Source organism: Tachyglossus aculeatus, chromosome 1, assembly GCF_015852505.1.
Source record: "Tachyglossus aculeatus isolate mTacAcu1 chromosome 1, mTacAcu1.pri, whole genome shotgun sequence".
NCBI lineage: Eukaryota > Metazoa > Chordata > Mammalia > Monotremata > Tachyglossidae > Tachyglossus > Tachyglossus aculeatus.
This window is the reverse complement of record NC_052066.1, coordinates 109100276-109244454: the sequence shown is the minus strand read 5'-3', so window position 1 is coordinate 109244454 and position 144179 is coordinate 109100276. Positions and strand designations below refer to the sequence as shown.

Genomic DNA, 144179 nt, shown 5'->3' with positions numbered 1-144179 from the left:
CAGGAGCACCACAGTCTTACAAGGCAGGAGGTATGCCCTGGTGGAAAGAGTATGGACTGAGAGTCAGTAAGCTCAGCCATGGATTTATTCAATCATATTTATTGAGCACTTAGATCTGTTGGGTGACTTTGAATAACCGAGTCTCTCCGAGCCTCAGTTTCCTCATCTGTAAAATGGGGCTAATCATGTCTTGCCTTATGCCGTCGTGTCATCTCCGACCCATAGCGATGCCAAGGACACATCCCTCCCAGAGCACCCCAACTCCATCTGCAATTGCTCTGGCAATGTATCCATTAGAGGTTTCTTGGTAAAAATACAGAAGTGGTTTACCACTGCATCTTTCCATGCAGTAAACTTGAGTCTCTGCCCTCGGCTCTCTTCCATGCCACTGCTGACCATCATCATATTCGTTAAGCACTTAATATGTGTCAAACACTATACTAAGCACTGGGCAATTACAAAATAATCAAGTTGGTCACAGTCCCTGTCCCATATGGACTTTGCAGTCTAAGGAGGAGAGGGGGATATCGTATTATAGGCAAGGATACTGAGGTATAAAGAAGTTCAATGAGTAGCCCAAAATCTCCCAGAGAATAGGCTGAGCCGGGATTAGAACAAAAGTCTCTTAACTCCCAGGCCAATGGTCTTCCTCTAGGGATAATATTACCTGGCTCTCTCTACCTCAGGGTCATGATATGAGATTAAAATGAGATGAGTAATGTGAAGATGCTTCAGAAAAATTAAAAAAAAATTCTACAAATTTAAGGGACGGCTGTCAAACACAAATATGTAGCAGCAGCATGGCTTAATGGGTAGAACGTGGGCCTGGGAGTCAGAAAGACCTAGCTTCACCTGCTGTGTGACCTTGGACAAGTCACTTCACTTCTCTGGGGCTCAGTTACCTCATCTGTAAAATGGGGATTAAGACTGTGAGCCCCATGAGGGACAGGGACCTGATTAGCTTGTATTTACCTCAGTACTTAGAACAGTGCTTGGCATATAGTAAGCAAGTGCTGCACAGATAAAGTACACAATAAATACCACTGATTGATTGATTGATTGATGGCATCTCATTCATTCAGTGAAAATTATTGAACTCCTATTATGTGCAGAGCACTGTACTAAGCCCTCAGGAGAGCACACTAGGCATAAAACACCAGGCACCTGCCCTCCAGGAATTTATAAGCTAATGGGGGTGGCAACAGGGAGGGATTCTGCCATTTGCTTGTTTTATACTTTTGGAACGCTCAGCAAAATGCAGTGCACCTAGTGGTCATTTGATCATCATTAATACAAACAGATAGATATACCCAGTGGTACCTGGAGGGGAAAAACATAAACACAAGCATCAACAGAATGAGAAAATGACTGAATAAATGGAGCCCATTCAGTAATAGATGCATAACCGCTTATGGCAGGCATGGGAATGACATGGCCAAGGTTGGTGAAACTGAGCTGGGGAAGGCCTGTTGGAGGAGGTGGATTTTTTCAGAGGCTGTGGGGGACATTCATTTAATCATATTTATTGAGCACTTACTGTGTGCAGAGCACTGTACTAAGCGCTTGAGAAGTACAAGTCGGTCACCGTCCCTCCCCCTGGGCATGGGAGGCCATGGGGCTTTGGGGCCCCCTCCTTCCTCTCCCCCTCCTCTCCATCCCCCCGCCTTACCTCCTTCCCCTCCCCACAGCAACTGTATATATGTATATATGTTTGTACAGATTTATTACTCTATTTTACTTGTACATATTTATTCTATTTTATTTTGTCAATTTGTTTTGTTTTGTTGTCTGTCTCCCCCTTCTAGACTGTGAGCCCGCTGTTGGGTAGGGACTGTCTCTATATGTTGCCAACTTGTACTTCCCAAGCGCTTAGTACAATGTTCTGCACACAGTAAGTGCTCACTAAATACAATTCAATGAATACAAGTTGGCAACATACAGAGACGGTCCGTACCCAACAACGGGCTCACAGTTTAGAAGTGGGAGACAGACAACAAAACAGAACACGTGGATAGGTGTCAAGTCGTCAGAATAAATAGAAGTAAAGCTAGCTTCATATCATTAACAAAATAAATAGAATAGTAAATATGTACAAGTAAAATGAATAGAGTAATAAATCTGTACAAACATATATACAGGTGCTGTGAGGAGGGGAAGGAGGTAGGGCAGGGGGATGGGGAGGAGGAGGGGAAAAAGGGGACTCAGTCTGGGAAGGCCTCCTGGAGGAGGTGAGCTCTCAGTAGGGCTTTGAAGGGAGGAAGAGAGCTAGCTTGGCGGATGTGCAGAGGGAGGGCATTCCAGGCCAGGGGGAGGATGTGGGCCGGGGGTCGATGGCGGGACAGGCGAGAACGAGGTACAGTGGGACATGGTCTAGTGTCTAGTGTCATGGTCTAGGGACATGGTCTGGTTGAGGGAGGGGTTCCCAGAATGAGTGAAGGTGGCAGCAAGGGGTGTGATTCAAGAAGGAAGCACAGACAAGGGCAGCAGAAGAGGTACTGGTATTGGGCCCTCCGCCAGTCCATGTCATTCCAGTTCCAGCTGGGAATACATAGCCAGAATCAAAGCACCAAAAGCAAGTCTGTTTCCTCCACTCCAAGGGGGTGAGCTGATGGACTTCCTTCTAAGGATGGGGATAAGTGCTTGTGAGAGCAGTCAGGATTGTGCCTGGTGGGTCATGGGAAGCCTTCCCTGACTAGATCTTCCTTTCCTCACCTCCCTCTCCCTTCTGCATTGCCCTGACTTGCTCCCTTCATTCATCGTCCCATCCCCACAGCACTTATGTACATATCAGTATTCTATATATTTATATTAATGTCTGTCTCCCCTTCTAGACTATAAGCTTGTTATGGGCAGGGAATTTGTTTATTTTTATATTATATTCTCCCAAGCACTTAGTACAGTGCTCTGCACACATTAAGCACTCAATAAGTATGATTAATAATACTTAAATAAATAAATGAATGAATGAATGATTGAATGGCCAAATAAACAATTGACTTTCAGAGGGCAGACCTTTCAGGAGTTCAGGCAGGGTTTCCAGACTCAACTTACTCTTTCTCCTTAATGAAGGGAGGATCCAGACCCAAGAAATCATCCACACCACAGTCCAGATTCCCCCTGTGGTTGAGCTGGCAGCAGTGAGTGAGGGAACGGGGCTGGATTGGGTGATGACCCTGAGGGCAGCTGCTGCAATGAGAAAATCCACTTCAGTTTTACTCTTGGTTTTCCTCCTAGCCCTTTCTTTCCCTCTGAAAAAGGAAGTGATCAGGGTCAAGGTTTAGCTGAAATACAATTTCTGCTTGATAGGCTATTGCAGGAAGCTCCCAGAGAGGGTGGGTGGAGCCAGATAGACCCCTCTCTCCCGTCAACCGTTGAGGAATAGCCACACAGAAGCAGCGATTGACGTCCACCTCTCTGTCTTGGATGGCTGTGGGAGAGAGTGATCTGAGCCTGACAATTACAATGCTTAGGCATCTGAGGCAAACTAGAGGGGAGGATCTCTGCTGGGAGAGATATTCCTTCTGAGCGACTTTTCTCCTTTTGTGTCTCATAAAAGATAGCTTGTTTTCTGGCAACTGAAGTTCATTTCATCCTCTAGGGGCCTTCTGCCCAACCAGTGCCACCCCTCCACCCCCACACCCCACCCCTCAGTCTGTGGCTCATTCGTACTGCTAATGCAGATTCAGATGGAAGAAATTATTTCGGAGAACTTTTCCACTGCTTGCCGTGTCTGAGGAAAGGGGAGGGTTGGAGGAATTTTCTCTGAGAGCATAAGGCAGAAGGAACTTCACTCTCTTGTCTCAGTGGGTCAACCACTGGATTTGGGGGCAGAACTGGAAGACAGGGCCTTGCTCCAGCTTGTTTCTTCCCTCTCTCTTTTAGCACCTCTAAGAGCAGTGGATAAGGAGGGATGTTGTGGGTAAAAGCCCCTGAGTGGGCCTCACAATCCCATAGAACCTGAGCCTGGAGTTAGCATACTCCATTCATTCATTCATTCACTCATTCATTCATTCAATCGTATCTATTGAGTGCTTACTGTGTGCAGAGCACTGTACTAAGCACTTGAGAAGTACAAATCAGTAACATCTAGAGAAGGTCCCTACCCAACAACGGACTCACAGTCTAAAAGGGGGACACAAACAACAAAACAAGTAGATAGGTGTCAGTACCATCAGAATAAATAGAATTATAGCTATATATACATCATTAACAAAATATAGTAAATATGTACAAATAAAATAGAGAAATATGTACAAATATATACAAGTGCTTTGGGGAGGGGAAGGAGATAGGGCAGAGGGAGGGAACGGTGGGGGTTTGGGGAGGGGAGGAGGAGGAGAGAAAGAAGGGGAGCTCAATCTGGGCAGGCCTCCTGGAGGAGGTGAGCTCTCAGTAGGGCTTTGAAGGAAGGAAGAGAGCTAGTTTGGCGGATGTGTGGAGGGAGGGCATTCCAGGCCAGAGGAAGGACGTGGGCCAGGGGTCAACAATGGGACAGGCGAGAACGCATTCCTTATGGGAACACCCATGCACTCCCAGAGAGTAGGGCAGAAGAAGTGCGAGACAGGCTGACCAGTTCAGTCCAGATCCAGGTCATTAGTTTCTATTTGAAATGGCCAGAGAGCCTAGAGAAAAGTGAGGCTGTCCTTAACAATGCAGGGTGGCTAGCCAGCCTAACTATGGTTGTGTTTTCCACCCAGCTATTCCTTGAGAGTTCAAATAATCAATCAGTGGTATTTACTGAACACTTACTGATAGCAGAGCAACTGTAGTAAGTGCTTTGGAGAGTAGACTATAACAGTATGAAAGATGTGTTCCCTGCCCACAATGAGCTTACAGTGTAGAGTCTTCATATTTATTCCCCTTTATCTCCCCAACTCCCTTTATTGCTAATCTCAGATGGTGGTGTCATCCTCGACTTTGCTGGTGTCATCCTCGACTCCGCTCTCTCATTCACCCCAGACATCCAATCCGTCACCAAGACCTGCTGGTCTCACCTCCACAACATCACCAGGATCCGCCCTTTCCTCTCCATCCAAACGGCTATCTTGCTGGTTCAATCTCTCATCCTATCCCAAATGGATTACTGCATCAGCCTCCTCTCTGATCTCCCATCCTCCTGTCTCTCCCCGCTTCAGTCTATACTTCACTCTGCTTCCTTGATTATCTCTGTAAAGAAATGCTCTGGGCATTCATTCATTCATTCAATCGTATTTATTGAGTGCTTACTGTGTGCAGAGCACTGTACTGGCATGTCAGTCCCCTCCTCAAAAATCCCCAGTAGTTGCCGGTCAACCTATGCATCAAGCACAAACTCTTCAATCTCTGCTTCAAGGCTCTCCATCACCTCACTCCCTCTTAACTCACCTCCCTTCTCTCCTTCTACAGCCCGGCCCATGCCTTCCACTCCTCTACCATTAACCTCCTCTCTGTGCCTCGTCCTGGCCTGTCCTGCCATCGACCCCTGTCCTTCCCCTGGCCCAGAATGCCCTCCCTCCACACATCCCCCAAACTAGCTCTCTTTCTCCCTTCAAAGCCCGAGAGCTCACCTCCTCCAGGAGGCCTTCCAGACTGAGCCCCCTTTTTCCTCTCCTCCTTCCCATCGTCCCCCTGCCCTACTTCCTTCCCCTCCCCACAGCACTTGTATATATTTGTACATATGTATTACTCTATTTTACTTGTACATATTTACTACTCTATTTTATTAATGATTTGCATATAGCTAAAATTCTATTTATTCTGATGGTTTTGACACCTGTCTACATGTTTGTTTTGTTACCAGTCTCCCCCTTCTAGACTGTGAGCTTGTTGTTGGGTAGGGACCATCTCTGTATGTTGCCGACTTGTACTTCCCAAGCGCTTAGTACAGTGCTTTGCATACAGTAAGAGCTCAACAAATACGATTGAATGAATGAATGTTCTCAATGTAGCATCAGGTAGAAAGCAAATTTATATATATATATATATATGTATATATATATATATACATATATATATATATATGTATACATATTTCATGTATTTCACAAGGTCTCTGAATGGGGACAGTGAATAAAAATGTTCTCCCTCTTACTTAGACTGTGAGCCCCAAGTGGGACAGGGACTTTGTCCAACCTAATTAACTTGTATCTACATCAGAGCTTAGAACAATGTTTGACACATAGTAAGCGCTTAACAAATACCATAAGAAAAAAAAATGATGCTCCTCCTAGTGAGATTTAAACACCAAGGGTGATATGATTAATGTATAATGATGGTTCCTTCTGAAGCAGTTAATGACTGTCCCTTGGCTACATTTTTTACCCACGGTGCTGACTGCTGATTTTGTTTCTCCCTCTTGGGGTCATGATGATTCCAAGGCTCCGCTCCATGGCAGTATCCATTTTGGATCACTGCACTCTAGGCTGGTCTGCCTGTGGTTGTTGTCTCCTGGCTAGCTTCTACTCGGCTATATTCCCTGAGGGGTTGCTTCATTATCTCTTTTGAGCAATTCTTCTATCATCCAAGAACAGCTCTCTGGGTTTTCCTGCCAGCATCCATTCTTCCAAAAGGCTCTACCCAGCACAGAGGTGAGTCACAAAGAACATTGCTTCAAGGCTGGCTGCCAAACTGCATTCTGCGGCCTTTTTGTCCATGATCCCATCTTGCAGCTTGGTGTTCAGCATGGCATGCAGGTGTTGTTGGAGCAATGTCACTAAAAGGCACATGAGGCTTCTCCAGACTTTCCAACCATAAGAAAAGTAAGACAGTAGAATTTCCTTGCCTCTCGGTCTCTCATAGGACACACTAAACTTCTTGATTCATTTTTTTTCTTCCTTGTCTAGAGGGAAATTAGTCTTCAAACATGGAAGGAGAGTGTGGCCTAGTAGAAAAACCACAGGCCTGGGAGCCAGAGGACCTAGGTTCTAGTCCCAGTTCTGCCACTTGTCTGCTGCGTGTGACCTCAGGAAAGGCACTTAACTTCTCCATGCCTCAGTTACTTCATCTGTAAAATGGAGATTAAGACTGGGAGCCCTATATGGGACAGGGACTGTGTCCTCTCGATTATCCTGTATCTACCCCAGCTCAAGGTGTAATATAAGCACTTAACAAATACCTTTTTTTTTAGGAAAGGACAGAGTGTCGAGTTTGACCTCTGCTACCCTGAGTTCTCCTCACCATGCCTCCACCTCCTTTCACAACCATAGGTCAAGAGAGATGAATGTTTACAAAAGCTCTTGTGTAAAATCGATGTTTCATCATCATCATCATCATCATCAATCATATTTATTTAGCGCTTACTATGTGCAGAGCACTGTACTAAGTGCTTGGGAAGTACAAATTGGCAACATATAGAGACAGTCCCTACCCAACAGTGGGCTCACAGTCTAAAGGGGGGAGACAGAGAACAAAACCAAACATACTAACAGAATAAAATAAATAGAATAGATATGTACAAGTAAAATAAATAAATAAATAGAGTAATAGGATGTTTCATTCTCATAGTCTAGGGATGGCAGGCATGTGGGCGAACGATGACACAAAACAAACAGAGGCCAGAAGGACCCTGGGCACCTGAGCATCTTGGAGACCCCTGTGACATTAGTAGAGCTATAATAGATGCCTCAACAGCCCCTTCCTTCCTTCTCTTACTATTGCCTCATGATGCATCCCATCCCCACAGCATTTACAAACATATCCATCCGTAATTGATTTGAATATCATCATCATCATCATCAATCATATTTATTGAGTGCTTACTGTGTGCAGAGCACTGTACTAAGTGCTTGGGAAGTACTCTGTCTCCCCCTCTGATTTGTAAACTCCTTGAGGGCAGGATCATGTCTACCTCCTCTATTTTATTATATTCTCCCAAATTCTTAGTAAAGTGCTCTGCATACAGTAAGAGCTCAATAAATACCATAGATAGATTGACTAATTGATTGCCCTGCAATGCCTGTTCTTACTGAAAAATTGCCCTTAACATATATAGGGATGAGGGGTGCAGAGGTTTTCATGAAGCAGCATGGCATAGTGAATAGAGCACGGGCCTGGGAGTAAAGAAGACCATGGGTTCTAATCCTGCCTCCACCACTTTTCTGCTCTGTGACCTTGGGAAAGTCACTTCATTTCTCAAGCCTCAGTTCCTTCATCTGTAAAACGGGGGCTGAGACTGTGAGCCCCACGTGGGAAAGGGACTGTGTCCAACCCAATTTGCTTATATCCACCCCAGCATTTAGTACCATGCCTAGCACATAGTAAGCACTTAAAAATATTATAATTGTTATCATTATTACTATTATTATTTTCCCAGAAATGGCAGTGAGGGTCAACTCTGGATGGGTGGGGTCCTGGAACCAATCAACCAATCATTCATATTTACTGAGCACTTACTGTGTGCAGAGCACTGTATAAGTGCTTGGAAGAGTATAATACATCAGAGCTGATAGACACATTCACTGCCCGCAGGGAGCTTACAGTCTAGAGGGGGAGACAGATATTAAAACAACTTACGGATAGAATCATCAGCACCATCATCATCAATGGTATTTATTGAGCATTTACTATGTAAAGAGCACTGTACTGAGCTCTTGGGAGAATACAATATAACAGAGTTGGTAGACACATTCTCTATCCTCACTGAGCTCACAGTCTAGAGTGCACTATACTAAGCACTTGAACCAGCCCTGAATACGATCCTAATGGACCCAAGTTTGACACTCTCCCTAGTCTGGAGGCATGGTGAGAAAGGGCCATTTGCATGCCTAGTGGCAGTGAGTGTTTTACAGAAAACATCAGGTGTCCCCATGGAGAAAGGGAGTCCCACCACAACAATGGGATGAGCAGCAGATGAGAGACTATCAGTGCCTGATGTGGACAATTCTCTCCAAGATCAATTGATCACTTTCTGTGCACAGAGAACTGTACTAATTGCTTGGGAGAGTACAATATACCAGAGTTGGTATACCCATTCCCTGCCTATAACAAATTTACAGTCCATTGGATTGTCTGAGGTTAGGCCCAGCCCACCTCCACTACCAATCAATCAATTAATCTATGGTATTGCGTACTCTCTTAAGTGCTTAGTACAGTGCTCTACACACATTAAGAGCTCAGTGGTATTTATTGATATTAATAAATACCACTGCTTTATTGAATGAGGGCTTACTGTCTGAAGAGCACTGTACTAAGTGCTTGAAAAAGTACAACACAACATGGTCGGTAGACACGTTCCCTGTCTACTGCCATAAGCCAACTGGCTGCTGGGGTTTCAGGGAAGAGAGTGGGCATGTTTCCATGAAGCCCATCACTACTAAAAGTGTGATTCAAGAGCACATGACCTGGTATTTCTAGTCAAAGTAGCATTTCCTTTTGGGAGAAACATTTCTGAATCTGATGTCTCAGTGAGGCAGGCAGCAATAGATGGGAGAGAGGAAATGGAAGATCCAGATGAATGTGTTTGCATGTGCCTGATGCTGTAATTACCTTCCCTGATGTACTCCGCCGTGCAGAGCTTAAATTGAATGGACTGCAATTCCCTGGGACAGGGCATTGTTCACCCAGCTGCAGTGTCTCTTACCAACTCCCAAACAGATTCATTAAAGGGCCATTTTGTGACAAGGGAGATGTCTCCAGGTGATGTGGCAGCATTGATGAGGCAGCGCTGTCTCCTGTGCATGCAGGAGGGATGAGAACATCATCTTTCCTGGTCGGGCAGACACACAGGGTAACCGGGGACACCACTGGGCTAGGCCAAGGGGAAAACCAAGGGGTCCCGTTATGCAAAATGAATATTCGGCATGATAGCCAAACAGGCTGTCTGGGCTCGTTGTCTGAGTTTGTTTCTGTGGAAGGTATTCCTGGAACAGCTGTGCTGTAGAGTGTTCGCACGATTAACTGGTAATAAGCAGGGAATGTGTCTGTTATATTGCAATATTGTGCTCTCCCAAGCACTTGATATAGTGCCCTACACTCAGTAAGCACTCAGTAAATAATAATAATAATAATAATAATGGCATTTCTTAAGCACTTACTACATGCAAAGCACTGTTCTAAGTGCTGGGGAGGTTACAAGGTGATCAGGTTGCCCCATGGGGGACTCACAGTCTTCAACCCCATTTTACAGATGAGGTAACTGAGGCCCAGAGAAGTTAAGTGACTTGCCCAAAGTCACGTAGTTGACAATTGGCAGAGCTGGGATTTGAACCCAGGACCTCTAACTCCAAAGCCCGTGCTCTTTCCACTGAGCCACGCTGCTTCTCTGATCGACTGACTGAGTGTCCAGACATTGGACACCCCAGGTAGTTTCTAGCTCCCTCTAGTTTGTAAGCTCACTGTGATCAGGGAATGTGTTATATTGTATTCTCCCAAGTGATTAGTACAGTGTTTTGTGTGGTTAGCCCACAAGAAGCTTAATACCGACTGCTTGTGATCCCGAGAACAACAGCAAGGAAGAGAATCGTGAAGGCACTGATGGGTTCTACCCGAGGGCAGGTGATTGCTGGCCTGTGGGGTTGGAGCATGGAGGGAGACGAAGCCTTCTCTCCCTGTTCTAGCCAGTAACAGGCCTGGACAAATCAATGACTGCCACATAGAGCCACAGCTGCGATGCCTAAGGCAGATAAAAGGCAGTTGTTTTGAATTGCGAGGAGGCACACAGAAGGCAGCACTGAAGCAGAAGCACACAGGAGGCATGAACACACGCAAGAAGCACGCAGAGAGAAGCAAATCACTTCACTACGCTTCTGTTTCCTCATCCGTCAAATGGGTATTAAATTCCTGTTCTTCTTCCCTCTAAGAACAGGAACCCTATGAGAAACAGGAGTTGTGCCTGATCTGATTATTTTGAATCTACCACAGTGTTTAACACACAGTGCTTGTACACAATAACAAATTCAATTATTACTCTCATAGTACTGTGCGTGCAATAGGCATGCTCTGCAGTACTCTGCTCTAGCGAGCACTCAAATCAATGCCTGGAACGTAGAAGGAACCCAATAGCATGTTCTGTACACAGAAGATTCACAGTGCAGTGCTCTGCACATGTCAGGTGCCCAGTTATCAGTCTGGGCAAACAATATCCACACAGAACAGTACTTTTCACACAGTATCCACTCAATCTCTCTAATAATAATGATGGCATTTATTAAGCGCTTACTATGTGCAAAGCACTGTTCTAAGAGCTGGGGAGGTTACAAGGTGATCAGGTTGTCCCATGGGGGGCTTACAGTCTTCATCCCCATTTTACAAATGAGGTAACAGGCACAGAGAAGTTAAGTCACTTGCCCAAAGGCACACAGCTGACAATTGCCAGAGTTGGGATTTGAACCCTTGACCTCTGACTCCAAAGCCCGTGCTCTTTCCACTGAGCCATGCTGCTTCTCTCTAGACTGTCAGTTCTTCGTGGTCCAGGAACAGGTGCACTAACTCTGTTATATTGTACTCTCCCAAATGCTTAGTACAGTGTTCTGCACACAGTAAGCACTAAATCAATATCATTGATTGACTGACGACAGTACTCTAAACACAGTAGGCATTCGGGAATTACACAAGAATTAACTTGGTCCCCTTGGGTACCTTCTCAAGCACTTTTCTGGGAGCTCTTGGTCTCATTGCCTCATTTGTCCTCTTCACATTTATCCTCCCACATTATTCTATGGGGCTTCTGCCTGTTTACTTATTTTGTTTTGCTGTCTGTCTCCCCTCTTATAGACTGTGAGCCCATTGTTGGGTAGGGATTGTCTCTGTTGCCAAACTGCACTTTCCAAGTGCTTAGTACAGTGCTCTGCACAAAGTAAGCACTCAAAAAATACTACTGAATGAATGAATTGAATGAATGAATGAATTCTCCCACCCAGGATTATAACAAAAACAACATCTGTCTTGTTGGGTTAAACCCATTTGCCTCACAGAGCTACCATCAATGCTTGTAGCCGCAAACCATGAGAGTTTTTTTTCACAGGTGCATCTTGGCCCTGTGATGCAAATATCAGGTTCTAATATACAGGCATCTGTGTATAGAACAGCCATACATTTTTAAAGACACATAACTTCTTTCTAGACTGCTACCTTCCTGGCTGGTTTGTCTCTTGCAATGGTCTCTCCCATAAGTCCATTGCCTTATCTTTGAGCCAGTTTCACCAGGATTTTAAAATTGTCTATTCTACTCTCCTGGCTTGAGTGTGCTTTGTCCCCTTTCTGTTCACCATACAGCAGTTACCTGAGTTTCTTGCAATCTTCCACTCCCCTCATATGTCCTGGTTCAATGCAGCTGATATGAGGTGAACAATATCTCATTACTGATGAGCTGCTTGGGTATCCTGTTACTATCCACTATAATAGTAATAGTTTGTGGTATTTGTTAAGCACTTACCATGTGCCAACCTTAGCTTCACAGACTCCGTCCTCTCCTGGTTCTCCTCTTATCTCTCCGGTCGTTCATTATCAGTCTCTTTTGCAGGCTCCTCCTCCCCCTCCCATCCCCTTACTGTGGGGGTTCCTCAAGGTTCAGTTCTTGGTCCCCTTCTGTTCTCGATCTACACTCACTCCCTTGGTGACCTCATTCACTCCCATGGCTTCAACTATCATCTCTATGCTGATGACACCCAAATCTACATCTCTGCCCCTGCTCTCTTCCCCTCCCTCCAGGCACGCATCTCCTCCTGCCTTCAGGACATCTCCATCTGGATGTCTGCCTGCCACCTAAAACTCAACATGTCCAAGACTGAACTCCTTGTTTTCCCTCCCAAACCCTGCCCTCTCTCTGACTTTACCATCACTGTTGACGGCACTACCATCCTTCCCGTATCATAAGCCCACAACCTTGGTTTCATCCTCGACTCCATTCTCTTGTTCACCCCTCACATCCAAGCCGTCACCAAAACCTGCCGGTCTCAGCTCCGCAGCATTGCCAAGATCCGCCCTTTCCTCTCCATCCAAACCGCTGCCCTGCTTGTTCAAGCCCTCATCCTATCCCGTCTGGACTACTGTATCAGCCTCCTCTACGATCTCCCATCCTCTTGTCTCTCCCCACTTCAATCCATACTTCATGCCGCTGCCCGGATTGTCTTTGTCCAGAAATGCTTTGGACATGTTACTCCCCTCCTCAAAAATCTCCAGTGGCTACCAATCAACCTGCGCATCAGGCAAAAACTCCTCACCCTCGGCTTCAAGGCTCTCCATCACCTCGCCCCCTCCTACCTCACCTCCCTTCTCTCCTTCTACAGCCCAGCCCACACCCTCCACTCCTCTGCTGCTACTCTCCTCACCGTACCTCGTTCTCACCTGTCCCGCCATCGACCCCCGGCCCACGTCATCCCCCTGGCCTGGAATCCCCTCCCTCCCAACATCCGCCGAGCTAGCTCTCTTCCTCCCTTCAAGGTCCTACTGAGACCTCACCTCCTCCAGGAGGCCTTCCCAGACTGAACCCCCCTCCTTCCTCTCCCCCTGCTCCCCCCTCCACCCCCCCCGCCTTACCTCCTTTCCTTCCCCACAGCACCTGAATATATGTATATATGTTTGTATGTATTTATTACTCTATTTATTTGACTTGTACATATCTATTCTATTTATTTTATTTTGTTAATATGTTTTGTTTTGTTCTCTGTCTCCCCCTTCTAGACTGTGAGCCCACTGTTGGGTAGTGACCGTCTCTATATGTTGCCAACTTGTACTTCCCAAGCACTTAGTACAGTGCTCTGCACACAGTAAGTGCTCAATAAATACGATTGATTGATTGATTGATTGATGTGCCAGGCACTGTACTAAGTGCTAGGGAGGATACAAGCAAATTGGGTTAGACAGAGTTCCTGTCCCACATTGGGCAAGGATGAGGTAACTGAGGCACAGAGGAAGTGAAGTGACTTGCCCACGGTCACACAGCAGACAAATGGCAGAGCCCAAATAGAACCCAGGTCCTCCTGACTTCTGATTCTTTAGTTCTGACTCCCAAGCCTGTTGTCTATCTACTAGGCCATGCTGCTTCCCATTTTTCTCTCATGTACCACCCAATGCTGGTGTGATCACTAGGTTCCAGGATTGCCTTATTAGAAATCCTAACTGCCATTTAATTTTCTTTTATGGAATTTGTTAAATACTTACTATGTGTCAAACACTGTTCTAAGCACTGGGGTGGGTACAGGTTAATTAGTTTGGTTGGACACAGTCCCTCTTCTGCAAGGGGCTCACAGGCATAGTTGATAGAGCACAGGTCTGGGAGTAAAAATGTCATGGGTTCTAATCCCAGCTCCACCACTTTGGGCAAGTCATTTCACTTCTCCATGCCTCAGTTACCCCATCTGTAAAATGGGGATTGAGACTGTGAGCCCCATGTGGGACAGGGACTGTTCCAACCCAATTTGCTTATATCTACCCCATTGCTTTGTACGTGCACATAGTAAGCATTTAACAAATACCACAATTATTATTATTAAGGAGAAAGAACAGGTATTAAATCCATGTTTTACAGTTGAGGAAACTGAGGCACAAATATGTTAATGACTTGACCGAGGTCAAACAGCAAGACTTGGCAGAGTTGGGATTAGAACCCAGGTCCTTTGACTTCCAGGCCTGTACTCTCTCCACTAGGTCACTTTGCTTCTCTATGCTGTTCAGTAGGACTTCAAGGTGAGGCAGTAAATCTATTCAAGAAGCTGGGATTCCCTACTGTGCATGACAATAAAGATTTTGGCCACTTCTTTGGTGTTAAGCATTATATATATCCAACTTGGTACTTTCTGGTTTCTCCAGGTATCACTGGAGTGCTCTAAAGTAGTAGAATTCAGGGACATCAATAAGTTCTAGGTTTCCAATGAGAATAGGCAAGTGGATTTGTATCTTGGGTTCTCACCCCTAGATTTGGTGGAGTGGGAGAGTTTGAAGAGACATTTCATTGGCTACATGTTGCAAGATCAGGTTCTCAAAGTATAAAATAATGCAACTGTGTCCAGGTTTTAGTAACTGTTCCAACTGGTCTGCCAGACAGTCATGCAGTCAAATCACTGCAAGCTTTGTCAGACTTGTACAGAAAAACTTTCTATGTTTCAGACATTTTCCAACTCCCTGCAATATGAAAGTTTCAGCCAGAAAACCACATCCCTTGTGACTTTTACCAGCTTATAATCAGACCACCAATTAGCATTTACAGTCAAAGAAGGATTCTTGAGCTCTGACTCACTGAAGAAGAAATGCAAATCTTCCTGACCTCGTACTTTGGACTTTCTTAAGGCTCAAGGAAAAATATTAGGTGCGGAGATGCATGCACATTATCCATAAGAGGTCTGTCTTCACAGCCACTTTTAACATGGCCTAGTGGACAGATCACAGGCCTGGCAGAACAAAGACTTACATTCTAATTCCATCTCTACTGCCAGCCTGCAGTATGGCCTTGGGCCAGACACCTTAACTTCTCTGGGCCTCAATTTCCTCACCTATGAAACTGGTATTAATACCTATTCTCCCTTCTAATTAAACTGTGAGCCTCACATGGAATAAGGACTGTGTCCAACATTATTAGCATGTATTTACCCAGCATCTAGCACAGTGTTACACATAGTAAATGCTCAATAAATTCTATTTTCATTATTTTTTAATGATATTTGTTAAGTGCTTACTATGTGTCAGACACTGTTCTAAGCACTGGGGTAAGTACAAGTTATGTAGGTAGGATACAGTCCTTAGGGGGGGGAATGGAACCCACTTCTCCAGACAGGGAAGAGCATCCTTTTGGGGTGGGCAGGCAGAGTAGATGCTGACTGACATCGGAAGAGTTTGGAAAAGGTCAGGGAAGAAGAGGGACCCCCACATTAATCTCTGCACCGTGTGTTTGCCTAACCTCATTTCCTGTAATTAAATTAAATCCACACACCACCCAACATCAGGAGCGTAGTAATACACATAATTATTCATTAAGTCTAATTAGTTCAATTAACAAACGCACATGCCAGTGGAAAGGCAGCTTTGTGAGTCATTCGAGAGAAATATGAGTGAGATGGATTTTCTCCATTCAAAGACCAGAGACCAGAGGGACCAAAATGAGAGTGTTTCAAGGCCCCAGACAGAGGAGCGGAATGCCCAAATGACCCTTGGTGGTCGGTGCCAGACAAGGTGAAACCCTGCTTCGGTCAATCAATCGGCCAGTGGTATTCACTGAGGACTTAATAATAATGATGGTATTTGTTAAGCGCTTACTAAGTGCTAAGCACTTTTCTGAGCACCGGGGTAGATAAAAGATAATCAGGTTGTCCCACGTGGGGCTCACAGTCTTAATCCCCCTTTTACAGATGAAGTAACTGAGGCACAGAGAAGTTAAGTGACTTGCCCAAGGTCACACAGCGGACAAGTGGTGTAGCCGGGATTAGAACCCATGTCCTTTGACTCCCAAGCCCATGCTCTTTCCACTAAGCCACAATGCTTCTAATACAATATAGCACAATACAATAGAGCTTCTAGTACAATGCAGTAGAGCTGATAGACACTTTCCTTGCCCACAGTGAGTTTACAGTCTACAGGCCTCCCTCCACAGTATAGTGCTTCATGGGGAGAGAGTTCTGGGGTCGGCCCAGGCCCTATTTCAGGGTGGGGGCTGAGGCTGAGGCTAGACTGTAAGCTTGCTGCGGACAGGGAATGTGTCTGTTTATGGTTGTATTGTACTCTCCCAAGTGCTTGGTACAGTGCTCTGTATACAGTAAGTGCTCAGTAAATATGATTGAATGAATAAACGAGGCTAAGATTGAGACCGGGTGAGCCTAAGAAGGAGAGCTCTCCTGAAAGTCATCATCATCATCAATCGTATTTATTGAGCGCTTACTGTGTGCAGAGCACTGTACTAAGCGCTTGGGAAGTACAAGTTGGCAACATATAGAGACAGTCCCTACCCAACAGTGGGCTCACAGTCTAAAAGTCCTGGAGGAAACAAGCCACTGGCAGCTTACTTATCAGGTGGTGGCAGTTTCAATTGGCAGTACCAAGAGAAGGGAGGCTGCGAGGCTAAGTGCAAAGAATGAGGGCCTTCAAGTTAACAAACCTGGTTTAATTTATCAATCAATAGTTTAGCTCCAGTTGTGTGCAGAGTACTCTGCTCAGTACTGGGGAAGTCACAATAGAATTAAAAGACTTGAACCTTTCCCTCAGGGGTTCATCCAAGCTGGGGAAACAGATCTTAAACCCAGCTCTACCACTGACTTGCCGAATGCCCTTGGGCCAGTCTCTTATTCTCCTCTATACTTCAATTTCCTCATCTGTAAAATAGGAACCAATTACCTACTTTCCCTATCTTTTAGACTATGATTCCCACAAGAAGCAGTGGAGACTAGTGGACAGAGCACAGACCTGGGGGTCAGAAGGACCTAGATTTGAATCCCAGCTCTACCAGTTGTCTGCTAGTCACTTAACTTCTCTGTGTTTCAGTTACCTCAACTGTAAAATGGTGATTAAGACTGTGAACTCAGTGTGGGACAAGAACTGTGCCTAATCTAATTAGCTTGTAATAATAATAATAATAATTTTGGTATTTGTTAAGTACTTAGTGTGTAAAGCACTGTTCTAAGTGCTGGGGAGGATACAAGGTGATCAGGTTGTTCCATGTGGGGCTCATAATTTTAATCCCCATTTTACAGATGAGGTTACTGAGGCACAGAGAAGTTAAGTGACTTGCCCAAAGTCACACAGCTGACAAGTTGCAGAGCCAGGATTTGAACCCATGACCTCTGACTCCCAAGCCCATGCTCTTTCCACTGAGCCACGTGCTTCTCTGTATCTACCCCAATGCTTAGTACAGTGCCTGGCACATAGTTAACACTTTACAAATACCATAAACAAAGAAATGTGGGTCAGGGATTGTGTCCAGTCTAATTATCTTGTACCTACCCTGGATGACGCCTAGTACAGTCTCAGTCCACTGCAAGTGCTTAATGAAGGCCATACCTTATGGGAAAAGTCTTTGGAAATGGTGTCTTTGAGGATTTTCCCATTCTATGCATGCTTTTGTCACTCAACTGTCAATTGCAACTTGGGGAAGAGGAAGTTAGTGATGGGCACTCACCATGACCGGAGACAGAGTTACTTTTGGTTACTTTTTCCAGCTCAGCTGTCATTGTCCAAGTGGTCCCAGGCTGGCCTGGATAGCAGAGGTGGGTCTTCAGAGCTCCTTAGGGAGGTAAGCCAGGGCAGCCTGACATGGCTCCTGGGGAATCTGACTCTGGCCCCCCCAGAAGTCCAGGAGAGCAGGTGGCAGTCACTGCCCCAGCCCATGTCTGCAGCTGAAGCCCAGAATGCACTTCTGCAATCAGAGAATTCCCATCATGTGTGGTAAATTGTAGTCTGGCTCTGCTCCCTGCACAATGAGCCCGGTGGGCTGCCAGGCTTGGGCAGAGGGAGCCGGGGTGAGACAGGGAGGGGAGCTGCCATGCCATGCTGCTGGCCCACACTGTCAATGGCACCCACAGAACCGCTCTGACTTGTTGGGAGGAGCATAGCTAAGGGCAGATCTGGCAGATGGAAATTGGATACCAGTCTCCGAAGGATGGACCTGAATTCAAAGTTCCGGCTGAGATAGAGCGCTTCATGATCTGGGTGGTCCACAGCCTCTGAGAGCCAGAGCTGGAAGCTTACAGGACATCATTAGAAGCAGGTGGAGGAAGAGGAGGAGGAGAAGAAGGAAAAAGAGTAGGGGGAGGAGAAGAAAGAGGAGGAGAAGGAAACAAAGGAACAGGAAGCAGAGACGGTGGAGGAGGAGGAGGAGGGAGGAGAGGAGAAGGAAGGAAATGAGGAGGAGGAAGAAGAGGAAGAAGAGGAGGAGGAGGGAGAAGAAGAGGAGAGGGAAGCAAATGGGGCCTGGAAAGGGAGAAATCCCAGACACGAGAAAAAAAATTAACTGGTGATGGTGGAGGACCATCAGACAAGTCGCCCTGGGTGCAAATGGTGGAGGAGTACAGCAGGAGCTGTCCTTCAGAGGTGAGACAGCAGCCACAGGTGAGCCATAGGGGCTCACAGGCCACACCAGATTATCCTGAAAAGATGGTGACATGGTCTTCATGGCTCCCATACTACTGCACAGAAGGAGACAAATAGGGAGGAGAGGCATGTTCTAGTTGGAAAGAAATGTTCTGGGACAATCACCGCCAACCTCCCGCCAAAGTCCCGCCTCTGGCTTGGAACACCTTCCCTCTTCAGATCTGACAAACAATTACACTCCCCACCTTCAAAGTCTTATTGAAAGCATATCTCTTCCAAGAGGCTTTCCCTAAGCTCCACCTTTCCTTTTCTTTCAGTCCCTTCTGCTTCACCCTGACTTGCCCCCTTTATTCTTCCCCTCTCCCAGCCCTACAGCATTTATGTACCTATCTGTAATTTTATTTGTTTATATTGATGTCTGTCTTCCCCGCTAGACTGTAAGCACCTTGTAGGTAGGAAATGAGTCTATTATATTGTTATATTGTGCTCTCCCAAGTGTTCATTCTAGTGCTCTGCACACAGTAAGTGCTCAATAAATCTGATTGACTGACAAAAGAGACTTTCTGAGAAGAAAGAGATGTTCCAATAGCAAAGAGATGCTCTGGGAGAAAATAGAAATTAAGGCAGGAAGGAGACATTCTAATTAAAATGATAATAGTGATCATGATATTTAACTTACAATGGACCAAGCAATGTTCTAAGTGCTGGGGTAGACACAGGATAAGCAGATAAGACACAGGCCCTGCCCCACAGGGGAATCCCAGTGAAAGAGGTAGGAAGAACAGGTATTTTATCTCCATTATACAAATGAGGAAACTGAGGCACAGAGAGATTAAATGACTTGCCTAAGGTCACACAGCAGGCAAGCAGTGACACTGGGTTTAGAACCCGGGTCCTCTGACTCCCAGACCAATGCACTTTTCTCTAGGTTGTGCATTTTAGAAAGAAAGAGACATTCATGAAGAAAGGAGACTTTCAGAAAGAAAAGAGACATAATACTGATGATGATAATAATAATGGTAATGATAAATATGAGTAATAATATAATTTCTTCACCAAAGCAGAATGGACTCGTAAAAACAGCATGGGCCTGGAAGCACAGGACCTAGGGTCAAATCCTGGCTCTTCCACATACCTACAGTGTGACTTTGGGCAAGTCACTTAACTTTTCAGTTCAATACCTGTACTCTCTCATTTATTGACTGTGAACCAAGTGGGACTTGCCTATGTGACCCATGTGGGATTTGATTAGCTTGCATCTACACCAGTGCTTAGTATAGTGCTCGACACATAGTAAGTGCTTAATAAATATTATTATTATTGTTATTATTATTACTACTACTTACCTCGTGTCAAGCACTGTATAAAGTACTGGTATAGATTCAATATAATCAAGTCGGACACCATCGCAGTCCCACATGGGGATCACAGTCTAAGAAGAAGGGACATCAGGTATTTTATCCCCATTTTACTGATGAGATAGCTGAGGCACAGAGGAGTTAAATGACTTGCCCAAAAATAGCTGGCAAGTGGTGGCACTAGAATTATTGTTATTATTCTTATTAATGATAACAATAACAATAATGATAATGATAATTATGTTATTTGTTAAGCACTTACTATGTTCCAGGCACTGTTCTAAGTGCTGGGGTAGATAAAAAATAATTGGGCTGGATGCAGTCCCTGACCCACACGGGGCTCACAGTCACAGTGAAGTGACTTACCCAAGGTCTCACAGCAAAGTGACGGAGCAGAGATTATAACCCAGGTTCTTCTGACTACCAGGCCAGTCTGATTCCCTGGCCTGGGCTCTTCCACTAGGCCATTCTAGGAGGGAAGAGATGTTCTGAGAGAAAAGAAATATTTTTGGAGGAAGGAAACTTTCTGGAAGGAAATATTCCTTCTTGGGAAGCAGTGATAGAGCACAGGCCTGGGAGTTAGGAGGACCTGTGTTCTAATCCCAGCTCCACCACTTGTCTGCTGTGTCATATTAGGCAAGTTTCTTCACTTCTCTGTGCCTCAGTTACCTCATCTGTAAACTGGGGATTAAGACTGGGAGCCCATGTGGGAAAGGGACTGCGTCCAATCTGATTGAGCTCATCCTTTAGACTGTGAGCTCATTGTGGACATGGAAGTGTCTACCAACCCTGTTGTACTCTCCCAAATGTTCAGCACAGTGCTCTACACACAGTAAGAGTACAGTAAATGTGATTGAGTGACTAGCTTGTATCTACCCCAGAGCTTAGTATTCATTCATTCATTCATATTTATTAAGCACTTACTGCGAACAGAGCACTGTACTAAGCACTTGCCTGGTATGTAGTAGATGTTTAACAGATACCATAAAAAAACAAAAGCAGCTCTGCATGGAAACCCCCAGAGAATGGGCTTAATGAAACGAGAATGGTTTTGTTCATTTACAGCATTGATTTGGGCAGTGGTTTCCCAGGAGCACATGAACATTAATGTCAAGCTGCCAACACAACTCAACCCCGAGTGGGGAAAGAGTTTCAGATTCTGTCCCTCATTCTATATGACCCCAGAGCCACTCTTCAGGGACAGCCACACCCCTGGAGAGCTAGGGAACATGTCTGTTTATTGTTGTATTGTACTCTCCCAAGAGTTTAGTACAGTGCTCTGCACAAAGTAAGTGCTCAATAAATATGACAATGAATGAGTGAATGAGTAAGAGAGTCCTCTCTTTCCTCTGGAGCCAAACTGGCCATATTTTCAAGGTTTTGGTGACAGTCTATCTATCAATCATTTAATCAATCATATCTCCTAAGCATCTATTGTGCGCAGAGCACAGTACTAAGCATTTGGGAGAGTACACAATAACAGAGTTGATAGACACATTTTCAGCCAGCAGCACACACTCAGTGAGCTGTTTTCAATCATGGTCAATTCTTTAGCTGGCATATTTCCTCCCCCTTTGCCTACCTCCATCACCCTGCCCTGGCATGGGGCTGGATTCCTGGACATGCCCTGTCCTCATTGAGAGAATATGTTTGTTCCTTTTGTGATGACAGACACTATAGCAGCCCAGTGGTGTGATGGCAGTGGGGTGGCCTCTTAGCCAGGATGCTGAGTTCCCAGGCCAGCACAGCATCCATGCTGGCCAGATTCCCACGAGGCACTCCTGATGGCCAATTGAGAAAAGACTGAGCTCCTTATCTTCCCTCCCAAACCCTGTCCTCTCCCTGACTTTCCTATCACTGTGGGCGGCACTACCATCTTTCCCAACTCACAAGCCTGCAACCTTGGTGTCATCCTTGTTCCACTCTCTCATTAACCCCACATATCCAATCCATCACCAAAACCTGCCGGTCTCACCTCCACAACTTCACCAAGATCCTCCCTTTCCTCTCCATCCAAACTGCTACCTTGCTGGTTCAATCTCTCATCCTATCCCAACTGGATTACTGGATCAGACTCATTTCTGATCTCCCATCCTCCTTTTTCTCCCCGCTTCAGTCTATACTTCACTGCCCAGATCATCTTTCTACAGAAGTGCTCTGGGCATGTCACTCCCCTCCTTAAAAACCTCCAGTGGTTGCCTATCAACCTTCACATGAAGCAAAAACTCCTCACTATTGGCTTCAAAGCTCTCCATCACCCTGTCGCCTCCTACCTCACTTCCATTCTCTCCTTCTACAGCCCAGCCTGCACACTCCTCTCCTCTGCCGCTAACCTCCTCACTGTACCTCATTCTAGCCTGTCCTGCAGTCGACCCCTGGCCCACATACTACCTCTGGCCTGCAATGCCCTCCCACCACACACCCACCAAACTAGCTCTCTTCCTCCCTTCAAAACCCTACTGAGAGCTCACCTCCTCCAGGGGGTCTTCTCAGACTGAGCCCCCCTTATCCTCTCCTCCTCCTCCCCTCCCCAACACCCCCACTCACTCCCTATGCCCTACTCCCTTCCCGTCCCCACATCACTTGTGTATATTTGTACAAATTTATTACTCTATTTTATTAATGATATGTATATATCTATAATTCTATTTATTTTGATGGTATTGACACCTGTCTACTTGTTCTACTTTGCTATCTGTCTTCCCCTTCTAGACTGTGAGTCCGTTTTTAGGTAGGGACTGACTCTATATGTTGCTGAATTGTACTTTCCAATTGCTTAGTAGAGTGCTCTGCACCCAGTAAGTGCTCAATAAATACGATTGAATGAATGAATGAATGAAAAGTGGCAGGTTAATGGCTCCACTCTGTTGGGGTCATTGATACTTAATAATATGGTACCTTTTAAGCACTTACTATGTTTTGAGCACTTTTTAAAGCACTAGGGTAGATACATGCTAATTAGGTTGGACACAGTCTCTGTCACACATGGGATTCACAGTCTTAATCCCTATTTTACAGATGAGATAACTAAGGCCCAGACAAGTGAAGTGACTTGCTCAAGGTCACAAAGCAAGCATGTGGCAGATAAGGGATCAGAACCCAGGTCCTTCTGAGTCCCAAGCCCATGCTCTATTCACTAAGCCGTGCTGCTTCTCTCAAGCCACAATACAGCTTGGAGGGGTCAGATGGATCGGAAGAATCCCAGAAAAGCCCTGTGGCTCCAGTACTACCAATGTCGATATCTGACCATCTCTCTTCAGAACTTGGTTCCCATCAGCAATCAGATTTCAGAAATTAGGTACTCTTCCTTGCTGTTGACAAATGCAGTTTATGCATGCCCAGGAATACAAATCTAACAAAGGGAAAACCTGATTTGAACTCTCAGCATTTGACATCTAAGACTGAGAATTCATAATTGTGTACAGTCAAACAGATAGGGATTGACAGAAAAAATTCATATCCCATGCCAAGGAAAATAAAAAACAAAATCTCTGCAACACAATGCTAGATTTGAAAGACTATAAAAGGTGGTGGATTTTTTTTTCTCCCATAAATAAAGTAATTATAGTAGTGTAGCTCGTGACTGAAAAGTTATACAGTCATCTGACCTGTTCTTTACAAAATAAGGAGAGTACAAAAGGTTTTCAGGGGACTGACAACATGCCTCAACCAGCACTTAGAACAGTGCTTGGCACACAGTAAGTGCTTAACAAAAATTATTATTATTATTATTATTATTAATTGTTGGATTTTCTAATTGTCTAGGTTTCAAAAAATCAAAAGTAACCTGTTACCAGTCTCAATAACTGAAAGAGCTAATTAGCATTAGGGTCAGTTTTGGGGTAGAAGTTGGAATTAGGATTGGGGTAAAGGATTAAGATTAGGGGTTGGAAATCAATCAGTCAATCAATCAATCATATTTATTGAGCGCTTTCTGTGTGCAGAGCACTGTACTAAGCACTTAGGAAGTACAAGTTGGCAACATATAGAGACAGTCCCTACCCAACAGTGGGCTCACAGTCTAGAAGGGGGAGACAGAGAACAAAACCAAACATATTAACAAAATAAAATAAATAGAATAGATAATGTACAAGTAAAATAAATAAATAAATAAATAGAGTAATAAATATGTACAAACATATATACATATATACAGGTGCTGGGGGGAAGGGAAGGAAGTAAGACGGGGGGATGGAGAGGGGGATGACGGGGAGAGGAAGGAGGGGGCTCAGTCTGGGAAGGCCTCCTGGAGGAGGTGAGATCTCAGTAGGGCCTTGAAGGGAGGAAGAGAGCTAGCTTGGTGGATGTTGGGAGGGAGGGCGTTCCAGGCCAGGGGGGTGACATGGGCTGGGGGTCGACAGCGGGACAGGCAAGAACGAGGCATGGTGAGGAGATTAGCAGCAGAGGAGCAGAGGGTGCGGGCTGGGCTGTAGAAGGAGAGAAGGGAGAAATGTGGAACTAGGTTAGGGATTGGGTAAGAGTTAGGCTAGACTTGGGAACTGGTTTGACATTGGATCTAGAACTAGGGTTAAAGTAAGGGCTAGGGCTAGGGGCTCAGTCTAGGGAGGGTTTAAGGGTTGAAGCAGCATAGCCTAGTGGAAAGAGCACGGGCTGGGGAGTCAGAGGACCTGAGTTTTAATCCTGATCTGCCACTTGTTTGCTGTATGACATTGGACATGTCCTTAAATTTTCTGTGCCTCGGTTGCCTCACCTGTAATATGGGGATAAGACTGTGAGCTCCAAGTGGGGCATGGATTTTGCCCAATCTGATTACCTTGCACCTACCCCAGCACCTAGTTCAGTGCTTGGAACATTGTAAGCATTTAACAGATACCATTGAAAAATGTTAGGAGTTGGGATCAGGGTTGGGGTAGAGATTCAGGGTTGAGTCTAAGACAGGGGCTAGGGGTTGGTACAAAGGTTGGAGTTAGAGCTGGTGGTTATTTCTGGAGTGGGATTAAGGATTAGGACTTGGTAATAGGTTGAGGTTAAGGGATCAGGTATTGGTGTAATGGTTGGATTTAAGAGTTAGGGGCTTATAATAATAATTATAATGATATTTGTTAAGTGCTTACTATGTGCCAGGCACTGTTCTAAGCACTGGGGGAGATACAAGATAATTGGGTTGAACACATACCCTGTCCCACACAAGGTTCACAGTCTCAATCCCCATTTTGCAGATGAGGGAACTGAGGTCCAGAAAAGCGAAGTGATTTGCCCAAGGTCAGCAGACAAGTGGAAGAGCTGGGATTAGAACCCATAACGTACTGACTCCCAGGATCATGCTCTATCCACTGGGCCATGCTGCCTCAGTAGGGTGGGCTGCGGGGCTGAGGAGGAGGAAGGAAAGACAATGGGAACCAATTTTGCTCTGATCAGTGGATTGGGGCTGGGAGGGGAGCAGAATTAATAGCATTCATGAACATAGGTTCCACCTTGCCAGGCACCCCTGACATCCATTTTCTTGCCAGGTCAGAAATTTCCTGTCAGCCACAACTGCAGAGCTGCAGGTTTATTCCCCATCAGAAGCTGGTAGTTTTGTGGGGTTTTTAAATAGTATTTATTAAGCACTTACTATGTGCCAGACACTGTACTGAGTGCTGGTGTAGAAATAGATTAATCAGATTGGTTACAGTCCCTGTCCCACATGGGGCTCACAATCTTAATGCCCATTTTACAGAAGGGGGAATTTAGGCACAGAGAAGTAAAGTGACTTGCCCAAGGTCACACAGCAGACAGTGGCAGAGCTAGGATTAGAACACAGGTCCTTGTTACTCCTGGATCCATGCTTTATCCACTAGGCCATGCTCCTCTCGGCCCCGAGCAGCCGCTGCCCATCCAACACTCACTGGGGGATGGGGGAAAAAGACAGGCTGAACACTGTGGCAATGATCCAACTTTACAGGAGGAGGGGACTGTCGCCTAGCGACTGAAGGGTAACTAAGGAAGTGGCATGGCCTAGTAAAAAGAGCATGGGTCTAGGAGTCGGCGGACCTGGGCTCTAATCTCAGCTCCGCCACCTGTCTGCTGTGTGATCTTGGGCAAGTCTCTTCACTTCTCTGTGCCTAAATTCCCCCATCTGTAAAATGGGCATTAAGACCGTGAGCCCCATATGGGACGTGGACTGTTCAATCTGATTATCTTGTATGTATCCCAGCATTTAATAAGCCTTGGCACATAGTAAATGCATAACAAATGCCACACAAAAAGTCACTCAGCTTCTCCTTGCCTCATTTACCTCCTTTGTAGAGATTAAGACTGTGAGCTCCATGTGTCCAATTGGACTGTGTCCAATCTGACTAGCTTGTATCTACCCCAGCATTTAGCACAGTGCCTGGCACATAGTAAGTGCCGAACAAATACCATGAAGAAAAAAAGTCACTCAACTTCTCTGCACCCCAGTTACCTTATTTGTAAAATGGGGATTAAGACTGTGAGCTCTATGTGCTTACAGGGACTGGGTCCAACCTAAGCCAAGCACATAGCACAAGATCTGGAACATAGTAAGAACTTAACAAATACCAATAAAAACAAATAAACACAAAAAAAACCACTAGGAAACGTATCCTGGAAGCATCTGCTATCTGGAAACTACATTGCCCAGAAGACAAAGGCTTATACTGCCGAAAGACTTCTGGGAGTTAATTAATTCATCAGAGCTAATCAGCAAGATGGGCAAAGTTTATAAATTCTAAATAGGGATCTTTCTTTTTGTCTTCACCCTCTTTCTCTTCCTTCTCCCTCTTTCCCTCTCTATCTCCCTCTCCTGTGGTCTTTCAATCCCCTTTTCCTTCTCTCTCTCCATGTCCTTCTCCCCGCTCTCTTTCTCCTTTCATTTTCCTACAAACTGGCACAGACTCCAGTAACCTTGTTAACCTTCATTAAACACTTACTATGTACTGAGTACTGTACTAAGAATTAGAGTAGGTATAAAATAATTAGGTCAGATACAGTCCCTGCCCCACATAGGGCTCACAGTCTAAGTAGGAGGTCGAACAAGTATTTAATCACCATTTTAGAGTTGAGAACACTATGGTATAGAGAAGCAGAGTGACTTGCCCAAAGCCACACAACAGGCAATAGGCCATGTTGCTTCCTAAGTGTACCTCAGTATACACATACCAATCTTTGTCTGGGTATCCGGGAAAGCCTGCTGGTATATTTACAAAAGTTTTTATGCAAATTAATGCCTGAATATCTTTTGGGTGTTTAGGCATTTGGCTCTGGTTGAGCTCCTCCCTGTGTGTTGAGCTAAACTCCTTTGTGTTAGGGCTGGGTGTCTGGGGTGGCCGTGGAGGTACCATGGATTTTTATCAGGTTCAAAAGAACCTTTGGAGAAGCAGCATGGCCTAGTGGAGAGAGCACAGGCCTGGAGTCAGAAGGACCTTGATCCCAGCTTTGCAATTGTTTGCTGTGGGACCTTTGGCAAGCCTTTTAACGTTTCTATGAGCTTGTTGTGGGAAGGTCATGGGTCTACCAACTCTGTTGTATCATACTCTCCCAAGCAGTTGGTATGTTCTCTGCACACAATAAGTTCTCAATAAATACGATTGATTGATTGATATTCTTCGGTTTCTTCAACTGTATAATGACAATACCTGTTCTCCCTCCTACTTAGACTGTGAGCCCCATGTCAGACAGGGACTGTGTCTGACATGATTAATTTGTACCTACCTCAAAGATAGGTGCCGCAGACAGTGTTTGGCACATAGTAAGCACTTAACAAATATCATTAAAAAATTAAAAATGGTTCCTGCCCCTACAACCCTGAAAACAATCTTTCACTGCTAGGTACACAAATCAGCACTGCTGCTCTGGAGCTCAAAATAGTGATCTGACCCATCTTAGTGAGTTTTAGAGTCCAAAAGGCTTTGACAGCTCTCCATCCTCCCCCAAGGGCCCCTACAACCCCAGCTGCGGCCACAACTGGCCCTGGGAACCAATGCTGATGACAGCAGGACTACCCACCTGCTCAGAGGGATCCCAGAGCAGAGGGGAAATTCCCTCTCAATCATTGTATGCCTATTCTGCTTCCTTGGCTTGTTCACTTGAGCAGATCATCACCACTGCCAAAGTTTTCTAGATGTTTGGAACTGTATTCTTCTCCAGATATCAGCAGGAGTGGCTCAGCCTTTTCTGAGCTGAGCAGTGTGGAGGGAGATTGCAGAACAGGCTGCAAAAGATGCAGTCCCGACTCCAAGAAGTCTTAGGGGAGAGGCAAGGGATGACACACCAAGGCAGAGAGTGAAAGGACATACATAAATTTTTGATGTGGGCAACAGCCAATAAAGAAACAGACAGACAATCCACAAGCAGAAATGGGGGAATAAGCCAGGGAAGGCTTCCTGCAGTGGGTGACTTTAGGAGGAGGAGAAGGGAACTGAGAGAGATGACCCTCTCTAGCCCTTCCCTGAATGGTGATGACCTCTAACCCAGCCCAGGCCCTAGCCCCCAATCCTACAATCCTGTGGGTCCTTAGGGATTGTCATGCTGTGGCTGGCAGGTACCAAAGGCAAAGGCAACTAATCTGGAGGGAAAGGCCTGAAGATGGACAGACCACCTCACTCTCCTACAGTGTTTCTGGTCATTCTGATCATGACACTTTACTAGTTGGATTGGAAGGAGTCAGGGCAGGGTGTCAGTTCTAGGCCACAAGAATACCGAGAGAGGCACTGCTGTCTTCCCTCATTTCTTTCCCCAACTAGATCATAAATGGGCCTTTTCTGAATTTACCAACAGCCACCCAGAGGGTGGGAGCCCTGTCTGGGGGATGCACTCTGCATGCTGTGGGGGTTCCTTGGAATGAATTCTCCTGGTTTCCCTCCCAAGGAAAGGCTGACAATGAATGTGAACACTGAGAAGAAGAGAAAAGAACATAGGCCAGAGGAACTCTGACCTTAGAGTCCACTCCAGTAGGGAGAGGAGGCTGGCCTCATCAAGATTCATTAATGACTTGGAGAATGGGGAGGAAGAGGAGAATGGGGTTGAGGAGGAGGGGAATGAGAAGGCTAGGTATGGAAAGGATAGCAATTAGGAGGATGGAGATGGGGAGGATGGGCATGAAGCTGATGTTGATGTTTCTGACGAGAGAAATGAATTTAAGAACAAGGATGAAGTTGATGCTGTTACTAAATTAAGAATCCTAATTCTTGAGAGAAAGAACAACAGTTCTCAGAGCAGCTGAACGCCATGTCTTTTAATAAACTGTAGAGTGAGCAGAAAAATATTTTGAAATGTGTTGTCCTTTAAAAAAATGCTTCAAATCAACCCACAAAAAGAACCTAAAACCAACCATCCTAAAGGTATTTTTGTTAAATAAATTGCACTGGTAAAATAGACATGAAACCGTATTCCAATGTCCCTGTGATTATCAGTTCCTCAGCATTTATCTGATAAACAAAGCAGCTCGAAGCAATGATTGCCACGTGAAGAAATTAGGAAAGGAAAATCAGCTATTCATTCAGTCCTGAAGAGAGGCAGGTGCTCGCTTCGTATGGGAAACTAGTTACATTGCTGATCTGGGAGAGTGACAAACCTGCATGTACATGGCACCACATCCTCGCTCAGCAATCACAAGGTCACTACACAAATGGTGGTTCCGCTTGCTCCCCTTGGCTGGGCTGGGCTGGGCTGGGTTGGGCTGGGCAGGGCTGGGTCGGGCCAGGCAGGGCTGAGCCAGACTGGACTGGGTGGGCCCGGTCTTGGCAGGATTCCTGGAGTGGCCGTGCTGTGTTCTCACGAGCCCCTCGGTCATCCTGGGCCCAAGGGTATAGCTGAGCCATTTGCTGTCCTCCAGGGATGGACAGGGCTGAGCCCATTCCAAGCAGCCCGGGAGCAGAAGCTAAGAGTGGTGTATGTCAGGGCCTAGGTTAGAAGGGCCTCATACTCCCACTGGTTCATGGACAGTTTTAGTTTGGGAAGACCCCTAGCACCACCCACCCTTGTGGGGCTGAGGCAAGAGAAGAGAAGGAAATGGTCTCCATCCTCATTGTCTCCAGGAACCAGGGGCTGGGGTTGTTCCAGACCCAGCCACGATCAGCATATCCCTGCTGTCCCCCATCCTGGAGCTTAGCTCCTGTCAGGGGTATGAGGCAAATGGTAATGGCAACGAGACAGTCAGTTGAAAAACAAGTTGGCAGCCACCCTGCCTGGGCATTCCAGAGTTGAAAAAAGATGAGGTCATCCAGCTCTGTGTAATGCAGCAGTGGGAAAAGGGTTTTAAAAGCAGAGACAGAGAATGAGAGAGAGAGATGGTGAAGAGAGAGAGAGATAGAAAGGTACAGTGGAGGGAGAGAGAGATGGAGGAGAGAGAGAAAAAGAGACAGACAGGGAAAGGCTTAGAGATAGACATATAGAGAGATCTAGTGAAAGAGACAGAGATGGAGGGACAGAAGATAAAGAGAGAGATCTAGACGGAGAGAAAAAGAGACAGAGAACTAGAGAGAACTAGGAATGCAGATACAGAGTGATAAGAAAAAACAGTACAAGGGGAGGCAGAGGTAGAGACTCTGAACAAAACAGATAACATGAAGAGTCAGGGAAGGAAAGAAAGAGACAGAGAGGCAGAGAGAGACAAAGATAAAAAGGAGATAGAGAGAAAGTGGGGAAGCAGGGGTGCTAGGAACCTGGACTGTCTTGTGGTGGTACTGTGTGATCAGTGATGCACAAAACCATACCAACTGGTCATCCTCACCTCCCCCACAGCCCGGCCAGAACTCTCCCTTCCAGGTAGTTTGGTCCTCGGCCTCCTCATTGCTGAGCAACACCCAAGTCCATCCCCCCTCCCGCCCTCCCTCTGCAGGCTCATAAGTGGTTATTCTTGGAGAGATAGGCGATCAGCGCCACAGCCACTCCCACGTAGATGCCTGTGCCGATGGTGATGGACAGCACGGCCAGGAAGAGCGCCCTCCTGGAGCTGGAGCTGGCTTGGTGGAAGTCTCCCTTGGCCACAGCTTTGTTGGTCTGTGGAGTGACAGAAGAGAGGAAAAGAATCTTATCATTGAGCAGAGAAAGTTAGAGACAACCAGGGCATTGGAGGCCTCTTCTCCTGTAGGAACACCTGAGGAACACTCCTCTTGATGCTTCAAAGGGGTATCCCTCTAATGACTCGGAGGGTGACTGTAGCAGTAGGCTGTACAAGACTGGGGATGGTTTCATACATGGAGGACTGGTGCTGGGGGATTCTGAGGAAAGACCAGAGAAGTTAAGTGGTACAACGACAATAACAGGGACAGATGGAACCGGGTTCTTCCGACTGTCATCAGGTCCCTGTTGGAGAGAGAGAGAATCCTGGGCTGCATCAATCAGTTAGTCAATCTGAATAATTAATCAATTAGAGAAGCAGCATTGCCTAGTGGATAGAGCACAGGTCTGGGAGTCAGAAGGACCTGGGTTCTAATCTCAGCTCTACTTCTTGTCTGTTTTGTGACCTTGGGAAAGTCATTGAACTTCTCTGTGCCTCAGTTACCTCATCTGTAAAACGGGGACTAAGACTCTGAGCCCCATTTGGGACATGGACTGTGCCCAACTTGATTAGCTTGTTTCTACCCCAGAGTTTAGTACAGTTCCTGGCACATAGTAAGTACTTAAAAATATCATTTTTAAAAAAACTGGATCATGAGGATCTTTATGGATTTAGGTCCCTAAAGAGATCTCAGGCCTTTTCTCTGTTTTCTTTTCCTCAATTATAATACAGCCTCTGTCCATGTAATTAGGCCATTTACTGAGCACTTACTACGTGCTAATCAATCAGTGGTATTTATTGAGCACTTACTGTGTGCAGAGCACTGTACTAAGCATTCAGGAGAGTAGAGAAAGAGCGTGGCTCAGTGGAAAGAGCCCGGGCTTGGGAGTCAGAGGTCATGGGTTCAAATCCAGACTCTGCCCCTTGTCAGCTGTGTGACTTTGGGCAAGTCACTTCACTTCTCCATTACCTTATCTGTAAAATGGGGATTAAGACTGTTGGCCCCACCTGGGACAACCTGATCACCTTTTACCCTCCCCAGTGCTTAGAACAGTGCTTTACAAATAGTAAATGCTTAAAGAATGCCATCATTATTATTACAATACAACAGAGTTGGTAGACACATTCCCTTTCCACTAGGAGCTTACAGACTAGAGATGGGGAGACAGACATTAATATGAATAAATGATTTATAATATATAATTTATAGATATGTACAAAAGTGCTGTGGGGCTGAGGGAGGGGCAAACACCAACTGTCCAAAGGTCAGAGATCCAAGTGCATAGGAGATGCAGGAGGAAGAGGGAATCAGGGAAAAGAGGGCTTAATCAGGGAAGGCCTCTTGGAGGAGATGTGACCTTAATGAGGTTAAGAACAGTCTCAGTCCCACAGTTACAATCTATCGCATCCCCATTTTCCATATGATAAACTTAGGTCCAGAGAAGCTAAGTGATCTGCCCAAGATCACAGAGCAGGCAAATGGCAAGCAGGGACTAGAACACATGTCTCCCGGCTCCCAATCCTATGCTTTCTCCATCAAGCTGCAATGCCCATCAATACATCCCTCTAGACTGTAAACTCGTTATGGGCAGAGAACATGTCTGCTAATTCTGTTATGCTGAGCACTTAGTAGAGCATTCAACACAAAGTAAGTGATCAATGAATACCATTGATTGATTGATAAACCAGCAGTCCGAAGAACAGGCCTGGAAGTCAAAAGGACCTGGGTTCTAGAACCCATGTCTCTAATCCAGGCTCTACCCCGTGTCTGCTGTATTACCTTGGAAAATTCATGTAATTTTTCTGGGCCTCAGTTACCTCACCTGTAAAATGGGGATTAAGAGTTTGAGCCCCATATGGGACAGGGATTGTGTCCAGTCTGATTAACTTGTATCTACCCCAGTGCTTAGAACAGGGCTTGGCACACAGTAAAAACTTATTATTATTATTATTCCTTCCAGAGTACAGTGTTTTAGAGTGCAGTTAGGCTAAGACTCAGTGTCAGGAACCCATGGGAACACAGTGTCGAAATGTAGCTGTGAATTGCTTGTCAGCAGCTCAGCAGGTCTGCCTATTTTAAAAAGGCTTGTTTCAAGAAGAATCAAAGGATTCTTCTGCAACACTTATGAGCTCATTAGCATCGCACAGGAAACGGACTGTAACACTGTACTATAATTTAATGGAAACTGAACTTTGAGCTGCTGCAAATTGTTTCCCTGTGTTTCCTGTAAAGGAACTAGAGAAGCGTCACGCAATGCGGAATCCTTGAAATAAGTTGCTTTTTGTTTTTGTTGTTATTTTCCCCAACTTTTGTGGATTTCAGCTGATGTGACAGAAACCAGCTATTATTTTAATTGTTTTCAAACCAACCTCCCCTCATTTATCATTAAATCAATGGTCAACACAATGCAATTTTTTTAATAATATGGTGGGTTTCAAGAACACAACAACTAATAATAATAATAATAATAATAATAGTGATATTTGTTAAGTGCTTACTATGTATTATACATTATAAGAAGCAGCATGGCTCAGTTGAAAGAACACAGGCTTGGGAGTCAGAGATCATTGGTTCTAATTCCAGCTCTGCCACTTTTCAGCTGTGTGACTTTGGGCAAGTCACTTAACTTCTCTGTGCCTCAGTTTCCTCATCTGTAAAATGGGGATTAAGACTGTGAGCCCCACATGGGACAACCTGATCACCTTGTATCCCTCCAGCGCTTAGAACAGTGCTTTTTCACATAGTAAGCGCTTAACAAATATCATTATTATTATTATTATAAGCACTGAAGAAGATACAAGATAATCAGGTCAGAAACAGTCCCTGTCCCACATCCCACACAGGGTTCACAATCTAAGTAGGAAGGAGGACATGTATTGAATCCCCATTTTCCAGAAGAGGTAACTGAGGTAAAGGGAAGTTACATATTTAGAACAGTGCTCTGCACATAGTAAGGGCTCAAAAAATACCAATGATTGATTAAGTGACTTTCCCAAGGTCACACAGCCGACAAGTAGTACAGCCAGGGTTAGAACCCAGGTCCTCGGCCTCCCAGACCCATGCTCTTTCCATTAAGTCATGCTGCTCTGTTATGTGGCAGTAGAAATAGTATTTATCCACTTACTCTGTGGAGAGTACTGTGCGAAAGGCAGGGAAAGAGTACACAAGTGGATACAAGTTAGAATAAGACACCAACCTTGTCCCTCACAATACCATGAGGTATCGGTATCAATCAATCAGTGGTTTTTTTTGAGTGATTACTATGTTCAGAGCACTGTACTAAGCACTTGGGAGAGTATAATACAACAGAATTAGCAGAAATGTTCCTTGCCTGTAGCGAGTTTACAGTCTTGAGGGGTAGACATATTAATATGAATAAATGAGAAATGTATAGCATATAATTTAAATATAAGTACATACATTCTGTAATAATAATAGTAATAATAATGATGGCATTTGTTAAGTGCTTACTATGTGCCAAGCATTGTTCTAAGCGCTGAGGTAGATACTAAGTTATCAGATTGTCCCACTTGGGGCTCACAGTCTTGATCCCCATTTTACAGATGAGGTAACTGAATCATAGAGAAGTGAAATGACTTGCCCAAAGTCACACAGCTGACAAGTGGCAGAGTGGGGATTAGAACCCACAACCTCTGACTCCCAAGCCCGGGATCTTTCCACTAAGCCAGGCTATAGGGTTGGGAGAGGGAAGAATATCAAATGTCCAAAGGTCACAGATTGAAGTGGACAGGAAAACCTGTTTTACCCTACAAAGGTTTTCCTAAAAATGAAGTCCCTAAATTAATTTCACTTGACCTTATGTTCAACCATTTGCTCTCTTTTGGGCCCTGAAGCCTCTTCAATCCTATTTTGCTGTTCCTGCTTTCCCTCTACCCTGGAAATTTCTCAGAAAATTCTGGAAACTGCCTTAATTCCTGTCCCTCAATTGGAGGATGAATGAAACTGCCCTAATCCCTGTCCTTCAGCGGGAGAACAAGTGATTCATCTACAAAATGAGCCTTCCTTAATTAAGTGCTAACCTTGACGCCTTTTGAGATCTCAGGAATGTGCTGTTATATTGTTGTGCTGTACTCTCCCAAGCACTTAGTACAGTGCTCTGCACACAGTAAGCATTGACTGATTGACTGATCTCAATTCCACATTATGGAGACCAGTCTGCCCCCCCAAGACACCAGTTGAACAGTCCTGTGGGCCAAGCCTTGCTACCCACATCCCCGTGTTGGACCAGAAAAGCTTTGTGGTTAAAGATGAAACTTTGCTTTTTCTTTTCTAAAGAAACTTTGTGCCTACATTGTACCGTGCGGAGCAATGTGCCTTCAAATCAGGTAGATTCCCAAGAATTTAGGCTTATTTTAGGACTGCGTTTCATCTCTTGCAAATGAATTCTAATCTATCCAGCCACATATGTCACCCACATCACCCACATAATCACAGTTGCTTCCTCTTATTCGCTTGTACCTGGGCTTCTCTGATTAGAAAAGAAAGTGAAATTATTCTACTGACATCTCTATTAGGCTTTCTAACAAAATGGCATCTGTCAAACATCAGTTTATTGAGAGGCTGCAGTTTTAGATGCATAGAGTGGTAAAGGAGGGCTTTAGAATAGTGGAATAGTAGAATAGTGTGGTTTAGTGGAAAGGGCATGGGCTTGGGAGTCAGAGGATGTGGGTTCTAATCCTTGTTCTGCCATCTGTCTGCTATGTGACCTTAGGCAAGCCACATAGCAGAGCCCCACGTAGGACAACCTGATTATCATGTATCTACCTCAGCACTTAGAATAGAGCTTGGCACATAGTAAGCGCTTAACAAATACCATAATTATTATTGTCTGTCTTCTGAGGAAAGAGGATACATAATAATAATGATGATGATGATAATAATAATAATCACAATTAGTATTCTTCTTCATTAAGCTTTTACTATGTGCCAAGCACCATACTAAGTGCTGGGATTGATATAAAATAACCAAGTCCCACAAGGGACTCACAGTCCAAGTAGGAGGGAGAATGGTCATTGAATCCCATTTTACAGATGAGGGAATTGAGGCAAAAAGAAGTTAAGTGACTTGCCCAAGGTCACACAGCAGATACCTGACAAAACTGGGATCGGAACCCAGGTCCTCTGACTCCCAGGTCTGTGCTCTTTCCACTGGGCCACACTCTTGCATTTATGTTGGCAAAGTGGTCGGCTAGCAGAAATGAGAGGCTGCCTATATGGAGTCAGACACACCCACTCTGATACCATTGGATGGCCCCCCCACACCCCCTGAGATGCCGACACCCAAAAGAGCCACCAAGGTGCTGAGCCACAAGCACTTTCACAGACACAGAGGGGCACCCTCTGCAAACCCACAAGACACCCACCCCCAATCATGTACTCATCTACCCAGCCATCCATTCTTCCCACAACCTCAGTCACAACTACACAATCCCGTGTCCCCCTCATCCACTCACTCACCTTCACCCCCTCCCGTATGCACACTTGAGCTCCAACAGCTTCGTGCATACAACCACACACATACACAGAGACCCATTGGGGTAGTCCCCCCATAGAGAATGATGGCTGAGCCTCTTTCCTGGGACATTAAAAAAATATATAGCTGATCTGTGCTCTTGAGCATCCTGAGTTGCTGCAATGTGAAATCTCTCTTGTAGGCAGGAAATGTGTCTGTTATATAATGTTATACTGTGCTCTCCTAAGCACTTAGTAGAATGCTCTGCACACAGTAAGCACTCAATAAATATGATTGATTGATAATAGTAAATTAAAGGCTTACTTTGCACCAAGCACTGTACTAAATGCTGGATTGAATGCAAGGTAATCACATCAGACATAGTCTTTGTTCGAAATGAGGATTCCAGACTTAGTGTCATGGAGGACAGATACTGAATTCCCTTTTAACAAATGAGAAAACTGAGGCACATCAGAGAAGTTAAGTGACTTGCCCAAGGTTACACAGAATGCTATTGGCAGAGCCAGGACTAGAACCCAAATCCTCTGACTCCCGGGGTCATGCTCTTCCCTCTGGACTGTGTTACCTTTATGAGGTAAGTGGTGTTCCCTGCTAACACCAATCTTCTGCAGATTTCCACCATTGTTATATTAAATCAGGTATTAAAAAAACAGGAGGTAATGCTGCAAAACTGACAATGCTTTAAATGATTTGATATTTTTTTCTAATTCCTTCAGGGACAGATTATGGGGAAAGAGCCTCAGGACTACCCTGGTGTTGACCAAGGGCCTGGTTGCCTGGTTGCCTGGTGGTTGCCTGGTGGCTTGGTATAGGGGTAGAGGAAGAGGATAAGACCTAGGGTAGAGATGGTGAAGTGGCATACCCCCAGCTCGTCACATCCATATTCATGGAGCGAATGAGCAGGCAGTTCACATCTTTGGCAAAGACACGACTCCTTTCTTTCAGAAACCTAGCTCATTACAGTCAACACTTTACTGCTGGCTATCTTTAAAGATGTTATTAGGTGACTGGTAAGAACTAAAAGTGCCACAGTCTTTTATAGAACCAATAATTTCTCAAGGAAAGGACACATTATCGACCTGAGGAGCACATGTATTTGCAGGTGAATCTCCCCCCATTTTGAAACAGCAACACCACCATCACCGTCACTGTTTTCTCCAACGTCACTCTCACTGTTCTCCCTATTGCCACTCATTGTTCTCCCAATCACTGTCACGAGACCCCCGGTTTGTACTAACCAGGACCTTCCTGGACTGGGGGAGGCCCAGTGACATGTAGAAGAGTTCAAACCACCCCTCTGATAACCAAGGTTACTTGTGGAAAGTTTTTACTTAGTTTTACCAATGTGCAAGGGAGTGACACATACTCTCTCCACCACTCACTCCATCACTCACTCCACTCCACGAAGGGTCCAACACCAGGCTGTGATCAAAGGAGCCCTTTCTGCCAGTGCTTTTTCTTTCTGCTTCCAAGTGCTGCCTCTACTTCTCTGCATGCCTCCACATGCCCTTTCACAATTCAAAACGACAGTCTTTTATCTGGCTTACAGCTGTGGCTCCATGTGACAGTCGGTGATTGGTCCAGGCCCGTTACTGGATAGAACAGGGAGAGAAAGCCATGCCTCCCTCCATGCTCCACCCCCACAGGCCCACAATAATCTCCCTCAAATAGAGAGCCGCAGTGCCTTTGCAAAGTCTCCTCCTTGTTGTTCGTGGGATCACAAACAGTCATTAATAAGGCAGCTTGTTGTGGGCTCACCTCAGTCACTACTGTTGTTGTTCTTCCCATCATCACCATCAGTATTCCCCCCATCATCACAGTCACTCTTCTCCCCACTGTCACCATCATTATTCTCACCATTGCACCACCAGGATCATTAACCCCATTACTATCACACAAACCAACTCCAGAGGAGTGATGGCGATCACTGACTCCCCAGGTTTCCATCTATGCAGACAAATGCCTAATTTCCCCCTGACAACATTTTGGGCTGGACTAACAGTCTCACTTGTTCCAGGTCTCAAATAAGACCAGTGAGGTCCCAAGGAGGGCCCCAAAGACCCATTAACTATTTGAAGTAGACTTCCCCTTCCTAAGCTACACCTTATTTGCTCCCTCCTATCATCCCACCCATTGTTTGCTCTATCCTCAAAATGAAAAGTTGGTGCTATGGTCTTTATCCTCTTCACCATCATCATCATTGTCCTTATTGCCACGATTATGACCATTATCCTCACCAAAATCACTAGACTGTAAATTCCTGGAAGGAAGAGACTGTATCTACCAACTCTGTTGCACTGCACTCTTCCCAGAGCTTAGTACAGTTCACTGCACACAGCAGTGCTCAATAAATAACAATTGATTGACTAAATTCAATATCACCTTCATTTCCTTGTCATCACCATTACCACCTTTATCATCACTGTTATCATCATCATCATCATCATCATTACTTCATCACAATTGCCACCATTTCTTTGTTCCTACATTGTGGGAAGCACTGCACTGGGCCCTGGAAGAATGTGTGGATGTTATTTCGGTCGTGTGCCTTGGGGAAGGTCAGACACAGAAAAATTTATTCATTCATTAATGTCTGTCTCCCCTTCTAGACTGTAAGTTCGCTGTGGGCAGGGATGTGTGTTTTATGGTTATGTTGTTTTCTCCCAAGCATTTAGTACAGTGCTTTGCACACAGTAAGTGCTCAATAAATACAATTGACTGACTGAATGATGCAGAGAATAGCCTATGGGTAAGATGATGCAAAACTTGAAATATCAAGATGATGACAGATGAAAGAGTTTCAACAGTAGAAAATTTGAGTGGTTCACTTAAACCATCAATACCATCATCACTTTCACTATCAATAATAATAATAATAATAATGGCATTTGTTAAGAACTTACTATGTGCCAAGCATTTTTCTAAGCGCTGGAGTGGATACAAGGCTATCAGGTTGTCCCACGTGTGGCTTACAGTCTGAGTTCCCATTTTACAGATGAGGTAACTGAGGCCCAGAGAAGTTAAGTGACTTGCCCAAAGTCACACAGCTGACAAGTGGTAGTGTCAGAATTCAAAACCATGACCTCTTACTCCCAAGTCCATGCTCTTTCCACTAAGCTATGCTGCTTATCAGTTGATCGCTATCATCTTAGATGGATGCTGTTGGCCTGGTCTGGGTGGGTGACGAGTCCAGGTCCTCTGATTCTCAGGTCTCAATCAGAATGCCTCTTATCATCCTGAAAAATGTGGGCCTGGAGAACATAAGCTAGATTGTAAACTGTAAGCACTTTGAGGGAAGGAAACATATCTACCAACTCTGGTCTATTATACTCTCCCAAGTGTTTAGTTCGGTGTTTGAATAATAATAACTGTGGCATTTGTTAAGCACTTATGTGTCAGGCACCATTCTAAGCACTGGTGTGGATACAAGTTAATTGGTTTGGACACAGTCCCTGTCCCCTGTGAAGTTAGTATCTTAATCCCCACTTTACAGGTGAGATAACAGGCGCAGAGAAGAAAAGTGACTTGCTCAATGTCACAAAGCAGACAAGTGTCTGAGCTTGATTAGAACACAGGTCCTTCTGAATCCCAGGCCCAGGCTCTATCCACTAGGTCACACTGCTTCTCACACAGTAAGCGCTCAATAAATACGCTTGATTGATTGGATAAATTTCAAAACAGAAGAGGGGGCAAGAGGGTGTACAGTGATCTGCACACAGAAAGCACTCAATAAATACAGTTGAATGGATTGAATAAACCCCCGTCTTCAGGGCCCAAGAGGATCCTGAAGACAAATATGTCATTCTGTGATTTCCACTCCTATTCTCCTTGATTCATTTGTGTCCGTGTGACACTACTTATTGGCCCAATGCTATATAAGAACTAAAATTCAGATGTCATGTCTCTAGGGATTCTTTTCTGTTCCAGCATTACGATCAAACCCAATTACACTTTGTAACAAGGACAGAACCTTTTCCTTTCCTTTGCACAAACCATGGACTCAGGTCCAAGACAGGATTAACTGCTGAACTAAGCACTGAAAACAGGAGAGCTTGGCCTTTGTTAAGCCGTGTGATGTCAGGTTTGAGATATGAGGAGACACTAACTCTTCTACAGAACATTTCTGTCTTTTGAAAGGACTTGGTGAAGCAGTTTGGTGTAGTGGAAGGACCTTAATTCTAATCCCAGCTCTGACACTTGCTGTGTGGCCTTGAACAAAAATCTCCAGTGGCTACCAATCAACCTACACATCTGGGAGAAACTCCTCACCCTCGGCTTCAAGGCTGTCCATCACCTCGTCCCCGCCTTCCTCACCTCCCTTCTCTCCTTCTACAGCCCAGCCCACACCCTCCGCTCCTCTGCCACTAATCTCCTCACCGTGCCTTGTTCTCGCCTGTCCCGCCATCGACCCCTTGGCCCACATCATCCCCCTGGCCTGGAATGCCCTCCCTCTGCCCATCCACCAAGCTAGCTCTCTTCCTCCCTTCAAGGCCCTACTGAGAGCTCACCTCCTCCAGGAGGTCTTCCCAGACTGAGCCCCCTCCTCTCCCTCCCCATTGCCCCCGCCTTACCTTCTTCCCTTCCCCACAGCACCTGTATATATGTATATATGTTTGTACATATTTATTACTCCATTTATTTATTTTACTTGTACATATTCTATTTATTTTATTTTGCTAATACGTTTTGTTTTGTTCTCTGTCTCCCCCTTCTAGACTGTGAGCCCACTGTTGGGTAGGGACCATCTCTATATGTTGCCAACTTGTACTTCCCAAGTGCTTAGTATAGTGCTCTGCACACAGTAAGTGCTCAATAAATACGATTGAATGAATGAATGAATGAATGAACAAGTCACTTCACCTCTCTGTGCCTCAGTTTCCTCATCTATAAAATGGGGATTTGATACCTGTTTTCCTTCCTAGTTAGACTGTGAGCCCAGTGAGGGACAGGAACTGCATCCAACTTGATTATCTTGTATCTACCCCAGGAATTAGTACAGTGTTTGATACATAGTAAACACAATAAATACCACCAATATTATTGGAAAGTATCAACCTGGCCAAACCCATAAAGACCCAAAGAGAAAAGCACTTCTTCCAAGGCCCCTGCCTCTGGCCCCTTTTGTTTCTGACTTCTCTCCTCCCCACTAAATAAGGATTTCTGAGAGCATAACAGGATGACAGATATCATCCATTTCTTTCATTCTGTTGAATTTCCTCATGTCATCTTTTTCCTCTCATCTCTCCCTCTGGGTCCTTCATCCTTCCATTCATTTATTCAATCATATTTATTGAGCGTTTACTGTGTGCAGAGCACTGTACTAAGCACTTGGGAAGTACAAGTCGGCATCATATAGAGACAGTCCCTATCCAATAATAATAATAATAATAATATTGGTATTTGTTAAGCGCTTACTATGTGCCAAGCACTGTTCTAAGCACTGGGGGGGATACAAGATCATCGAGGTTGTACCACGTGGGGCTCACAGTCTTTATCCCCATTTTACAGATGAGGGAATGAGGCCCAGAGAAGTGAAGTGACTTGCCCAAAGTCACACAGCTGACAAGTGGCGGAGTCGGGATTAGAATCCATGGCCTCTGACTCCCAAGCCCATGCTCTTTCCGCTGAGCCATGCTGCTTCTTACGGTTTTGTAGAAAAAATGATCAGGGCAGCAGAGTGAAGTATGGACTGGAGTTGGGGAGAGAGGGGAGGCAGGGAGGTCAGCAAGGAGGCTGATGCTACAATAAAGGCAGGAGAGGATGAGTGCTTGGATTAATATGGTAGCAGAGATGATGCAGAGTGGAGGGCAGATAGGGGGAAAAGGGCTTCCTTCAGTCTTTCAAGAATGTCAACAGGGGCAGGGAATGTGTCTGTTAATTCTGTTACACTGTCCTCTTCCAAGTGCCCTGTACAGTGCTCTGCACAGAGCAAGCGCTACACAAATACCACTGATTGATTTCAAGCTGCTAAAACAATTTCATCAAAGTGTTCCCTGAGAAGAGGCTGCAGAAACACACAATGTACCAGTAGTTTCTTGGTTGGGGAGGTGGTGGCCTCTGAATAATAATAAAAATAATGGTGGGATTTATTTAAGCACTTACTATGTGCCAGGCACTGTAGTAAGCACAGGGGTGGGTACGAGCCAATTGGGTTGGGCACAGTCCCTGTGCCATGTGGGGCTCACAGTCTTCATCCCTATTTTACAGATGAGGGAATTGAAGCCCAGAGAAGTGCTCACAGTCTAGGGTGGCTCCCTCCACACCACTCTGCAGCAGTTGAAAAAGGTCTAGAAAGTCACTGCCAGAGACCATATTATTCCAGCATGTTTACTCTTAGACCTACAGCCATGACCCAGATTTACAGGGGAGTGAGCATGGTGAAAACCAAGCAGTCTTTCCAAGTCCCATCTCTCATCTTTCCAACGATGCCAGTTAAATAGAGTATCTGCTCAGAATTAGTTAACAGACCAGGTTAGTTGAGTCTCAAGCCAAAACATCTTATAGGGAAGGCCCTGAAAAGTTTTTCAACACCCACACACACCCACACACATATGGTAGTTGGTAAGCCCTTACTATGTGCCAAGCACTATTCTCAGCACCAAGCACTGTTTTAAGTGCTATAGTAGATACAAATTAATCAGGTTGGACATAGTTCCTGTCCCACATGGGACTCAGAGTCTAAGTAGAAGGGAGTAGGATTTAATCCCCATTTTACAGGTGAGGTAACTGAGGCATAGAGAACTGAAGTGACTTGCCCAAGGTCATATGGCAGATGCAAGATTAGAACCCAGCCTGACTCTGACTCCTAGGCCCAGGATCTTTCCACTAGTACCTGCAGGCATTCTCTGCAGCACCCAGGAGTTATTTCTTTTCTTTCCTAAGAGTCCTCAGGGCACTGGTTAGGCTTCAGGTGGGCTAGAGAGCTTTAATGTCCAATCTGGACCTCTGGGAAGTCTCTCTCAGCAGGAAGTCCAAGGTCTTGCAGCTCTTATACAGCCAACAGATTTTCTTTGCCCTAAGCCTGTCAGCAAGCTTAGTCTAGTGGAGAGTTTGAAGATGCCCAGGGGAAGAGTTCAGCATACCTCTGCGGGGAAGTGGGGTGGCCCTCCTTGGGGGCTTCATCAAGCTGCACTGAGGAACCAGGCTGCTGATTCCAACTGCCTTGCCCTAGGCACAGTGCCCACTGCACCTAGCAGGTCACTGCATGCACAGGGTGGGGGGCAGAACTGGACCTGAGTTATCATCATCATCATCATCAATCGTATTTATTGAGCACTTACTATGTGCAGAGCACTGTACTAAGCGCTTGGGAAGTACAAATTGGCAACATATAGAGACAGTCCCTACCCAACAGTGGGCTCACAGTCTAAAAGGGGGAGACAGAGAACAAAACCAAACATACTAACAAAATAAAATAAATAGAATAGATATGTACAAATAAAATAAATAAATAAATAGAGTAATAAATATGTACAAACATATATACATATATACAGGTGCTGTGGGGAAGGGAAGGAGGTAAGATGGGGGGGATGGAGAGGGGGACGAGGGGGAGAGGAAGTTATGGCCCCATCACATCCCTTGCTACCAAAAGAAATGTACTCTAACCTCAGCTTTTGGCAAGCTGAAAATGGTGATTGCCGCCTGACTTGCCAATGACGAAGGTGGCTCTTGTGTTAAGGAGGAGGGGAGCAGGAGGAGGAAGAAGAGGAGGAGAAAGAGGAAGAGGAGGAGAAGAAGGAGGAGGAGGAGAAAGAAGAAGGAAAGGAAGAGGAAGCGAAAGAGGAGGAGGAAGAGAAGAAAGGAAAGGAAGAGAAGAAAGGAAAGGAAGAGGTCCTCATTTCTTGCTCCCACCCTCCCTTCTGTCTAGACCTTCCTGCCCATTCATACCAGGCGGCCAGTGTCCTACCCATCTTCAAAGCCCTTGGGAAGTCACCTCTCCTCCCACTGTTTAAACCTTCATCTTTCCACTCTATTTCCCCTCAAACAGCCTCTTTGGTATTCCTGTGCTCATCCAAGCTCATGGGTCCTCAGCATTCTCCTATACACAGTCAAATGCATAAAGGATGCAGAGGGCAGAGCAGGTGAGAGAAATGAGGGCTTAGTCAGTGAAGGTTTCAAAGGAGGAAGAGTGGTGGTCTGTTGCACATGAAAGGGGAGGACTTTACAGGTCTGAGGGAGGATGTGGGCAAAGAGTCAGTGGTGAGGTAGATGAGATCAAGGTACAGAGAGTAGGTTGGTGTTAGAGTGAAGTTTGTGGGCTACGTTCATTCATTCAATGAGTCCTTACTGTGTGCTTAGCACTGTACTAAGCGCTTGGGAAGTACAAGTTGACAACATATAGAGATGGTCCCTACCCAACAACGGGCTCACAGTCTTTGTAGTAGGAAATCAGCAAGGTAAGGTAGGAAGGGGAGGGCTGATTGAAGGCCTTAAAGCCAATGATAAGGAATTTCTACTTGATGTGAAGGGGGATAAACAACCATTGGAGGTTTTAGAGGAGTGGGGCTATAGAGGCTGAATGGGTTTTCAGAAAATGATCTGGGCAGCAGAATGAATATGTATTGGAGAGTGGAGAGATTGGAGGCAGGGAGGTCAACTAGGAGGTTGATGCAGTAGTAAAGGTGGGAAATAATACATGCTTGGATAGGCTACTAAGCGTGGATGGAGAGGAAAAGGTGGGTTCTAGAAATGGTGTAAAGGTTGAACCAACAGGACTCAATGACAGATTGAATATGTGGGTTGAATGAGAGGGACAAGTCAAGGACAATGCCAAGGTAACAGGATTGTGAGACTGGAAAGATGGTAGTGTTGTCTACAGTGATAGGAAAAATCAGGAGGACAGGGATTGAGTGAGAAAATACAGAGTTGCTTTGGACATGTTTAGTTTGAGTCACTGGTGGGACATGAAAGTAGAGATGTCCTAAAAGCAGGAGGAAATGTGAGACAGCAGAGTAGAGAGGTCAGGGCTGGAAAGATAGATTTGGGCATTGTCCCCATAGAGATGATAGCTGGAGCTGTGGAAGTGAATGAGTTCTCCAAGGGAGTGGGTGTAGATGGAGAATAGAAGAGGACCCAGAACAGACACCTGAGGTGTTCCCATGCTTAAAGGATGAAAGGCAGAGGAGCAGCTAGGGAAAGAGACTGAGTAGGAGCAGCCAGACAGATAAGAGTACTCTGGGGGCTTGGAGGTGACATAAAAAAATGGGAGGATATTACTGGTAGAAGAAAAACAGCCAACAGTACCTCCTGGGGGAGGTGGGAATTTCAGAAGTGCTTTGAAAGTGGGGAGAGCTGTGGCCTGTAGATGTGAAGATATAGCAAGGAGGTGGGAGAGGTGAGAATGAGGCACAGTTTGTAGGTTGGCTTAAGAGGAACATAGAGTGTGAGCAGGGGCACAGTGGGAGGAGAGAATGGATAAAAGAAAGAGAGTTGACAGACTGCCTCAGCGGGGTGATGGCTTCGTGCCTTGGCTCCCATTTTTCAACCCTGTTTCTACTAGTGCTGGCGAGTGGCGTCCAAGAGTCCTCTACCTATAGGAAGTCAAACGTTGGAAGCAGGAAACCAGGAGAAAAGTGCCCAACATTCAGAACAGGAAACCACTCACTCTGAGCTCCCATGAGCATGGCCTAGTGGATAGACTATGGGCCTGGGAGTCAGAGGACCTGGGTTCTAATCCTGGCTCTGCCACTTGTCTACTGTATGACCTTGGACAAGTCACTTCACTTCCTCTGTGCCTCAGTTACCTCATCTGTCAAATGAGGATTAAGACTGTGAGCCCCATGTGGGACAAGGGACTGTGTCCAACTTGATTAACTTGTATCTACCCTAGTGCTTAGTACAGTGCCTGGCACATAGTAAGCACTTAACAAATACCGTTACATTAAAAAAAATTTTTCCTTCCCCTCGGGGGAAACATCAACTTTCCCATCCCAGGAGGTGAACCAGATTTGGTTTGGATGTGCATCTGGTGAACTAGAAACTCTGAGGTATTTTTGACTTAACTTGAACAAATGACCCATTGGACAGGAGACTGTTGAGACCAAATCTACAAGGTAGACCTATCAAATCAATCAATAAATCATATTATTTGAGTTCTTATTGTGTGTAAAGCACTGTACTAAGTGCTTGGGAGAGTAATGGTAATAATAACTGTGGTATTTGTTAAGCGCTTACTGTGTACCAAGCACTCTTCTACACACTGGGGTAGATACAAGGTAATCAGGTTGGATGCAGTCTCTGTCCCACATGGGGCTCATAGTCTTAATTCCCATTTTACAGATGAGGTAACTGAGGCACAGAGAAATGAAGTGACTTGACCAGGCAGCAAGACAAGTGGTGGATCCAGGATTAGAACTCAAGTCCTTTCATCTTCCAAGCCTGTGTTCTTTCCACTAGACAATAGAGCTGATAGACACATTCCCTTTCCACAAGGAGGTTACAGGCTAGGGAAAAGATAAACATCAAGATAAATTACAGAAAGGAGAAATGGAAGAGTACAAGGATGCGCACACAAGTGCTTTGGTGCTGGAAATGGGGTGACTATCACATGCTTAAGGAGTACAGATCCATGTGCATAGGTGACTCAGAGAGGAGAGTGAGTAGAGAAAATGAGGGCTTGGTTACTGAATCAAATTCCCTCTCTATTTTAGGAGTGAGAGCTGGCAAGGTCAACTCAGAAAATGTTTTATTCTGAATTAGGCAACGGGGCTTCTTGAAGTTGATCCTGTTTTCCTTGCGACAGATGCTGCTCATTTTGACAAAAAGTGGAGCTTCCAATCTGTAAGCTAATATCCTCATTTTTAACTGCAGCAAATCTATTTAAATATTTAATGCTATAATTAAAAATTTCCAAGATAATACTCTTTGCTTTCCTGATTAAAGATTCACAAGGCACTCCTCCCTTTCATCTTAATTAGGCAACCTTTTGTCATGATTGTTATACATTCTAATGAGCATTTGATAAATCTGCATGGGAGCCTCATTACTACGAGGTCACATTAGACAAAACCCTTGTTTATACACAGAGTTCTAAGCCCCCTGCTAAATGGCTGGGATTTCAATCTGAACCCAGTAGTTTAATTGAGAAGCAGCATGACCTAGTGGATAGAGCACAGGCCTGGAAGTCAGAAGGACCTGGGTTCTGATGAGAAGCAGCGTGGCTCAGTGGAAAGAGCCTGGGCTTTGGAGTCAGAGGTCATGGGTTCAAATCCCGGCTCTGCCACTTATCAGCTGTGTGACTTTGGGGAAGTCACTCAACTTCTCTGTGCCTCAGTTACCTCATCTGTAAAACGGGGATTAAGACTGTGAGCCCCACGTGGGACAACCTGATCACCTTGTAACCTCCCCAGCGCTTAGAACAGTGCTTTGCACATAGTGAGCACTTAATAAATGTCATTATTATTATTATTATTATCTAGGCTACTCCACTTGTCTGCTGTTTGACCTTGGGTGAGTCACTTCACTTCTCTTTGCCTCAGTTACCTCATCTCTAAAATGGGGATTAAGATTGAGAGCCCTAAATGGGACAGGGACTGTGTCCAACTTTATTAACTTGTATCTATCCCAGCACTTAGAACAGTGCCTGGCACATAATAGGCACTTAACAAGAACATTAAAAAGAAAGAAACCCAAAATTACTATGTTGGCCAGGTAGTCCCCAGTGTGGTCAGTTACTGACTGGGGGCCACTGGTGCAAAGCAGGGCTGTCTGTGGATGGAGCTGAGGGGGGAGAGATGGGGCTGGGAAAAGAGGCTAGGCTAGCTCCAAACACAGAGACCACACTCAGGATCCAGCTTCTCACCCCCTAGATGACTCATCATCCAAGACCACCACTCTGGGTTCTGTCTACTGGGCTGGGAGAGGACACTGGAGCCCCCACAACTGCCCGATGTCTGAGACTGCCCAATAATCAGTCAATCAATCAATGGTAACCGCCACCTTCCCTCCCACCACCCAGGGTCCCTACATCCGGCATCTTCCTAATAATAATAATCATTATGGTATTGGTTAAGCATTTACTATGTGCCAGGCACTGTACTAAGCACTGGGGTGGCTACAGGCAAATTGGTTGGACATAGTCCCTTGTCCCACATGGGGCTCACAGTCGCAATCCCCATTTTACAGATGAGGCAACTGAGGCACAGAGAAGTGAAGTGACTTGCCCAAAGTCACACTTCCGACAAGTGGCAGAGCCAGTATTAGAACCTAGGACGTTTGGACTCCCAGGCTCATGTTTTATCCACTACACCATGCTGCTTCATCAATACATTCTATACCCTCTCAGACTCCTCCAGGGACTTTGAGCCAATTTTGCCTATTTGTTTATGTTGTGTTCTAATGTTTCAGCACTCCTGATGTGTCCGTCATATCCCATTTCCCCAGTTAGAATCTTAGATTGTGAGCCCCCGGCGGCCAGAAACCATATTTAATTCCCATCTGTCTAGTCTCTTCCAGCACTTAGTACAGTGCTATGCCCACAATAAGGACTTAATAAATGCTATTACTATTATTGAGATCTTACTTTGGTAATCACCCTGCCTCCACTCCCATAGCACTTAGGTGAATGTTCTTATACTATGCCTCTTCCCCGTCTGTAATTTATCTTAACATCTGTCTATATCATCAGACTGTAAGCTCCTTGAAGACGGGGATGGTATCTAACCAATCCTATTGAATTGTAATAAATCAATTGATGAATCAACAGTACTTATTGAGTGCTTACAGTGTACTGAGCTCTGTACTAAGCTCTTGGGAGGGAATACCACAGCAGAGTTGGTAGACATGATCCCTGCCCTCAACAGGCTTCCAGTTGTCAACAGCAGGGGAATAGCCTCCTCCCTGATCTTTAATATGTTAGAAAAGTTGTTCCCAGAGGCTGCAGCTGTCTAGAATGGAGAGGAGCCCAAGGATTGGCTCAGGAGCCAAGGCTTTTCCTCTGCCTCCCACCCCCTAACCGTGGGAGACCCTCAGGGATCACTTCTGGGTCCCCTTCTATTTTCCAACTACTCCCACTCCCTTGGAGAACTCATTCACTCCCATGGCTTCAATTACCATCTCTATGCAGATAAATGATTCCCAAATCTACATCTTCAGCCCGGATTTTTCTACTTCTAGGCAGTTTAACATTTCCTTGTGCCTTCAGGATATCTCTATTTGGATGTTCCACTGATACCTCAAAAGTAACATGTCCAAAACAGAAGTCCTCATCTTCCCACCCAAACTCTGTCCTCCCCTTGACTTTCCCAACATTGTAGACAGTACCACCATCCTCCCTGTCTCACAACCCCATAACCTTGATGTTATCTTCTATTCAACTCTCTCATTCAATCCACATATTCAATCTATCAACAAATCCTGTTTGATCAACTTTCACAAAATTGCTAAAATCTACCCTTTCTTTTCCATCAAAATTGCTACCATGTTAATCCAAGCATTTATCCTATCCTGCCTTGATTACCGCATCAGCCTTCTTGCTGACCTCCCTGCCTCCTGTCTCTCCCCATTTCAGTCCATATGTCATTCTGTTGCCCAGATCATTTTTCTAGAAACCATTCAGTCCATGTTTCCCAACTCCTCAAGTAACTCCAGTGATTGCTCAATCATGTCCATATCATAGAAAAACTCCTTATCATTGGCATTAAAGCACTCAATTACTTTACCCCTTCCTATCTTACTTCTGATTTCCTACTACAACCCAGCCTGTATACTTCACTCCTCTAATTCCAACCTACTAACTGAACCTCTATCTCATCTATCTCACCACCAACCCCTCGCCCACATCCTGCCTCTCTCCCAACACACCTTCATCTTTAATACAAGAGACACAATTACTCTCCTCACCTTCAAAGCCTTATGAAAAGGACATCTCTTCCAAGAGGCCTTCCCAAACTACAGTCCTCACTTCCCTTTCTCCCACTTCCCTTCTGCATCACCATTGTATTTGGATTTGTACCCTTTATTCAGCCCACCCTCAGCCCCACAGGACTTATGTACCTATCCATAATTACTTTATTTATATTAATTTATTCATTTACGTTTATTGAGTGCTTACTGTGTGCAGAACACGTACTGTAATATCTGTCTCCCCCTCTAATCTGTAAGGTCCTTGTGGACAGAGAACATATCTACCAATTCTGTTGTATTGTACTCTCCCATGTACTTAGTACAGTGCTCTTCACACAGTAAGCACTCAATAAACATGATTGATTGACTGCCCTATCCAAATATCACTTCTTAATTCATGTTTGAGTGCTGTTCTCTTGAACTGATGAATTCCAGACTTGATAGTAGCCTGTAATTTTTTCTCTTATTTTCATACATCAGTCTTTCCCCATCAAAGATTGTGAAAGCCTCACGGGGTAGGAACTGTTTATTTCCTATTTTTACAGAATTTATCAAAAGGATTGGCACAGAATAAGCATTTAGCAAATCCCACAGGCAATAACAAAATACTAACAATGACCTTTTGATATTTCTCCCAGGATTAAACCATTTCATGTTGATCAAACTGCTTTCAGAGAATCAGAGTGACCTAGGGGAAAGAGCACAGGATGAGAAATCAGGAAACCTAGGCAATAATTCCAGCTCCACCACTTTCCAGCTGTATGACCTTGGGCCAGTCACTTAATTTTTGTGTGCTTCAGTTTCCTCATCTGTAAAATGAGTATTATATATCAGTTCACTCTCCCTGATAGACTTTGAGCCCAGTGTTGGTCAGGGACTGTGTCTGGTTCAATTGTATCCACCCCAGCACTTAATACAGTGCTTGGTACAAAGTAAGCACTTAACAAACACCACAACTATTATTACTAGATGAGACATGCAGAAAGAGTGAATGTAAAAAATGCCCCTCTCAAGTAAGAGATATTATCCTGGGGAGAGAAAGGAGAGACAGTTCCATCAAAGGATCACCCTGCAATTCTTATTACTGTGCTCAAGGCAAGCCAGAGTCTGTCCCCTTTGTAGGTTGGTAAAAAGAATGTCTACTGAGCTCTGGGAACAGTACAACCTCACTTTTTCCTTCCCTTCCTGACTAGTGAAACCCTTGTGGAAAAGAGGACTAAATAAACACTCTTGTCCAGTAATAAGGCAATTCCGAGCAGGAATTATCCAGACCAAGCAAAATGACCCCAGTCTCTGTTCCCCCACCCAACCAATGCTGTCCACTGAAAGCACTCCTCCAGTTTTCCTTCTCATAGAGTTTAGAATCTGGGAGCCGGGGTCCTTGGTGCCAGAAGTGAAAGCTGGGAGAGAGAGAGAAAGACTTCCAGGGAGAAAAGGTCACTGCAGCTATTTTCAGAGCCATTAAAAGATTCCATTAGCTTTATTACTGCGAACACATAACCCTCCCCGACTGTGGTCAGGTATGCCCTTAATATGGAGTGTCCTTCCTCAGTTTCAGGAGATTGGAGGAAGATAGGAAGCCAATGAAACAAGTGGTTTGATCAGAAGTAGTTTTCGCCTGCCAAGTTCCATGGCTCGACAGGGTCAACTGTAGGATGTGGGCCCCTGTTCACCTAAGTGGGAAATCCACAGGTCCAGGATGTTTCTGAGTTTGAGAGCTTCCCAAGACCAGGCTGGACCAATGGCTCCTAAACCTGGTCAAGCTACAGCCGAAGACATTATCCTTGAGAAGGCGTGTCAGCCCTCCTGATGCCACACAAGATTGTTGGCAATGAGGCCCTGACAGAAAGATCCTCAATTAGCCTATGAAAGGAATCAATCTATCAAACACTGGTATTTACTGAGTGCTTACTATGTGCATTGCACTATAGTCATTCATTCATTCAACTGTATTTATTAAGCGCTTACTGTGTGCAGAGCACTGTACTAAGAGCTTGGGAAGTACAAATCAGCAACATATACAGTCCCTACCCAATAATGGGCTCAAGTCTAGAAGAGGGAGACAGACAACAAAACAAAACAAATAAACAGGTGTCAGTACCATTAGAATAAATAGATTTATGGCTATATACATATCATTAATAAAATAGAGTAATAAATATTTACAAGTATACACAAGTGCTGTGGCGAGAGGTGGGGGTAGAGTGAGGGGATGATGGGGAGGGGAGGAGGAGGAGAAGAGGAAAAAGGGGAAAAAGAGGAAAAGGGAAAAAGAAAAAAGCACTATACTAAGTGCTTGGGAGAGTGTGATACAACAGAATTAGCAGACATATTCCCTGCCCATAATGAGTTTACAGTCTAGTGGGAGAGACAGAGATTAATATGAATAAATAAGTAATTTATAATAGAAAATTTAAATATATGTCCATAACGCCTATGGGGTTGGGGTGGGGGGGCGAATATCAAATGTCCAGGCGGCACAGATCCAACTGTACAGATGATGCAGAAGGGAGAGCGAGCCGGGGAATAGAAGGCTTAATTGGGGACGGCTTCTTGGAGAAGATGTGATCTTAGTAAAGCTTTGAAGGGAAGGGGATAAGGGTTTCTTTCACTGGAGACCCTGGTGGAAGAGAGAGGGGACTACAAGGCATGGCTAGGGACAGGGAAGTTTAGAGTAGCAGCAGCATCCAGTGGAAAGAGCATGGGACTGCAAGTCAGAGGACATGGGTTCCAATTATATCCCCGCCCCTAGACTACTGTGTGACCTTGGAAAGTCACATAACCTCTCTGACTCCAGGTATCATCATTTGTAATATGGGGATATGCTACCCACTCTACTTATTAGACTGTGTGCCCCATGTGGGACAGGGACTATGATTAATCTGATTATTTTGCTATTTTGTATCTACCCTATTGTTTGGAACATAGTAAGAGCTTAATAATATTAAATAGCATAAGTGGTGAAGAAAAATAAAGGCTGAGTCAAAGGGTGGAGAAGCAGCATGGCGTAATGGATAGAGATGGGCCTGGAGGTCAGAAGCTCATGGTTTCAAATTCCAGCTCTGCCACTTATCTGCTGTATGACCTTGGGCAAGTCACTTGTAAAATGGGGATTAAGACTGTGAGCCCCATGTGGGACAGGGACAGTGCCCAACCTGATTTGCTTTTATCTACCTCAGCACTTAATACAGTGTCTGGCACATAGTAAGTGCTTTAAAAATACCACTATTATTGTTATTATTATTATTATCTGCAATAAGTAGGGTGGGGGATTGTTGGATAGTTCTCACTAGGAAGATGTTTTCCACGCTCCAACCAACCAGATCCTTCTCAAAACCTGGATGATCTTGACTCTACCTAAATTAGTGTTTCATTCGGGCAAAATCCTTAGAGAAAGGAGATGGCAAAGTCAGTGTCATCTACATAGGAAGCAGTTGCTTTATCCAGTTAGAAAACAAATAAATAATAATAACAATAATGCTACTTGTTAAGTGCTTACTATGTACCAAGCACTGTTCTAAGCACTGGCGTAGATACAAGGTACTCACGTTGTCCCATGTGGGGTTCACAGTCTTAATCCCCATTTGACAGGTGAGGTAACTGAGGCACAGAGAAGTGAAGTGACTTGCCCAAAGTCACACAACTGATAAATTGTGGAGCTGGGATTAGAACCCACAACCTCTGACTCCCAAGCCCTTGCTCTTTCCACTAAGCCACACTGCTTCTCTCTCTCTCTCTCTCTCACACACACACACACACACACACACACACACACACACACACACACACACACACACACACACACACACACACACCCTCCACACACACCCCCCACATACTACTGCAACTTGTCTCCTGGCACAGATCCTATCTTCAGCTGGGTCCTTCAGTATCCCAAATAATTCAGTATCCCAAACACTCTGGGACCCAAGTATCTAGATAAATTGTCAATCAATTGATTGTATTTAATGAGTGCTTACTATATGCAGAGATCCAGTCTGAGTTCTTGTTTCTGCTTCCAAGCCCTCCTTCCCTCTTCTCCTCTCTTCTGCATCACCCAGAATTGCTCCCTTTATTAATCCCACCTCCAGCTCCACAGAACTTAAAAACATATCTGTCATTTGTGTATTTATATTAATGTCTGTCCCCCTCTAGACTGTAAGCTTGTTGTGGACAGGGATTGTGTCTGTTTATTGTTAAGTTGTACTCTCCCAAGTGCTTAGTACAGTACACAGTAAACACTCAATAAGTACAAATGACTGATTGACTGATACAAATGAAAAGGAACCACTACAGTTCCAACCATTCACAAGATGAATTATTATCTATAAGCCCCTCTTGAAGATATGAGGAGGTAGGAAGAAAGATAGAGAGGTGTTGGGTGGAAGTCACCAGGCAGCCTCAGGAATCCAGGGAGTGAATGAAGTCAAGAGGTTCTGGTATCCAGCCTAGCCTTTCTCTCCCTGAGATCTGCTGGCAGCTGAAGTGGGTGTGTGATAATAATAATTATGATAATAATGATAACAATGGTAATAATAATGGTACTTGTTAAGTGCTTATTATGTGCCAATCACTATTCTAAAAGCTGGGATAGATACAAGTTAATTAGGTGGTACACAGTCCTTGTCTTACATGCAGCTCCCAGTATAAGGAGGAAAAAATAGGATTTAATCCCCATTTTACAGATGAGGTACCTGAGGCACAGAGAAGTTAAGTGACTTGCCCAAGATAACACAGCAGAAATGTGAGAGCTTGCATTAGAACCCAGGTCCTCTGATTCAGTCCCAGACTCTTTCCACTTGACCACACTGCTTCTGTCATCAGAGCCAGAGTTCCAGTCTAACAAAAAAAATAGTGTGAAGCAGACAGGGAGGGAGCCCTGAAAAGGTTACTGGTATATAATCTTGGAAAGTGAAAATTCAAAGAGGCACCACACTCCTGAAGCTGAGAAAACTGAATGCAGAAGCACTTTATTCGCTGCAAGGCTATAGGGATCCTGGATCCCATCATATAGGAGCTACATTACTGTGCTCCTTGGACCCAAGTTCGTGTCACGTGCTGCTAAAAGGCACGCTTGAAATCCACACTGACCACTGTGAAATGGCTCAACTCTGTTTAAAGCTTACCTCTAATACACTAGACGATCCCAGCTAGACCTGACTTACTGTATTCCTTGATAAGGTTTAGAGAATTAAAGTAGGAGATTCAACTGAAGCAAAAGAAATTGAATGGAAAAAAGCGCTCTCCATATCTGGTTTAGCTTGGCTACCCTAGGCAAAACTGTTTTTGCTCCCAGAATTCCTAAAGTGCTGGAGTCAGCAAGGTAATTTGAAAACACCCACACTTGCATTTTCAAATGAGTCTGAAATAGTTTGGGGTTCTGCTTGAGTATTTCCTGAGCAAAAAATGAGAATCAGGGAAAGAGGATTCAGCTCAGAATTTTGAGCCTGAGTGATTATTGATTCTGGGGTGATTTTCTGTAGCTGAGACACTGGCCGTGACCCTCTTCAACTCATGATCCTCAGATGCCTTCTCGGCTGCTTGCTCTGGCCAGCTGGTGCTTCTGCTTACGGTTTAAGGTTCAGCTCAGACCGGTCTGGTTGACATTCCTAAGGCTTACAGATCTATCCATCTGAATAGTACCCAGTTTATTAATTCACAGAAAACTTGGAATTGGCAATACATCTACCATGGGTCAGCAGGAGTGGGATGTGAAAACTGATGGGATCCAGCAGAGACCGAGCACCACCTAACTAAGGACTGGTACTCAGTGCCCAAAGTGCTGAATAGCCCCATTCACACTAAAATAACAGTAATAGTGATAATAATAATGATGGCACTTGTTAAGTACTTACTTTGTGTCAAGCACGGTTCTAAGTGCTGGGGTAGTTACAAGATAATCAGGTTGGGCATAGTCCCTGTCCCACATAGTCTTAATCCCCATTTTATAGATGAGGTTCCTGAGGCACAGAGTAGTGAAGTGACTTGCTCAAGGTCACACAGCTTAAAAGTGGCAGACCTGGAATTAGAAACCTGGTCTTTCAGTCTCCCGGGCCCATGCTCTATCCATCAAGCCACGCTTCTACCCACCATTGCAGAACTCGGGCAGAACCACCTTCTTTTTTTTTTTTTTTTTAAATGGCATTTATTAAGCGCTTACTATGTGCAAAGCACTGTTCTAAGCGCTGGGGAGGTTACAAGGTGATCAGGTTGTCCCACGGGGGGCTCACAGTCTTCATCCCCATTTTACAGATGAGGTAACTGAGGCACAGAGAAGTTAAGTGACTTGCCCAAAGTCACACAGCTGACAATTGGCGGAGCCGGGATTTGAACCCATGACCTCTGACTCCAAAGCCCGGGCTCTTTTCCATTGAGCCACGCTGCTTCAATGCATTATGGGCAAGAATGCTCTTCTGACAATACCACCCTCCCCAGCTGGTTGTTGGCAGAGAACAAATCTGCCAACTCTGTTATATTATTCTTTCCCAAGTGCTTAGCACAGTGCTCTCACATATAAGTACTCAATACTCCATGAAGCCAAAAACCTTAGCTCTGACTCCTGTAGAAAATACCTTTTGAAGTCAAAGCACTGTAAAAGGGTAAAGCACCCAAATCTAATGACACTGCTGCTGAAATTGTCAAGCAATGAGGGGTATGTAACCTGTAGAGCTTTTTCTCAGCAAATGGAACACTGAGATGATGCCACAAGACTTCAAAGATTTCAGTGCAAATACCACCTTCTAATGAAAAAAGAAGAGAGCTGAGAGTGGGCGCTAAGGAGGAATCTCTTTGCTTTCAACTCCATGCAAGATTCTACCTGGAGTTCCTGTGGATGAGCAACTGAATAACACAGCTATTCACGCATTTCCTAAATTATAATGTGCCTTTAGTGCAGAAGATGAGATCTTTGCAGCATGGCAGTTACATAAAAAAAGACAGGGAGCAACTTCAAGGTCTCTTTACTGTCTCCATAGACTTTACAAAAACACTTAACACTATCCACAGACTGGAGACCTGGCAACTGCTAAGCGCATTCAGCAATACTGAGAGGTTCACCACAGTGGATTGGTTGGAAAGCCAGAGTTGAAGATATCTTGTCTGATCCTACCCCCATCACCATTTGAGAGCAGAAAGGCCCCATGTTAGTGAGGTCCTGTTCAAAATATTCTATGCTGCCATGTTGGAGGACATGACAAAGGATCTGGAAGCAGTGTCAGAATCAATCAATCAATCAATCATATTTATTGAGAGCTTACTGTGTGCAGAGCACTGTACTAAGTGCTTGGGAATTACAAGTTGGCAACATATAAAGACAGTCTCTACCCAACAGTGGGCTCACAGTCTAGTAGGGGGAGACAGAGAACAAAACAAAACATATTAACAAAAGAGAAGTATGGTGAGGTAGGAGGGGGTGAGGTGATGGACAGCCTTGAAGCCGAGGGTGAGGAGTTTCTGCTTGATGTGTAGGTTGATTGGTAGCCACTGAAGATTTTTGAGGAGGGGAGTAACATGCCCAGAGCATTTCTGGATGAAGACAATCCGGGCAGCGGCGTGAAGTATAGATTGAAGTGGGGAGAGACACAAGGATGGGAGATCAGAGAGGAGGCTGATGCAGTAGTCCAGATGGGATAGGATGAGAGCTTGAACAATCAATCAATCAATCAATCAATCAATCAATTGTATTTATTGAGCGCTTACTATGTGCAGAGCACTGTACTAAGCAGTGAACAAGCAGGGTAGTGGTTTGGATGGAGAGGAAAAGGCGGATCTTGGCAATGTTGCGGAGCTGAGACTGGCAGGTTTTGGTGATGGCTTGGATGTGAGGGGTGAATGAAAGAGCGGAGTCGAGGATGACACCAAGGTTATGGGCTTGTGAGACGGGAAGGATGGTAGTGCCATCAACAGTGAATGGGAGGGAAGACAAGGAGTTCAGTCTTGGACATGTTGAGTTTTAGGTGGCGGGCAGACATCCAGATGGAAATGTCCTGAAGGCAGGAGGAGATGCGAGCCTGGAGGGAGGGGGAGAGAGCAGGGGCAGAGATGTAGATTTGGGTGTCATCAGCGTAGAGATGATAGTTGAAGCTGTGGGAGCGAATGAGGTCACCAAGGGAGTGAATGTAGATCGAGAACAGAAGGGGACCAAGAACTGAACCTTGGGGAACCCCCACAGTAAGGGGATGGGAGGTGGAGGAGGAGCCTGCAAAAGAGACTGAGAATGAACGACCAGAGAGATAAGAGGAGAACCAGGAAAGGACGGAGTCTGTGAAGCCAAGGTTGGATAGCATGTTGAGGAGAAGAGGGTGGTCCACAGTGTCGAAGGCAGCTGAGAGGTCGAGGAGGATTAGGATAGAGTATGAGCCATTGGATTTGGCAAGCAGGAGGTCATTGGTGACCTTTGAGAGGGCAGTTTCTGTGGAATGTAGGGGATGGAAGCCAGACTGGAGGGGGTCGAGGAGAGAGTTGGTGTTGAGGAATTCGAGGCAGCGCGTGCAGACAACTCATTCAAGGAGTTTGGAAAGGAATGGTAGGAGGGAGATGGGACGATAACTAGAAGGTGAGGTGGGGTCAAGAGAGGGTTTTTACAGGATGGGAGAGACATGGGCATGTTTGAAGGCAGAGGGGAAGGAACCAGTGGAGAGTGAGCGGTTGAAGATGGAAGTTAAGGAGGGGAGAAGGGACGGAGAGAAAAATTTCATGAGATGAGAGGCAATGGGGTCAGAAGCACAGGTGCCCGGAGTAGCACTTGAGAGGAGGGAGGAGAGCTCCTCTGAGGATACTGCTGGGAAGGATGGGAGAGTAGCAGAGAGTGTTGAGAGCTGGGGGGTTAGAGCAGGGGGGGAGTGACTCTTGGGAGGCTGGACCTGATGGATTTAATTTTATTAATGAAGTAGGAGGCCAGATCGTTGTGGGTGAGGGAAGGAGGAGGGGGAGGAACCGGGGGCCTGAGAAGGGAGTTGCATATATCTGCTTCCAATTCACTGGGAAACTCTTCCAACCCAACAGGCCATGGGCATAATCAAGAAGCAGTGTTGCCTAGTAGAAAGAGCACAGGTCTGGGAGTCAGAGGACCTGGGTTCTAATCCCAGATCTACTGCATGACCTTGGGCAAGTCACTTCCCTTCTCGGTGTCTGAGTTACCGCATCTATATTCTGAGTATATTAAGACTGTAAGTCCCACACGGTATGTGGACTGTGTTCAACCAGATTAGCTTGTATCTACCCCAGAGCTTAGTAAAGTACCTTGGGCATAGTAGGTGCTTAACAAATACCATTTTTAAAAAAGAGGTGGGCAGGGGGGTCCTGGGACCTCATCTTCATGGCTCATGAGCATGGTGGTTCTGCTTCAGAGGAACCTGGCTCAAGCCGCAGTCTGAGGTCTTGGGGCTTGGGGAGTCCACTACCATTGCAAAGGAGGCATTGCCCACTTGGAAGGACTGAAGAGTAAGGTTTGCAATCCCAAGGGCTCCTCAGGCTTCCAGAACCCTTCCAATACCCCTTCCATATGTTTCATGTCTCCACTACTTTGTAAGGGCCTCCATCAGATTGTAAGCTCCTTCAATGATTTAATCAATCAGTCATATTTATTGATTGTTTACATTGGGTAGGGCACTGTACTAAACACTTGAGAGAGTAAAATATAATAGTGTTGGTAGACATGGTCCCTGCCCCAAAGGAGTTTACAATACAGATGGGAAGACAGACATTCCTATAAATAAATGCATTGCAGACGAGTGCATAAGTGCTACGGGACTGCGGGTAGGTGAATAAAGGGTAGAAATCCAAGTGCAAGAGTGTCCCAGAAGAGAGTGGGGGAAGAGGAAATGACGGCTAGTCACAGAAGTCAACTTGGAGGAGTTGTGCTTTTAATGCAGCTTTGAAGGTGTGGAGAACGACCATCCATCAGATAAGAAGGGGTAGGGAGTTCCAGGACAGAGGCAGGATGTGGACAAGGTGTTGGTGGTGAGATAGACGAGATTGAGGTACAGTGATTAGGGTGACCTTAGAGGAATGAAATGCAAGGGCTGGGTTGTAATAGGAAATCACAGAGGTAAGGTAGGAGGGGGTAAGAATCCTTGAGTGCGGGGACTTTTTCTACTGACTCAGTCACATTGTACTCTCCCAGGCACTTAGTACAGTGCTTTGCCCAGAGCAAACTCAACAAATACTATCAATTGATCAATATATTTCTCAGCTTTCCCAGAGAACCAATGAAAGCATTCAGGCACAGGCAGGGCTGGCAACACAAATATTAGACTGTGAGCCCCCCGTGGTATAACATGATCACCTTGTAACCTCCCCAGCATTTAGAACAGTGCCTTGCACATAGTAAGCACTTAATAAATGGCATTATTATTATTATTATTATTATTATTAGATTTCTAAAGCTGTGCATCCCTTCCATTTGCACCTGGAATAACAGTTTCAGACCCTTTTTGGGCCATCTAGATTGTAAGCTTGTTGAGGGCAGGGAATGTGTCTACCAACTCTGCTGTATTGTACTCTCCTGAGCGCCTAGTACAGTGCTCTGCACACAATAAAGTGCTTGATGAATGCCATTGATCGATTGATTCCTAGCACCGGATATGGCTGCGCTTGACGATCTTTGTGGGGAGAGACTTATAATAATAATAATGATAATGGTATTTGTTACGTGCTGTGCCAGGCACAGTAGTAAGTGCTGAAGTGGATACAAGCAAATCGGGTTAGACATGGTCCTTGTCCCATGTGGGGCTCACAGTCTCAATCCCCATTTTACAGATGAGGGAACTGAGGTACAGAGAAGTGAAGTGACATGCCCAAGGTCAGCGGACAAGTAGCATAGCCAGAATTAGAACCCATGACCTTCTGATGCCCAGGCTTGTACTCTATCCACTATTCCATGGGAATGCTCCTGTTTCTAATCTGGTCCTTATACAAAAAGTATGTTAGTGTAGCTCTGCTTTAAAATAGTCTCATTCTTAGGAGACAAAAACAGAACAAAGAACAAAAATAGACCTCTCTCTCTCTCTCTCTCTCTCTCTCTCTCTCTCTCTCTCTCTCTCTCTCTCTCTCTCTCTCTCTCTCTCTCTCTCTCTCTCTCTCTCTCTCTCTCTCTCTCTCTCTCTCTCTCTCTCTCTCTCTCTCTCTTCAGTAGCACACTGCGTCTGAAGTCCATGTCTAGTTATGTTGAAATCTCTAGAAATGGGATTTTGAGCACCTGTAGGACAGTTAAGTGCTCAATAAATACGATTGATTGATTGTTCAGAATCCAAATTGCTTCCTCAGTTCATTAGCATATATAGGGGTTCCAGTTGCTAAAATCCTCCCTTCCATTAGATTATCAGCTCTCTGAAGGCAATGAATGGGTATCTTGCTTCTGCTATAGACTTTCAAGCTCCTAGTATAGTGTTTCACACTCGGGAAGAGCTCAGATGGAACTAACTTAAGTTTTTAAGGTTCACTGTTACCATAGGTTTATTACATACAATTTCCTGGAAAATAGTGTATGTGATATTAAAACACAATGCAAATGACTTAAACAAGATTTAGAGGTTGAGGTCTAACCACTGTTAACCCTCCGTAGCTCCTGCTTCAATCATTTTTGAACCACCTTCATCCTAACTACATGCTTACCATTGAAACAATAGTTGACAGAACCCAATTTTTTGGTTAATCAATCAATCAATCAATCAGTGGCATTTATTGAGTGCTTACTACAGGCAGAGCACTGTTCTAAGTGCTTGGGAGAGTACAGTACAACAGAATTACCAGACCTTCCCTGCCCACAGTGAGGTTACAGGTTTCCAAGAATGACAAGAATCACAATGCAGCAATAATGACTGTATTCAGGTGGGAATGCCTTTCAAGAAACAACCCTCAAGGAAGCACAATTCAGGAATTAACCTGCCACACTCTTTTCTCCATTCATTCATTCATTCAATAGTATTTATTGAGCGCTTCCTGTGTGCAGAGCACTGTACTAAACACTTGGGAAGTACAAGTTGGCAACATATAGAGACGGTCCCTACCCAACAGCGGGCTCACAGTCTAGAGGGGGAGACGGACAACAAAACAAAACATCTAAACCAAGTAAAATAAATAGAATAAATATGTACAAGTAAAATAAATATGTACAAACATATATACATATATACAGCAGCTGTGGGGAGGGGAAGGAGGGGGAGAGGAGGATCAATCAATCAATCAATCAATCGTATTTATTGAGTGCTTACTGTGCGCAGAGCACTGTACTAAGTGCTTGGGAAGTCCAAGTTGGCAACATATAGAGATGGTCCCTACCCAACAGTGGGCTCACAGTCTAGAATCAATCAGTCAATCAATCAATCGTATTTATTGAGCGCTTACTGTGTGCAGAGCACTGTACTAAGCGCTTGGGAAGTACAAGTTGGCAACATATAGAGACAGTCCCTATCCAACAGTGGGCTCACAGTCTAGAAGGGGTAGACAGAGAACAAAACCAAACATATTAACAAAATAAAATAAATAGAATAGATATGTACAAGTAAAATAAATAAATAGAGTAATAAATATGTACAAACATATATACATATATACAGGTGCTGGGTCTCTACAGTATTGCCCTCCCCAAATTTCCTCTTCCCTCCTCCTTTCTCCCTCCTCCACCTTTCACCAGAGCTAAGGGCAAACTTCTTCATCCCACCCTGCCCCAACTATCAGTAGAGCAGGACTCCCAGCTGCTCCGTGGGTTCCAGGGCTGCCTTGCAAGATTACACTGGAGCATGGAAGTTCTCCAGCTTGGGCAGAATCTGTAGGAGAGTGGCAGATGCATCTAGATTATAAACCCCTTTAAGGCAGGGGCTGTGTAACTAACTCTACTGTGACCTCCTCTAAACTGTGAGCTCCTCCCTCTAAAATGTGAGCTCCTTTTGGGCAGGTAGCATATCTACAAGTCCACTGTATCATTCTCTGCCAAACACCTGGTACAGAGAAGCAGCGTGACTCACTGGCAAGAGCCCGGGCTTGGGAGCCAGGGGTCACGGGTTTTAATCCTACCTCCACCACTTGTCAGCTGTGTGACTTTGGGCAAGGACAGAAAGTGCTCAATAAATCCCATGAATTGATTGATTAATAATGATGGTATTTTTAAGCGCATACTATGTGCCAGGCACTATACTAAGCACTGGAGTGGATACAAGTAAATTGGGTTGGACACAGTCCCTGGCCCATGTGGGGCTCACCAGTTTCAATCCCCATTTACAGGTGAGGTAACTAAGGCCTAGAGAAGTGAAGTGTGCCCAAGGTCACACAGCAGACAAGTGGTGGTTCTGGGATTAGAACCCATGACCTTCTGACTTCCAGGACTATCCCCTATCCACTACATGAAACTACTTCTCTGTTGTTCATTCATTCAATTGTATTTATTGAGCACTTACTGTGTGCAGAGCACGGTACTAAGCACTTGGGAAGTACAAACCGGCAACATATAGAGATGGTCCCTACCCGACAACGGGCTCACAGTCTAGAAGGTAGAGACAGACATCAAAACAAAACAAGTGGACAAGTGTCAATACTATCAGAATAAATAGAATTATAGCTATATATACATCATTAATAAAATAAATATAGTAAGTATGAACAAATAAAATAGAGTAATAAACATTGCACTCTCCCAAGTAAAATGGTACAGTCCTCTGCCTCCAGTAAGTGCTTAATAATAATAAGAAGAAGAATTGTGATGTTTGTAAAGTGCTTACTATGTGCCAGGCACTGTACTAAATGCTAGGAGGGAAATACAAGATAATGGGGTCGGATACAGTCCCTTTCCCTCAGAGGGCTCACAGTCTAAATGCCCATTTTTCAGGTGAGGTAACTGGAGCACAGAGAAGCAAAGTGACATACCCAAAGTCACACAGCAAGCAATAGGCAGAATCCGCATTGGAACAAGCAAAAACCCCTCACTCTCGGCTTCAAGGCTGTCCATCACCTTACCACCTCCTACCTCAACTCCCTTCTCTCCTTCTACAGCCCAGCCTGCACCCTCCACTCCTCTGCTGCTAACCTCCTCACTGTGCCTCATTCTCACCTGTCCTGCCGTTGATCCCTGGCCCATGTCCCCCTGACCTGGAATGACCTCTCTCCGCTCATCCGCCAAGCTAGCTCTCTTCCTCCTTTCAAAGCCCTACTGAGAGCTCACCTCCTCCAGGAAGCCTTCCCAGACTGGGCCCCCTTTTTCCTCTTCCCTTCCCCATCCCCCCCACCTTACCCCCCTCCCCACTGCACCTGTATATATGTTTGTACAGATTTATTACTCTATTTTACTTGTACATATTTACTATTCTATTTATTTTGTCGATGATGTGCATCTAGCTTTACTTCTATTTATTCTGATGACTTGACACCTGACCACATGTTTTGCTTTGTTGTCTGTCTCCCCCTTCTAGACTGTGAGCCCGTTGTTGGGTAGGGACCGTCTCTATATGTTGCCAACTTGTACTTCCCCAGCACTTAGTACAGTGCTCTGCACACAGTAAGCACTCAATAAATATGATTGAATGAATGAATGAATGAATGAATGAGTGAATGAATGAATGAACCCAGGTCCTTCTGACTCCCCAGCCCATGTTCTATCCACTAGGCCACACTGCTTAATAAAATGCAGCATGGCCTACTAGATAAATGCAGCACAGACCTGGGAGTCAACAGACCTGGGTTCTAGGTTCCACCACTTGTCTGCTGTGTAACCTTGAGCAAATCACTTAACTTCTCTGTGTCTCTGTTACCTCACCTGTAAACTGAGAATTAAACCTGTAAGCCCCAGTCAAACCTGATTAATTTGGATCTATCCCAGCTCTTAGAACAGTGACGGTCACATAGTAAGCGCTTAACAAATGCCACTATTATTATTAACAAATACCATAAAAAATGCTAATCAATGATGCAGTGAAGCTCCCTGCTTCCCCCTACCAGAGCCCACTGAGGAAGCAGGAAGTAGAAAGGGGCATTTCCAAGGAGAGAAACAGTGAGCAGAGAAGAGATATTTCCTTTACGCTTCCAGCCACATGGAACCCACTAGCCCTCAGTTTTTCAAACACAGCAAGCAGCCCCACTTCCTGCACCCATCCCTCCCCCTTCCATTCCCAGTGGATGTGGCTTGTTGCTATAAATGAGCCCTGGAAGTAATGCTCTCTGAGGAAAAGGCACTGATGTTCCTCAAGATCACTGGTCCTGAAAACTAGGGCTAGAGGTCCTGGGCAGCTTTCATAGAGGGGGAGGAGGTTTGGGATCTGGGGAGGTTGCAACCTCCTCCATCATCAGCCTAGGAAGGTGGGAAGCGTACCAGCCTAGGTACATTTCAGCAGGCAACCAGTGGGTGGTGTGCAGTGTCATCTAGATGACATGTCGAAATGACTGAAACCCGGTAAGAACAAAGACCGGCAGAGGGCCGGTAGGAAGGCGAGAGGCCCAGAAGCTCATGGAGTCCAGATACATGTCCCTTTTGTGGGCTTAAATCACAACCAGGAGACAGGAGTGGTTTATCTTTTGGATCAATCAACCGATCAATCCATCTATTGTACTTATTGAGTGCTTCCTAGGTTCAGGGCACTGTACTAAATGCTTGGGAGAGTAGAACACAGCAATATGAGTCACATTTCCTGCCCACAATGATTTTACAGTCTAGAGGGGATAGGTGCAATCCCTCCTTAGTGGCTCATAGCTGTAGTGTGTTAAAAATAGATACTCTTCAGTTGTTGACTTTTGACATTCATTGAGAACTTTCTGAGTGACTCACACTTTCCCTCTCACAGAGGGTAGCTATTCAACTGGGTTCCAGCTAACCTATCCACCAAGAAATGCTCCTGGTGACTAGGATGGGTGAAGAAAGGTCAGTGAACCCCACATTTCCTTGACTGTGCCAATCACCAGTCAGGATATCTAAAGGGTAGCAGCTCCCACCATAGCTACATGGCATGGGTAGTTATCAGGAGAATCAGAGCTTAGTATAGTGCCCAGCACTTAGGACAGTGCCTGGTACATAGTAAGTGCTTAACAAATACCATAAAAAAAGAATGTAAAATGTACAGAGTGAAAACAGAGTACCCTAGCCGTGGACAGCACCTCTCCTTCGCTTATCTGTTGCTGCTCTTCCCTCCCCCGGGACCCCACACCTCCCGCCCATGCGTACCCCCACATCCCTGGACACTTTCAGCTCTGATGCCCAAGTCAGTCAAGCCAGAGGAGTTAGAGAAGCCGTATTCCTTCCACTTTACCTCGTGGGACAGATAAAAGGCAGCAATTCCTAGCGGCCAGAAGCAGCAGAGCATGGAAAAGACGCTGAGCCCAAGGTGGTCCCGTGGAGGCATCATGAGGAAATTGTCTTCACTCTCTGTGTCACTCGAATAGTCGCTCTGGAATAGCAGAGTGTTGGAGGAGAAAGGGGAGGGAGACAAGAGGCTATGGTTAGTTATTCAGTCAACAACCTGGGCCAAAGGCAGAGCTTTTGTCTGATGCCAGATGTGCAAATCCTCTAACTCTCTTGCTTCCCCCAAACTGGAATCAATCTATTTTAGTGCCCATATCCACCACTTCATTTCCAGCTCCTTGAGGGCAATGACCATATCTACTTACTCTAATGTTTTCTCTTAAGGGCTTAATATTAATTCATTCAATCATATTTATTGAGCGCTTACTGTGTGTAGAGAACTGTATTAAACACTTAGGAGAGTACACTATAACAATAAACAGATACATTCCCTTCCCACAACAAGCTTACAGTACAGTGTTCGGCTCAGAGTAAATGCTCAATTAATGCTATTAATTGCTGGATTGATTGGCATAGTAATAACAGTGGTATTTGTTAAGCACTTCCTATACAGCGTGACACAGTGGTTAGAGTATGGGCCTGGGAGTCAGAAGTTTTTGGGTTCTAATCCCGGCTCCTCCAATTGTCCACTTTGTGATCTTGGACAAGTCATTTCACTTCTCTGTGCCTCAGTTATCTCATCAGTAAATGGGGATTGAGACTGTAAGCCTCACATGGAACAGGGACTGTTTTCAACCCAGTTTGCTTGTAGCCAACCCAGCACTTAGTACAGTGCCTAGTACAAAGAAAGTGCCTAACACATACCACAATTCTCTCTTCTTTTTTTTTTTTTACATACCAAGCACTCAGTAACCACCCACTTCCCTCCCACCATCAAGGGTCCCTGTTCTGGACATGCTCTGTGCATGCCAGGTTGGGAATAAAATCAGTTCCTACAAGCTCTTGGACCCGTCCATTGTCCCCAGGAAAAGCATCCCATCCATGGTAACCGTCGATTTCCTTCCTACCACTGAGAGTCCCTGCTCCCAGCATGCTTTGTACACAGTGGGTCAGGGAAAAGGCTGCTTTCTGTGCAATCAGACCCCTTCACTGCTCCTGAGAAAAGCATCCCATCGATGGTAAACACTGCATTCCCTCCCACTATTGAGAGTCCCGACTCCATACATGCTATGTGCACGTCGGGGCAGGGATTAAAGGTGCTCCTTTGTGCTCTTGGACTAGTCCATTGCCACTGAGAAAAGTACCATGGCAGCCTCCATCTTCCCTCCTGCTACCAAGGGTCCCCCCAACCGGATAGCCTGGTTCACCACTTCCCACAGACGAGCCCCAACTCTCCTCCAAGAAACCCAGGAGACTCCATCCTGTCCAGCCTTCCACCAACCCAGAGCAAGAGAGAAAAACATTCACAGCACGAGGCCTCCACAAAAACTCCAGAAAGGCTGTTCATGCTATAGTGGTTGCTGTGGCTGTGAGTGTGACCTGAACTCTGATTACCAAAGAGCCTAGAATTCTGTTCCTGTAGCCTCAACACTCTAGTGATTTTGTCTTTATTTTGTGTCTTTGTCTGCATCGTGTGCTGTTTCATCATTGTTCCTACTGTGCCTGTCTCCTGTCCCTCCTCCCCACTTGTACTCTCAGATTTTGAACCCCTCAGGGGACTTGTTTTGTTACGTTGTCTGTCTCCGCCTTCTAGACTGTGAGCCCATTGTTGGGTACGGACTGTCTCTATATGTTGCCAATTTGTATTTCCCAAGCGCTTAGTACAGTGCTCTGTACACAGTAAGTGCTCAATAAATATGACAATGAATGAATGACAAGAACCATATCTAACTCCTCCTGTGTATCTTTATGTTTTCATTAAGTGCTTAATAAATACTATTACAGGTAGTATTAGTTGTAATAGTATGTATTAAGTATTTACTGTGTGCAAAGCACTGGACTAAGCACTGGGTGAGAAATTAGATGGAAATTAGATGTGGTCCCTGCCCCTCAGAGGGCTCATATTCAATCAATGCTATTTATTGAGCAGTCACTCTGTGCAGGGCACTGCATCAAGCACCTGAGAGGATGCAACACAGCCAGTAGACTTGATCCCTTCCTTCAAGAAGATCACAGTCCAGCCAGGGGAGACAGATAGGAAAGCAAGTAAAAAGGCAGAGGAAAGCAAGAGTGTAGAGATATGTGCAGAACTGCTATGGGATGGAGCGGGAGAAAGTGGGGGAAGTGAGTGCCCACATGCTCCGATGCTTAAGCACAGAGACAATGCTCTCTGACAGAGAGTATTCTGAATGATCTCTGGGCGAAGGGTCTGGTGGGCAGAGGGGAAATCCCTAAACTTGGACAAGAGCCAGCTCCCATGTGTACCTGTGAAAGGCAGGAAGATCTGGAGATCAAGTAAAGAATTGGAAGGATTCCATCATCTTCCCCAAATAATAATAATAATTGTGGTATTTATTGAACGCTTACTATGTGTGAGGCACAGTACTAAATTCTAGGGTAGATACAACATAATTGGGTTGGACACAGTCCCTGTCCTATAAAGGGCTCACGGTCTTAATCCCTATTTTCTAGATGAGGTAACTGAGGCCCAGAAAAGTGAAGTAACTTTCCAAAGCCACACAGAAGACACATGACAGTGCCAGGATTAGAACCCAGGTCTTTCTGACTCCCAGGCCACCGCTCTGCCACTAAGCCATGCGGAGCTGTCTTATTTTACCTTTTTATCCAACAGAAAATTGGAAATTTTCAAACCCTGTGAGGGATTTTCTTCTGGAGTGCTACTGACATGAGGCTGAAGATGGACAAAGCTTTTGTGGTCAGGTCCCATACCTGCAAACTAGCGCTCTGTGCTAAAGGCCCACAATCAGAGTTCCAGAAGCAAGTATCCAGTGTCAGAGGGAAGCATAGCCCAGGTAGGAACTCCTTCTCGGTGATGGGGACAGTGGGGCTTTCTAGTGTCGCTCTACCAGGGCCCCCCAGGCAACTGGTGCTAGACGAGGGGATCACAAGATCAGTAGCGGCCACCGTTCACTCAGGGAGGGGATGAGTGGCTTGAGCCACCCCACCATAGGGACTCTGCCCAGGGTCAGGCAGGGGGTGAAATTTGGCACCCTCCTCCTCTGGCCGAACCCTGCTCGGCTCCCATGTGCAGCTCAGAAGCTCTTGGCCATCCTTATGGGTAACAGACATCAGACACCAGATGAGGCATGGTGTGTGACATCACCTGTGCCATGGCGGGCATGAGCCACGCTGTGATGATGTCACTTGTGCCATTTGACCAAAGTGTCTGTCAGAGGTCACCTTGACCAAAGCCTGTCTGACATCTCCTGAGCCACAGAGGCCCCTCTTAGCCTGTCCCCACCCTCCTAACCCCAACCAGCTCCTTGCCTCACTCCTTAGCCACAGGGGACCTGCCCTCTCTCAGCCCCACACCCTGCTCCCTGCCTCACTCCTTAGCCATGGTGCTCCCATCCCAAATTCCTGTGACTATGGGTGCCACTAAGAGATTCATTGACAGGAGCCAAGGTGGAGAGAGGATGGATGCTGAAACTACTACTAAGCACTATACTAAACAATGGGATAGATACAATGAAAGCAGGTTGGGCACAGTCCTTTCCTACATGGGATTCACAGTCTAAGGGGAAAGGAGAATCAGCATTTAAATCCTACTTTACAGATTCATCCAATCATTCAAATGTATTTATTAAGCACTTACTGTATGCAGACTGTACTAAGCGCTTAGTACAGCGTTTAGTACAGATGAGGGAACCGAGGAACAGAGGAGTTAAGTGACTTGCCCTAGGTCACACATTTCCTCTGAGCTAAATGCCGCCTTACTCCTTCTTCTCCTACTCCTACAACTGAGAGGGAGATGCATGCAACAAAATTGGGGGACATTCATTCAATCGTATTTATTGAGCACTTACTGTGTGCAGAGCACTGTACTAAGCCCTTGGGAAGTACAAGTCTGGGCTTACTGTCTGCCATTGTGGGTGGCACTCAGTACCAGAGAAAGGGCTCCGGCCACCTGCTCAATGGCCTAGTGGAAATGGCATAGACTTGAGAGTCAGGTGACCCAGGTTCTATTACTGGCTCTGACACTTACCTGCTGTGTGACCTTGGACAAGGCTTAAACTTGTCTGTACCTCACTTTACTGACCTTTACAATAAGGAATTTATATCTGTTCTCCCTCCTATTAGGCTGTGAGCTCCATGTAGGATAGGGACCGTATCCAATTTGATTATCTTGAATTTCATTCATTCAATTGTATTTATTGAGCACTTACTGTGTGCAGAGCACTGTACTAAGCACTTGGGAAGTACAAGTTGGCAACATATAGAGACAGTCCCTACCCAACAGTGGGCTCACAGTCTAGAAGGGGGAGACAGAGAACAAAACAAAACATATTAACAAAATGAAATAAGTAGAATAAATATGTACAAGTAAAATAAATAAATAAATAGAGTAATAAATGCGTACAAACATATATACATATACACAGGTGCTGTTGGGAAGGGAAGGAAGTAAGGCCGGGGGGGAAGGATGGGGGAGGAGGGGGAGAGGAAGGAGGGGCTCAGTCTGGGAAGGCCTCCTGGAGGAGGTGAGCTCTCAGTAGGGCCTTGAAGGGAGGAAGAGAGCTAGCTTGGCAGATGTGGGGAAGGAGGGCATTCCAGGCCAGGGGGATGACGTGGGCCGGGGGTCAACGGTGGGACAGGCGAGAACGAGGCATGGTGAGGAGATTAGCGGCAGAGGAGCAGAGGGAGCGGGCTGGGCTGTAGAAGGAGAGAAGGGAGGTGAGGTAGGAGGGGGTGAGGTGATGGAGAGCCTTGAAGCTGAGTGTGAGGAGCTGAATCTATCCCTCAGCTGAGCACCGTGCTTGACAAATAGTAAGGGCTTAATAAATTCCAACACTCACTCTCAATAGCCTCATCTGCAAAAACTAAAGGCATTCTTCATACATGTGGCCAAGACATGATTATTATCGTCTTTGTTATCATTCCTGACATTCTAAAGCTTTTACAATGAACACAGCTCTGTTCTAAGTGCTGGGGCAATTACGCAGAAATCAATTCAGACACAGGAGAAGACAGTCCAGCAGAACAAGAGGAATATAATCCAATCAGCAATATGGGGAGGGTGGGAATAAAGGTTCCAGACAATCTCTCCTTGATCACCCTGGTGATAACCAAATACCACTCCAGAAACTCAGCATCTTGTACCCACTTGCAATAGCCTTCTTTCCTGGTTTCAGGTGTGGAAATGACATGAAGGAAAGGTGAAAGGTAGGCAACGTTTTTTCAGTGTTTGCTAAAAACTTACTATGTGCCAGGCCCTGTACTAAGCACTGGGGTAGATATGAGATAAGTAGGTGAACACAGTCCATGTCATATGTGGGACTCAGTCTTAATCCCCTTTTAACAGACAAGGTACATGAGGCACAGAGAAGTTAAGTGATTTGTCCAGGATGACACAGCAAACAAGTGGTACAGTGGGATTAGAACCCAGGTCCTCTGACTCCCAGTCCCACACTCATTCCATGAGGACACTCGGCTTCTCATTCTGAGAATTTCTCCCAATTAGCTCTTCAGCCCCAGTCCCTCCTCCAAGTCAGCACTCCAAACCTTTCTTGGAACATGCAGCTTTTGCAGAGCAAAGTGAAGTTTAGATTTGGGGCATTCCTGTGGGGACTGAGTGCCATGTACATTTCCTCTTGCTTGATCGTATTTTAGGGCAAGCATATTTATTCAAACACAACAGGAAAAATGAAATTCGAATCTACCTTTCCACTGAACTGATGAATAATTCATTTTCCATTTCAATTGGGTATTCTATCTCGTTGTGAGCGCTTATCAATTTTTTCCCAAGGAAGGTTCCTGACGAGTGAATGCATGCATAAACACACACACACACACACACACACACACACACACACACACACACACACACATCTATATACATAGCCATCTTTCATAGTCAGAAACAAGAGCATTTTCTTGTTTGTGGATGTCATGAAAAGACTGATGTGCAACTGATGTTCCATTCTGCATAATGTGCACGGGAAAAGTGTGCTTCATTACACTGATGTTTTTGCTGCTTGTGTTGCACTCTGAGCTCCATTAGATGTGTAGTTCTGTGTCCTGGGGACGCAATGACTATGCATGTGACAGGCAGAGAAAGCTGATCTCTCTGGATTGTGGGGGCAAGAACCTGATGCAAATCCATGACACCTCCACAACCCACTCCAGACACTCAATCAATCATATTTATTGTGTACTTACTGTGTGCAGAGCACTGTATTAAGCTCTTGGGGGCATACAACACAACGAACTTGGAAGACATGTTCCCTGCCCACCATGAGCTTACAATCTACAGGGAGAGACAGATATTAATATATGTACATAAGTGCTGTGGGGCTAAGGGTGGGGTAAAGGGGATGACATGCAAATTTGTGAAGCGTTCCTTATTTTTTCTGGCCTCGAATGCCCTCCTTCCTCACATTCACCAAACTAGCTATCTTCCCCACTTCAAAGCCCTACTGAGAGCTCACCTCCTCCAATAGGCCTTCCCAGACTGAGCCCCCCTTTTCCTCTGCTCTTCCCCCATCTCCATTCCCCCTACTCCCTCCCTCTTCTCTACCCCCTTCCCCGCCCCACAGCACTTGTGTAATTTATTATTCTATTTATTTTATTAATGATGTGCATATGTCTATAATGCAATTTATCTATTTCGATGCTATTGAAGCCAGTATACTTGTTTTGTTTGGTTTTCTGTCTCCCCCTTCTTGACTGTGAGCCTGTTGTTGGGTAGGGATTATCTCTATCTGTCACTGAATTGTACTTTCCAAGCGCTTAGGACCATGTTCTGCACACAGTAAGTGCTCAATAAATACGATTGAATGAATGAAATCCAAGAATGAAATCCAAGAATGAAATCCAAGAATGAATGAAATCCAATGAAACCCAAATCAGAGAAGCAGCGTGGCTCAGTGGAAAAGAGCCTGGACTTTGGAGTCAGAGGTCGTGGGGTCAAATCCCGGCTCTGCCAATTGTCAGCTGTGTGACTTCAGGCAAGTCACTTAACTTCTCTGTGCCTCAGTTACCTCATCTGTAAAATGATTAAGACTGTGAACCCCCCGTGGGACAACCTAATCACCTTGTAACCTCCCCAGAGCTTAGAACAGTGCTTTGCACATAGTAAGCGCATAATAAATGCCATTTAAAAAAAAGTGCGAGTGACACTGAAGAGGTTGAGTGAAGAGTGAAGTCGTTATCATCCACCACTACCACCTGCTTCGGATACTAGAAACGGTCATCTATCATACCCCAGCTCCCATCTCCAACTTTTTGAAACATTTTGATCCCTTTCTCGCATTCCTTCTCTCTTTCTCCATCCCTACATTAATCCTTGGGGACTTCAATATCCACATAAATGTTCCTGACAATGCTTCTGCTGCCTGCTTTCTATCACTCCGTAACTCCACTAACCTTCTGCTCCATTTCAGCTCGCCCATTCACCAAGTTGAACACATGCCTCAATCTCAGTATCTCTAGTCACTGTACAATCTGTACCCTCACTAACTGTGAAATCCCTTTATCTGACTACAAGCCCCTAACTTGCCTTCTCTCCCACACACCTCCTTCTGTAGATCTATTCTGTTCCCCATCAAGAGAATGTAGTTTGGGTATGGAGACTAAATGGGGCATGGTGATGAAAAAATTGGATGGGGTCAAAAGATAAGAGGTCCAGTTCCCCCACAGAGATCTCTAATCTTTTAACCCCATCCGATTTTCTCATCATCGTGCCCTATTTAGTGTCCATACCCAAACTAACTTCCTTTAAAGACCAAATTGACACCCTAAACACCACCCACTCTACTGAACTTAACTAACTTGCTCCCCAATTCCTTCATTTACCTCGTACCACTAACACACAGCCCTGAATCATCTCCACAATCCATGTACTTTGCTCTTGTGCATGAGCCATAAAATGTTGCTAATGGAAATCCAGATAACAGAAATGTGGCTCAGTGGAAAGAGCACAAGCTTTGGAGTCAGAGGTCATGTGTTCAAATCCCATCTCCGCCAATTGTCAGCTGTGTGACTTTGGGCAAGTCACTTAACTTCTCTGTGCCTCAATTACCTCATCTGTAAAATGGGGACTAAGACTGTGAGCCCTCCATGGGACAACCTGATCACCTTGTAACCTCCCCAGTGCTTAGAAAAGTGCTTTGCACATAGTAAGTGCTTAATAAATGCCATCATTATTATTATAACAGGCCAACCCCATCCACCTCAAGTTTATCCTTCCATGCTTTAACTCTGTCTCTCCTCTGCCCGTCAAATTTATTTCTCCATCCTTATTGATTTCCATGCCCATCTTTTTTGCCAGTTTTTCTAGACATTAAACTCTCTCCTCAAACCCCCTGTCCCACCGCCTCCCCTATCTCTTGCCCCTAATGACCTGGCCATGTACTTTATTAAGAAAATTGAAACTATCAGGCATGATCTCCCTAAAGTCTCCCCTGCACCTCTCTAGTTCCCTCCTCCTGTCCCTTCTTCAACTCTCCCATATTTCCCAGAAGTATCTCAAGAAGAGAATTCCTGCCTGCTCTCAAAATCTACCCCCTCCATCCTCCAACCCATCCTTACATACCTTTCAATTGATCACTGTTATTTATTGAGTGCTTACTATGTGCACAGCACTCTACTAAGCACTTACCAAAGCAGTTGACCCCTCCCTTCTTCCATACCTGAATGCAAGCTTCAAGTGTTCACTCTCATGGCTTTTTCCCCACTGATTTCAAGCATGCTCGTATATCCCTTATGTCCCCCAAAACCCTCCCTGGATCCCTCTACTCCCTCCAGTTATTACCCTCTGCTGTCCACCCCAAAGCATTTGTGTATATATATACATATTTATTATTCTATTTATTTAGATTAATGATGTGCATATATTTATAATTCTATTTATTTATACTGATGCTATTTATGCCTGTCTGTTTGGTTTTGTTGTCTGTCTCCCCCCTTCTAGACTGTGAGCCTGTTGTTGGGTAGGAATTGTCTATATCTGTTGCCAAATTGTAATTTCCAAGTGCTTAGCACAGTGCTCTGCACACAGTAAGTGCTCATTAAATACAATTGAATAAATGAATGAATGAATATCTCATCTCCCTCCTACTGTTTCCGCTTCCTCCCCTTCAATTCTTTCCTTAACCACCTCCAATCTGGCTTCCAACCCCTTCAGTCCACAGAAAGGGCTTTTTCAAAGGGAAAGATTATCTCCTTCTTGCCAAATCCAGCAGCCTCTACTGCATCCTAATCCTCCACAAGCTCTCAGCTGTCTTTGGCACTGTTGACCACCCCTTTCTCTTGGAGACATTATCCAACTTTGGCTCCAATGCAACTGTCCTCTCCTGGTTCTTCTCCTATTCCTCTGGTCACTCATTCTTAGCTTCTTTCATGGGCACCTCCTCTGCCTCCCACCCCCTAACTGTGGGAGTCCCTCAAGGTTCCGTTCTAAGTCCCCTTCTATTTTCCATCTACACCCATTCCTTTGGAGAACTCATTTCTCCCATGGCTTTAACTACTATCTCTAGGTGGTTGATTCCCAAATCTACATCTCCAGCCTTGATATGTGTCCTTCTCTCCAGTCTCTTATTTCCTCCTCCCTTAAGGACATCTCTACTTGGATATCCCACCTGAAAGTGAACATGTCCAAAATAGAACTTATTTTTCCATCCAAACCCTGTCCTTTCCCTGATTTTCTCATAACTGTAGACAGCAACACCATCCTTCCTGTCTCACAAGCCCATAACCTTAGTATTATCCTTGATTCCTCTCTCTCCCCACCCCACATATTCAATCTGTCATTAAATACTGTCAGTTCTACCTTCACAACTTCCCTGAAATCCTCCCTTTCCTCTCCATCCAAACTATCATGTTAATTCAAGTGCTTCTCCTAACCCACCTTGATTGTTGTATCAGCCTCCTTGCTGATCTCCCTGCCTTGCGTCTCTTCCCTTTCCACTCAATATTTCACTATGCTGCCCAGATCATTTTACCACAAAACCATTCAATCCATGTTCAGTTCACTTCTGTGTCACCCTTGCACTTAGATTTACACCCTTCATTAATGCCCCCTCAGCCCTTCAGCACTTAGGTACACATCCTTAACTCATTTATTTATATTAATGTCTGTCTCCTCTTCTACACTCTTTGTGGCCAGGGACGTGTTCCCTATCTAACAACTCTGTTATACTGTGCTCTCCCAAGCACTTAATTCAGTGCGCTGCACACAGAAAGTGCTCAATAAATATGATTGATAGACTGATTGATTGATTGAGATCTTAGTCATAGGAGGCCTCTTGGAGGAGATGTGATTTTCATGAGACTTTGAAGGTGGGAAGAGTGATCTTCTATCAGATAATAAGCAACAGGGAGTTCCAGGCTAGAGGCAGGACATGAACAACCGGTCGGAGGAGAGATACCCCAGATCCAAGGAATGGAAGTTTAGCTTAAAGAACAGGGAGATAAAGACAGACCCATGTTCCTAGATAACACAAAATATTCAGCCTTCAATAGCCACCCAAACTTCCCCTCTTCATTCCTGTTGTCCGTCTCCTTTGGTTATGTGGGTAGTGTGAGGGGTTACAGGGAGGAGGAGTTGGCAGCCTCATCTGCACCTCCACTGCTGCAGAAGGAGATGAATGGCCTCTACTCACCTTGCCAAGTGGGACGTGGTCACAGTGGTGGTAAAGGCCTGTGTAATTTTGCTAAGATGATGGATCCGAGTCCCAGCTTAGTTAGGGGAAAAATTTATTCTGGCTCTGACACATGTCTGAGCAAATCAATCAGAGGCATTTTATTGAAGACTTACCGTGTGCTGAGCACTATACAAAGTGCCTGGCAGAGAACAATACAGTAGAGTTGGTAGACATGTTCCCTTCCCACAGGAGCTTATAGTTTAGTGGAGAAAATTCCCCTGAGGAATTGAATATGCCCATAACTGGAACGTCCCCATGGCAAGCACTGGTTAGAAGGGAAGTCCTGGACTACGTGCTTGGAGGGGATACTTCATTAGAGGAATTGATGTGGTCTCCCTGTTGTCCCCAACCCCAAATCTCTGTGCTAGGCCTGCACTCAGACATGCCAAAATCTCCAATGTGGCCTATCAAGACTAATGGATCACAAGGACCTGGGAGAAAGAAGGACCTGGGTTCTAACTCTGGCTCCACCACTTGGCTGTTGGGTGACCTTTGTCAAGTCATTTCACTTGTCTGGTCCTCAATCACCTCATCTGTAAAATGGGGTTTAAGACTGTAAGCTCCATCTGGGACATGGACTGTGTCCAACTTGATTAGCTTGCATCTACCCCAAGGCCTATTACAGTGCCTGGAATATAGTAAGCACAAAACAAATACCCTTTAGAGAAGAACACAAAACCTACTAAGCTTTGTTTTTCTCATTTTCAATGATGACTCCTTGCTGTCCTCAGGGTGCCAACTCTTTTTTCAGCTCAGAATCTCATTTCCATCTGATAAAATGTCCAGCTGCATTTTAGTGGGGTTATGACCCTCTATTAACAGATCACTGATCAGCCTGCTGTTGCAGTGGGCAGAGATAAAAGTGCAGAGTACCCACTGAGGGGCTGGTCCAGGGTCAGTCAGTCAATCATATTTATTGAGCGCTTACTGTGTTCAAAGCACTGTGCTAAGCATTTGGGGTCCAGGGTGCAGGGGTGCATGGGAAGATGCAGAAGGGTGAGGGAAGAGGGGCTGGGACCCGTTCTCTGCCCAAGTTAGAGGGGCACCTACAAGCACCATTCAGGGATCAGCAAGCAGTCCCCAGACACTCAGTGTGAAACAATATTTTAACAAACCTCCCAACCGGGACTTTTATATCCACCCCAACTTGGGAGCTCCAGTTCGACCCTACAGAATTCTGAAATCCGTGGTAGTATGCCCAGTACTCTAGCTAGCCTTGGCATAACCACCTAGCTACAGAGGCAGCAGGACCCTAGGGTGCCTTAAACAAGACCCCTGGAAAACCCATACCACCCCAGTCCTTGGACACTGGAGAAGAGCCAAGCTGTCTGTGGCTCCTGGGAGTTCAGAGATTAAGAGGGTCACAGCACAGTGTTCTTGGCTTCATCTCTAAAGAACATCACTGATTCATGTTCAGCTTTTCCTGGAAATTAGCCCTACAAGGAGTAGGGCCAAAACCAGGAAAGATAAATGCTTGGCTTATGGAGATTTAACCAACTATCAATGGTACCACTTCTCAGTGGATTTTATTGAGAGCCTACTCAGGGTGTATCATAGTTCCACTCTCTCCCCTTCTAGGCTGTCAGCTCACTGTGGGCAGGGAATGTGTCTGTTTTATTGTTATACTGTACTATTCCAAGAGCTTAGTACAGTGCCTGCGCCCAGGAGACGTTCAATAAATATGATTGACTGACTGACTGACTTGGGAAAATACAACAGAGTGTAAGCTCCTTGTGGAGAGGGTTTGTGTCTACCAACTCTATTGTATTGTGCTTTCACAAGTGTTTAGTTCAGTGCTCTACCCACAGTAAGTGCTCAATAAATACCTTTGATTGATTAATTGATTTTCAATCCAGAAGGGCAACTGTCGAACAGTTCCTTCAAGCATTCTGGTGGCCCAATCAAAAAAAAAAGTACTGGGCTGGGTGGGCCATGGAGCTGGCCAAGAAGGGCCCTTCTCAAGCAGTGTTGCCTATTGGTTAGAGCACAGGCCTGGGAGTAAGTATGATCCTAGGCAAGTCACTTCAATTCTCTGTGCCTCATCTGTAAAATGGGGATTTAAGACTCTGAGCCCTATGAGGGACAGGGACTGTGTCCAACCCAATTTAGCTATATCATCTTCAGCACTGGGAAGAGTGCCGGACACCCAATAAGTGCTTAAGAAATACCACAACTGTTATTGTTGTCGTTATTGATATTTTCTGAAGCTGATCTTCATCTTTAATGCTGCCAGTCATTGCCAGGAAAATCACAGTTTCAACCAGGGAAAACACAATTTTAGGTGGCAGTATATTAACTTGCTCTAAAAATGGTTCCAAGTTTTCTATGGAGAGCTGTATACTGAAGGAACTAAAAATGATCTCAGTGCCCTGTCTGTAGTTGCCCCTTTGTCTCTATTTTGTTCAGACTTGACTGGACATATGAAAAGGGGTCTCAGTTCTCACCCATGCACACCCACTCTGACCTTAGCTCAACATCTCTGAAGGAGGAGGCAGGGAGCACCTCTAGAAAATCAACCAATAGATCCAGTGGCTGACCATCGTTCAGGAAAACCCTGTCACAGCCAGAGAAAATCTAGTCACAACCAGGGAAACCCAATCCCAGTCAGAGAAACCTAATCCCCTTCAGAACAACCCAATCGCAACATTAGAAATCTAATTTCAGTCAAGGAAACCCAATCATTGACAGGAAAACCACTGTTACATCCAGGTAAAACACAATTTTAGGTGGAAGTACATTAACTCGCTCTAAAAATGGTTCTAAGTTTTCCATGGAGAGCTGCATATTGAAGGAACTAAGAATGATCTCACTGCCCTGTCTGATTAAACAAGTCCCTCCAGTCTGGGATAGGGTCTATGGGTGTACAGACAAGGGCTCTCATGTGCCTGTGGTCTCTTTTTGTCCAGGATCAGTAAGGATAGAGTCTGCTGTTAAGGACACACTGTGATTTTTGCCTCAACCACTTTCCCCAGGAATACATCATGTGATAAAGCAGCATGGCCTAGTGGAAAGAGCACAGGCCTGTGAGTCAAAGGACCTGGGTTCCAATCCCGGCTTTGCTGCATACCTGCTGTGTGGACTTGGGCAAATCACTTCACTTCTCTATGCCTCAATTACCTCAATAAAGTGGGAATTCAATACCTGTTCTCCCTCCTATTTAGAACTTGAGTCCCATGTGGAACAGGGACTGTGTCCAACATGATTAACTTGCATCTATCTCAGAACTTAAAAAGTGCTTGACAAGACCTAAATTATCATCTCAAGTCTGCCACTTGCCTACTGTGTGACCTTGGGAAAATCACTTTAAATCTCTGGCCCTCTGTTTCTTTGTCTGTAAAACAGAGATTCAGTGCCTGTTCTCCCCTCAACTGAGACAGTGTGCCCCCATGAGGGACAGAGACTGTGTCTGATCTGATTAACTTGTAACAGCCCCAGCACTTAGAACAGTGCCTGACACATAGCAAGAACTTGTCATTATAATTATAAAAAGTGCACTCACATTCAATTGTGTGCAAAGCACTGTACTAAGTGCTTGGCACTGTGCACACACATACACACACACACACACACACACACACACACCAAGATTCTGTGTATAATAATGATGGTATTTGTTAAGCGCTTACTATGTGCAGAGAACTGTTCTAAGTTCTGGGGAGGTTACAAGGTGATCAGGTTGTCCCACGGGGGAGCTCACAGTTTTAATCCCTGTTTTACAGATGAGGTAACTGAGGCACAAAGAAGTAGAGAAGTTAATTGACTTGCCCAAAGTCACGCAGCTGATAGTTGGCAGAGCTGGAATTTGAACCCATGACCTCTGACTCCAAAGCCCATGCTCTTTCCACTGAGCCACGCTGTATAATCTCTAGTGTTTCAAAGCAGCTTGACATTTCTGAGCAGCTCTTAACCAGTAGTCAGCACTTGTCCAAATAAATAATTTGTGCCATCTAACAATTGTAGCAGGTGTCCTGAAATGGTAAAGCTCCAGGATCCCACTGAGAGCAGCTCCTCTTCCGCTCACAGCTGGAGTTTTCAGATCAGGAGAAGGGGCCTGTCCAGTCTGGGCTAACCCTAGGGAAATAGGCCATTGGGCTGTAATCAGGAACCATACTGTAAGCTCGCTGTGGGCAGGGAATGTGTCCGTTTATTGTTGCATTGTACTCTCCAAAGCACCTAGTTCAGTGCTTTGCACACAGTAAGATCTCAAAATATTCATTCATTCAATCCTATTTATTGAGCACTCACTGTGTGCAGAACACTGTACTAAACACTTGGAAAGTACAATTAGCAACAGATAGAAACAATCCCTACCCAATGACGGGCTCACAGTCTGGAATTGGGAGACAGACAACAAAACAGAGAAGCAGCATGGCTCAGTGGAAAGAGCATGGGCTTTGGAGTTAGAGGTCATGGGTTCAAATCCCGGCTCCACCAATTGTCAGCTATGTGATTTGGGCAAGTCACGTAACTTCTCTGTGCCTCAGTTACCTCATCTGTAAAATGGGGATTAAGACTGTGAGCCCCCCGTGGGACAACCTGTTCACCTTGTAACCTCCCTAGTCCTTAGAACAGTGCTTTGCACATAGTAAGCACTTAATAAATGCCATCATCATTATTATTAAAACAAAACAAGTAGACAGGCATCAATAGCAACAAAATGGATTGATAGAATTATAGATATATACACATCATTAATAAAATAAATAGAATAATAAATATGTACAAATGATTGACTGAATGAATGAATCGTATCCTTCTACTGTATTTTCCTAAGTGCCTAGTCCAATGCTCCATGCCTGGTGGTGCCCCATTATGGGGTTCTGTACCCAGAAAGAGCTCATTAGAGGGCTCTGCACACTGTAAATGTTTAATACCTATGACTCTTGATTGACTGATTGCAAAACAACTATGAAAGAGGAAGATTGATGAGAATTCAAAACCAGACACAAGACAGGGAAGGACCAATCTGACAGGTTCTCATCACTACCGGAGCTTGTTTCCCATTCACCAAAGTCAGGGCCTGTTCTCCAGTAGTAATGGAGCATCTTCAAACTAAATGGGGACCAGATAAAAGGAAAGAGGACCAGGGTAGAAGGGGATTCTCCACATGGGCAGCCTCAGTCAGTCAGACAATCATATTTATTGAGTGCTTACTGTGTGCAGAGCACTGTACTAAGCACTTTGGAGAGTATAATGTAACAGTAGTAATAACAATAATGATGGTATCTGTTAAGCACTTACTATGTCTACCAGGCACTATACTGGGGTAGATATAAGTAAATCAGGTTTGGCCACAGTACCTGTCCCATGTGGGGCTCACAGTCTTAATCCCCATTTTACAGATGATGTAGTTGAGGCATAGAGAAGTTAAGTGACTAGCCCAAGGCTACACAGCAGACAAGTGGCAGAGACAGAATTAGAGCCCATGACTTTCCAACTCCCAGGCCTGTGCTCTATCTGCTACGCCATGCTGCTTCCCCAGACAATAAACAGACACATTCCCTGCCCACAACAAGCTTACAGTGTAGAGGATGAGTTAAAAGTCCAGAAGATGAGCTTACAGTCGAGAAGCCCCAGGCATGTGAGGAGGGTTTGGCCTGCCTGAATGAGGTGAGATCAAGGGTCCCTCAGGAACCCAACCTTGGGGCAACTTCAGGGCCAAAACAGAGATTGGACAAACATGGCTTCCACTTTCTTGGGATGGTGGCCTACACCCCTGGGGTTTGAATCTTTCCCCAGTCAACCGTCCACTTCCAACTGAGCCATGGATTTCCATCTGCAGTGTCTGCTTTCCTTCTGCTGCATTTTGTTTTCCAGCCAGCTATCTGGCAAACTCCCTGCCACAATGATTCTTTTGGACACTTCTTTTTCTAGAACCTCAGGATTTCTTCCCATTGTTTTTCCGTTATCTCCGGGCCTTTTCATTACTCATTTTAATTGAGTGCTTTATTCTGTTGCTGCTGGAAAACTCAATCTACTACTGTTGATGAGATTCAGTCTAGTTCTCTCCTTCCTTGGCCTGCCAAAAGACCCCTGATTAATTTGTTCATCTGAATTTCCTTCTGAAGTAAGTGAGACAGGAGTCAGGAGTCTATAGTCTGGAACTGTGGCTCCGTGACTGATCTAAGCTCTTCCTCCAGACTATAAACTTGTTGTGGGCAGGGAATATGTTTGTTTTTTGCTACTTTGTACTCTCCCAAGTGCTTAGTACAGTGCTCCGCGCACAGTAAACAGTCAATAAATATAATTGAATGAATGAATTAATTAATTAATTAATTAATTAATTAATTAATGAAGGTCTCTCACAATAGTTAGTCCTAAATCCAATGGTGAAGTCAGCACCTGGAATCTCCTTCTGTGGACACCAAATGGGTTTACCAACTCTATTCTATTATACTCTCTCAAGTTCTTAGTACAGTGCTCTGCACACAATTAGTGCTCAATAAATGAGAAGCAGTGTTTCCTACTGGATTGAGCACAGCCCTAGGAGTCAGAAGGACCTAGTTTCTAATTCCAGCCCTGCCACTTGTCTGCTCTGTGACCTTTGGCAAGTTAGTTAACTTCTCTGGGCCTCAGTTACCTGAACTGTAAAAAGGGGATTAAGACTATGAGCCCCATGGGGGACAGCAACCTGACTAGTTTGCACCTACCTCAAGGCTTAGTAGAGTGCCTGACACATAGTAAGCCCTTAACAAATACCATAAAAAATAATAATAAATACCACTGTCGATACTTACCAGGAAAAGTCCCAAAAGGGAGATTAGCCAAACTGCTCTCCATGGCAGGAGTCATGAAAAAAGAAGGCAATAATAATAGTGGTATTTGCCAAGTGATTACTATTCTCCAAGCACTGCACTAAGCACTAGAGTAGATACACGATAATTAGGTCAGATACAGTCCATGTCCCACATGAGGCTCACAGTGAGCAAATGAGAGAAGCAGAGGAGTTTAAGAGTTTTGTTTTTGTTTCTGTTGTGCCAAGAACTTAGTACAGTGCTTTATACTCAAGCGCTCAGTAAATACCTCTTCTGATTGATAACTAATTGATTTTTGGATTAGAAGGACTTAGATGTGTAGCCTACACAAGAGAAGGCGTGTACTGTATTGTACTTTTCCAAGTGTTTAATACAGTGCTTTGTGCACAGTAAGTGCTCAATAAATGCTATTGAATGAATGAATGAAAGGCTGAGGGAGCTCAAATCTATAGTGGGAGCTGGCTGACCAGCCAAGGTTGAAACAGGAAGTTTCAGACTGAGGTTAAAACATGAGAGACACAAGTTGGACATAAGAAAAGCATCCTGCATCTCAGGGTGATGATATACTATTACAGGGACCAAGTCAGGTTATGGAATCTTCATCCACAGAGGTTGTGGAATAAACCCTCATCTGTCCTGGATGGTTTACTCTTCTTACCCTCATTCTCAACTCTTCCATCTCTCACCTAATACCCACATCTTTTTCCCTACTGTCACTTACTTCCCCAAACAATCCACCAGACCACCTCCTCCGCAGCCTTCCCCCTTTAAAGTTCTCCTGAGAAGCTTTTCCTGAGGCAACTCCACAGTCCTAGGAAGGTCATATCACCTTCTTACCAGCCAGGGAATATCTTGTCTAATGTAGCTGAGTCATCTCCAACCCATAGCAATGCCATGGACACATCTCTCTCAGAATGCCCCACCTCCATCTACAATACTTCTGGTTGTGTATCCATAGAGTTTTCTTGGTAAAAATTCAGAAGTGGTTTACCATTGCCTCCTTCCAGGCAGTAAACTTTAGTCTCCACCCTCAACTCTCCCCGGTGCCACTGCTGTCCAGCACAGGTGAGTTTTGACTTGTAGCAGAATGCCTTCCACTCGCTAGCTGCTGCCCAAGCTAGGAATGGCAATGTCTCTGCTTGACTCTCCCTCTCATAGTCGAGACTGGTAGTGAAATGGAAACTCTCCAGGAGCAACCTTGAGAGGGAAAGGGAATATCTGTGTATGCATTATTGATTGTTTGATTAGTTGACTACCTTTTCTTTATACAATTTGTGCTGGTAATAGAAATCTTATTTAGTGAATGTCTCCTCCACTAGATTCTAAACTACTGGGAGGGAGTAATCATTTCTCTTCCTCCTGTTGTACTCTCCACTAGCCCAATGTTTTGCATTCAGTAGGCACTCAATAAATAACAGTGATAATGAAAGCCATAGTATTATTATTAGTAATTAATTTACTTAAAAGCACAGTATTTATGTACATAACCTTAACTTAGCTTGTCTGTCCCTCAGTTACCTCATCTCTAAAATGGGGATTTAGCCTGTGAGCCCCATGTCCAACCTAATTATCTTGTATTCATTCATTCAATTGTGTTTATTGAGCACTGTACTAAGTGCTTGGAACATACAATTCAGCAACAGAGACAATCCCTGCCCACAACGGTCTCACAGTCTAGAAGGGAGTATCTTCCCCAGTACTTAGTACAGTCCCTGGCACATAGTAAGTGCAGTACCCAGTGCTTAGAACAGTGCTTTGCACATAGTAAGCACTTAATAAATGCCATTATTATTATTATTATTATTATTAAATACCATTAAAACAACCAAACAAAAAGAAGTGGATGGTCTATGATGGTTCTAAAATGGTCAAGTTAAGTCCAGAGTCAGAGGCAGAGTCAAGTCCTTCTCCAGGCTCGGAGGTGAGCTTCCTGAAGATCCTCCCAGTTCCATCAGATGCAGAGACCCTGAATTCCCCAGAACTGCCAAGATCCTATGGATGCTACAACACCCAAGCCAAATGAGCAATCAATCAATTGATGGTATTTATTGTGCACTTACTGTGTGCAGAGCACACAGCACTGCCATCCCCTCCATCCCCCACCATCCCCAACCCTGTTCAGGGAAGGAGGGTGGAGAAGTATTCCATGTCCACAGCACCATAAACCTCTCCCCCTCCCTCGGCTTTGGCCTAGTCAAAGTGGAGCCTGTTCCTGGCTTCTGACCAGGAGGAGGGAATCAGCACAGGGACACAGTTGTTCAACCAAAAAACGTTTGTTTTTACAAAGTCCTGGGAACACAGAGAAACCATGGGGGCTTCATTCACTTCTCAACAGGAGCAGAACAGCTTCGGAGGAATGCAAGCTTCAAAGTCAATTTTCCCAGCAGATCAAGGAGCAGAGCGGCAGACCCCCTCCCACACCCTCCTTTTATCACACCATGTTGGCGGGACTGTTTTATGGACTACCAAGATCACCTGAAATCTGTGCATTTGATGAAGAGTAAAGGCAGAGTCCATTTTTAATGGGGGTTTTATCCTTTACATTCTATAAGCCCTCTTCTCCCTGCTGTCTCCCCTCGAGGATCATTAGACAATAATTTCTCTTCCATTGTCATAGCCCAAATTACCCTTCCAAGCAGCCACTGATTGGCAGCTCCCTTGGATCAGCCAGATGGCTACTAGCCACTTGTTTGTGGGCATGCATCGGGCTCTACAAGGACACGGTGATTAGGAGCACAAATGTGCATGTGCATGTGTGTGGGTGAGCAGGTGTCAGTGTGAATTAGACATCCAGGCACATGACGGTATGGGCTCAGTTGTGCCTATGTGCAAGTGAGCAGGTGTGAACTTGTGGATTAGAGTCTGTGGACATGATAGTGTGAACATACTTCATCATGGCATTTGTTAAGCACAAACTATGTACCAAGTACTGCACTAGAAGCTGGATGCCTTAGTGGCCAGAGCCTGGGCTTGAGAGTCAGAGGTCATGGGTTAAGCAGTGTGGTTTAGTGGAAAGAGCATGGGCTTGGAGTCAGAGAATGTGAGCTAATCCCAGCTCAGGCACTTGTCTGCTGTGTGACCTTGGGCAAGTCACTTCACTTCTCTGTGCCTCAGTTACCTCATCTGTAAAATGGGGATTAAGGCTGTGAGCCCCATCTGGGACAACCCAATTACCTTGTATCTACCCCAGCACTTACAACAATGCTTGGCACATTGTAAGTGCTTAACAAATACCATAATTATTATTATTATTATTGTCTGCTGTGTGACTTTGGACAAGTCACTTAACTCCAAGAGGTCTTCCCAGACTAAGCCCTGCTTTTCCTCATCTCCCACTCCCTTCTGCATTTCCCTTTGTTCTTCCCCCCTCCCCACCCCACAGCACTTAATAATAATAATCAAATAATGATGGCATTTATTAAGCACTTACTATGTGCAAAGCACTGTTCTAAGCACTGAGCACTGTCATTTTATTTGTATAGTAAGTGCTTAGCAAGTACAATAATAATAATATTATTATCATTATTAACTCTCCCTGAGGGCAGGCTGCAGAGGAAGAGTCGGGGAAGCCAGGTGATCACATCCTTGAAGCCAAGAGTGGCCTTCTGAGTAAGAAAGTCCCACCTCAGTTATGCTTCCTGGGACATTCAACCCTCCTGGCACTTCAGGAGATTAAAGGGAGGTCCCCAGGAGACCCCATACTCTCCAGCTCCCACAACTCCTCCCCAAATGACCCAGCCTCCTTCCTTTCCAAATTCCAACCTGCCACCACCATCCACTCCCCACCCCACGGCCCCAGGAGATGGGCCCCCTCCACACCCACACCCAGCTGACCTCCAGCTCCTGGAAATCCTCCTCCTCTTCCACGTCATAGGAGAGGGTGTGGATCTTGATGTCGTCGGCCGAGAGGTCAAGAAACTTTCCGTCGGGGTAGTCCAGACCGTCTTTGGCAGGGGAGCGGTCTTCGATGAAGGTGGTCTCGCAGCAGTCCGAGGCCCCGCCATCCCCCCAGGCCCGCAGCACGGTCTCCGAGTACAGGATGATGTTGGGGCGGTAGTGGGACTCCACAGTCTGGGGCAGGGCGTTGGGGTCCAGAAGCTGCTGCACCAAGTCGCTTCGGCCGCCGTCCGGCTCGCTCGGGGTGGCACCGGACCCCAGCGCGTGGCTCGGGTAGGAAGGGGTTGGGAAAACAGGCACCAGGCCATCCCTCTTTTCTGCCATTAAGTTTCTGGTATTAATTAAGCCGTTCCTTTTCCCAGCTTCACTGATTTTACTGTGCATTAGGGCACCGCTCTGTTCAATTAAACCATCCATGGTGTTCCTTTTCCCCCGCAACGCTATTAACTGGCAACTTGACAGCGCAGGTCACGTGAGACTAATGGCTCCCCTCGGCCTAAGGACAGAAAATACTAAAATGAGGAAGGAGGCCCGACACTAGGGAAGCACTGCTACTGTTTCAAGGAGCTTCCGCATCAGGCCCCGACAGGGACCACTAAAGGACGTGAACAATCTGTCTGATTCACAGTGGGGAATTCTGCAGTATGCTCCCCTGCTCCAGGACAAGACTGAATGAATGAATGAATGAATGAATGAACAACGAACCAGCAAGTGGCAAAACTTCAGGCACTTAAGTCCCCAGACTGGACGCCACAACCTGACAGCCAGGGCCTTGCCAGTAGCCCCTGAAAAGGGAACATGAGCAACTGTAGCAAATGAAGGTATGACAGCCATTCACCAAGTCTAGAGAACAACCTCTTCCTCTTTCTCCAGTTTTAAAAGGAAGAGGGAAAATTCACCCCAACAATCTCATATGCATAATTGATGCATCAGTGATGTTTATTGAGCGCTCACTGTGTGCAGAGCATTGTTTGAAATTCTCTACTTCCACAAGGTTGGAAAAACAATGAGAAAACATTAGGAAGCAGCATGGCCTAGTAGAAAGAGCTCTGGCCTGGGAATTAGAGGACCTGGGTTCTAATCCTGGCTCTGCCACTTACCTGCTGGGTGACCATCTTAACTTCTCCGGGCCTAAATTTCCTCAACTTTAAAATGAGTAATCAAAACCTGTTTCCCTCCTTCTTCTTTTTTTTATGGCATTTGTTAAGTGCTTACTATGTGCCAGGCACTGTTCTAAGACCTGGGGGTAGATAGTCAAGATAGTCAAGTTGGACGCAGTCCCTGTCCCACATGGGTCTCACAGTCTTAATCCCCATTTTACAGATGAGGTAACTGAGGTTCAGAGAAGTGAAGTGACTTGTCCAAGGTCACATAGCAAACAAGTGGCAGAGCTGGGATTAGAACCCAGGTCCTTTTGACTCCCAGGCCCTTGCACTATCAGTAGGTCATGCTGCTTCTCTACTGAGACTGTATGCTCCTGTCCTGCCAGCCTTTAGAACAGTGCCTGACACATAGTAAACACTTAAGAATATAACAAATTTATTAGTAACAGAAATAATAATAATAATAACAATACTGATAATAAAACAACTCAAGTTGCCCACCAAGGTTTAAAACTTAATTACTGGTTTGAAATGGGAGTTTGTGCGGGACAGACTTTGCCATTTCTGAAGATCTTGGGATTGCCAATCGCTGCGGTCCTGCAGGTATATTTGCAGAGGTAGAGATCTCCACATTAATAGCAACTTTTCCAGGCTTTGAGTCTTTTCCCAGGAGCAAAATATGAGCAAATAGATAAGAATCCATAACACTGGATTTGGGGATTTCTTTCTTACAACAAAACAAGCACAATAAATCCGCCAGCTAACTAATCATGGACTCAGGCTGTGTCCACAGTGAAAGTGTCCTGTCTTATAAATAAAGCTGTAGGCAGTGAGGGCCACCACATGTCTGCCCGCTGCCCACTGGGGAAGCAGCATGGTGTAGTGTATAGAGCATGGGCCTGAGCATCAGAAGGTTATGGTTCTGATCTCAGCTCCTCCACTTGCCTGCTATTTGGCCTTGAGCAAGTCATTTCACTTTTCTTTGCCTCAGTTGCCTCATCTGTAAAATGAGGATATGGACTGTGTCCAACCTGATTAGCTTGTACCCACCCCAGTGCTTAGCACAGTGTTTGACATATATTAAGTACTTAACAAATATTACAATTATTATCATTATTATTATTATTCTCTTCTTCAAACCATTGCAAATGTAAAGTTCATCTTTGGCCATCTCCTATGCTGTGGTCCTCTCAATATGTCCAGCAGCCACTTTCCCTTGGAGAGAACTTTTTTTCCAACTTGTTCTCAGCCCAAAGGGAAGAGTTAAAGGAAAATTGAAAGCCAAACAGTGGTAAATTCCAGTCCACTGATCTGGCTTGTTTAGACTGTCCCTCCAGGTCGAGGCCATCCCTATAGACTGGGACTGCTCCTAGAGATTGAGGCTGTCCTCATAGATACTGATGGCTCCTGAGGATTCAGGTGTTCCCTATAGATTCAAACTGTCCTTATAGACTCAGATTGTCTGCATGTTTCTCCAAAGGACCCTAAAGAGTGTTCTTCTTTACCCTAGTTGGTTCCCTCCTATGAAGGAATTCTCGCCTGTGGTATTAGTTCATGGGATATTCCCCAAGGACTGACTATTCTATGAAGCTCATAGCTTTTACTCCCTGACCATGAAGGCCACAACAGTTTCTGTCCTTCTGGCTGTTCTATGGACAGAACCTGGGGAGTAGATGTTCCATCCAGTATGTAAGATTCCTGAGTTTTAAGAGAGAATAGAACGTCAACTGTGATGGAAAATTTAGGAGGAGGAAAGGTTTTCAGAGGAAATCCTGCACATATTGAGCTGGAGGGGCCAGAGAGACATTCAAATGCAGAAGTTCTAGAGGCAGTAGGAAATGTAAGATTGCAGACAAGGAGTGAGGTCATGGCTAGTGAGATAGATTTGGGAATTATATGCATAGTAGTGGTAATTGAAGGTGTTGGAAAAGATAAGCTCCCCATCTGATTTACTGTAAAGGGAGAAGAGGAAGGGATCCAGGAGAGAGCCTGAAGGGCATCTGCAGTTTAGAGGGCAAGAGACAGAAGAAATGTTACATGAAACAGACTAGCGGGAAACACTTCCATCAACTCCGTTGCCTTGTACTCTCCCAAGCATTTAGTACAGTGTTCTGCACATAATAAGGACTCAATGCATAGGACTGGTTGAATGATCACCCAGAGTGATAAGAAGACAGCCATGAGAGTACTGGGTCAGTGCTTGGCGTGTAGCAGGTGTTTAATAAATATCATAATCATGGTTCTCAAGCTTCAAGCCAAATGTAAGGTCCACAGTGCTTTGGCTGACAAAGTTCGGTCTTCTATATGGCTGTGAGTCAGAAGCACATACGGCTTTTTGAACGGTTTCACCACCAACAAACCACAAGCCACAGTAAACATTCCAAGGCAGACAAAGTCACCAGCAGTGAACAATCAATATATTGATTGTATTCGTGGAGCACTTACTGTGTGCAGAGTACTTTACTCAGCATTTGGGAGAGTACAATATAATAGAATTGGTAAGCAGGTTCCCTACCCATAAGGAGCTGAATATAAAAATAATAATAATGATAATAATAATAATAATAACAATGTCTCGGAGCAGTCATCGCCACTGGGCTGGAACTCGGAGGGAAATATTTGAGAACAGGTTTCCTGAGCAGCTATTGAGTGGGGTCCTGAAAGGGCCACCTGCCAGACTGGAGGGCAGACTAAATTGATGCAAAGACCTAATGAAGCCCAATTGCCAACAATGAACTTAGCAGTGACCATTTAGGAGACCACCTCGGCAGGCAGACCAGCCTGGTGGGCATTGCTCAGCTTAGGGCTTTGTTCTCTTTGCTCCTTTATTTCCCAATTCACGCTCTTTCCTCGTCCCAAGAAAATCCTCTAACTTCCCCTTGGATCTCCTACCCATGATGTACTATTACTCTTGCCTTTCCCTTCCCTGAAACCCACTCCCCACTCTGATCTGCCAAACCACATCCCTCCCAAACTTGAAAACACTTCCTCATACTGCTCCCTCATCATGCTATCTCTCAGTCTCTTCACCATTCGTGTATAAACATCATATAATTATTCCCATGTGTCAAATACTTACAGCTCTTCTCTTGCTCTTTCATGGTCTATTCTCCAATTTCTGCCTATTGCCTCCTCTATTCAACTAGATTCTCCTTGAAGGATTAAGTATTTTACTTCTGTTAATGATAATAATTCTGATATTTGTTAAGTGCTTCCTAACATCAAACACTGTTCTAAGCACTGATGTAGGTAAAAGGTAATTAGAGCATGTCTACCAACTCTATTATATTGAACTTTCCCAAGGACTTAGTAGAGTTCTCTGCAAGCAGTAAGCATTTAGTAAATACCATTGATTGAGGTTGAACACAGTCCCTGTCCCACAGAAGGCTAACAGTCATGGTAGAGAGAGAACAGGTAATAATAATGATGGTATTTGTTAAACACTATGTGCCAAGCACTGTTCTAAGTGCTGGGGTAGATGCAAGATAATCAGGTTGTCCCACGTGGGGCTCATAGTCTTCATCCCCTTTAACAGATGAAGGAACTGAGGCACAGAGAAGTGAAGTGACTCACCCAAAGTCACACAGCATACAAGTGGCAGAGCCGGGATTAGAACCCACGTCCTCTGACTCCCAAGCCCATACTCTTTCCACTAAGCCACCCTGCTTCTCTAAACAATACACTGAGTAGGTAGTCACAGTCCCTGCTCACAGGGAGGTTACAATCTAGAGAGAGAGACACCACAGCCACCACCAGTCCATAGTCTGGAATTACCACAGCACCTAGTCACTAGTCGATGCTAAAGGTGGTGAGGTATCATAACAATAATAATAATAATAATAATAACGATGATGGTTCTTGTTAAGCACTTATTGTGTTTGAAGTGCTGTTCTAAACTCTGGGCGCGATACGAGGTGATCAGGTTGTCCCACGAGAGGCTCACAGTCTTAATCCCCATTTGACAGATGAGGTAACTGAGGCCTAGAGAAGTTAAGTGATTTGTCCAAAGTCACACAGCTGACAAGTGGCGGAGCCAGGATTAGAACCCATGAAAGGTAGTGAATCCTGATTTTACAAACGAGTAAACTGAGGCACAGTGACAATAAATTACCTGCCCATGGTCACCTAGCAGGCAAGTGACAGATCTGGGATTAATCAATCAATCAATCATATTTATTGAGTGCTCACTGGGTGCAGAGCACTGTACTAAGCTCTTGGGAAGTACAAGTTGGCAACATATAGAGATAGGCCCTACCCAACAGTGGGCTCACAGTCTAGAAGGGGGAGACAGAGAACAAAACCAAACATATTAACGAAATAAAATAAATAGAAAAGATATGCACAAGTAAAATAAATAGAGTAATAAATATGTGCAAATATATATACATATATACAGGTGCTGTGGGGAAGGTAAGGAGGCAAGGCGGGGGGGATGGAGAGGGGAAGGAGGGGGAGAGAAAAGAGGGGGCTCAGTCTGGGAAGGCCTCCTGGAGGAGGTGAGCTCTCAGTAGGGCCTTGAAGGGAGGAAGAGAGCTAGCTTGGCGGATGTTGGGAGGGAGGGCATTCCAGGCCAGGGGGATGACATGGGCCGGGGGTCGAAGGCGGGACAGGCGAGAATGAGGCACGGTGAGGAGATTAGCAGCAGAGGGGCGGAGGATACGGGCTGGGCTGTAGAAGGAGAGAAGGGAGGTGAGGTAGGAGGGGGCGAGGTGATGGAGAGCCTTGAAGTCGAGGGTGAGGAGTTTCTGCCTGATGTGCAGATTGATTGGTAGCCACTGGAGATTTTTGAGGAGGGGAGTAACATGCCCAGAACGTTTCTGGACAAAGACAATCCAGGCAGCAGCGTGAAGTATGGATTGAAGAGGGGAGAGACACGAGGATGGGAGATCAGAGAGGAGGCTGATGCAGTAGTCCAGACGGGGTAGGATGAGAGCTTGAACGAGCAGGGTAGCAGTTTGGATGGAGAGGAAAGGGCGGCTCTTGGCAGTGTTGTGGAGCTGAGACCGGCAGGTTTCGGTGATGGCTTGGATGTGAGGGGTGAATGAGAGAGAGGAGTCGAGGATGACACCAAGTTTGCAGGCTTGTGAGACGGGAAGGATGGTAGTGCCATCCACAGTGATGGGAAATTCAGGGAGAGGGCAGGGTTTGGGAGGGAAGACAAGGAGTTCAGTCTTGGACATGTTGAATTTTAGGTAGCGGGCAGACATCCAGTTGGAGATGTCCTGAAGGCAGGAGGAGATGCGAGCCTGGAGGGAGGGGGAGAGAGCAAGGGCAGAGATGTAGATTTGGGTGTCATCAGCATAGAGATGATAGTTGAAGCCGTGTGAGTGAATAAGGTCACCAAGGGAGTGAGTGTAGATCGAGAACAGAAGGGGACCGAGAACTGAACCTTAGGGAACCCCCACAGTAAGGGGGTTGCAGGAGGAGCCTGCAAATGAGACTGAGAATGAACGACCGAAACCAAGGTTGGATAGTGTGTTGAGGAGAAGGGGGTGGTCCACAGTGTCGAAGGCAGCTGAGAGGTTGAGGAGGGTTAGTATAGAGTATGAGCCGTTGGATTTGGCAAGCAGGAGGTCATTGGTGACCTTTGAGAGGGCAGTTTCTGTGGAATGTAGGGGACGGAAGCCAGACTGGAGGGGGTAGAGGAGAGAGTTGGTGTTGAGGAATTCGAGGCAGTGCATGTAGGCAACTCGTTCAAGGAGTTTGGAAAGGAATGGCAGGAGGGAGATGGGGCGATAACTAGAAGGTGAGGTGGATTAGATTAGAACCCAACTCCTCTGACTCCCAGGGCTGGGTTCTTTCCACTAGGCCATGCTGGTTCTCACAGAAAGATAGTCTTTTTATGCACTCCCTTCTAGATTATGAGCTCCTTGTGAGCATGGAACCTATCTACCAACTCTGCTGTTGCATTGTATTTGCACAAGCGTTTTGTACAACAGGTTTCCTGAGCAGCTATTGAATGGTGACCTGAAAGGGTCTGGAAAGACCCAGTGAAACCCAGTCTCTAATGATGCACTTAGCAATGACCAGTTGGAAGACCATCGCAGCCAGCAGACCTTGCAGGTGAGCATCACTTAGGCAAGAGGTTGCTCTCCTCGCTCCAAGGTTCCTTCTCAACTCACCCTCTTCACTTCTTGCTCCTATCACTTCCTTAGACTGTGAGCCAATTTTCCTCAACTCCCACTCCCTTCTGCATCACCCTGATTTTGCTCCTTTTCCTCTCCCCCTCCCCCATCACAGCTCCACAGTGCTTATGTATATAGCTGTAATTTTATTTATTTGCATTCATGTCTGTCTCCCCCATTTTAGACTGTGAGCTGGTTGTGGGCAGAGATTGTCACCGTTTATTGTTGTATTGTTCCTTCCTGAGCCCTTACTACAGTGTTCTGCACACAATATGCACTTAATTATGATTGAAAGAAAGAAAGAATGAATGAATGAATGAATGAATGAAAGATAGGGACTATGTCAAACTTGATTTACTTGTATCTACCCCAGCACTCGGGAAAGTGCTTGGCACATAGGAAGCACTTACCAAGTACGCTAATTATAATTAGTATCATTATTCCCAAGCAAACCTCTTAGCCCCCTGTTTTTTCTGCTACTTAGACTGTGAGCGCCCCTAGGGACAGGGACTGTATGTCTGACCTGATGTTCTTGTATATACCCCAGGGCTTAGTACAATGCTTGGCACATGGCCAGTGCTTGACAAATACCATTTTAAAAATTATTATTATTATTATCATTATGAATCTGTTCCAGGAACATGGAATGGAGGATTAGACCCACAATGGACTTTTCATTCCTACCCCGAAGTGCAGCTGTGACCTCACTCAAAGCAGCCAAATACTTGGGTGGAGTGGGGGGTGGGGGAGAGGGCATTAGCACCTCCTAAGTATGTCTTGTTAAAACATGTTTAAGCTGAACACAAAAACAAATGTCATGCTGGAAAAGAACTTATCCAGGGTTTAATGATAGGTAACCAGCTATAAATTAAACCAGAAAAAGTATCCTTTTAGTATTTTTTTTTTAGTGGGAGAGAGAGCGGGGACAGGACACTCACTCACCCTTAAGTCCCCAGCCCTGTTTTCTCCCCACCAAACACTCCTAAATGAAAACATAATCTCACTGGAGTCTCTGGCCACCATCCAGTTAATCAAAGTAGTAGACTCCCATACTGCATCTTGGGCATTAGTCTGACCATCACAAGGATAGCGCAAACTGATAAATCCACCAAGCTATAGCTGGAATTGTGCATCGGAGGACTGGCTGATGAGAAAATGAGTCAGATTTCAATTCTGGATCCCTCAGTTTAACTGCATTAATATATTCCTCCAACCAGTTTCAGGCTTGGTTTATTTCACGCCAGCGGTGATGCTACTTTGAGACCTGGTGAAGGCCCGTGGGTGGTGGATGGGCATGAATCACAGACTCTAGGAAAACCTCTTCACTCAATGATTGCTTGGCCTGGAGTTTGCTACCTACCTATCCTTTGGCAAAACCAGAAGGGCTGCTTTGAGAAGGCAGATCTGAGCATAATTCCTACTGCAAGCCAGTCTGTCAGTCGATCAATCAATAAATCAATCATATTTATTAAGAGCTTACTCTGTGCAGAGCACTGTACTAAGCACTTGGGAGAGTACAACTCAACAATATAACAGATACATTCCCCGTCCACAACGAGCTTACAGTCTGGAGGGGGAGACAGATATTAATATAAATAAATTATGGCTATGTACATAAATACTGTGGAGCTGGATGACACAGAAGGGAGTGGAAGAAGAGGAAATGAGGGTTTAATCAGGGAAGGCCTCTTGGAGGAGATGTTCCTTCAATAAGGCTTTGAAGGTGGGGGGAGTAATTGTCTGATGGATATGAAGAGGGAGGGCATTCCAAGTCAGAGGTAGGACATGGGTGAGAGGCCAGCAGCGAGATAGGAGAGATCGAGGTAGGGTGAGTAGGTTGGCATTAGAGGAGCAAAGTGTATGGGCAGGCTTGTAGTAGCAGAGCAGCAAAGTAAGATAGTAAGGAACAAGTGAATTGAGTGCTTTAAAACCAATGGAAAGAAATTTCTGTTTGATGAGGAGGTGGACGGGCAACCACTGAGGGTTCTTGAGGAGTGGGGAAACAGACTGAACATTTTTGTTGAAAACTGATCTGTCAGACCTTCACTTTTTCTGAGGAGGTGACTGGCAGGATGGCACTGATACCAATAAACCTTGTCAGCTGTGTGACTTTGGGCAAGTCATTTAACTTCTCTGTGCCTCAGTTTCCTCATCTGTAAAATGGGGATAAAGACTGTGAGTCCCACGTTAGACAACCTGATTACCTTGTATCTACCCCAGTGCTTAGAACAGTGCTTGGCACATAGTAAGCGCTTAACAAATTCCGTAACTATTGTTGTTGTTATTTTTATTATAGGAACCAGTTGATGAAGGGGATTTCCAGAATAACCCATTAGGTTTACCCATTTCAAGAGTGAAGAGTGAGGAGGGCTTCCCCAGAGGGCTCTAAGAGTCATACTGGGATGGTGCTGACATAGTCCTTCTGCTTCAAGGTCCCACCAGCTCTGGGGTCCCTAGAGGGCTGTGTTCTTCTCAGATACCTCCCCCAAATTGGTGAATAGACAAATACGTTCAGTTCTGCTATAATGTGTGTTTTCATTAACACAGTTTAGACATAATGTGATGGAAAAGTTAGGGAATAGCAGTAATGATGGTATTTATTAAGTGATTTACTACGTGCCAAGCATTATGTTAACCACAACTGTAGATACAAGAAAATCAGATTAGACACAATTCCTGCCCCACATGGGACTCCCAGCCTAAGAGAGGAGAATCCCTGTTTTACTAATGAAGAAACTGAGGCACAGAGAAATTAAGTGACTTGCCAATTCAATAAGCAAGTGGCTGAGGCAGGCTTAGAACTCAGGTCCCTGACTGCCAGTTCTATGCTCTTTCCACTAGACCATACTCGGGAAAGTCCAGAATCTTAGAGTGAAGGATACTCGACTTTTCCTCTGTAGAGACACATTTTGAGCTTCCTAGTGCCAGCAGTGGTGGCTGCAAGATTGGAGTAGGAGAAGGGGTGGAGGGAGAGGGGAGAACAATATGTGCAGGAGGGAGAGAAATCCCTGCAGCCTGGTCTCTGCCAGCATCTGCAGTCCCTGGTCCCTGAGTCTAAGAAGCCAGGCAATGCTTTGAATAGGAAGCAGCCTGGCCTAGTGGAAAGAACACAGGCCTCGGAGTCAGACAACTCGAGTTCTAAACCCAGCTTCTCTACTGTTTTTTTTAATATGGTATTGGTTAAGTGTTTACTATGTGCCAGGCATTGTACGAAGTGCTGGGGTAGACACAAGATAATCAGCTTCGACACAGTCCATGTTCATTCATTCATTCATTCATTCAATCGTATTTATTGAGCGCTTATTGTGTGCAGAGCACTGTACTAAGGGCTTGGGAAGCACAAGTCAGCAACATATAGAGATGGTCCCTACCCAGAGCTCACAATATTAATTCTCATTTTATAGATGAGGTAACTGAGGGACTGAGAAGTTAAGTGAATTGACCAAGGTCACACCACAGACAAGTGATGGAGCTGGGATTAGAACCCAGGTCCTTCTGATTCCCAGGTCTATGTTCTTTCCAAGAGACCACACTGCTGATTGACCTCTGGTGGTTTACTTAACTTCTTGGTGCCTCAGCTTCCTCACCTGTATAATGGGGATTCAATACCCATTCTCCCTCTTACTTAGACTGTGAACCTCTTATGGGAAAGGGACTGTGTCCAACCTGATTAACCCAATGCTTGACACATAATAAAGACTTAACAAACACCATAGTCCTTATCTTTACTTGAATTCTCCAATGAGATCTCCCAGTGTTATTTTCAAGCAGGCAGCCCAACATAGCTGGCTTCAGGGTGTGACTGGGAACAGGCAAAGGGAAGCACAGCCAGCTAACCACATCAGAGAGGTAGAAGCTGGATCATCTAAATTATTCATCTATGAGAAGCAGTGTGGCTCAGTGGAAAGAGCACGGGCTTTGGAGTCAGAGGTCAGGGGTTCAAATCCCGACTCCGCCAATTGTTGGCTGTGTGATTTTGGGCAAGTTACTTAACTTCTCTGTGCCTCAGTTCCCTCATCTATAAAATGGGGATTAAGACTGTGAGCCCCCCGTGGGACAACCTGATCACCTTGTAACCTCCCCAGCACTTAGAACAGTGCTTTGCATATAGTAAGTGCTTAATAAATGCCATCATTACTATTCAGCCTCCAAAGGCCTCTTGTCCACATAGCCAGGACATCCTGCCAGTCTCTTCACAGGCTCCTGGTATGAGGCAGACCAGCTGGACTGATTTCTGCTTCACAGTGACCTAGGCTCATGGCCAGTTACAGGTGAACTAACAAGAGTTTTTTGTTTGGGTTTTTTTTTTAGTGGTATTTGTTGGGTGCTTATTAAGTGCCAGGCACTACACTAAATACTGGGGTAAATACAAGTTAATCAGGTTGGACACAGACCATGTCCCACATGGGGCTCACACTCTTAACCCCCATTTTACAAATGAGGTGACTGAGCCACAGAGAAGTTAAGTGACAGGCCCAGGCTCAGGCAGCTGACTAGTGGTGGAGTCTGGATTAGAACCCAGGTCCTTCTGACTCCCAGGCCTGTGCTCTATCCACTATGCCACACTTCTTCTCACTAGGCCATGCTGCTTCTTGTCTCAGGGGTGGAGGTAGGAACTGCTCCATGAAGAAAAGGTACCCACAGAAAAGCCCTGGAAAGGGGCCAGCTCACTACTCTTGAAGTGGAACAAGAGAATGGTTCACTGCAGGATACCCAAACAGCTGATGAAGGATGAAATAGAATGATATAAAGCACTTAGAACAGTGCTTTGCACATAGTAAGCGCTTAATAAATGCTATCATAAATAAAAATAAAAAAAATATAAAGATGTAGCGGAATACAATGTCAAACAAGGTAACACAAGAGCAAGAGGAAGAAGATGGGGAGTAGTGTGGCCTAGTTGAAAGTACACAGGCCTGGGAGTCAAAGGACCTGGATTCTAATCCTGCCTCCACTATTTGTCCCCTTTGTGACCTTGGGTAAGTCACTTCACTTCTCTGTGCCTTGGTTTCCTCAACTACCAAATATAGATTCAATGACTGTTCTCCCTCCTACTTAAACTGTGAACCCCACACGGGACAGGAGCTGCATCCAGCACTGAGAAGAGTGCTTGGCAAACATTAATAAGCTCTTGAGAAGCACAACCAATACCATTTAAAAAAAAACAGAGAAGAGGAGAAAGAGGAGGGGAGGAAGGAGAAAGAGTCCAGTGCTTCTCTCTCTTACCCCAATTACCTTGCCACCTATATCAATAAATTGAAATCACCAGGCAAAACCCTACCTGTGAGAAGCAGTGTGGCTCAGTGGAAAGAGCACGGGCTTGGGAGTCAGAGGTCATGGGTTCAAATCTCAGCTCCGCCACTTAGTTGTGTGACTTTGGGCCAGTCACTTCAATTCTCTGTGCCTCAGTTACCTCATCTGTAAAATGGGGATTAAGACTGTGAGCCCCACGTGGGACAACCTGATCACCTTGTATCCTCCCCAGCACTTACAACAGTGCTTTGCACATAGTAAGCGCTTAAATGCCATCATTATTATTACTATTATTAAAATCTTCCTCACACATCTCTAGCCCAAATCAATCAATCAATTTATGGTCCCACCCTTTGACTCTCCCATTCTTCCTAGCAGTACCTCAAGGGGAGATCTCTCACAGTCCCTTAATACCTACTCTCTCCCTCTGCATCTCAAACCCCATCCCGTCGCAGCTTATTGAAACACTTCCCCTCTTCCTGCTTCCCTCCCTAACTGCCATCTTCAACTGTTCAATTTCCAGTGGCTCCTTCTCCACTACTTTCAAAAATGCTAATTTATCCCTACTCCTAAAAAAACCCCTCCCTCGACTCAGCAGCTCCTCCCAATTACCTCTAATCATTCCTTTCAAATCTCCTTGAGCATATTGTCTAAACCTACTGCTTCCACTTCCTATCCTCTAATTATCTCCTTAACTCCCTGCAATCTGAATTCTGCCCCCTCCACTCCATGAAAACTGCCCTCTCTAAGGTCAGCAATGACCTTCTTCTTGCTAAATCCAACACCCTCTACTTCATCCAAATGCTCTTTGACTTCTCAGCTGCCTTCAACACTGTTGCCCATCCCCTTCTCCTGATAACATTATCTAACCTCAGCTTCACTGTCACTGTCCTATCCTGATTCTCCTCCTATCTCTTTGGCCACTCAGTCTCAGTCTCACGTACTCCTCCTCTGTCTCCCACCCCCTAACTGTGGGAGTACCTCAAGGTTCAGTTCTGGGTCCCCTTCCAGTTTCCTTCTACACTCATTCCCTAGGAGATCTCATTTGATCCCATGGCTTCAACTACTACCTCTATGCAGGTGATTCTTAAATATACCTTTCCAGTCCCCACCTCTATCACCTCCTCTGTAGTCCCACCTTTCCTCCTGTCTTCAGGACATCTCTATTTGGATGTCCCCCTTACACCTCAAATTTAACATATCCAAAACAGAATTTCATCTTTCCACACTATCCACTCTTAAACACTGTCCTTCCCCAGACCTTCCCATAATTGTAGAAAACACCACCATCCTCCCTGCCTCAGAAACTCATAACCTTGGCATTATCTTCAACTCATTACTCATTCAACCCGCATATATGGCCTGTCACCAAATCCTGTTAATTCTGTCTTCACAATAGCTCAGAAGTCTGCCCCTTCCTCTCCAACCAAAATATTCTTATGCTGTCTTTGTCTTATGCTGTTTAGTCATCTCTGACCCAGAGCAACTCCATGGACAAATCTCTCCCAGAATGACCCACCTCCACCAGCAATCATTTTGGTAGTTCATAACCAAGCTGTTACCAATCTGATAATAATAATACTACTTAATAAGCACTTACTATGTGCCAGGCACTGAATTAAGCACTGGGGTGCCTACAAGCAAATCGAGTTGATCCAAGCATTTATCATTTCCCACCTCTATTATTGCATCAGACTACTTGCTTGACCTCCCTGCCTCCAGTCTGTCCCTATTCTGGGCCATAGTTCACTCCACTGCAATGATTATTTTTTCTAAGACACTGTTCTGTATGTATCTGTCCAATCCTCCAAAACCTCCAATTGTTGCCCACCCATCTTCACATGAAACAGAAACTCCTTACCTTCGGCTTTAAGGCACTCAATCAGCTCTTCTTCTCCTACCTGGTTAATCTACTACAACCCAGATTACTTACTTCACTCCTCTAAATGCCAAGCTGTTCATTCTAACTTGATCTCCTCTGTCTTGCCAATGACAATCTGGGCTAGAACTCTCTCCCCTCCTTCATACTCGACAGACCACAACTCTCACCATCTTCAAATCCCTACTGAAATCATATCTCCTTCCAGAGGCCTTCCTTATGAATGCTTCTTTTCCCCACTCTATTCACTATCCCTAATACATCACCTATGCACTTGGATCTGTACCCCTTAAGCATTTTGAAAACCCACCCCCAGCACTTATGTAACTATCATTATACTTTGCCATTTCGCTTTCTGTAACTTATTTTAATGTCTGTCTCCCCGACAAGTATGTAAGATCATTGATGGCAGATGTCCATCAATTGATGCCCTCTCCCTGACTTTCCCATCTCTGTTAACGGCACTACCATCCTTCCCGTCTCACAAGCCCACAACCTTGGTGTCATCCTCGACTCCGCTCTCTCATTCACCCCTCACATCTAAGCCGTCACCAAAACCTGCCGGTCTCAGCTCCCCAACATTGCCAAGATCCGCCCTTTCCTCTCCATCCCAACCGCTACCCTGCTCATTCAAGCTCTCATCCTATCCCGTCTGGACTACTGCATCAGCCTTCTCTCTGATCTCCCATCCTCGTGTCTCTCTCCACTTCAATCCATACTTCATGCTGCTGCCCGGATTATCTTCGTCCAGAAACGCTCTGGGCATATCACTCCCCTCCTCAAAAATCTCCAGTGGCTACCAATCAATCTGAGCATCAAGAAGAAACTCCTCACCCTGGGCTTCAAGGCTGTCCATCACCTCGCCCCCTCCTACCTCACCTCCCTTCTCTCCTTCTACAGCCCAGTCTGCACCCTCCGCTCCTCCACCGCTGATCTCCTCACCGTACCTCGCTCTCGCCTGTCCCGCCATCGACCCCCGGCCCACGTCATCCCCTGGGCCTGGAATGCCCTCCCTCTGCCCATCCGCCAAGCTAGCTCTCTTCCTCCCTTCAAGGCCCTACTGAGAGCTCACCTCCTCCAGGAGGCCTTCCCAGACTGAGCCCCTTCCTTCTGCTCCCCCTCGTCCCCCTCTCCATCCCCCCCATCTTACTCCTTCCCTTCCCCACAGCACCTGTATATATGTATATATGTTTGTACATATTTATTACTCTATTTATTTATTTATTTATTTTATTTGTACATATCTGTTCTATTTATTTTATTTTGTTAGTATGTTTGGTTTTGTTCTCTGTCTCCCCTTTTTAGACAGTGAGCCCACTGTTGGGTAGGGACTGTCTCTATATGTTGTCAATTTGTACTTCCCAAGCGCTTAGTACAGTGCTCTGCACATAGTAAGCGCTCAATAAATACGATTGATAATGATGATGATGATGTATGTCTACCAACCGTACTGTTTTGATCTCTCCCGAACACTTTCGTTCAGTGTTCTGTACACAGTAAGTGCTCAATAAATACGAATGATTGAGGAGGAGGGGAAAGAGGAAGAGAGGAGGAGGCAGAGAAGGAGGAGGAAGAAAGAGAGGAGGATGAAGGGGAGGGGAAGGAGGAAGAGAAGGAAGAGGAGGGGAGGAGGAAGAGAAGGAGAAGGGGTAGGAGGAACACAAGGAGGGGAAGAAGGAGGAGGATGAGGAGGAAGAGGGGAAAGAGGAGGAAGAGAAGGGGAAGGAGGAATATGAGGAAGAAGAAGAGAAGGAGGAGGGGAAGGAGGAGGGGAAGGAGGAGGGGAAGGAGGAGGGGAAAGAGGAGCATGAGGAGGAGGAAGAAGAGGAGGAGGGAAAAGGGAAATCACTGCATGACTCCAGGAATGACTGCTATAAAGGTGGATTTGAGCTACTCCCAAACACGGCACAGCTTGGAGAACCCCTCAGCAGGGTTCTGGCAACATCAGCAGTAGCAGCAGCAGTAGTGGGAAGCAGGGAAAGAGGGAGTGACTCACCCCTCCTGTACATTGCTTCTCTACTGCCACCATCCATTTTGTGCATGGCTCCTACTGCTGCTGCTGCAGTTGCAGATCTCCTCCAGGGGTTGTGCGTGCCTCTGTTTTGGGGGTGCTGGGTGAGGGAGTGTTTGTGCTCTTGGTGCAAATTGTATGTTTCTGTAAACTGGGTGTGAGCCATATATGTGTTATGTGAGGTTTGTGTGTGCACATGCGCTCTGTCTGTTGAGTGCATATGTCACATGTGATACATGTATTGACAGCCCTGCTGGGTCTTTCTCTAACTGTCTACCTCTCTGTTTCCGTTTCTTCTGTTTTCCTCTCTCCTAATCTCTATCAGTGTCCCTGCCCCGACTGGAAACTTTGCTCCATCTCCTTGAGCATCCAGAAATGTGGTCTCCTAAGTCTGGCCCTGTCTGTGACTCCCCTGGGGGCCTCTCTGGGGCCACCAGCCCTTTCCGCTTTCACCCGGAGCAGAGAAGTGAGCACAGTCTTCCTGCCTGACTGAGGATACTAATGGCCTTCAGGTGGCCACCAGAAGAATGCCAGTCAGACCCCCTGACACGGTGACAGGATGACATGATAAAGTCCTCTTCCTTTGTTTCTCACCTATCTCCTGTTCTCCCACCCTGCATACCTTTTCCTCTTCCAACACCCTTCTCCTCTCCTGTTCCCTCCCCTCTGCACCAGAAGAGCTGGCACCACACAGGAATCATATCGTTTCTCTGGAACCCTGCCGCCAAATTCCACCAGGGCCAATGGCTCCATGCATCTCTCCGGGAGGACAGATTAAGTGGTACAGGATGTCCTGTGGAAGGCATTCTGGAAGTGATCCTCAAACCCTGCTGTATTGTCTGTTCTAGGAGGCTTTGCCACTCAAATGGCCTGGTTTAGTAGCATCGTGTGGGTCTGAGCCAAGAATGGCCCCACTCTCCATGCCACCATCCCTGGAGAGGCCTCTCAGAAGTTGCTGCATTGCAGTCAGAACTGACAGCAGGGCAGGCCCTCCTAGGCTCACTTGGGGAGGGATCCCCCCAGTGAAATGCTAAACAGCATCTCATTCCAGAGGAGCTGTGCACTGAGGTAAGTAGTGGGAGACGAGGGTGGGTAAGTAGGAGGGAGAGGGCAACAACAAGAGCTTGATCCAAGGAGCTCTAAGGGCAGATTAACTCTTGGAGAGACCGAGAAATGAGGTGCAGTTGAAGAATAACAATAACAATAGTAATAATGGTAATAATAATAATAACTGGCGTATTTGTTAAGCACTTACTATATGCCAAGCACTGTTATCAAGCACTGCCTACACAAGGGAATCAGGTCCCACGTGGGGCTCAGAGTGTAAGTAGGAGGGAGAACAGGTACTGAATCCCCATTTTGCAGGTGAGGAAATGGAGGCACAGAGAAGTCAAGTGACTTGTTCAAGGTCACACAGAGGGCAAGTGGTGGACTTGTGCCTCCCAGGCCCGTGATCTTTCCACTAGGCCATGTGTCAACAGAATATCCAGGCTTGCCAATCCTATTTTAACTCTGGTATATTGTACTCTCCCAAGCACTTAGTGCAGTGCTCTGCAGAGAGTAAGCACTCAAAAAGTACAATTGATGGACTCTCTTCTCTCATTGACTCCTGTGCCCACTGACCCCTGTGACTGTTCCAAACTTCAACTCACTCCTTAAATCCCCAGTACCCTGCCCCCCCGACCTCCCCACTTTCTTGCCCCTGGTGACTTGGCCAAATACTAGGCTATCAGGGTGAACTCCCCTCAGTTCTTTCAATCATTCAATCGTATTTATTGAGCACTTACTGTGTGCAGAGCACTGTACTAAGTGCCTAGAGAAGCTGCATGGCTCAGTGGAAAGAGCAGGGGCTTGGGAATCAGAGGTCATGGGTTCAAATCCCGGCTCCACCACTTGTCAGCTATGTGACTTTGGACAAGTCACTTCAATTCTCTGTGCCTCAGTTACCTCCTCTGTAAAATGGGGATTAAGACTGTAAGCCCCACGTGGGACAACCTGATCACCCTGTACCCTCCCCAGTGCTTAGAACAGTGCTTTGCACATAGTAAGCACTTAACAAATGCCATCATTATTATTATTATTGGAAAGTAAAATTTGGTAACAGATAGAGACAATCCCTACCCAACAACGGGCTCACAGTCTAGAAGGGGGAGACAAACAACAGTATTCCTCTCACCTCAGCAACTCCCTTCCTCTCCCACATCCCCTCTCATCTTTCCCAGCCACCTCTCAATGAGGAGATCTCCAGCCTGTTCTTAAAATCTACTTCCTTTCCCCATGCCTCAGACCCCAATCAACTTCACCTTCTCTAAACACTTGTGCCCATTCTTCTTCTCTTTCTGAACACTATCTTCAACCTCTCATTTTCTGATGGCTTCTTTCCTTCTGCTTACATCTCCCCTATGCTAAGAAAACTTATCTGGAACTCACTGAACCATTCCCTGGGACTGTTCTCTCCAGAGTCTATAATGACCACATCCCATTCTTAATCCCTATTTTACAGATGAGGTAACTGAGTCACAGAGAAGTGAAGTGACTTGCCCAAGGTCACACAGCAGTAAGCCCTATGTGCGAAAGGGACTGTGTCCAATCTAATTTGCTTCTATCCACCCCTGAGCTTAGAACACTGCTTGGCACATAGTAAATGCTTACAAAGTACCATTTTTTTTTATTTTTTTTTACTACTTCAACCCTTCTACACCAAAAATACACTTGTGTTGTCACAACTACCCAAAACACATCTTTTAATAATAATGATAATAGTAATAATAATATTTACTGTTTATTATGTGCCAAGCACTATACTATGCAGTGGGTAGATACAAGATTATCAGGTCCCACATAGGGCGAGCAGTCTAAATAGAAGGAAGAACAGGTATTAAATTCCCATTTTGCAGATGAGGAAACTGAGACACTGAAAGGTGAAGTGATTAGAACACAGTTCCTCTGACTCTGAGGCCCACGCTCTTTCCACTAGGTAACATTGCTTCCCCTGCATACCCTATTACCTCAACATTTAGAACAGTGTTTGACATATAATAGGCATTTAACAAATACCACTCACAGCGAAAGCACTGATTCATTTTCATGTCCACTTCTTCTTCCTCTTATCTATTAATTATGTCAATATTTTTTCTTGCCCACTAGGTCATATATTTCTTGAGAGCAGGGAGCATAACTGCTAACCACACTGGACACTCCCAGTGTGGTGCTCTGCAATGCCCCCATCTCCCTACCCTAGACCAGCCAGCCAACTATTCTTCCGCCCTGGGGACTGCCTAGAGTTCACTCTGCTGCCCAGATCACTTTTCTAAAATGCTGTTTTGTACACATTTTCCCACTCCTCAAAATCCTTTAATGGTTGCCCATTCCTCTCTGCCTTAAGCAGAAACTCCTGTTAATTTTAAGGCAATCCATCAGCTCTCTCCCTCCTACTTTCCCACCCTCTTCTCCCACTACATCCCAATTCTTCCTCTTCATTCCTAATTGAGGTATTTGTCAAGTGCTTACTTAGTGCCATTGAGGAAACTCTATCTTGTCCTGTCTTCCTCCACCCTTTCAGGAAAGAGAAAAAACACACCCAGCATGAAGTTTCCACAAAACCCAGGAAAGACTGGAGCCTGCTGTAGTGGTCTCTGTGGTTTAATTTGTGCCTTGGACCAAGAGTCACAAGAAGCCTGAAAATTTCTCCTCTAGCCACAACACCCTGCCAATTTTTGTTTTTATTTTTGTGCATTTTTCCTTGTCTTTTATGCTGTTTTACTGTTTTATTATTTCATTGCTCCTCTGGTTTTGTCTCTAGTCTCTGCTCCTCTGTACATTCTTGGATTGTGAGGCCCTTGAGTGCCAGAGACTGTGTCTAATTCCCATCTATGAATTCCTTCCCAGTGCTTAGTACAGTGCCGTGCTTACAGATATGATTGATTGATTGGACCAGCTCCTATGTGCAGAACATATTTGGGAACATAAGTGTACTACACACTTGGGAAACTAAAAGTAGAAGTAGATTAAGTAAAAGGCACCGTCACTCTTTTCTGGTTTGAGTTAAATGAATAAATATACAGTACTTAAAAGAAAATAAATAGAAATAATAGACAAGATGGATAGCAATAAATGAACAAACAATTTCATTAATGCCTTCCCTGCCATTGAGATGGCATGACTAGAAAAGTAAAAGGCTAAGAAGGTGATGTATCCTGGAGGAACCAACTTTTTACTAGGGTTTTGAAAGAGAAAAGAGGTGTGGCTTGGTGAAGTTGCAAATTCTGGGAAGAGAGGAAAGGCATAAGTAAGGAGTTGGAGACAGAGGAGGCAATAACAAGAGGCAGTTAAGAGGAGAGCTTGAGAGAGGCAAAGAATATGAACTGAGGTGTAGAAAAGAAGAAAGCAGAGAAGTAAGAGAGAAACAGCTGGAGGAGAGTTTTAAAGCCAACAGTTAGGAGGGTTTATTTAGTGTGGGAATATATAAAGAGTCCCTGATGGTTTCTGAGGAGGGAAGTGATGGGATCCAAATGGTTTCTTAAAGAAGAGGATGAGAATGCTTTCATGGTCATCTTTATAATCTTACCATTTCCTCCCCACTGTAATATATTTCAGCTAGATGTTAAGTTCCTTGAGGGAAGGGATCATGTCTACTAATTCTTATGTACGCTCCCAAGTGCTTAGGTGTGGTGCTAGGCCCACAGGAGGGCGATCAATAAATACTCTTTATTAATTGATCTAGTCTTTGTACCTAGTATAAATTGAAGGGGAGTGAGGAAGACTAGCTAGGAGGGTGCTACATCAGGTGGTGGCCATGAGGTGGAAAGGAAGAGGTGGACAGTGAAATATTATAGAGGAAGAACCAGCAGGACTTGGAAACAGACCAAATGTGGAAGGTAAAGGATAGAGAGGAGTAAAAAATGGCATTGAGATTGCAAGCTTCTCAGACAGGGGCCATGAAGATGTTGACTGTGATGGGAAAGTGAGAAGGAGGAGTAGTTACAGGAGGGAAGACAATTTTAATTTAGACAAGCCCAGGGTAAGGTGCCAGTGGGACCTCCACATGGAGATGTCTGGAAGCAAGAGGAAATGGGAGATGGGCTAGCATGAGAGCTCTGGGCTAGTGAGGGGGATTTCGGGTGACTCTCATAGAGGTGGTAACTGAAATCACAGAAGATCATTCATTCATTCATTCAGTCATTTATTGAGTGCTTACTGTGTGCACAGCACGGTACTAAGCACTTGGGAAATATAAGTCGGCAACATATAGAGACAGCCCCTATTCAACAATGGGCTCACAATAGAGATGTTGAGTTCCCCTGAGGAATGTGTATAAGCCAGAAGAGTGAGGAGCCCAGAACAGAGGCTAGCATGGAGGAGAGGAGAGAATGAAAAGGAGTCAGTGAATGAGACTGAGGGTCAGAGAGAAAGAAAGAAAACCAAAAAGGTAATGTGTTGGAGAAGGGCAGGGTGGAGTATGTCTTGGCATTTGGTTTCAAGAGATGCGAATGAAGAAACTCCCAGAGGCATGAATTTAACCTCTACAAGATGAGCTTCCTAACATCCCACACCAGACACTCCTCACCCCAAGATTTAAACTAAAACAAACACATACCTCCTCAACTGCACCTCTTGCCCATACCCATCAGCTCCCAGACAGGCACCCCAGCTCTTGGCAGTGTACACATGGTATGAAAAGAAGGCCCAGGGCCCAAATTCTCTACCTCAACCCCCAACAGCCCTCTTTTATCACCTTCACCACCACCATCACCCATATCAGGGGGCTCAGAAAGGCGAACCCACAGACCCAAGCAGGAGTGCCCTAGATCATCTAGAGAGGACAGGAATGTCTTTGTTTGCTCTTCTGCCATCCTGGCCAACTCCTCTTCTCCATCTTACAAGAGTTCAAGCCCCCAGGACCCACTGGCCTTGAGGTCACACATGGAACCTCTCTGAGCTCCTTGAGCCACCCACCCTGCCAAGTCTAAATCTGAAGGAACCACCGGAGTGTGCCACATCCTAGTGGAAATTCCCCATCCTCTCCCGAGCAGAGGAGGCATTGGTTATCACCCTCCCAGTCAGGGACCCTCCCTCCCTGATGGACTTAAGCGTGCCAAGTAAATTCCAGCTCTCGAACACGCGGTTTCCAAGAATGCAGCAATGTCATTTCTTGGTGTGACATGCTCTGAATGTAGAGAGTGATAATCCCTGGAGTGAGCTAGAGAGGGGACACCAAATGTCCTGGTAGTCTTAGCATCTCCCTCCTCAAAAATCTCTAGTGATTGCATATCAACCTCCATATCAAGCAAAAGCTCCCCACTATTGGCTTCAAGTTCTCCATCACCTCACCCTCTCCTACCTCACCTCCCTTCTCTCCTTCTACAGCCCAGTCTGCACCCTCTGCTCCTCTGCCACTAACCTCCTCACTGCGCCCTGTTTTCGCCTGTCCCACCATCAACCCCTGGCCCACCTCCTACCTCTGGCCTGGAATGACCGCCATCCTCATATCATATTTACTGAGTGCTTACTGTGTGCAGAGCACTGTACTAAGTGCTTGGGAAGTACAAGTCAGCAACATATAGAGACAGTCCCTACCCAACAATGAGCAAAGTCTCCATCAGTGGCTACCAATCAATCTGCGTATCAGGCAGAAACTCCTCACCCTGGGCTTCAAGGCTGTCCATCACCTCGCCCCCTCCTACCTCACCTCCCTTCTCTCCTTCTACAGCCCAGTCCACACCCTCCGCTCCTCCACCGCTGATCGCCTCACCGTACCTCGCTCTCGCCTGTCCCGCCATCAACCCCTGGCCCACGTCATCCCCCGGGCCTGGAATGCCCTCCCTCTGCCCATCCGCCAAGCTAGCTCTCTTCCTCCCTTCAAGGCGCTGCTGAGAGCTCACCTCCTCCAGGAGGCCTTCCCAGACTGAGTCCCTTCCTTCCTCTCCCCCTCGCCCCCCTCTCCATCCCCCCCATCTTGCCTCCTTCCCTTCCCCACAGCACCTGTATATATGTATGTTTGTACATATTTATTACTCTATTTATTTATTTATTTATTTTATTTGTACATATCTATTCTATTTATTTTATTTTGTTGGTATGTTTGGTTTTGTTCTCTGTCTCCCCCTTTTAGACTGTGAGTCCACTGCTGGGTAGGGACTGTCTCTGTATGTTGCCAATTTGTACTTCCCAAGCGCTTAGTACAGTGCTCTGCACATAGTAAGCGCTCAATAAATACGATTGATGATGATGATGATGATGATCAGTGGCTGCCTGGCCACCTTTCTTGCTGGCTCCAGCCACCCCTAACATGGACTCCCAAAGCCCAAAAGCTCACTGCCACCACGGCTCTCACCAATACCACCCCTCTCCCTCAGCTCCTGAAATCCTTCTTGCCTCAGGAGGAGGAGGAGGAGGAGGAGGAGGAGTAATGGTAGTAGTAACAAAGCTTGCTGTGGGCAGAGAACATGTCTACCAATTCTATTGTACTGAACTCTCCTAAAAATTTAGTACAGTGCTCTGCACACATTAAGCCCCCACTCGTCCTCCCCTCTCCATCACCCCTACTCCCTCCCTCTGCTCTACACCCTTCCCCACCCCACAGCACTTGTGTATATTTGTACATGTTTATTACTCTATTTATTTTATTAAATGTGTACATATCTATAAATCTATTTATCTGTTTTGATGCTGTTGGTGCTTGTCTACTTGTTTTATTTTGTTGTCTGTCTCCCCCTTCTAGACTGTGAGCCTGTTATTGGGTAGGGAATTATCTCTGTTGCTGAATTGTACTTTCCAAGTGCTTAGTACAGTGCTCTGCACACAGTAAGCGCTTAATAAATATGATTGAATGAATGAATACCATTGATTGGCTGATTGATTGCTTATTGAACACTCACTTGGAGCAGTGCACTGTACCAGGCACTTGAGAAGTACAGAATCAAGTAGTGACACATAATAATAATAATAAAAATAATAATGGTGGTATTTGTTAAGCGCTTACTATGTGCCAAGCACTGTTCTAAGCACTGGGGTAGATACAAGGTAATCAGGTTGTCCCACATAGGGCTCACAATCTTAATCCCCATTTTACAGATGAGGTAACTGAGGTACAGCAAAATTAAGTGTCTTGCCCAAGGTCACACAGCAGAGAAGTGGCGGAGCTGGGATTAGAAACCACGACCTCTAACTCAGATATGAAAGTGCTTAATATAGTGCTTCACACACTGTAAACGCTAAATAAATATGATTGAATTGTACTGAATCCCCTGCCCACTAAGAAGGTTACACTCTAATCCTTGTTCTGCCACTCACATGCTGTGAGACCTTGGGTAAATCACTTAAATTCAATATGCCTCAGTTTCCTCATCTGTAAAATGGGGGCTTGATACTTGTTTTTCCTACCATATAGACTGACTACAAGATAATCAGATAGATGACAGTCCCTGTCCCTCATGGGACTGTCTGACCTGATTATCTTGGCTCCATGAAACTCAGTGCTTTGTGAGTTGTCTCATTACTATTATGGAGAAAACATAAAAATATTTACAACTGGGCAGTCAAAATTAATAAATTGAGTAGGAATACAAAAATGAGAGTTGAGAAGGGTGTAGATAAATTCATAAGTACCAGGGTATTTTACTGAGAATATTTTATTTTACTTTCAGCACTGCCCTTGAGTAAATTCCAGGAGCTACAGGTTCCAGAAGCTACAGGTCTCAGGGCTCATTCATTCAGTTCACTCAGTTGTATTCACTGAGTGCTGACTGTGTGCAAAGCAATGTACTAGGCACTTGGGAGAGTACAATACAAACAACAAACAGATAGATTCCCTGCCCACAGGCTGGAGCACCAGTGAGATAGTCTGGGACCATCAGCAACATTTCTTCAATTGATAACTTTTGAGACCAGAAGATCCCTTTAATCCGTTTGAGCCTAAACACTTTTTCCCCCAAATTACTTTACACAGTTCAATCTATATTCTTACTGAATTTATCCAAATGTATTGAAAATGAATACATCACCTACAGTATTATTACACTGTACTATTGGAAATAAACACCATCATCTTCTCTAACCAGCCATAGTCTCTTAAAATAGACCCAGAACTAGGCTCACATTCCTACTTGGCACTTTGTCAGGCATGTTGATAATCCTTTGCTCTAGAGCTCCGAGCTGATTTAACAGCTGACAAACCTCTTGGGTGTCAGTGGAAAGTCAGAGCCCCCTGGGCAGAGTGCCGTGCCCTTCCTGAGAGGTGGCACTCTTTTACCCAATGACATGGTAGGTTGCTAGGCTTCCCTGTGACCGTGCACATCTGAGAAGTGTTGGGGAGGAAGGAAGTTCTGGGTCATCACTGAATGCCTCCCTCACTCTCAGGCACCTGTGAGCAGAGGAGGGCAGCGGAGAGTGAGACACTCAGGGCAGAATTAAAACAATTGTGTTTTTTGTTAAGCACTCACTTTGTGCCAAACATTGTACCAGCAGTCTCTCTCCAGGCTCACATCTCCTCCTGCCTTCAGGACATCTCCATCTGGATGTCTGCCCGCCACCTAAAACTCAACATGTCCAAGACTGAACTCCTTGTCTTCCCTCCCAAACCCTGCCCTCTCCCTGACTTTCCCATCTCTGTTGACGGCACTACCATCCTTCCCGTCTCACAAGCCCGCACCCTCGGTGTCATCCTCGACTCCGCTCTCTCATTCACCCCTCACATCCAAGCCATCACCAAAACCTGCCAGTCTCAGCTCTGCAACATTGCCAAGATCCACCCTTTCCTCTCCATCCAAACCGCTACCCTGCTCGTTCAAGCTCTCATCCTATCCCGTCTGGACTACTGCATCAGCCTTCTCTCTGATCTCCCATCCTCGTGTCTCTCCCACTTCAATCCATACTTCATGCCGCTGCCTGGATTGTCTTTGTCCTGAAATGCTCTGGGCATGTTAGTCCCTCCTCAAAAATCTCCAGGGGCTACCAATCAATCTGCACATCAGGCAGAAAATCCTCACCCTTGGCTATAAGGCTCTCCATCACCTCACCCCCTCCTACCTCACCTCCCTTCTCTCCTTCTACAGCCCAGCCTGCACCCTCCACTCCTCTTCCGCTAATCTCCTCACCGTGCCTCGTTCTCACCTGTCCCACAATCGACCCCCGGCCCACATCCTCCCCCAGGCCTGGAATGCCCTCCCTCTGCCCATCCGCCAAGTTAGCTCTCTTCCTCCCTTCAAGGCCCTACTGAGAGCTCATCTCCTCCAGGAGGCCTTCCCAGACTGAGCCCCTTCCTTCCTCTCCCCCTCGTCCCCCTCTCCATCCCCCCCATCTTACCTCCTTCCCTTCCCCACAGCACCTGTATATATGTATATATGTTTGTACATATTTATTACCCTATTTATTTATTTATTTATTTTACTTGTACCTATCTATTCTATTTATTTTATTTTGTTAGTATGTTTGGTTTTGTTCTCTGTCTCCCCCTTCTAGACTGTGAGCCCACTGTTGGGTAGGGACTGTCTGTATATGTTGCCAGCTTGTACTTCCCAAGCGTTTAGTATAGTGCTCTGCGCACAGTAAGTACTCAATAAATACGATTGATTGATTGATTGGAAAGAGCCCGGCTTGGGAGTCAGAGGAGATATGTTCTAATCCAGGCTCCACCACTTGTCTGCCGGGTGATCTTGGGCAAATCACTTAACTTCTCCATGCCTCAGTTACCTCATCTGTAAAATGAGGATTAAGACTGTGAGCCCCATGTGGGACAACTTGATTACCTTGTATCTACCCCAGTGCTTAGAACAGTGCTTGGCACTATTACTATTATTATTATTATTACTAGGTGCTGGTGTTGATAAATATAAGCAGATTAGACACAGTCCCTATTGCACATGGGGCTCACCATAATAATAATAATAATGATGGTATTTGTTAAGCACTTACTATGTGCAAAGCACTGTTCTAAGAACTGGGGGATACAAGGTGATGAGATTGTCCTATGGGGGGCTCACAGTTTTAATCCCCATTTTACAGATGAGGTAACTGAGGCACAGAGAAATTAAGTGGCTTGCCCAAGGTCACACAGCTGACAAGTGGCAGAGCCAGAATTCAAACCCATGACCTCTGACTCCCAAGCCCGGGCTCTTCCCACTGAGCCATGATAGGAGAGAGAACAGAAGGACCTGGGTTCTAATCCCAGCTAGACCACTTGTCTCCTGGGTGATTGTGGGCAAGTCACTTCACTTCTCTGTGCCTCGGTTACTTCATCTGTAAAATGGGGATTAAGACCATGAGCCCTCTGTGGGAAAAAGACTGAGACCAACCTGATTGACTTGTATCTGCCCCAGCACTAGAATCTGCAGTGCTGGCATCAGGAAGACTCAGAAGTGTCAGCTGGGGTGGGGTAAGGGACTGGGGCAGCAAACACCAGCACTGACTCTGTCTTTGCTGGATTCAGTCATTCCCCAAGAGTATTCCCCTCTCTGCCTTCTGGGTGGTCACTCAGAGTTTGCCTCAGGGAAGCAGTATGGCCTAATGAATAGAACACACAACCTGGGACCCCTGGCGGACCGCCAGGACCCAGAGCAAGTCTATCCCCACCTGGGTGCATGGATGGAGGCCAGAGGTCCTCCGGGTCATGCAGACAGCCAGCATGGCAGACACACGCGACTTTCTCCCTGAAGACAGACAAAGCCGTATCATCCAGCCTGGATCCCAGCCGTTTGTCAGACCTCCTCTGCCGCTGGACTTCAGAGGAGGCCCTGCCGGACTCCCAGTTGACTATTTAATCCCTGTTGACCTCCACCACAAGAATCCAAATATTTAATCCCTGTCGACCTCCACCACAAGGATCCTCTGCTAACTGACCCATGGAAGCCCACCACCATTGGTCCATTTGGGTCAATGAATGCCTGTCTGCAGAGATTTGGGATGTTAGCAGGCACTCCTCCCAGTTTGGGGGTAACTCTGCCTCCAGGACAATCCCTGCCTTACAGAAGCAGCGTGGCTAATAGAAAGAGCACGGGCTTTGGAGTCAGAGGTCAAGGGTTCAAATCCCAGCTCTGCCACTTATCAGCTGTGTGACTTTGGGCAAGTAACTTCACTTCTCTGTGCCTCAGTTCCCTCATCTGTAAAATGGGGATTAAGACTGTGAGCCCCCCGTGGGACAACCTGATCACCTTGTAACCTCCCCAGTGCTTAGAACAGTGCTTTGCACATAGTAAGTGCTTAACAAGTACCATTATTATTATTCTCCTTCCCTGAATAAGGGGCAAGGTTCGGGAGAAGGGGCTGGAGGAGGAAAGGGGCACTGAGTCTCCAGTTGTTACACTGAACCAGCCCCTCCCCCCTTGTGTCCAAAGGACCCCTAAATCATGCCCAGCCTTTCCCGCCCTCCCTCCCGCCCTCTCCTCCACGGGGTAATGTAAGGGAATTGCGGCACCGGGCCTCCAGCTGGTTGGTCCCCCAGGCCGCCCCGAGGGCTAGCGGGCCCCGTCCCGTTGCCCCGTGCTGGGGAGCGCTGCCCACCCGGCCCCCCGCGTCTCTCCCCGCTGGCAGCCGCCGCCGCACCTCCTGGGCGCCTCTGCCAGCCAGCCACCCACCACACAACGCTTTCCCCCTTCCCCCTGCCCCCGGGGAGAAACGCCACCGGCTGGCCTTGCGGGCACGTTGGTCACCTTGGGGCCCGGGGATGGACGGGGCAGGGGGGGAGGGGAAGGGGACGGGAGGGGAGGGGAGGGGAAAGGAGGCGGAGGGCTGGAGCATGAAGGGGAGGGGAGGAGGAGGGAGCTTGGGGCAGGAGGAGGAGGGGGAGACCTGGGGCAAGAGGGGGAGGGGAAGAGGAGGGAGCTTGGGGCAGGAAGAGGAGGGGGAGACCTGGGGCAAGAGGGGGAGGGGAAGAGGAGGGAGGGGCGGGGGGATGGGGCAGGAGGGGGGGGAAGAGGAGGGAGGGGAAGAAGGGGGGGCAGGAGGGGGCAGGTGGGGGAGGGGAAGGGGAGATGGGGCGGGGGGCTGGGGCAGGAGAGGAAGGGGAAGAGGAGAGAGGGGGCGGAGTCGGGGGGCTGGGGAAGGAGGAGGAGAGGAGGAGGAGGAGGAAGGAGGCAGGATGGAGAGGGGAGGGAGAGGGCGAGGGCAAGGGGGGAAGAAAGGGGGAGGGCTGGAAGGAGGGGGGTGCTAGAGCAGGACCGCAGGGCGCAAGTGACGGGACAGTGGGCGAGACCCCCCCCCCCCCCGCCCCCCGCAGTCACCAATCCGCCCAGCTCCGCTCCCTCTCCGCCCCCGCTTTAGAGGAAAGCAGGCAGCTCCCAGCAGCGGGGCCGCGCGGCCCCGGGAAGAGCGGGGACCCCCTGCCCGCGGGGACCCTTCCTCCCTCCCACCCTCCCCCCGCGCCCGTCGGGCTCCCACGTCCTAGCGGAAACGCCCACAACTTTATTGTCGGGCGGGGCAGAGGGGGGGCGGAAGGGGGCCGGGGTCCCGCCGGGACGGAATGGGGGGGGCCGGGGGCCGGGGGCCGGCGCGGAGGGTCCCCAGTAGGCAGAGAGGGCTTCCGGCCTGGGGCGGGGGGTCTCGACCTCCCCGAAGCGGTGCCGGCGGTGTCCATTGGGAGCCTTGGGCATCCAGCTTCCAAACCTCCTCCACCACACACACACACACACACACACACACACACACGCACACACACATACACGCGAACGCGCGCACACGCATGCACACACACACACACACATAAACGCACACACACTCCCCGGAGAGCATCTCTGAGCACCCCAGAAAACATCTCCGAGTACCCCGGAGAGCATTCCCCAGCACCCCGGAGAGCACCTCCGAGCACCCCGGAGAGCATGTCTGAGCACCCCGGAGAGCATGTCTGAGCACCCCGGAGAACATCTCTGAGCACTCCAGAGAGTATCTCCGAGCACCCCAGAGAGCATCTCCGAGCACCCCGGAGACCATCTCCCAGCACCCTAGAGAGCATCTCCGAGCACCCCGGAGAGCACCTCTGAGCACCCCTGGAGAGCATCTCTGAGCACTCCAGAGAGTATCTCCGAGCACCCCAGAGAGCATCTCCGAGCACCCCGGAGACGATCTCCCAGCACCTCAGAGAGCATCTCCGAGCATCCCGGAGAGCATCTCTGTGCACCTCGGAGAGCATTTCCCAGCACCCCGGAGAGTCTCTCCGAGCACCTCACAGAGCATCTCCGAGCACCCCGGAGAGCATCTCCGAACACCCCGGAGAGCATCTCTGAGCACCCCAGAGATCATCTCCCAGCATCCTTCAGAGCATATCCGAGCACCCCAGAGAGCATCTCCGAGCACCCCGGAGACCATCTCCCAGCACCTCAGAGAGCATCTCCGAGCACCCCGGAGAGCATCTCTGAGCACCCCAGAGAGCATCTCCTAGCATCCAGAGAGTATGTCCCAGCACCCCAGAGTGCATCTCCCAGCATCCTTCAGAGCATCTCCGAGCCCCCGGAGAGCACCTCGGAGCTCCCCCGAAGCCGGGGCAGCAGGGGAGAGGAAGCCCCATCTCCTGCCCCTTTCCCCGAACCAAATGTCGGGGCTCGGCGGCATTCCAGCCCTCTCTGCCCCCTCCGGTCCCTCCGGTCCCCGCAGCCCCGGACCCACCTCCGTCCGCTGCCGACATCTCCGGCCGCCGGAGAGCGAGAGGAAGGGAGATGGGGTCGGGAGTCCGGGAAACGGGGAAATCAGGAAAGCAGGAAAGCAGGAAAGCGGTCCCGGCCGGCTCTGAGGTGCTGCCGGTGGCCGCCCGCCGAGCCGCACCCGCGCCGGGACCCCGGGGGCCGGGGCACGCTGGGCCCGGGGAGGACGGGGCGCCACGGGCAAGGGGACGGACGACGCCCCCTCCTCCCGGCCCCAGGCGGACGCCCCCGGCTCCGCCCCCACCCCAGCTCCTTCCCCGCCCCGGCTCCACCCACCCCGCACCCCGACCCCAGCCACCGACCCCCGCCCCGGATGATGAGGATGGTATTTATTAAGCGCTTACTAGGTGCCCAGCACCGTTCTAAGCGCCGGGGCAGAGACAAGGTCATCGGTTGTCCCACTTGGGGCTCACAGTCTTAATCCCCATTTTCCAGATGAGGGAACTGAGGTCCAGAGAAGTGAAGTGACTCGCCCAAGTCCACACAGCAGACAAGTGGCAGATCTGGGATTAGAACCCATGACCTTCTGACTCCCAAGTCGGGGGAGGCCCACGGGATGGAGGGGGGGGTGGCGGGCGGGAGGGGAGGAGCGGCAGATCAGCAACAGGGTTTCATTCATTCATTCATTCATTCAATCATATTTATTGAGCGACTACTGTGTACAGAGCACTGTACTAAGCTCTTGGGAAGTACAAGTTGGCAACAAATAGAGACGGTCCCTACCCAGCAACGGGCTCACAGTCTAGAAGGGGGAGACAGACAGCAAAACAAAACAAAACATATTAACAAAATAAAATAGAATAGTAAATATTCACAAGTAAAACAAATAGAGTAATAAATCTGTACAAACATATATATAGGTGCTGTGGGGAGGGGAAGGATGTAGGGCTGGGGGGATGGTTCCTTCTCTAACTCAGAGAAGCAGCGTGGCTCAGTGGAAAGAGCATGGGCTTTAGAGTCACAGGTCATGGGTTCGAATTCCACCTCCACCACATGTCTGCTGTGTGACCTTGCACAAGTCACTTAACTTCTCTGAGCCTGTTACCTCATCTGTAAAATGGGGATTAAGACTGTGAGCCCCATGTGGGACAACCTGATTACCTCGTATCCACCCTAGCGCTTAGAACAGTGCTTTGCACATAGTAAGTGCTTAACAAGTGTCATCATTATTTATTATTATTTAACTCTCCCTCTGCATCCCGGACACAGGCGCCAGGACAGCCCGGCCATTCCCGGGACCCCCGCAGTTAGCTGCCAACTGTGTTCCCTCCAAGGAGCTTGGGGGAGGGGGTCCAAGCCAAGGTGGGCATGGAACGTGTCTATCAATTCTCTTGGATTGTACCTCCCAATCAATTGGTGGGATATACTGAGCGCTTACTGTGTGCAGAGGACTGTACTGAGTACTTGGGAGAATACAATAGAGTTGGGAGACACATCCCCTCCCCTAGGAGCTTATAAACCCAAGCATTCACTACCATAGGAAGCAGCATGGCAAAGCGGACAGCGAACGGGCCTGGGAGCCAGAAGGTCATGGGTTCTAACCCCGGCTCCTCCACGTGTCTGCTGTGTGACCTTGAGCAAGTCACTTCACTTCTCTGTGCCTCAGTTCCCTCATCTGCAAAATGGGGATTAAGACTCCAACCCCCAAGTGGGATGGGGACCGTTTCCAACCTGATTAACTTGTTCTAAGTGCTGGGGCTGCAAGATGGAATTCTAAGGGCCCAGAGCAAGTGGCTGAGTGTTTTCATGGGAGGGACATAAGGGGACATCATGCTTCTTTGCACAGTGATTTCAGATGAATGTTGAGATGTGGTACCTGGGAAAAAGCTCAGGCTGGGGAGGGTCAAGGAGAAAGGAAGGACTAGAGGGATGGAGGGAGAATTGCAAGAGCAGAGGCAGGGTCCACAAAGACCCTATCTGTCCTGTCACTGGGTCATGGGTTGTAACGTCTTGAGTGGAACCATACACCCTGCCCTTCCCAAGGCTGCAATGCCCCGCTTCTGGGATGATTTCACTTGAATGGTTGGGAACTTCACCTCTGGCTGATCCAGTTTTGGCCATACCCACCCTGGAGCCATCCTGGAGAGGAAATCTTCAGAAAGATGCTACCTTCTCAGCTTACCACTCAGAGTTCTTCTTAGTTCTTATTCCTAAATTATAATGATAATGATGGTATTTGCTAAGCATTTACTATGTGCCAATCACTGTTCTAAGCACTGAGACAGATACAAGGTAATTCATTTGGGGCTCACAGTCTTTAATCCCCATTTTACAGATGAGGTACCTGAGGCACAGAGAAGTTAAGTGGATTTCCCAAGGCAGACAAGTGGCAGAGCTGGGATTAGAACCAGTGACCTTCTGACTCCCAAGCCAGGAATCTTGCCACTAAGCCAAACGTGGGCCCCAAGTGGGATGAGGACTTTGTCTGATCTGCTTTCATTCATTCATTCATTCATTCATTCAATCACATTTATTGAGAGCTTACCGTGTACAGAGGACCGTACTAAGAGCTTGGGAGAGTACACTGTAACAATGAACAGATACATCCCCTGACCACAATGAGCTTTCCTATGTTCACCTCAGTGTTTGGTACATAGTAAGCACTAATGAGTAATCTAGCCAAGTAACAGTCTCACCTTTTGCATAGGAACAACCCTGGATGGAGTTGTCATCTTAGAATCCAGGGGTTCTAAGATTTTCTATTTTTATTTTTGGTATTGGTTAAGTGCTTACTATGGGCCAGGCACTGTACTAAGCGCTGAGGTAGATACAAGTTAATCAGGTGGACTACACGGTGCTCACAGTCCCCCATTTTAGAAATGAGTTAACTGAGACACAGAGAAGTTAAGTGACTTGTCCGAGGTCACATGACTGACAAGTGGCAGATCTGGGATTAGAACTCAAGTCCTTCTGACTCCTAGGCCTGTGCTCTACCCACTAGGCAATGTTGCTTCTCTTGTTGTCATCCCTTGGTTTGTTAGTCATCAAAATGTTATTAATTACAAAAATCTACTCTAGAAATGTATCCAGCCCACACCCTTCCTCCCACTTAGCCTAGGAATTGTCCATGTCATAGGAAGGCAGCGACAGGAAGTCAGCCGCACTGTATCTTTCTCCATTGCTGTTTATTGTTACTCACTGATCACACTGAGGGCCAATCATCCTGATTCTCCCATCCCTTGGTATTAGAAAATAAAGCCTCCATCTCCCTTAAATACCTCCCCTATTCTTGTGACATACTCACTCTGTCCACTGAGGTTGTAGTAATAATCCTACCATCTCAGTTGTAGGCTTGCACTCATAGCAAACCACAATGGGAAAATGTGTTCGGGAACTTTGGGCAGTGATCAGAAGTGTTCTTAGCTAGTTATTTGGGGGGTTTTTTGCTCCTAAAAAATTGAGCCTTTGTCCCTCCCCGGATTTGCCCCCAGGTCAGCAGGATCAACAGAGCCTACTGGAGACGGCACTTCTGCCTTATAGCTACCTCTCAGATGTGTGTCCTGATAAGTAAATAATGGAAGCATTTGTTAGCACTTACTATGGGCCAAGCACTCTACTAAGCTCTGGGGCAGATACAAGATAATCAGGTCCTACAGGGGCTTGCAGTCTAAATGGGAGGAGGAATCTCTTCTGAGAGTGAGATTTTTATCAGTGTTGTCAGGTATGGCTGAGGAGACCAATGTACGACTACTGAGTGTAGTGCAGTTTGTTTCATGAAGCTCAGCTGCCTCTGTTACACACATTGCCTGGTACTATTTTAGTTTCACCTTCTTGGTGTTACTATCTTCCCGAAGCCTCTGCCTCAAGAAAGTCACACCCCATTTCTGCTTACTGCAAGCCAGGCTGACCTGTCTTCTGCCAATGTCTTCCAGCCTGTCACCGCTATGACAGATTTGCTTCATTGCATATTTAAAGTCATTCTTCTGACCACCCTGTTCACATTTACCTCATTGCCTTGTCTTGTCTTCTGCCGTTGAGTCATCTCTAACCCATAGTGATGCCACGGACACATCTCTCCCAGAACACCCTGCCTCCATCAGCAGCTACTCTGGTACTGTATCCATAGAGTTTAATTGGTAAAAATATGGAAGTGGTTTACCACTGCCTCCTTCCACACAGTAAACTTGAGTCTCCACCCTCAACTCTCTCCCATGCTGCTGCTGCCCAGCACAGGTGAGTTTTGACTAGTAGCAGATTGCCTTCCACTTGCTAGCCATTGCCCAAGCTAGGAATGGAATAGAATGGACAGGCCCCTGCTTGACTCACCCTCCCGTAGTCGAGACTGGTAGAGTTCTGGAAACTCTCCAGGTGTGACCCTGAGAGGGGACCTCATTGTAGCTCTCCCTAAAACTAATGTTTAGGCAACCTAATGTCCTCATTTTTCTTCACATACCTCTTCAGAGCCACACTCCAAATTCAGAAGTGTCACCATTGTTGGTAGGAATCCCTGAAGTCTGAAATCACTGCAAATGCAATCCTGTCAGCCTTGGCTATGAGTATCATAGATGTAAAAATCATGACAGATTTAAATGGCCTTCTTTGCTCCGTGAGCTCCATGCAAGTGGTTTCGATGGCATCTCTAGTACTCAGGCAGATGGGAGCAAGTATGTCTTTCTGGGAAGCCCCCAGAGGGCGAGGGACCCCTGAGACAAGTGACTAACCCAATGTTCTACCTAGCCTGGCCCTTGTCTATCCAAATGGACACAGGAAGGACAATTTAATGGAGCGCAATTACTCAAGCCCAGTTTCCTTTCTACCTGCCTGGAACTGAGACACCTGCCTAATGATTCCTTCCTTCTTCACACTGCAAGTGTCGATAGCATTATCTGAAAAGAAGTGACTCCCTCTGGTCAGATGGGGTCAGTGGCCAAGCTGGTGAGCACAAAAACTGGCATGTTTTGGGATGGAGCCTGGTCAGCCACATAATAGTAATAGAAATGATGATAATAACAACAATAATTATGATAATATCTGATTGCACTTACTATGTGCTAAACACTGTGTTAGATTCTGGGGTAGATACAAAATAATCAGACACTGCATGGTTCCTGTCCAACATGGGGCCCAAAGAGGGAGAGAGTACAAATATTGTACTCTCATTTCACAGATGAGGAAACTGAGGAACAGAGAAATTAAGTGACTTGCTATGAAGCCCAGTTCCTCTGAGGAAGAAGGAAGCCAGGAGAGCCACTCTGTGGTGCCCCTCACTGAAGTAAGTGTAATTTTGTAGCTGAATCAGAGAGAAGGATTAGAAAAAAAAGTAATGAGACAAGGGAATTGGAGACCAAGACTCTCCCCTATCTTGTGGTGAGGGGTGGTGAGCCTTGTACCTGGAAGAGAAGAACACAGGGAGAACTATTGCTATGACCCTAGACATACACAAGGCATAGGAAGGGATCAAAGAGGATCCCAGTTTAGGTTTAGGACATCTGGATGTTCAGGTTTTTTATGGTTTTTAAGGTATTAGTTAAACACTTATGAGCTTATTCAGGCACTGTTCTAAGTGCTGGGTAGATACGTAGTAATCAGGTTGGACACAAACCCTGTCCCACATAAGGCTCATAATCTTAGTCCCCATTTTACTGATGAGGTAGCTGAGGCACAGAGAAGTTAAATGACTTGCCCAAGGTGACACAGCAGACATGTGGAGAGGCCTGGATTAGAATCCAGGTTCTCTGACTCCGAGGCCATGCTCTTTCCACTAGGCCATGCTAGTGCTATAGACTGAAAGAGATGGGAAAATTAGGAGGGGATATGTGTTTAGGAGGAAAGGTGAGGAATTCTGTTCTACTCATGATGAGGCTGAGGTGCTAGTGGGACATCCAAGTGGAGACAGCCTGGAAGATAGAGGAGATGAATTGTAGGTCATTCATTCATTCATTCAGTTGCATTTATTGAGTGCTTACCATGTGCAAAGCACTGTACTAAACACTTGGGAGAAGTCAAATAGAGCTTTGGGGTGTCACCACAGTTAGAGGAGAAGAGGTAAAAGAGCCAGAGAATGAAACCGAGAAGGAGAGGTTATTGAGATAGGAGAAGAATGGGGTTGTCTCACAAGCCTGCAAACTTGGTGTTATCCTTAGCTTCGCTCTCTCATTCATCCCACATATTCAATCCATCACCAAAACCTGCCAGTCTCACCTTCACAACATATCCAAGATTTGCCCTTTCCTCTCCATCCAAATAGCTACCTTGTTAATACCATCACTCATCATATCCCAACTGGATTACTGCATCAGCATTCTTTCTGATATCCCATCATCCTGTCTCTCCCCACTTCAGTCTATACTTCACTCTGCTGCCTGGATTATCTTTCTACAGAAATGCTCTGAGCATGTCATCCCCATCCTCAAAAATCTCTAATGATTGCCTATCAACCTCCATATCAAGCAAAAGCTCCTCACTATTGGCTTCAAAGCTCTCCATCACCTTGCACGTTCTTACCTCACCTCCTTTCTCTTCTTCTACAGCCCAGCCGGCACACTCTGCTTCTCTGCTGCTAACCTCCTCACTGTGCTTCGTTCTCGCCTGTCCCACCATCGACCCCTGGCCCATGTCCTACCTCTGGTCTGGAATGCCCACCCTCCTCAAATCCAACAAACTAGCACACTTCCCCCCTTTCAAAGCCCTACAGAAATTTCACCTCCTCCAGGAGGCCTTCCCAGACTAAGCTTCCAGCCTAAGCCCCCATTTTCCTCTGCTCCTCCTCCCCTCCCCATTGCCGTGACTCACTCCCTCTGCTCTACCCCGCTCCCCACCCCACACACTTGTGTATATATATGTACATATTTTTTATTCTATTTATTTTATTAATTGTGGGTATATATCTACAATTCTATTTATTTCTATTGTCTGTTTACTTGTTTTGATGTCTCTCTCCCCTATTCTAGACTGTGAGCCCATTGTTGGACAGGGATTACCTCTATTTGTCGCTGAATTTTACTTTCCAAGCAGTTAATACAGTGCTCTGCACACAGTAAGTGCTCAATAAATACAGTTGAATGAATGAATTGAATGAACGAGTAAATGGTTGAGGCTTGATAGTATTTCCAGAAAGAGGAAGTGGTCGATGGGATTAAAAGCAGCAGAGAAGTCATGGAGGATCAGGATGGAGTAAAGCCCTTTTGGACTTGGCTATAAGGAGATCAGTGGTCACTTTATAGAGTGAAATCTTGGTGGAGTGAAGAAACTGAAAGCCAAAATCTCAAAGGGTTGAAAAGAGAGTTGGAGGAGAGGTGAGAGGAGGGGAAGGTAGAGAAGTTGCGTGGCTCAGTGAAAAAGAGCACGGGCTTTGGAGTCAGAGGTCATGGGTTCAAATCCTGTCTCCACCAATTGTCAGCTGTGTGCCTTTGGGCAAGTCACTTAACTTCTCTGTGCCTCAGTTACTTCATCTGTAAAATGGGGATTAAGACTGTGAGCCCCCCATGGGACAACCTGATTACCTTGTAACTTCCCCAGCGCTTAGAACAGTGCTTTGCACATAGTAAGTGCTTAATAAATGCCATTATTATTATTATTAGAGGAAAGGAAGACCTACTCTTAAGAAACAGCTGGGACGAAGGAGGAAGAGGAAGAAGCAGTAAGGTGTTGGGGTTATGGGGAAATTTGGGGAAGTTCAAGTTCGATGGATGCAAATTTAACAACTAAGCAGATGTTCAACATCATCGGGAAGGAGGGAGGTTGGTGGGTGGTTGGGAGCTTCAGGAGGAAGTTGAAGGCCTGTAAAAGTTGATGGAGGTTGTGGGTGTATGAGGAAGTGAGGGAGGAATAGAAGAATGGTTGAGCAGAGAGCTGAGTTATAGTCTGACATTCTGAATTTATAGTGGCAGAGCCTAAATTTCCACATGTTACATTCAGCTGTATGGTCATAAGAGCTGAGGAATTGGATTGTGGCAGTGATCCAGAGCTGGGGGTCCTAGAGTGTCGAAGGGACAGGGTGCGAGGGAGTTAAGGTTAGCGGACAGGGTGGAGTTGAGGCGGTGTAATTTCTCATCTATGGATAGAAGGGATGAGAGAGAGTCCATAAAAAAGAGGGAAATAGCCTGGGCTTGCCTAGGCTAAGGACAAATTTGAGAATCAGGAGGTGTGGAGGAGATGGCAGGTAAGAAAGGTGTAGTCAGACTAGAGTAAGACAGGAATGGTGAGGTTAGAGATGAGGCATTCTTAGAGATAATTAGATCTACACAGAAATGTATATATTTCTTATTTATGTGCATATATACAACACACCACACTTATAAATCTCCCTCTATGTACAGATAGATAGATAGATAGATATAGATAGATAGATAGATAGATAGATAGATAGATAGATAGATAGATAGATAGAACATATACATGGAAGAAGTGTGGCCTAATGGAAAGGGCATATGCCTGATAATCAGAGAACCTAGGTTTTTTGCCGGGGGGTGAGGGTGGGGTTTATGGTATTTGTTAAGCATTTACTACGAGCAGTGCAGACAAGTGGTAGACTGGGAATTATAACCCAGGTCCCCCTGACTCCCAGCCCCATGCTCTAACCACTGGGTCATACTGCTTCCCTGGATTCTAATCCCAGATCTGCCACTTACCTGTTGTGTGACCTTGGAGAGGTCACTTAACTTCTCTGTGCCTCAGTTACCTCATCTGTAAAATGGGGATTAAGGTTGTGAGCCCTACGTGGGACATGGACTATGTCTAACCTGAGCAAGCTGCACCTACTCCAGCACTTAGTACAGTGCCTGGCACATAGCAAGATCCCCCCCATCTTACCTCCTTCCCTTCCCCACAGCACCTGTATATATGTATATATGTTTGTACATATTTATTACTCTATTTATTTATTTATTTATTTTATTTGTACATATCTATTCTATTTATTTTATTTTGTTAGTATGATTGGTTTTGTTCTCTGTCTCCCCCTTTTAGACTGTGAGCCCACTGTTGGGTAGGGACTGTCTCTATATGTTGCCAATTGGTACTTCCCAAGCACTTAATACAGTGCTCTGCACATAGTAAGCGCTCAATAAATACGATTGATGATGATGATGATAGCAAGTGCTTAACAAATACCATTAAAAATATACACACACAACACACACACACACACACACACAGAGTGAGAGAGAGACCAACTATGTCATAGGTACAATTCTTGTATAATAGAGTTGGTGGACATGATCCCTTCCCAAAAGCTGAAGAAAGAAGAAAATGTGAGTGGGCTTCATTTTGGGAGAACCCTGAGAGCAAGGCCAATATCCCGGAAGACAGTGCTGATTACCGCTAACCCTCTCTGAGACATCCTTGCTGATCTCTTTCCTGCCTGAAATGAAATGAGGTTTTGCTTTCCCTGCTGAACAAAAGCACTTGATGTAGTTGTGCAGCTATAACATAATGAACAACTACACAGCTTTTCCCATCTAGAGAATGTTGCTGGTGCAGAACTCTGTATCTAAGCATGTCATTAATTATTTGTATGATTTCTGGCATTTTCTCAGAGAGAGAACTAGCATTTTGCACAAGAGGGTGATTTTGCTGCCCATACTGTTTTCTGAAAACTAGAAAAATAAGGGTTTTTATCAGAAATAACCACTTCCACTGTAATTTCATGGGGTTGTAGCATGAGGGGAAACTCCAAGGTGAGTGATTTTGCTTTGCCCTATTTGTGAGAGAGGCAGGAGAAAGGTCAGAGAGGCAGGGACTTAAGTTCTGCCGTAGCTGTGTGATGGGGCAAAGTTATTGAACCTCCCTAGGCTGTGGTCTCCCTGCTATGAAGTGGAAATAGTAATTCTCCTCTCTTCCTACCTCATAGGGAGACTTTGAGGATTGTCTCTCAACAGTACTAGCACTCATAGAGGCAATCTCACATCATCGGCATTTTCAAACGCCTCCACCTCAGAGGACAGCTCAGGATACAGTAGCTATTTATAGTCCTGAAGGAGGTAGAGGGAGGAGCAAGAAGGAATGAGCAGGCAGTGGGGCAGATCCAGGCAGCATTGGGAATTTTGGGGGGTTTGTTTTTTATGGTATTTGTTCATCAATCAATCGTATTTACTGAGTGCATACTGTGTGCTGAGCACTGTAGTAAGCATTTGGAAGAGCAGAATATAACAGAGTTGGTAGACATATTCCCTGCCCACCAAAAGTTTAATCATTTAACTTGTGCCAGGCACTGTACTAAGCTCTGGGCTAGATACAAGCTAATCAGGTCAGACACAGTCCGTATCTCACATGGGGCTCACAGTCTTAATCCCCATGTTACAGATGAGGTAACTGAGACATAGAGAAGTTAAGTGACTTGTCTGTGGTCACACAGCAGACAAGTAGTGGAGCTGGAATTAGAACCCAGGTCCTTCTGACTCTCATACCTATGCTATATCCTCTGGGCCCACTGCTTCTCTAGTTCTAGAGAACTGGAGTTAGCTGAAGTTGGGTTCAGAACAAGGGCAGAAATTAGGGGTATCAGTGAGAAGTGGGAGAAACCATGTTAAGCCTTTGGAATGGCTGTATTATGGGGGTTAGAAGTGGGGGTGTTGGTGGAGGGAGCAGCCATCAAAGAAGCATTATGGTCTAGTTTTAAGAGCATGGGCCTGGAAGTCAAAAGACCTGGATTCTAAATCTAGCTCTGCCACTACCTGCTGTGTGACCTTGGACAAGTTACTGAACTACTCTGGGGCCCAGTTTCTTCATTTCTGACATGGTGATTTAATAACTCTCCTTCCTCCTGTTGAGACTGTGAGCCCCATGTGGAATTAGGGCTTTGTTTAATAACTGATCATCTACCTCAGTACTTGGCACATAGTATGTACTTTACAAAAACATTGTCATTCTCATTATTATCATTATTATTATTATTAACTTATATGAACTGCACCTATCCTAACTGATGGTGACTGGTTTTACATCTCTATCCACCTGCAGACACAGCACATTGTGAGTCACCTGCAATTCATTCCAAGCCTTTAATTCAGGACTTCAACTTCTTATTTACAGACCATACTATAAGTGCAATAAAAACAATAAAACCAAGTTACCAAAAGGACCAAGAATCTATGCTGGCCTCAGGCCTAGGCATGCTGAGATATCAAGTTATTACTTGCATTTTTATCTGCAGATTCACTCACAAGCTCCAGCTGGCAATGGGCAGGGAAACAGGGAGGTGGCACCTCTTTTCCAGGAGGGTGACATGACTTGTGTGTCCAGAATGCCCCTCCCAGATCCTCCATACTTTTGTTTGAAGTCCTGCCTCCCTTTTGATTGGGAGTGCCTCCTGGGGAAGAGGAGGTGAGGGAGAAGAGAGAGAGGAAGGAATTTCATTTGCACTAAGCGCTTGTCTTGTTCTGGTTCCATGAGCTTATGTTGCTTGTATTTCCATTTACCTCCCTGCATTCCCTCACTCCTCTCCCACTACCCCCCAGATTGCCTGCTGCACTCCTCTCAAAGTCAATCTACTCACTGCACCTCATTCTTGTCTCTCTTGCCACCAACCCCTCTTCTGTCTCGAATTCTCTCCTCCTTTAAATCCTGCAGACCTCTGTTCTCCCCATCTACAAAGCCCTTCTAAAATCACCTCTTCTCCAGGAAGCCTTCTATAATAATAATAACGATGGTATTTGTTAAGCGCTTACTATGTGCAAAGCACTGTTCTAAGCACTGGGGGGATACAAGGTGATCAGGTTGTCCTATGTGTGGCTCGCAATCTTAATCCCCATTTTACAGATGAGGTCACTGAGGCACAGAGAAGTTAAGTAACTTGCCCAAAGTCACACAGCTGGTAAGTGGTGGAGCCATGTCCTCTGAATCCCAAGCCACGCTGCTTCTCTACGAAAAAGATGAAACTTCCCTCGAGCTGGAATTGAACAAGCAACCTAAGGATCTCTGTGTCCTAAGTAAGGGAAGAATGGTACAGTCCTCAGCTCTACCAGCTGAGCTGTCAAGGGAACTCTGACTAATCTCTCATTTCCCCACCTTATTTCCTCCCCTATGATGACTTCAGCACTTCCTGTCACATGAGCAATCAATCAATGGTATTTATAGAGCACTGTTTGCAGAGAACTATACTAAGCTCTTGGGAGAGTATAATACAACAGAGCTGGTTGACATATTCTCTGTCCACAACAAGCTTACAGTCTAGAGGATTTGGGTACTCACTCCAGCCTTCTCTAACAGAAATTAGCTTGTTTTATGCTGTCAAGTCACCACCGACCCATAGCGACACCATGGACACATCTCTACAAGAAAGCCCCACCTCCATCTGCAATTGTTCTAGTAGTGTATCCTTAGAGTTTTCTTGATAAAAATATGGAAGTGGTTTACCATTGCCTCCTTCCATGAAGTAAACTTGAATCTCCACCCTCAACTCTCTCTCACGCTGCTGCTGCCCAGCCCAGGTGAGTTTTGACTTGTAGCAGATTGCCTTCCCTTTTCTAGCCACTGGCCAAGCTAGGACTGGAATGGGTCTACCTCTTCTTGACTCTCCTTCCCGTAGTCAAGACTGGTAGAGTACTGAAAACTCTCCAGGTGTGACCCTGAGAAGGTCAACAGCAATAAACACCATATCTTTAATTTCTGTTGCTTTCTCCTACCTGTAACTTGTGTCTATCTCTCCAACTAAGCAGCCAGCTCCTTGAGGGCAGGAATCATGTCTATTTCTATTGTATTCTCCTAAATTCTTAGTACAGTGCTCTGCTCAAAATGCTCAATAAATACAACTGATTGATTTAGAATACGAGTTTTGTATGTTACTTTTCTGAAAAAAAAAACTAGCTTATTTTGTTTGTTTCACTATTTTCTACTCCCCAAATAGAGCCCCTGTTAGAATAGGAGTTGAAGCCATTTCCCACAGTAAATTGACTCCTGCTCTCACAAATTAATTCATTTACAGTAATGTCTGCCTTTTGGCTAAATCTAAAACACTCTTTGTCTTCATCCTCCTCAACCTCTCATAAGCCTATCACAGCCACTCTCTTCTCTTAGAAACTCTCTCTGGCTTTTGCAAAACTGATACAAATCTCTCCTGGTTTTCTTCCTCCCTCTCTGACCTTTCCTTCTCAGTCTCCTCTAGTGGGTTTCCTTCTTGCCTCATCTTTCCACTCTGAATGTCCTACAAGGCTCTTTTCTGACTCCTCTACTCTACATTCACATGACCTCAGTTACCACCAAATCTCTTTCCCCATCTCTGCCTTATCACCTGCTTTATAGTCTTGAATTTCCTCCAGTCTGCAAGATATCATCCCCCTGGATAACCTGCCAGCCCATTAGTCTCAATATAGCAAAAACTGTACTCCTCATCTCCCCTCCTAACTACATTCCTCGTCTTAACTTCCCTATCCTCCCTGCCTTAAAGCTCACAAGATGTCATCTTTGACTCATCTATGTCTTTTACCTCTCCCATTCAGTCTGTCTCTAGATTCTTCTAGATTTTTCCTCCACAGTCTTTCACAGATTTACCCCTTTCTCTCCATCCTTACTATTCTTATCTGGTCCAAGCCCTTGTCATCTTTCAGCTGGATTACTAGAACAGTCTTCTTCTTGGTCTCCATGCTTCCAGCCTCTCCCCTTTTCAACCTATCCTACAGTAGGTTGTCCAGATCATTTTTCCAAAATGCCATTCATAATATGTCACCTCCCTTCCTCCCCAACCTCAAAAGGCTTCCCTTCTCTGTCCACCTAAAACAGAAACTCCAGGCTACTAGATTCAAAACTCTCCACTAGCTATTTTCCTTTCATCTTTCAGTCATATCCTCTCCCTTGCCCCCAACACAAACCACCCCCACGCTCTGCTCCAGTAGCAGCAATTCACGTATAATTTTGTCTCTGATAAGCGAAGTCCTAATAGATAGACTGGAACTTGGCTTCTAATGTGTATACCTGCCTATTCCAGGAATTAATCCCCTGGATTTGGAAAGACATTAGCCCATGCTGCCCAGTTCGAGTTCACAGGAAAAACAAAGCTGGAGAGTGAAAAAAATTAGAGAAATGTTTAAGGTCTTCCTGACATTCCTGTCACTGTGGAAGGGGCTACCATCCTTCCCGTCTCCCAAGCCCACAACCCTTGTGTCATCCTTGACCCTGCTCTCTAATTCACCCCACATATCCAATCCATCACAAAAACCTGCCAGTCTCACCTTCACAACATCGCCAAGATCCGCCCTTCTTAATCAATCAATCAATCATATTTATTGAGCGCTTACTGTGTGCAGAGCACTGTACTAAGCATTTGGGAAGTACAAGTTGGCAGCATATAGAGACAGTCCCTACCCAAAAGTGGGCTCACAGTCTAGAAGGGGGAGACAGAGAACAAAACCAAACATATTAACAAAATAAAATAAATAGAATAGATATGTACAAGTAAAATAAATAAATAAATAGAGTAATAAATATGTACAAACATATATACATATATACAGGTGCTGTGGGGAAGGGAAGGAGGTAAGACGGGGGATGGAGAGGGGGACGAGAGGGAGAGGAAGGAGGGGGCTCAGTCTGGAAAGGCCTCCTGGAGGAGGTTAGCTCTCAGTAGGGCCTTGAAGGGAGGAAGAGAGCTAGCTTGGCAGATGTTGGGACGGAGGGCATTCCAGGCCAGGGGGATGACGTGGGCCGGGGGTCGACTGCAGGACAGGCGAGAACGAGGCACAGTGAGGAGATTAGCGGCAGAGGAGCGGAGGGTGCGGGCTGGGCTGTAGAAGGAGAGAAGGGAGGTGAGGTAGGAAGGGGCGAGGTGGTGGAGACCCTTGAAGCTGAGGGTGAGGAGTTTCTCCATCCAAACCGCTACCTTGTTGGTACAATCTCTATCCCAGCTGGATTACTACATCAGCCTCCTTTCTGATCTCCCATCTTCCTCTCTCTCCCCGCTTCAGTCTATCCATGACTCTGCTGCCCGGATTCTTTCTACACTCTGGCCATGTCACTCCCCTCCTCAAAAATCTCCAGTGGTTGCCTATCAACCTTTGCATGAAGCAAAAACTCCTCCCTATTGGCTTCAAAGCTTTCCATCATGTGCCTCCTACCACCTCACCTCCATTCTCTCCTTCTACAGCCCAGCCTGCACATTCCGCTCCTCTGCCGCTCACCTCCTCACTGTGCCTCATTCTCGCCTGTCTTGCAATCAACCCCTGGGCCACGTCCTATCTCTGGCCTGGAATCTCCTCCCTGCTCACATCCGGCAAACTAGCTCTCTTCCCTTCTTCAAAGCCCTACTGAGAGCTCACCTCCTCCAAGAGGCCTCCACAGAGTGAGCCTACCTTTTCCTCTGCTCCTCCTCCCCTCCTCATTGCCCCTACTCTCTTCTGCTGCTCTAACCCCTTCCCTGCCCCACAGCACTTGTGTATATTTGTACATATTTATTACTCTATTTATTTTATTAATGATGTGTATATATCTATAATTCCATTTATCCATTTTTGATGCTATTGATGCCAGTCTACTTGTTTTGTTTTGCTGTCTGTCTCTCCCTTCTAGACTGCGAGCTTGTTGTTGGGTAGGGACTGTCTCTATCTGTTGCCAAACTGTACTTTCCAAGCACTTAGTACAGTGCTCTGCACACAGTAAATGCCCAATAAATATGATTGAATGAATGAACTGATTTCCAAAGTAAAACTTGGAAATTTCTCCCAAATTTTAGCATCCTTGAACAGAATTGGGAAGCATCACCTGCCATGACTTTGGACAATTTCACATTCTGCCAACTTCTCCATCTTGCCATTGAGTAATTCCATTAAGAGTTAAGATCAAGTTTCCCAGGACTGGGTTCAGGGGAGTGCTAGGGTAAAGAAATTATAATTCTCTTTATTCCAACTTTCCCATTTCCTGAGGGTTCCACAGATGCTATCAGTAGAACTCACTAGAACCCACCAGTAGTGTGTGTCTGGATCAACTTTACCTCCTAAATGCCTTGGGCACCCAGAGCACCGAACTCACGCCCTCCTACCAATGGACTGAGTGCCCATTGCACTGCTCTGAAAAGGCTGGTCGCCCCTGATCTGGACTACAGAAAGCTAGTTTCAGTGCTTCTTTGGTGAAAAATCCAGTGTCTTGCTGTCAAAGAGCCAGGGACAAGGGGAGGTCAGGGTAGTCAGCCTCTGAGAAGATTTTTTTTCAGCTATGATCTCTGTTAATGTCCAGGGTCTGCTGACTTTGCCTTTGGGTTTGTGTCAGAAAGTAAATGTGAAGGGTTAGAGTTCTTTGGGAGTCTTTCTGGAGGTTAGGGCTGTAACTCTGACCAAACCCAAAACCCAGCAGCCCCCATTTGTCCTACCTTCCAATCCTGGCTTCCTCCTCCCCTACAAGCCTGCACAGAGGGTCTCCCCAGGGTTCTGCCATGACCACAGAGTCCTGGATTCCTTCCCCTCCACCGTACATAGGAAAGCTTGACTAAATCAGAGACATTTCAATGTCACCGACTCTCAATGTGTATCAAGGCTGTGGATTCTTATTTATTGTTGTTCAATTGGGAAGCATAAATTGTCCATTCCTGATGGTCACCATATATTTTCCAACCCAAGTTTTAAAGTAACTAATCTATCAGAAAACCAGCAAAGCTCCAAATCACAGACGGGCAATCCATAGACATCAATAAAAATGGAGCTGACCTTTTTTATTCATCATACTTAGTGACTGCCTTGAGATTGAGAAGATTTACGGTCATCTTTTGGGCACACACAACAGACACACACACACACACACACACAGAGCACACACATTTCTTCTTCACCTGCCTCTGTCTTTCCCTAGAGCACAGATGCCATCTACAGAGAAATGTCAACTGCCAGCCGAAGATTATTGGAAGTTCTGGTGATTATTGACAACTAATTAAAAGGTTCTTTGAACCCATCTGGGTGATCTATTCCAGGACATCTGACAGATTTTATGAGGGAGAAGGCACTAAATGTCTCTGTAGCCGTAGGTAATGAACTTCTCACCTAATCTATTTTAATTGGTTGCTTCACTGTAATTTCCTGCAGGACCCCTTAAGCATGCCTAAGGCTTTTGTGTGTGCCTGCAAGTCTTTCCAGAATCATCAATCGAGGAAATAGAATTTTCCACCATCGTGCAAAGTGGAGAACAAAAGGTGTTATAAGTTCTCAGTCTGTCTTGCTCTTACCTGGAGAAACCTTCGAATCCTAAGTTATTTATGTTACTGTCCTCTGTGGCCTAAAATGGCAATGAGTTTCTGGGATCGTGGGGTTAACAATATCAACAATGTTCTTAGGATTCTGGTTAGGATCTTGCTGGCAGTGGGGAGCACTGAGATCCCATTATCGTTTCCACAGTCAACTCTCTCATCTTCCCACCCAAACCCTGTCCCCTTTCTGACTTTCCCATCACTATAGACAGCCCCACCATCCTTCCTGTCTAACAAGCCTGTAACCTTGGCTCTATCCTTGACTCCTCTCTCTCTCATTCAACCTACATAGTCAATCCATCCCTAAATCCTGTAGGTCCCACCTTTACAACATTGCTAAAATCTGCCCTTTCCTCTCCATTCAAACTGCTACCATGTTAATACCATCACTCATCCTATCCCACCTGGATTACTGCATCAGCCTCCTTGATGATCTCCCAGACTCCAGTCTATCCGGATTCTAGCCCATACTTCATTCTGCTGCCTGGATCATTTTTCTACAGAAACATTCAGGATAAGTTTCCCCCCTTCTCAAAAAAAACCCAGTGGTTGCCCATCCACCTCCACATCAAACATAAACTCCTCAACATTGGCTTTAAAGCTCTCAATCATCTTGCCCCCTCCTAACTTACCTTGCTACTCTTCTACTACAACCCGGCCTACATACTTCACTCTTCTAATGCTAACCTTCTCATTGTGCCTCCCATTTATCTATCTTGCCACAGACCCCTCACCCACATCCTACCTCTGTCCTGGAATGTTCTCCCTCCTCAAATCTGACAGACAATTACTCTCCCCCATTTCAAAGCCTTATTAAAGACACAGCTCATCCAAGAGGTCTTTCCAGATTAAGCCTCTCCTTTGCTCTTTTCCCATGCCCTTCTGTGTCCTCTGACTTGTTCCCTTTATTCTTTGCCCCTCCCTGCCCCACAGCACTTATGTACATACTATAATTTATGTATTTATATTAATTCCTGTCTTCCCACTCTAGACTATAAGGTCACTGTGGGCAGGGAATGTGTCTGTTTATTGTTGTATTATACTCTCCCAAGCACCTAGTATAGTGCTCTATGCACAGTAAGTGCTCAAAAAGTACAATTGAATGAATGAATGAACCTGAGTTCTAATCCCAGCTCTGACAACTCATGTCTGTGTGACCTTGGGCAAGTCATTTAATATCTCTGTTCCTCATTTTCCTCATCTGTAAAATGGGGATTCAATACCTGGCCTTCCTCTACTTAGACTGTGAGCCCTGTATGGGATATGGACTTTGTCCAACCTCTTTATTGTTTTTCTACCCCAGAGCTTAGTACAGTGCTTGGTACATTGTAAGCATTTAATGTCATTAGATACCATTAATGATAATAATAATAAGAAGAAGAATAATGGTGTTTCTTAAGTGCTTAATATGTGCCAAGCACTATTCTAAGTGCAGGGGTAGATACAAGATACAAGGTACAAGATACAAGGGTTGGACACAGTCCTTGTTCCCCAGAGGGCTCAAAGTCTTAATCCCCATTTTACAGATGAGGTAACTGAGGCACTGAGAAGTTAAGTGACTTGCCCAAGGTCACACAGCAGCCATTTGGCTCAGCCAGGAGTAGAACCCAGGACCTCTGACTCCCAGGCCTGTGCTCTTTCCACTAGGCCACACCCAGCAAAGCCTAAGCCAAAGGAAGAAGCGGGGTCATTTATATGGCATCCGAAGAGTTTTTCTAACAGGGGATGCTGGGATGCATTATCAGGAGCAGTTGTAGAAACTTTTTTGATTTCAGGAGGGAGTCCCAGCTGTGGGGCCTGAGGTGGCCTAGCCAGTTTCCAACTAGCCCAAACAATTCATTTCCCTGGAACAGTTCACCAGGGTAACGGCAGGAAATCCCCATGTGTGGCCATTTGATAGTAGTAGCATTTATTGAGCACCTATTTGGTGCAGGGCACTGCACTAGGCAGTCCTCTAGACTGTAAGCTTGTTGTGGGCAGGGAATGCATCTGTTATATTGTTGTATTTTACCCTCCCAGATGCTTAGTACAATGTTCTGCACTTAGTAAGGGCCCAAAAAATCCAATTATCTGGCTGACTGACTAGGCACCTGGGAAGCACAGAATAGTTAAGTGACACATTCCCTGTCCATAAGGAGCTTATACTCTAATGTGAGTGACAGATGTACAAATATTAAAACACTGTTAAAATAAGTAAATAAAAACCCGAGTTATGAAGAAGCTGAAAAGTGATAATGATGACAATTCTCTGGTGCTTCTCCAAGTCTGCAGACCCATCAGAAACACCTGACATCATTGGAACTCGGAGTTGCTTAGCAAGTTTGGCTGCCCTGGAGTTTCACTGGAACCTAAGATTAGTCCACATCGGTATTTCAGGCTGCATCAGGATTGGAGGATCTGTCCTCATCACCAATGGAGTAAAGGGAGGTTGTGTGTTAGGTGGTCTCTCACTTAACCTATCCTACACAGCCATGCTCAAGGGAACAACAAAGTAACGTTTTGTCCAAGAGGCCTTCCCCAATTAAATGCCCTTTTCCCCGGCTTGCACTCCTTGTATCATCCTTGCACTTCAATTTGTGACCTTTGGACACTTGATATTCTCCCCACCCCCAACACCACGGCAGTTATGTGCATATCTTTAAATTATATATTGTAAATTACTTATTCATATTAATGTTTGTCTCCTCTTCTGGACTCTTAACTCATTATGGACAGGGAATATGCCCGCTAATTCTGTTGTATCGAACTCTCCCAATTAGTACAGTGCTACAGACAAAGTGCTCAATAAATATGATTGATTGATTGATTGATCAACAAGCTACTGGGAACCTGGTGTGATAATATCATTCCAATCCTCTGGGAAACTATTTTAATTCAATCTGCTTAAGCGTCATGGAAAATCATGGAATCACTCAACCCAGAACTCTTATTTCCTGATGACTGAACTGTGAAAGCACAGCGACAGGATGCTGTGAAAACCTATTAATCGATCGATGGTATTTACTGAGTGCTCATCGTGTGCAGAGCACAATACCAAGTTCTTAAGAGAGTACAGTGCTTTGTATACAGTAAGTGCTCAATAAATATGATTGAATGAATGAATGACTACTATACAATAGAGTAGATTGACACTATCCCTGGCCACAGGGAGTTTACAGATTAGAAGGGTAAACAGACATTGAAATAGCAGTCAGTCAGTCAATCGTATTTATGGAATGCTTACCGTGTTCAGAGCACTGTACTAAGCTCTTGGGAGTATGCAATATAACAATAAACAGAAACATTACCTGCCCACAACAAGCTTACAGTCTTGAGTAGTAATAATAGTACATATTAAGTGCTTACTGTGTGCAGACCACTGTACTAAACACTGGAAGAGAATACCAAGATGAAAATTGGACATGGCTCCTGTCCTTCAGAGAGGCTCACAATCTAAGAGTATAAGCGGGGAGAAGAGACTGGAGACAGACCCAACAGGAATGTTGAAACATTACAACATAACATCGACAAATGCACAAAATAAAACCCAAAACTTTAGGGTTCTGTGGCTAGGGGAGTAGAATAACACGCTCTTCTGGGCTCAGGGCTCAAGATTCAGGACTCAACAAGTGGTGGAGTTGGGCATTAAAACACATTACCTTCTGACTCCTAGGCTCATGCTCTATCCACTATGCCATGCTGCTTCTAGGTGGCAGGAGGAAAGTTAGTGGTTACCACAGTGCTTTTCTCAGCAACAATGATGGGGTCTGGGGCACACAGGAGCATCTTTTATCCTTGGTCCATCAGACACAGAATAGAATAGAAGCAGCATGGCTCAGTGGAAAGAGCCCGGGCTTTGGAATCAGAGGTCATGGGTTCAAATCCTGACTCCACCACAGAACTTGGTTTCCAGAAGATCAGAACAGTAAGAGGCTGAAATGGAAACAGCACCAGGCAATCAATCAATAGGATTTATTCAGCTTTTACTGTGTGCAGAGAACTGTACTAAGATCTTGGGAAAATATAGTAAACAGGTTCGTAGACACATCCCTGCCCACAAGGTGCTGAGGGTAACTACCTTACAATCTTTACATCCCCACAAAGTCGAAGGTATTGTTCATGGGCTTTGATTTTATCATTCACATTTGTACAAACTGATTAAATCTCATCTTAAATAGGTTCTTCTCTGAGCCTCAGAGAATGACCCTGCATAGGCCATGTATTCTATCAAACTCTCCTGGAGCCTAGATAAAAAGGAATCCTCAGATTGGATTCATTTACACACACTCCCAGTATTATTCCAATCCACAGCAGGGAGTGGGTGGAATATACATAGCATTTTAAGGCAGTTTGATTTGATTTCAAGATTGAAAGTCCCCCAACCCATAATCTCTGCAGGATTATCAAAGAGTGCAGTGGTTTTATGATGCATAGGGCCTGTGGTTCAGGGTGGAAGGAATGCAGGGGAGGGAGGTTCAATTATTCTAGCTTGCAGGAAAGGAGACCAGCAATTAAGGGCTTCTGAAGCCATATCCTATGAGGCCTGCCCATGGGAAATAGCTCTGGAGACAGATGTCCTAAGGCCTGAGCCTATCCTGTTTGCTTGGTTCATCGAGCCCTTACCACAGTGCTCTGCACACAGTAAGTACTCAATAAATGCAACCGAATGAATGAATGAATGACTGAATCACCAAATGTTCATCACCCATGTTTTACAGTTGTGGTATTTGTTAAATGCTTACTTTGTGTCAAGCATTGCACTTTGTGCTGGGGTAGAGAGAATATAAGCAGAGGGGGCATGGTCCCTATCCCATATGTGTTGCCGATTTGTACTTCCCAAGCGCTTAGTACAGTGCTCTGCACACAGTAAGCTCTCAATACATATGATTGAATGAATGAATGATTGAATATGGGTGTCACGGTCTAAGGGAGGAAGAGAACAGGTATCTTATCTCCATTTTTACAAATGAGGAAACTGAGACACAGAGAAGGTAAGTAACTTGCCCAAGTCACAGATCAGACAAATGGCAGACCTAGGATTAGAATCCAAGTCTCTGGATGCCCCAGGCCCATACTCTTCCCACTAGGCCATGAAAGTAACAGAAAGAAATCATACATGAAAACATTCCAGCGAATTCCACAAAGATACATTCATGTGATGATACCACCAGAGGTACAGGCTCATGCAAACACATATAGACACTCAATGAAAAAAATATATATTCGAAACCATTTGTATGAAAATATAGATGGGCATACTTGGAAAAAAATCCTTGTTAATTCACACATGAAAAGATTCTCAAGAAGACACACACAAGAAAACAGAATCAAAAACAGAAGGCAACTAGACTCAGCAGGGAAAAGGACCACACACAAACTCTCCATCTTGTAGAATGATTCATTCTATTTCAAATAAATCATATAGAACTTTGGCATTGGTGGTTGATTGACCTGTAGACATGAGGCTACAGGTCATTATTGCTCTTCTATCCACCCCTGCTGTTCCCGGCAGTGGGGACTACCCTGTCATGCTTGGGTACATTGGGGTCCACTCTTTGCCACCTTATAATAATAATAATAAAGGTATTTGTTAAGTGCTTCTATGTGTCAAACACTGTTCTAAGCACTGGTGTAGACACAAGCTTAATCAGGTTGGACATAGTCCCTAGCCCACTTGGGGCTCACAGTCTTAATTCCCATTTTACAAATGAGGTAACTGAGTCCCAGAGAAGTTCAGTGACTTGCCCAAAGTCACACTGCAAAGAAGTGGTGGAGCTGGAACTAGAACCCAGGTCCTTCTGACACCCAGGCCTGTGCTCTATCTTTCCTGCATGAGAGGCATTGTGTTTCCCAGCCCCTTTCACTGCAGGGTCTCCTAGCTCTTGATGGCCTGTTCTTGCTCTAGGGTATTTACCAACCATTACCCACTCTCCCTAGACTTGGTGAGATTCATTTGCCTAGAGAGAACAATACAGCCAATGTTCCATCATGTCCTCATTCATTCATTCAATCGTATTTATTTAGCGCTTACTGTGTGCAGAGCACTGTACTAAGCACTTGGGAGAGTACAGTACAACAACAAACAGACACATTCCCTGCCCTCAAAGAGCTTACAGTCTAGAGAGGGGACTGCGGTGGGTGGGGAGAGGGAGCCTGCAGTATGTAGGAGAGTAATTCAACTGCTTCTCCTTGAGATTGGTATCAATCAGATTTATTGAGCACTTACCATGTGCTAGGCACCGTACTAAGCACTTGGGAGATTACTAATCAATCAATCAATGGTATTTATTGAGCATTGTAGTATGTGCAGAGCACTGTAATAAGCACTAGGGAAAGCACAGTATAACAGACATTATATCATATCATCATTATGTCATATCATTTCCTTATCAATAATAAAAAGAACTGTGGCATCTGTGAAGCACTTATATAAGCAGCATGGCTCAGTGGAAAGAGCTCAGGTTTGGGATTCAGAGGTCATGGGTTCAAATCCCAGCTCCACCAAATGTCAGCTGTGTGACATTGGACAAGTCACTTAACTTCTCTGTGTCTCAGTTACCTCATCTGTAAAATGGGCATTAGGACTGTGATCCCCATGTGAGACAACCTAATCACCTTGTAGCCTCCCCAGAGATTAGAATAGTGCTTTGCACATAGTAAGTGCTTAACAAATAACATTATTATTATTATTATTATTATTATATGGATTATACTTTCCAAGCAGTACAGTGCTCTGCACACAGTAAACACTCAATAAATACTATTGAATGAATGAATATATGCCACTGTAATAAGTGCTGGGGTAAATCCAATACAATCAGATCAGATACGACCACTCCTTTCCCATGTGGGGCTCACAGCTTAATGGTGAGGGAAAACAGTTATTAAATCCCCATTTTACAGATGAGGAAATGGAGAGAGAGAGAAGTGAAGCAATGTGCCTGAGGTCACACAGGAGCTACATCGAGGAGCTGGGATTAGAACCCAGGTGTTCAGACTTCCAGTCCTGTGCTCTTTCCTCTAGGGTACATGGGAACCAAATGTTGGAGAGTCAGAGGGAGGGCCAGAATGCTCACACTTGCAAACACTCTCAGGCCTCCTGCTGTCTGATTTACTGACAACCACCCCCAGGTTCCATTGACCCGGGGCTGGATTCAAAGGAAGGATCTAGAGAGGCCAAAGGCTCGGAGTCCCAACTTAAATTCAGCCTCTTCAAGAAAGAAGTAGTGCTACCCAGTGAAAAGCACATAGACCTGGGAATCAGAAGCCTAGGTGCTTAATCCCAGCTCTGCTTCTTTTTTTTTTATGGCATTTGCTAAACACTTACAATATGCAGGACACTATACTAAGCACTGGGGTAAATACAAGGTAATTAGGTTGGATAGAATCCATGTCCCACATGGGGCTCCCAGTCTTAATGCCCACTTTCCAGATGAGGTAACTGAGGCACAGAGAAGTGAAGTGACCAAAGTCACACAGCAGACAAGAGGCAGAGCGGGGATTAGAACCCAGATACTTTGATTTCAAAGGCTGTGCTCTATCCAGTAGGCCATGCTGCTTGCCTGCTATATGATCTTGGGCAAGTCACTTAACTTCTCTGTACCTCAGTTTTCTCATTTGAAAAATGGGAATTCAACATCTATTCTCCCACCTACTCAGAGTGTGAGACCCATGTGGGATAGAGACAATATCTGACCTTATTAACTTGTCTAAATCCCAGCACTTAATACAGTGTTTGGCATAAAGCAAACCCTTAACAAATGCCGCTTTCATTATTATTATCGTTCTTATTATTATTAGAATTCCTTCCCAAATC

At 45.7% G+C, this 144179-nt stretch overlaps 1 protein-coding gene and 1 non-coding gene across 2 annotated transcripts; both read right to left on the bottom strand.

The window, feature by feature from the left end:
* Nucleotides 1-31079: 31079 nt before the first annotated feature.
* Nucleotides 31080-119417, bottom strand: SYNDIG1 (synapse differentiation inducing 1). The gene is made up of 4 exons (XM_038749589.1): nt 119249-119417; nt 88223-88781; nt 66818-66955; nt 31080-31247 (listed from the first exon to the last, which is right to left on the bottom strand). The coding sequence occupies exons 2-4, from the start codon at nt 88700-88702 to the stop codon at nt 31089-31091; spliced, it is 777 nt and encodes a 258-aa protein (XP_038605517.1). The 5' UTR covers nt 88703-88781; nt 119249-119417; the 3' UTR covers nt 31080-31088.
* Nucleotides 119418-131661: 12244 nt separating this feature from the next.
* On the bottom strand, nt 131662-131799 carry LOC119934375. Its single transcript, XR_005452921.1, has one exon. It is a non-coding gene; the product is annotated as a small nucleolar RNA SNORA7 (small nucleolar RNA).
* Nucleotides 131800-144179: the final 12380 nt, after the last annotated feature.

Coding starts and splice junctions, on each gene's coding strand:
- SYNDIG1 (XM_038749589.1), bottom strand. CDS start 88,702: ATGGATGGTTTAATTGAACAGAGCGGTGCCCTAATGCACAGTAAAATC. Junction 66,956..88,222: donor AGGATTTCCAGGAGCTGGAG/GTCAGCTGGGTG, acceptor CTGCTATTCCAG/AGCGACTATTCGAGTGACAC. Junction 31,248..66,817: donor CCTTTTATCTGTCCCACGAG/GTAAAGTGGAAG, acceptor GTCACTCCACAG/ACCAACAAAGCTGTGGCCAA.